Source organism: Sebastes umbrosus, chromosome 14 (genome assembly GCF_015220745.1).
Source record: "Sebastes umbrosus isolate fSebUmb1 chromosome 14, fSebUmb1.pri, whole genome shotgun sequence".
NCBI classification, from domain to species: Eukaryota; Metazoa; Chordata; class Actinopteri; order Perciformes; family Sebastidae; genus Sebastes; species Sebastes umbrosus.
The window spans coordinates 27527514-27671692 of NC_051282.1; the positions used below are offsets into that span (position 1 = coordinate 27527514).

At 41.4% G+C, this 144179-nt stretch overlaps 6 protein-coding genes and 2 long non-coding RNA genes across 24 annotated transcripts; 4 read left to right on the top strand and 4 right to left on the bottom strand.

Annotated features, from left to right (window-relative positions):
* Positions 1-1038: 1038 nt before the first annotated feature.
* Positions 1039-1690, bottom strand: LOC119502442. The gene is made up of 2 exons (XR_005210075.1): positions 1565-1690; positions 1039-1453 (listed from the first exon to the last, which is right to left on the bottom strand). It is a non-coding gene; the product is annotated as an uncharacterized LOC119502442 (long non-coding RNA).
* Positions 1691-6997: 5307 nt separating this feature from the next.
* LOC119502468 (centriolar coiled-coil protein of 110 kDa-like) lies at positions 6998-18182 on the bottom strand. The gene is made up of 14 exons (XM_037793473.1): positions 17963-18182; positions 17147-17346; positions 14694-14822; positions 12867-14076; positions 12538-12659; positions 12108-12276; positions 11142-11251; positions 10879-10995; positions 10213-10314; positions 10015-10131; positions 9469-9542; positions 9297-9362; positions 9132-9191; positions 6998-8017 (listed from the first exon to the last, which is right to left on the bottom strand). The coding sequence occupies exons 2-14, from the start codon at positions 17309-17311 to the stop codon at positions 7942-7944; spliced, it is 2517 nt and encodes an 838-aa protein (XP_037649401.1). The 5' UTR covers positions 17312-17346; positions 17963-18182; the 3' UTR covers positions 6998-7941.
* A 3972-nt stretch (positions 18183-22154) lies between these two features.
* sun1 (Sad1 and UNC84 domain containing 1) lies at positions 22155-60192 on the top strand. Of its 13 annotated transcripts, none has more exons than XM_037792245.1 (23): positions 27153-27442; positions 30745-30845; positions 44113-44316; positions 45633-45889; positions 46510-46788; positions 46910-47044; positions 47470-47598; positions 49099-49182; positions 50776-50886; positions 51033-51164; positions 51285-51378; positions 52491-52549; positions 53023-53225; positions 53480-53755; positions 53855-53947; positions 54631-54731; positions 54897-55041; positions 55181-55507; positions 55614-55698; positions 57077-57192; positions 57916-58083; positions 58165-58257; positions 58348-60192. In XM_037792245.1, the coding sequence occupies exons 2-23, from the start codon at positions 30763-30765 to the stop codon at positions 58462-58464; spliced, it is 3291 nt and encodes a 1096-aa protein (XP_037648173.1). In that variant the 5' UTR covers positions 27153-27442; positions 30745-30762; the 3' UTR covers positions 58465-60192. The 13 variants fall into 13 exon arrangements, with proteins under 13 accessions (XP_037648179.1, XP_037648171.1, XP_037648173.1 ...); XM_037792244.1 differs by having other exon boundaries at positions 30748-30845; XM_037792241.1 differs by lacking the exon at positions 27153-27442 and adding an exon at positions 30092-30303.
* Positions 60193-60943: 751 nt separating this feature from the next.
* Positions 60944-62666, top strand: LOC119501696. Its single transcript, XR_005209884.1, has 3 exons — positions 60944-60989; positions 61448-61512; positions 62580-62666. It is a non-coding gene; the product is annotated as an uncharacterized LOC119501696 (long non-coding RNA).
* A 16-nt stretch (positions 62667-62682) lies between these two features.
* On the top strand, positions 62683-78996 carry iqck (IQ motif containing K). The gene is made up of 9 exons (XM_037792259.1): positions 62683-62772; positions 62855-62985; positions 63958-64105; positions 64183-64280; positions 65364-65416; positions 65506-65583; positions 65874-65958; positions 74128-74239; positions 78538-78996. Exons 1-9 carry the CDS (start codon positions 62721-62723, stop codon positions 78813-78815), a joined length of 1035 nt encoding a protein of 344 aa, XP_037648187.1. The 5' UTR covers positions 62683-62720; the 3' UTR covers positions 78816-78996.
* A 7065-nt stretch (positions 78997-86061) lies between these two features.
* Positions 86062-100111, bottom strand: gprc5ba (G protein-coupled receptor, class C, group 5, member Ba). Of its 4 annotated transcripts, none has more exons than XM_037792255.1 (4): positions 99299-100111; positions 88999-90096; positions 88695-88840; positions 86062-86385 (listed from the first exon to the last, which is right to left on the bottom strand). In XM_037792255.1, exons 2-4 carry the CDS (start codon positions 90092-90094, stop codon positions 86341-86343), a joined length of 1287 nt encoding a protein of 428 aa, XP_037648183.1. In that variant the 5' UTR covers positions 90095-90096; positions 99299-100111; the 3' UTR covers positions 86062-86340. The 4 variants fall into 4 exon arrangements, with proteins under 4 accessions (XP_037648183.1, XP_037648184.1, XP_037648185.1 ...); XM_037792256.1 differs by having other exon boundaries at positions 88719-88840; positions 99299-100110; XM_037792257.1 differs by having other exon boundaries at positions 89065-90096; positions 99299-100109.
* A 12999-nt stretch (positions 100112-113110) lies between these two features.
* On the bottom strand, positions 113111-120951 carry proza (protein Z, vitamin K-dependent plasma glycoprotein a). 2 transcript variants are annotated; one of them, XM_037792348.1, is made up of 9 exons: positions 120764-120951; positions 118432-118570; positions 117096-117250; positions 116903-116927; positions 116712-116825; positions 116467-116601; positions 114468-114583; positions 114257-114377; positions 113111-114118 (listed from the first exon to the last, which is right to left on the bottom strand). In XM_037792348.1, the coding sequence occupies exons 2-9, from the start codon at positions 118508-118510 to the stop codon at positions 113580-113582; spliced, it is 1284 nt and encodes a 427-aa protein (XP_037648276.1). In that variant the 5' UTR covers positions 118511-118570; positions 120764-120951; the 3' UTR covers positions 113111-113579. The 2 variants fall into 2 exon arrangements, with proteins under 2 accessions (XP_037648276.1, XP_037648277.1); XM_037792349.1 differs by having other exon boundaries at positions 120760-120951.
* An 8286-nt stretch (positions 120952-129237) lies between these two features.
* Positions 129238-143228, top strand: gpr139 (G protein-coupled receptor 139). The gene is made up of 2 exons (XM_037792350.1): positions 129238-129708; positions 141828-143228. The coding sequence occupies exons 1-2, from the start codon at positions 129561-129563 to the stop codon at positions 142826-142828; spliced, it is 1149 nt and encodes a 382-aa protein (XP_037648278.1). The 5' UTR covers positions 129238-129560; the 3' UTR covers positions 142829-143228.
* Positions 143229-144179: the final 951 nt, after the last annotated feature.

The following is a 144179-nucleotide window of genomic DNA, read 5'->3' on the forward strand; positions in this document are numbered from 1 at the left end:
AAATACAGACTACCGCCGCCTGCTGGTGTGAAGAGTTACTTTATCTCACACAGGCGCAGGACTTATGCGCTAACTGGCCGTCGGCTGTAGTCTTTGTGGTGTGTTCAAATGCAACTTGTCAGCCAAGACAAAGGCGACGTGAGGCGGTGCATCGCTGCTAGTTCTTTGATGTCGGCTTGGTTTGTCTGGGCATTTAATTGACACAGTGCTGGCCCAGAGAGCGGGCGGAGAGAGCAGGGAGACACGCTGCAGAGCCCCATTACCTCAGCCTGCGCTGAGGGAGCAAAAGCCAACAATAGGATCAGATCTAAATCATGTTCATGGAGAGATCTTCGTCTGGTCAGCTAACATTACTGCCAAGCAGCTGAAATATAGAGTGATATTGTGGTTTTAGCTGACGTGTGTCACCTCACTGTTTTGAGCGATGCTCGTTCAGGTATATTTAGAGCGAGCAAGCGCGAGTCCGACGCTGACTTTCGTTGATTTCACGGCCACAGGCGTCGCTGTTAACAAGCATTTCTGAAAGTTACAAATAGTCCCTTTAATAATTGAAGATTATAATTAAATAATAATTTATCATTATGCTCTTACTGAGAGGTGCGGCTCGTTATTTGGTTTCATGACCTACAATGACAATAAAAATGATTTTCATATAAAATAAAGTCTTTCATTTTCAAATGTTCTGTTGGTGCATGGATTATAAAGTAATGTGACAACGTTTTATTGTATTGCCTGTTCACCTGCAGCTGAGTGACCATAATGTCTATTTGGAAAATGAAAGCAATTTTTTTTATTGCTCATTTACTTACTTTACTCTTACTTACTTATTCACTAAATTTGACATTACTCATATTACTTTCATTTATATAGTTAATTAAATAACTGCAGCAATCCCACCGCAGCAGAAACGGTAAGTGCGTCTCTCCTTTAAGAGAGCTGCTGTGCGCATTTACGCACGAGTCACAGCAGCGTAACTTCATTGAATATTTAAATATCATTTTTTTTTTTTCTCTTGTATTTTCAAAAATGACATGTAGGGGAGCTTTAGTCTTTTATTTTTCATGACACAACTTTCACGGCATCCCACAATAAATGAGCTTGAGGTGACAACCTTTATGCGCTTCAGTTACCAGTAACTCTCTGAAGATGCTAATAATTGTTATTCTTCCCCAGTGGCTAGCTCACAACCTTAACTTATCTACTCAAATAAGAAAACAAAAGACAAGTTGCTAACCCAAAGACAGAAGTCAGAAAATACAGATATAGGAAATTGCACACGGAACATCCTTGCTGGCAGTCTGGCTGGAGGTGGAGAGGAGAGCCAGCAGGGCCTGCACGTATTTCACAGTGTTAGTTAATCAATCAGTCTTCCAGAAAGTCTTCCACCAGTTTGTTGAATTCATCAGCGTTCTGCTGGTGGAGAAAGTGATCACACTCTGGCATCAGGTGTAATCTAGATTTGGGACACAAAAAGGGGTATGCACGTCACATGTGTTGTTTTCTTGTTTCCTATAGTATTGACGTTTTCCCAGTAAACTTTCTGTAAATGTGTGTGTGGTCTCACCGTGATCCCTTGATGTTTTTGAGGAGACACTGTGAGTGCTGGATGGTCACAATGGGGTCTTTCTCTCCATGGATGATGAGGGTTGGACAGCTGATTAGGGGTAGAAACTCCAGGCAGATACTCCCTGACCAGAAAACATTTAAGTTAACATTTTGGCTTCACTCTTTTTTAGCTGACATTTATTAGAACATAACAAATTTAAGGAGCATCTCAAATATATTCTTAATTTGTTCCTGGTGTGTAAAAGTAGTAGAGATCTTGTGGCAGAAATACATCTCTTCATTGTTTGAGCCATCACATGCAAAATGATCCATTCAGTCATCAAAATATGTTAGACATACATCAATATTCCATAAATCTCTATGACATGGTGTTACGTACTGTGAGGAGGTACAATTAGTTGTTTTTATTACTGAACTACTGCAGCTTTTTTCATTGTTGCAGGGTTTTTACATTTTGTTTATTGGCATGGATGCCATTTTGTGGCAAATTTTCTGTTCACTATATATGACTTTACATGAAAGCTCAAGGTTAATTTTCTGTTTACAGTACATGTTACACATTGCAACACAAAGACGTAGTGTAAACACAAATTTGCATATCCTGTTTCTGGTACACAGTATTGTAGCCTACAGTATTGACTTTTCCAAGTAAACCTTTACCTGCTGTTGAAATGTAGATCTAAAAGCTAAGTTAGATACACAAAAGCATTCAGCTTGACAAAACTGACATTCCTGTATTGTACAGAAAGCAGTCAGTGTCAAAAAATAGTAGAACAAAACAGAAATTAGTATATGAGAAACATTTACGGGGTTAACTGCCGTAGTGAAAAAACATCTAAACATTTTGACCAGTTCGGCTCACACGATGAAAAAACAACTTTTCATTTTGGTGGCCAACTTACTGACACAATAACTAGCTTTTGAAGCATGAATGAAATGTTTTGTGTGAGTTACTACCTTTTGCAAACATGCAATAGAGTTGTGATGTCCCATGAAACAGTCGTGACAATTTGTACTTACAGTTTAGAGGATGTTAAGACGATTTAGTGATTGAGAGAAACTGTAAAGCTCAAATGAACTCGGCATGAGAAGTAAAGGAGCTTTGAGATGAGTAAAGTGACGGAGAAAACTGTCCTGTACACTAGACAGAGAGGACCAGGAAACACTCTTTGGACTCTGATGAAGAACAGCTGTCATTATGCGTGACCATTATGCATGGCTGTGAATGTATAGCTCCCGTCCCTTTAATTCATCACATGAACGTGTAAACCACCATCGCTGTTATATCTGCCATCATAATGAATAGGGGTGGGGAACAAAATCGATTCACCGGCCACCGCGAGCTGAAACGAAAAAGTGAAAAACGGCAGAGGGTCTGTGTGGATCCGACCTGCACTCTCACATGTTAAATCCAACATGGTAAACGCTACACATACAGTAGAGTATGGAAACACTTTGGGTTTCACACATAGCCAGGAAAAGCAGAGCTAGACATCACGGCTAAAGCTGCATGCTAACTCTGTCATTGACAGGAAACGTTATCGTATTGCGGTAACGTGCGGTCACGTGAGCCGTCACTCTCATCTCCGTGACGCTACTACTGTAGAGCACCCATATACTGACATTTGTGTTAAAGCTCTCGAAGGAACGCCAAGCACCTGTCACATGACCGGAGCACAGCCAATAGGAACGCTCTCTCAATGAAATTACCTGTGATTGGTCAAAGTCTACCGTCACAGGGTTTTTTAAAGCCTGAAAACAGAGCCATGAGGAGGTGCAGAAGTCGAGTTTTCTCTCAGAACACTTACTGCCTACTGCCACTTTAAATGCATTCAAATGGCCACGATGGAGCTGACCATGGATGTATAAAGAGAACGGAGCTGACGGGAGAGCTAGCGACAGACTTGACGAAGTTAGAGGAAGTATACACGTGTGACTACGTCCGGTTTTCAAAACAAGGTGTTAACAAAAGGAACTGTATATACAAAATACATATGGAAATAAGATTGTTTGGATTATATTCACTAGAATAAAGAATAAAAAGAAAATACCACTAATTTATAAAGGAAATATCTTTATTCTTTAAAATGTTTTGGTTGCAGGAAAAAATGTAATAAATAATGTCTAACAATGACTGATATATTTAACTTCAGGAAATGTCTGACTACATACATGCTGCAAATAAAACATTCTTACTGTATTAATTTAGATATTTTCATCAGTAAAAGTCCCTAGAAGTGTATGATTCAACATTCAACATTGATTACAGAGCACCATATAGCTAGTGCTGAGGACATTTCGTGGTGGTTCTTAGTGCAAGTCTAGGGGTCTACGAGATGAAAATAATAAAAGGCTTTAACGAGAGAAGAATCTACATTAAAGCCAGGTTTCGTTTCATACTGCTTACAGTACGTCTTAAAGACCATGCCCTGAAAATGACCCTTTCTGGGCAGAGGAAGTGGCTGTACATGCCACAGAGATACACCGGTACTGTACCCAGGAAAGAGTAAACACAGGTGTCCTGCAGGTTGAAGATTTGCCTATTTTTGGTTCACAGCTGCACCAAATCGTATGTTTTTTTTGCACCTTTGCTGCTCTCCCTCCTTCTCCTCTCTTTTGAGATCTTAGTTTTTATTGTCTATTAATTCTCACATTATGATTCAGATTCCCGGGGTCTGGGAAATGAGGTTAAAGTGAGGTAAACAGGGTGAATAGAAGAGTTGTTGTGCTGGGCCGAGCAGGGCACACCTGGGTGGCTGGGGCTGAGTCAGGTCCTGCTCAAGACCTGGTCTGACTGCCTGTCTGTCTTGAAGGAGCCGTTGTTTGTCCAGTTCTTGGATGGTGAGTTGTTCCATAGAGACTGGGTGCAGCTGTCACCGCTGAGCAGGGTCATGGAAAGGTCTGGTCAGCTGGGCTTGGCACTCGAGGCAGGTGAACGGGGGTAGCTCATTTGCGGAGTCACTCAGAGTTGCCACTTGGTACAGTTAGCTACATCCACTGCAATCCAATACAGTAGCTTGGAAACAAATCCGACATTTTATGATCCTTAGTAGGGATGCTAATTTTTGAAAAAATGTCTTAACCGATAACCGACCCCCGTTAACCGATTATTAACCGTTAACCGACAAGATTTGTGCCTCGCACGCAGCGCTGTGCCAGCTGTAGGAGCACAACAGATATTGGTTGACGGGAGTCCCAGTTCACCGTCCGGGAGCGTTAACCTAGCAGCTACGATGCTGCGTGTAGTGTCGCGGACATGCAGCCACTTTCCCAGTAAAAGTCTCCACCGCACATTTAGTTTAGTTTAGCAGGTTGTCAGCTGTGTGTCTGCCCGGCGGAACTTTAGTGAGTGTCCAACAAACAGTGTGTGTGTTTGTGCTACGTTAGCAGCTCTAGCATTGCCGAAGGCTTCGTGCTCGCCGCCGCTGCACACGTAGTCTGCGTAACTTTAGCGAGTTTCCAACAGACCGTGTGTGTGTGTGTGTTGGTGGTGAGTGTGAGGTTGTTGGTGGCGTTATAGCTGTGAACGTAGGTGTAGCAGTGTGTGTACACTTTATTTGACGGTGAATAAATGCTACGAAACTAAAACTCCTCCGCTCCGCTCAAGTGAGCCAGAGACCGGAGCCGACTTCCTGTATCCTGCAACTCCGGCTCCGCCTCTTAAGGTGGCCCGTTAAGGTCGACCAGCTTTTCTCCTTAAAGTGACGAGCCGCTCCTCTGAGCCGCTCAGCTTTTGAGTTAATTATTAACATTTCTTTTAACCGTTCTAACCGATAGCGTTAAACGGTTAATTATGGACATCCCTAATCCTTAGTATTGGCATAGTGTCAGAGAGGTGTTGATTGGATTCTATGGTTATGTCAATGCAGTCGCATCATTTTTTTAAATGTTGTGCCAGATTTGATATGCATAAATACTAGGGCGGTCAAAGTTACGATGGCGCGTTAGCGCAAATTTGTTTTAATTTCATTAACGCAGCTTGCGATTTTTAGTTGTAGCAGACTCAGTTTTAAAGCTAGAGCGAAGATGCTGGCATATGAAACTATAAAACCGAAGGAGGTTTAATTACGCTCCAAACTTACACTAAATTTTGGCGAAGAAAAACTGGCATAGCAATTTTCAAAGGGGTCCTTTGACCTCTGACCTCAAGATATGTGGATGAAAATGGATTCGATGGGTACCCACGAGTCTCCCCTTTACAGACATGCCCACTTTATGATAATCACATGCAGTTTGGGGGCAAGTCAAAGTCAAGTCAGCACACTGACACACTGACAGCTGTTGTTGCCGGTTGGGCTTGAGTTGATGTTATGATTTGAGCATATTGTTTAATGCTAGATGCAGTACCTGTGAGGGTTTCTGGACAATATTTGTCAATGTTTTGTGTTGTTCATTGAATTAAATCACACTCTGACTAAATCAATCAAAACTGTATCTTTAATCACTGAAACTTCCATTTTCAAATGTTGCATGCATACTGTGGGGAGAAATCAAAACATCTGCTCAGCGAAACATTGACTTCTACTGCCCTCTGGTGTTCATAGCAAGAAAAACTTAAAATGAAATATATAATTATATGAAATATGAATTAAGGAGCTGCCTCTGATAGTGGAGACAAATCTCTGGTACGGCTGGAGAGGTGGCTATATAGAAATTCACAATATCCAAATATGTGTGCTTGAACTGCCACCATGAACATCCACAAGTTCATCTTGGTTTACTGTTGTCTGCTGCCGTTTTTTGTGTCTTTATGATGAAGTACGTGTGGTAATGTGGTAATATGGTAATAACGGTCAGAACCAGCTGTGCATTGAGAAAGTACAGGAGAAGAAAAAGTGGGCGTTCCTTTCCTCCACGAGCCAATCAAAGCAGTGGGCGATCCTGTTATGCTACAGGGACGCCCCTCCTCGACTTCAATCAGACCCATCTCGCGGTGCTTGGTATCTCCTAAATTGATCTCAACATGGCTGCCGGGTCACAAACTTTCTCATTTTACAGGTAAACAGTACACTACAAGATGTTTCTGAAAACATTTGAGGCGTGAAATAGGCATTACAGTAACAAAATATTGATTCATATTTGATCAGCGCGGCCTAGTTTGACCGTTTGATCCGAGTTTGCGAGTGAATGACAGCTGCTCAGTGACGGCGAGGCTCCAGCTCGGCTCTGATTGGTTGTTTTCCTCCGGTCTGTGAAATCCTGCAGATGCCGTTAGGAGCACCGGAGGACAAAGAGACACATGATTTGTTTCAGACTATCTGTCTCATGCACTACTGTCAGGATATAGTGACAGTAAAAAATATAAAATAATATTTACTCCAACCTGTCTACCCCAGCTTTAACTGTCATTTCCTCCCCTGCGTGGCTTATGAGTCAAGCCAGTTTCACGGTAAATATCTTTCCATTTCATCATGAATGAGAGTCCAGAAAATTCAAATAATTTCAGAATTTATTTCTAGTCATAGAAAACATGACAATTTAGCATTTTAAATAAAAAAAAACATTTTTTAAAAGAGCGCACAGCAACGTCTGCAAACATCAACACACTGAATACTACTGACGCAGATGTATAAAATCAACGTGGTATAGCAGTGAACAAGTGGGTGTATTCCTTAACATGAGTTTAGATAATATGTTCACATCTATATTGTTTAATGCAGAGTCTGACCCTTTGCTTGACATGTTCTCAATAATTTACTTTAACTCAGTGTCTGCTGTGCATCTCCTGTTATGTGAAGCTACTTTAAGGTAACAGTGTGTAAACAAATACATTTAGATTTTTTTTTTTCATTTGGCATTGATTTAAGCCAAATGTTGAAACACGGTGAAATGTCTCCGATTACTGTAAAATCAGCACCATTTAATAAAAGTAACAAAGCACAAACGGATACTCAAAGCCCTTGAACAAAGCACTTAAATACTCTTTTTTTATGGAAACTACGTGACCGATGTTTGTAAATTCACTTATAGCTATAAGCATTAGATGTTGAACTGGTAAATATAAGCATGCTAAAATGTTACAGATAGCAAAGGCATAGTTCTGAGGCACAGATAACAAATGTTGACTTATTTCCTTTTAACTCTGACCTTCTTCTAGCTTGCATTTAAGTACAGATACTTTTTTTTCTTCTTTAAAATGTACAATGTTCAATATGTTCATTAAATACTCCACACACAGTAACAAGCTGAAACAAAGACATTGTGATGATGTCTATCGACGAGCTAAAGCGTGGTAGTGAATACAATCATTTGAATTTCAGAAGATAGATTGGACAATCGTATTAGCAGCGTAGACTGGCGTTTCAGTGGTGCGAGGTTTGTATTCAAAGACTAAAAATTCAAGTTCACACAGGTCAGGGGACGTTGAGTCACCTGTTAACCCAGAGAGTGCTGCTTCTTCAGGCTGTCAGACCGCCTCACTCTCTCCTCCGGGGTCTTTCTGTACCAGCTCCTGAGAGGAAACAGCCACGGTCATGCTTTAGCTGACTGTAAAGTCATCGGTAAAAGCTGAAATCCATACATTTGTGTACACTGTTGCCTAAATGATGTTGGAATTACAGTTCATTAGTTAGCAAAAGTATGACATCCGCTACTGGATTTCGGCTGAAATACAATAGGTGTAATGTTTGTTAATCAGGACAGGAGCAACCACGCAAGCCACTCAACATTTTCTCAGGTCCTGTTCAGACCTGGTTGTAACGTGCGTCCTCAGTGATCGGATCACAAGTGGACAGCTCTAAGTACTGATATGAACGCACTCAAGATGCATTGAGGATGCATTGAGATCCGATCACTCAGATCACATCCAGAGGTGGTCTGGGTCATATATGGCCACATTCTTTTAGCAGTGTGTACGCAAATGTGTCCTGGGCCACATTAAAGGACCGCCTACTCAACTGACATCCCGCTTGGATCCGCAGGGTCTCTCTGTGTTCCTCATGTTAATAGACAGGCTGATGCGAGCGCTGGTCTGCCTCGCAGTATGGAAACAGCTTCCGTGCTCTCCTGTATTCTGTCGGTACAACTGTATTTTATTCAAATATATTGTATCCTTAGGCTACATAGTCTACAGACTATCAGACTAGGCATGCAAAGTGCATTATTATCATACTGTCGGAGATGTGTCGGTGCTTTTGTTCTGGTGCTGTCTCGGTACAATAACCTTATATTTTCATGTTAATAAGATATACCCAAATTCACGAATATGTAGGATATTACTACTGACATTCATGTAATATTACGTCACAACGCCTGCTGTATTAGCCGTGTGCTTACTACGAGTATATTTGCATATAGAGCGGGGAAGTGAGATTCGGATCACAAGTGGTCACTGGAGACGCATGTGGAGACGCATTGTAATGCCAGGTGTGACTGTGAACAGACGTACTTAAAGCTGTCCACTTGTGATCCGATCACTCAGGATGCATGTTAATGCCAGGTCTGAACAGGGCCTCTGTAGTGGAGTGAGGAATATATCTCCAAATAAATTTCATACGACAGTTTATGTGATTTATGATAGCAAGATAAGGCGCTTTGCAATTATGGTGAAACAAGTGTAAACTCACCCCTGGCGGTTCAGCTGGCCTGGAACAGGAGAATTTTGGCCTTGGCTTGGCTTCAGGACTCTGGGAAAGGAAGGAAGGATGTATTTAGAGAAGTGATTTTTTTGGGGACAGTAAACACAGTGAAATGCAGTATGATGCAAAAAAACGGAGAGTATTATAAAGCACCTGTTAGTGGTGGGGCTCTTTGGCTTCTGCTGCATCTTCCTAGCCTGAGCTGGGGATTCACCGACCCTGACGGAGTACCAAATGCATACAATAAAAACACTGCTGATCATGGAAAACATTAACATCTAAAACCAGATCCCATCTGCAATGTAAGGCTGCGTTTCCATCTTACCTCTTTTTCCTGTCCAGAGACCTCTGTGTGGCAGCAGACAGAACCACTCTCTCCTTGGGGCCCTTGGCTTTTTCCTTTCGACACAGTCAGTAAAGAACATAGTTTATGATAGAAGTACTGACATCGACAGCATAAGACGAGGCATGTTATAAGGTTCCCACAAAACATTGTTTCTTCACTGTAAAGCCGGGGACACACTAAGCCGACATCAAAGAACTAGCGGCGACGAAGGTCACCGGTTGCGTCGTCTCACGTCGCCTTTGTCTTGGCCAAAAAGTTGCACACGAACATTTTCGTTTTTGATGATCGAAATCGGAAGCTAATTTTGATCGATCAATCCGATTTAGAATCGAAATCTTGACTCCCCTAGCCATGACTGTTTTGATTTATACTTTGGTAAACTTTACGCAAATTGTCCAGACAAACTCAAGTTAGTTAGTTGAGAGTGAAAAGACGGCTGAACTTTAAAAGAGGAGCAACAAATGTCACCTTCTCCTGATTAAATGTGGCTATGTGATTGGTTGCAGGCCTGTGTTTCCAGGTTACCATGTCTCGCAGCTTCCTCTCCGCTCGGAGCTCCCGGTCCTGCTGCAGCAACGCTAACCGATCCCCCAGAGGCATTTCAAAGAAGATGTCGTGGACGTCAAAAAGGGCTGCGCGTAACTGAGGGACAAAAAGATGCACACGTGAACACAAAGAACGACGGACCTCTGCTGTCTATAGACGATAACTACACATTCATACCTGGGCTCTAACTCTCTCCTGCAGGGAGCGATCTTGTGCTGAGCAGGGGCCTTTCTTCTGTGGAGCTTCAGTCTTGAATGAACGGATGAACTCCTGCGTATCCTAAGTATACATATGCACAGGACACACTCGTAAACATACAGTTTTGTCCCAGTCGCTAACATGATGATCAATTAATTAAAGGTCTTATTGATAACATTTTTATGTAGACAAATGTTTTTTTTTAAATAATTCACCCACAGATCCTTTAGAAAGGTGCTGATTAAGAGTATGGCTTTTCCTAAAAAAAATTAAAAAATGATGAATTGTGAATCAATCATTTTTAAAATTTTGATGGGTCCAAAATGAATGTTGTGTTTATCTCTGTGTAAGATAGCTGATGTTTGGTTCTCACCTCTAACAAGGCTTGTGAGCCAATAGTAAAACAACGTTGGTATTACGTGATATGTCTGTGTTGTCAGCGATCAAGTTGCCAGTTAGTGTGGAAAAAAACTGTGCCTGGCAACCACTTGTTGTGAAGTGAAAGCAATGAAAAGGGAGAGGGAGAACATCTAGTGGCTGAATGTTATCAATGTTATCAATAGCACCTTTAAATATCCATTATTACACTCCCATTGGTGTTTTCAATTGCACATTATTAGCGTGTTGGTGAGAGTGTAATCTCACCATGATGGTCTGGCGAAGGTGCTTGACCTTCTCTGTTTTGAGCAGCCTGCGAGTGAGGAAGCCGCGAATGATGGCGCCAATTCGACAGAACGCTCTCTGCTGCGCTGCTGTCAGAACCTGGAGGACACGACAAGGACGCAAGAAGACGGGAACGTGAAGAGAGGGAAGAAATAAAGGTGCGTATACTGTAAACACATGCAGTCACACACACACACACACACACACACACACACACACCCTCTTGTCTACTTGGTCATACTCACCAAACTTAGCCTCGCTCGAGGTTTGCTAACTGCCCATGTGGGCCCCCACAGATAGACGGGAGGCTGGACAGAGGGAGATGACACACCGGAGCTTACAGGACTGGGAAAACCTGGAGAAACAAACATACAGTTACTTTCAACTGTCTTTGAACCTGCAAGCGATGGTCAGTTTATCTTGTTTAAATATTAAATGAAGAGTTGTCTTGTACAGGTATAAATTAGGGCTGTCAGTTGATTAAAAATATTTAATTGTGATTAATCGCATGATTGTTCATAGTTAATCGGGCTTAATCGCATGTTTTTTATCTGTTCAAAATGTACCTTAAAGGGAGATTTGTCAAGTATTTAATACTTTTATCAACATGGGAGTGTATAAATATGCTGCTTTATACAAATGTATGTATATATTTATTATTGGAAATCAATTAACAACACAAAACAATGAAAAATATCGTCCAGAAACCCTCACAGGTACTGCATTTAGCATAAAACAATATGCTCAAATCATAACATGACAAACTGCAGCCCAACAGGCAACAACAGCTGTCAGTGTGTCAGTGTGCTGACTTGACTATGACTTGCCCCAAACTGCATGTGATTATCATAAAGTGGGCATGTCTGTAAAGGGGAGACTCGTCGGTACCCATAGAACCCATTTTCATTCACATATCTTGAGGTCAGAGGTCAAGGGGCTCCTTTGATAATGGCCATGCCAGTTTTTCCTCACCAAAATTTAGCGCAAGTTTGGAGCGTTATTTAACATCCTTCGTGACAAGCTAGTATGTTGAATCTTGACAGAAAGCTCCAGTATTAGGTTTTCAAAAAGGGTAAGGATAAAACAAAAAAACCTCTGCAACACTTTCTCCAGAATTAATGAATTACATTACTCTTCTGACTCTGAGTGTTTTGTCACTACTGTTTTTACAAATGTCAACACAGTAATAAGTGAGCATGGTGAAGTGGTACCTATACTGTGTCCAGGTGATCGCTCAGATGGTGTGTGGGCGGGGCTCAGTCCTGGGCAGGAGGGGCTCACAACAGGACGGCTGTCACTCACAGACCTGCAATTCCACCCACAAGCATCCCAACTCATTGGCTGCTGCTCCTTCAGTCTTCTCTCTGTCTCCTCAAGCTCCTAAACACACACACACACACACACACACACACACACACACACGCGCACACACACACACACACACACACACACACACACACACACACAATTCATTACTTTAACCTTATGCAAAAGAGAATAAATCCACACTTCTGCATTGCAACTAAACAACAAAATAATTCTTGCCAATTTATAAAATAACTGATAAAATACTGCACAAAAAATACATTTTTGGTATCTCCTTCTGTTTAGAATAGATATTGTGTGATTCCACATGCTGACCAGACGGAGGCGCTGTTGCTCTTTCTCCTGCTCAGCCAGGAGCAGCGACATCTGTAAGGCGTGCTCCTCCTCCAGACGCCTTTGCATGTCCTCCAGAGCCTGTGCTCGCCTCTGGGTCTCCTCTGTTGATGTGCAAAAATAAATACACGTAAAATCATTCGTCTTTTACCTTTTAAAGATTTTACTTCACCTCCCCTGCCTCTCCATCATACAATGTTTAACCTAAAAGCTGCAGCAGTGGGAGAAGTGGTGATCTCAATAGGAATGGCACAATTTAAGATTTTAGAAATTACAGTGTGCATTACAGGAACCGTTCAAGAGAGACTCACCTGTCTTGCTGGCTTGTGCCTCAGCTGCATTTCTGAGGACAGTTGGTGTGATCCTTCCGTTGTTTGTCCCCTGAGGGTCATCGGGCTCCATCCTGAGTGTCACCTGAGCCAAGTCAGGAGTCATGCGGGGCCTCAGCAGAGATGGTGAGGGAATATCTACGTCATACGACTGGTTTAAAGGGGCTGCAGGGGTGCGCCAATTCTGAGCCATCCATGTCGATCCTGCCATGAAGCGAGGAACCCTTTCCTGGCTGCGGTCTATGTGCTTAACTCCAGAGTGGCAGCCGTGCAGCTGGCTGTCCAGGGTGTGGCAGCGCCTGCGAAATCCTGCAGCCAGGTGGTCGTGGTGTCCCATCGGGCTAAGCCCCGAGGCACTGACGGGGCTGCAGGTCTCCTGCACTGTACTGGTACCACAGTGGCTGGAACGACGGTTGTCACCGCTAACGCCGCCGCCACCGCCTTCACTCCCCATCGAGCCCCAGTGATCTGGGGCGCCTAAGAGTGCTTCTCCCCAATCTGCCATGCCAGCACCTTCCCCTGACCTTCCTGGGCTTCGGGGGATAAGGTCTGTCGGGCCGATGGGAAACGAAATATGGATGTTCCCTGTAGAAACTGGACGTGGTCTGCGTCTCTGTGCACGAGGAATAATGCTGGACTCTGGACTGGGGAGACGAGCATACCGGTCAGGTAGACTAGGTGAGAGGCAGCCACACTGTTGGGGACTGGGGTCGTAAAGAGTCTGCTGCTGGATTTGGGTCTGAGGTGGTCCAATAGGGCTATGGTGCAGACTGAATCCAAACTCAACGCCTGAATCCCTCCTGGAACTGCAGCTCTTATTCTCCTTGTCAAAGACTGTCTCCGGCGGAGGAGTCCTGGTGACCGTGTGGATAACTTTTGACCCCTGCTCTCTCTTCACATATTCCCTTGATCTCTTCAGAAGGCTGTCCAAACTGATGTCCTCCTCCTCCTCCTCCTCCTCCTCTTCCTCCTCTTCCTCCGCGCTCTTCTCTTCCCTCTCCACCATCACTTCCTCCACTGCCTTGTAGCCGTTGAGGATGGGGGTCTCAGAGCGTGGCTGATCATTTGTCTGAAGCCCAAACCCAGGGTCTCTGGGAAGTCCTGGAGAGTCCGTGACCAGGGTGTAGCCACTGACTGTCGCGGATTTAGAAACTGGCAGCTTTTCAGCATCTTCACTTGGTACTTTTTGTTCCTGTGCAGAGACAATAAGTAATGATGACCAATCATCAAATAATTGCTAAAATCAAGGACGTTTTTCAAGTTTTAGAATAATCCAATCCTAATTTGGCCCTGTCACTTCCAATCCAAGCAAACCTCAGATTAATCCTAACTGAGATATTGAATCCTTACATCCTCTTACCACACCGATAACTGGCCAATCACGTTTATTGAAAGATTTCCTAACAACAGCTGATTTGCAAGTGGATAATATCATTTTTGGACGTTGAGTTGACAAAAGAGGGCCATCATCAGGTAAAAATAGCACAGCCTACCAGAGACGTCGTTGAGTCAGACAACCTGTATTCAAGTCTGCAAAAGTCACAAGAGATTCCGGGGCAGACTGTAATTTAGTTTTTGTGTGACATCGTGGGAATGGCACACAGACCTATTTCACATTTGGGCATATTTGAGAAATTTAGATGAAGTGTTTTATATGAAATAAACAAAGTGGCTTGATGTTTTATTTTCTGAACAGAGAGTGGTTAAAATCTATGTTTTCTATGTGGCATATACTGTATATGTTTATGGATTTTGCTATTCACTTTTGATGATTCAGTGCTCACTGTAAGCCCATACTGTGCTACTGACCTGAGCTTGCTCCAGTATGTCCTGAACCCGGGTCATAAGGTTGTTCCTCTGCTGGTTCTGCCTGTCCACCTCCAGCTGGACCGCCCTCCGTCTGTGGTCACACATCTCACTGCGCTGCTCTGCACTCAGCTGGAAAAACAATAAAATACACTCTATTTTTTAACACTGGTTCAAAACTGTGTACCTCTTGAGCTTCACTTTTGGCTTGAACGTATTCAAGCAACAACACATGAAAGAAGATTATCGTTATGACACAAAATGTATTTCATGACTTTGTGATCTATTTGCAGTTATTATTGATAACACAAGCTCTTCTTCCGCTATGTGTTTGTGTCTCCTTTGTTTGAGTGGAGGAGATATCTTCAACGATCCTCGGCCTCACCCTGGCCTCTCCGTCATGTGACTATTCCTGAGAACTCCTTCTGTCAGCAGTCACTAGCAGACGGATTCTCCTGACTGACATCAAACTGCCTTGGTGTTCCTCCTCATCAATTATCTCCTCTCTCTCTCTCTCCCCTGCCAACTGCTGATCTAATAGTCAGCCCACATGCTTCAGATATATTAAGTAGGTCTCATAAAGAAATGTGTTTTCACCTTAAATGTTACATTTAATTCAAGTCAAACCGTGCGATTATGATATCTCTGTGCACGTCTGTGTTTTATGCCTGAAATGTGTATCATAACATCCTTCTCATTGTTACTTCGTCTTTACCAAACCAGGCTCTCTGTCAGCTACAACTAGCTTTTAATAATACTATACGAAGCATCATTTGTGTGACTCGTTTTAAATGCCGACAAAACAAAACTCATGCTGTTTTTATTTTAGAAACAAGTCTTGCTTTTCTTTCGAGGCCAGAAAGAGATTTGTCGCTGCCACCTTTATGTCTGTGCTGGACTATATGGCGACGTTATATACATGCATGCATCCTCTCAAAGCCTACGCACGCTGGATACTGTCTACCATGGAGCACTGAGATTTATTACCAATTTTAAAGCCCTTACACTCCACTGCTCTTTGTGTGCTCGGGTAGGATGGTCTGCCTTGTCCAGCCGTAGACTGAAACACGTTTTCTTATTTATAAGGCTATTCTCGGTTTGCTTCTATCTTATCTACGGATCTACATCCTTCAAAAAAGTACAGGAAGTTACTGTCTTGGCTCCAAGGATTTAATCCTATTAGCTGTCCCCAAAGTTCGTGCTGAAGTGGGAAAAAGGGGCATTCAAGTATGCTGCTCCCTCTTCTTGTAATCAGTTACAAAATGACCTGAATCTTTGAGAGCTGGTCTCACTGAACGTCTTTTAAGTGCATCTGACTTTGAAGCAAGCACATTTGGCTGTTAGGATTCTTCAATTTGTCTTCATTTTAAATTGTTATGTTTATTTTATGTCTGTGTTGCTGCCTATCTTGGCCAGGACACTCTTTGAAAAGAGATCACAATGAGTTTTTTACTCCTAGTTAAATAAATAAAAAATACATAACTGAACAGTGCAACTCTTTCTGTTACTATGCAGCATGAAAACACAGCCACAGCAGGACAGATACAGACTCTCTAGGGGAAACCAACCAGACATTGTGTCATTAAAAAGCAGACAGTCAACAAATTACTCGCTCTGGATACCAAGCCATTTGCACACGTCTTAAAAGCATCTATTAGCTACGCTTTCTGTCTGCTTTTAATGAAGAAACTTTAGAAAATGTAATTGGTTTAGCTACATCTTAAAGTTCAAGGTTCTTTATTTGTCAATTCCAGCAGAGCAGTCGTCGGCAATGAAAATCTTTGATCTCAGGTTCCTTCAACAATGCTCATAAAACATGTATATATATATATATATATATATATATAAATAAAAGGGGAATTCACACAAGTAAAAGTAAAAGCTAAATGATAATCTAAAGTGATAGTGCCGTTAAAATATAGGGCTTAAATATAAACATAAGTAAACATAAAATAGTAATGTAAATTTGTAATTTTGTTGACGACAGTATTTCGGATGGGAAAACTGAATGTAAACAGGATGTAGTATGTATATGCATGATGAGTAGTACATGTACACAGAGGTGTAAACAGGAATGTAGTAGGTAATAATGAGAAGTACTAAAATATAAATACAGAGGTGTAGACAGGAATGTAGAATGCAATAATGAGAAGTACTTAATATATATATACAGAGGTGTAGACAAGAATAGTATGCAATAATGAGAAGTACTAAAATATAAATCCGGAGTTTAAACAGGAATGTAATATGTAATAATTAGAAGTACTAAAATATATATATATAAAGAGGTGTAGACAAGAATGTAGTATGCAATAATGAGAAGTACTACAAATATATATCCAGAGGTGTAGACAGGAGTGTAGTATGTAATAATGAGAAGTACTACAAATCTATATATACAAAGGTGTAGACAGGAATGTAGGATCAGTTCTCATGTGTGTTTATTTCTTCCTCACCAGAGGCGAGAGCACGGCTCTTCCATGGAAGCAGATGACAGAGAGAGCCTTCAGGGACCACAGTGGCTCACATGAGGTCTTCTTGAATTTCCCCTCCTCCTGCAGTAAGGCCAAACTCCGCAGACAGAACTCCTCATAGCTCTCCATCTCTGGACACCCACACATCCACGCTCAGACAGCATGTAGCCTCGCCACCCCAGCTGTTAAATACAAATGGGAGAGAGAAAAGGGTGGTGGAGGACACGTGAGCTTGAGCTGGATCACTGGAGGCAACATCATCTGGTATCATGTGTGGAAGAGCAAAACAAAGAGTGTCTGTCTGCTCTTAATGGGTTTTATCACACTCATCACATTCCTGTCATTCCTTTCTATCAGACCATGCTGCTGGTGACTCACTTGCATTTCTCTGTCCCATGGTAATGCATATGGAATCATGTGTCTTATCAGTACAGTTTCTATTTATGAAATATGCCTGTCAGCAAGATGGACCTTCACAGACAGGTAGTGGAACACGTACAGGGCGTTAACCCAAACACACAGCTGTTTTATGCATGAAATTACAACATCATTTCAACGAAAACTGCATTGTAATTTTTTACTCTAGAGTTGACCTATTAAAATGACCATTCAACCTACAATGCATGCCTTCAGTTGCCTCGTTACAGTAGCTAACGTTACACAGATGCATTAACGTTGCAGCTGACAGCACAGCAAAGGTGGGGTTTTCTTGTTTTTGTACCGGCAGTGAAGGCATCAATCCTTTGAAACCAGCGTTTTAATCCAGATGTGCACTGCAGGAATGACAACCTTTCTTACCTTCAAAAAAAAAATGAAGAGAAGGTGATCTTTCCTTTGCTTTCCTTGTCTCCTATGAGTGTTAGACGCGCACAGATGTCGCAGAGAACCAACAAAGTGTGGCTGCAACGTGAACCTTGTGTTTCTCCTTCAATCTCGGGTTGCTTCTGCTGCCCATCATCATCATCATCAGCATCATCATCATCATCATTTCCAACTCTTCCGGGCTCCTGCAGCGCCTCCTAGCAACAGCGCGTATGGGCCGCGTTCCAATATGGTCCATGCGACCTACCCATGTTGCTATTAGCAACCGTTTCCATCCATTTGTTCACACTTTCACCCACACTTATTTTAATGATTTTTTTTTTATGTTTTATGGGATGTTTTGATCAAATGTGGAGGGAAAGATGCGGGTAGAGTAACTAAGGGGGAAGTAAAGGTGGGAAGGGTGAGACAAATGGAACGAGATCTTCCACCTCACCATCTACATTTGACATTTTTTTCATTTCAAAATGTATTTCGAACATGTAGAATACAAAAAAAATAAAAGAAAAAATAAAGAAAAAGAGAATGATCATACCAACAAGAGGACAGTCAGAAACAAGTAGTATTTACATACAATGAAAAGCATAAGAAAAATAAATTGTCAAACACTTGAAGCCTTGATTTACATATTCGAAAAGAAGTACAAACTTATTTAATCCCACCCCTTCTCCATAAATCAATTATTAATTATTAACCAGCTTCCTTATTGAGCCATACTTATACTCTAATTAAATTTTCCTAAATTTGTCCAACTATAATTATTATTATTTATAATTATTCTAACTATGATTATTACCTTTATTCTGTGTCATACAGAAATATAAATTAATTACTGATATAATTATCCTTATCAAAATATACATTTGTTATCAATCCAGAATACCAATTCATTACTTACATATTTAACTTAATCATATTGACTATTTGTTCTCTTTCCTTATACGCACAAATTATTATTCACCTCATTGAATTTTTAAAGCTAGGGCGTTGATGAGTCATATGACACTAGAAAACCTGAGGAATCATGACATACTAGCTTGTCACGAAGGAGGCAAAATAACGCTCCAAACTTTCGCTAAAAAAAACAAACCGGTATGGCTATTTTCAAAGGGGTCCCTTGACCTCTGACCTCAAGATATGTGAATGAAAATGGGTTCTATGGGTACCCACGAGTCTCCCCTTTACAGACATGCCCACTTTATGATAATCACATGCAGTTTTGGGGCAAGTCATAGTCAAGTCAGCACACTGACACACTGACAGCTGTTGTTGCCTGTTGGGCTGCAGTTTGCCATGTTATCATGTGAGCATACTTTTTGTGCTAAATGCAGTACCTGTGAGGGTTTCTGGACAATATCTGTCATTGTTTTATATTGTTATTGATTTCCAATAACAAATATATACATACATTTGCATAAAACAAGCATATTTTTTAGTATTAAATACAAATCTCCCTTTACATATTCAAAATGTATCTTAAAGGGACATAAAGAGAAGTATTTAATACTCTTATCAACATGGGAGTGGGCAAATATATACGTATATACAATACAATACAATGCAGACAATATTTTTCAATGACGTCTTTATTATACTGACACTCAAAAGCACAGCATCATGACATCAAGCCATCACACATTCAGCTGGAAGCAAAATGACACTGCTGTTTTCACAACTCAGAGTGCCCAGGTGAATCCGGATGTACAGGCTGAGCAATGCGCACGTGTTCCTTGTTGTCCCGAAGTAGAGCTTCAATGGCACTTTCTGAGAAGGTAGTTTTGGAACTCTGTCAGACAAAGTCAAACAATATTAGTTCTCAGCAATTTAGTCTTATTAACATTAATGTTTACACGTTTGGCCTACCTCAAAAGACTGGCGTTTCACCCCTACACATGCCATGGACTGCTCATAACACAGGACTATATCCAGATGCTTTGGTTCTTTATTCAACAAAGCCACATGGAACTGGTCATAATGAGACTCTGGATGGGGATTCAAAAATACATTATTATTTAAGTATGCGTAAGTAAAAATATGCAAATCCATTATTTCCTCCTGATCTTACCTAACAAGTGCATGCAGGAGGATGTTATTTTGTCCTTAGAGATGTTGTCATGACTGTAGGACCGCAGTTTGTCACACACAGCCCCGCTGATGAGGTTTTCAACTACTGTCTGTCTGCTCTCAGCTGGGGCTTCCTTCAGGGCTTTCTCAATCTCTGGAGGGCAGTATGCATATGCTTTTATTTACTTTCTATATCTTAAAGAAAATAGTCAAAACAAGTGGCAGTGATAATTCAGTGTGTATCATTTTAAACCATTGTTTTTTGCACTATAGGGCAAGCTGAATCCACCATACCTCGTGCTGTTGTTAGGCAACTCTCACAATCGGCGTCTGTTAAAAAGACAAAGAGTCAACAGAAACCAAGGCTATAGACAAACTACAAATAGCCTGCTATCATAGTGTTTAATTTACTTACAGCGCTCCATGTCTCCAGGCTGCACAGGAAGAAGCTGGCACATACACATTAGAAAAATAAAGATTTTCATTGTGAGTGATTCTAAACACACACAACTAACAGCTCTCTAGATACTTTAGGAAAGACACGTCAGAGCAGACAACTGCTCTCAGGCTAAATCCTCATCCCTTTCACATAATGGGGTCATGTGATCTTAAGGACAATGGTATCACCTCACCATCATTCCACAGATGACAGGTGTCCAGTTTTTCCGGTTTTCTCTGACTGCTCACAGACTTGAGTTGTGCCTGGTTTTTGAAAAGGGGTCTCAAAGTACTGTCAATTCAAAATACACATTTTGCCAATGTACTGGATACTGAAAGGATTCTTGTGCAAAAAGGTAAAAGTAATAATTTAGTTAGTAAAGTAAGAACTGCCCATTATTGGCTGCCATATTTTTTTTTTCTAGCACTGGGATATGCTTAGTTATGAACTTAATGAACAGAGTTACAAATAATCTTTGTTTGAGTTTAACAGTAGAATCAAGCAATTCCTTATTTTTGGAGAGTCCCTGCACAGATACATAGAGGTACTTTGAGCCAACTGTGAGAATCAACATCATTCATATATTAATTTTCCTAAAACATTTTCTTTGCCAGGATTCATATGAGAAACAAGTTAGGAAACTGTTTAATATCGTCTTCTTCTTCTTCTTCTTCTTGTTCTTCTTCTTCTTGATAAGGGGGGTAATAAATTGTTTGTTTTGTTATTATTATAGAGCAAATTATATATATATATATATATATATATATATATATATATATATATAATTATTATTTTAAAAAACACCTATTAGAGTTCCAGGACACTCTTCTGGAGCAATTAAGTTATTATTATTATTATTATTATTATTATTATAATAATAATAATAATAATAATAATAATAATAATAATAATAATAATAATAATAATAATAATAGAAATATAATAATAATAATAGAAATATAATAATAATAATAATAATAATAATAATAATAATAGAAAAAATAATAATAATAATAGTAGTAGTAGTAGTAGTATTAGTAGTATTCACAAGATGAATTTAGGAATAATAAATGTATATATATATATATATAATAAAAATATAAATTTTATAGATAATAAATAAAGATTATAAATAAATAGATAAATAAAAGAATTAATGAATTAATAAATAAATCCAGCATCAACAGTAAAAAAGAGCTAAACAAAATGTAACAAAATATGAACCATTTAAATAGAAGGAAGTATAAAAAAATAGGAGCAATATATACAGTATTGACAATAAACAGACTATATATATATATATATATATATATATGTAATATAATATAATATAAGTTCAAGTTCAAGTTCAACTTTATTGTCATTTTTCCATATTCAACGTACACAGTTAAAACTAATATAATAATATAATATAATATAATATAATATAATATAAAATGGTAGTAGTAGTAGACTAGCAGTAGCAGCAGTAGCAGTAGTAGCAGCAGTAGAAGTAGTTATTAATTTTTAAATTTAATTCAGTGTTGGTTGTTGTTCTTGTCAGCGTCCACTAGGCGGAGCTGTTTCATATCTAAAACCAGCATCGAGGCGTTTTGACCCATCCCATATATGGTCATTTTGACCATATAAGGAGTGACGCACGTGACGCCCCTGTCTCAACGGAAAGTGTGACCATGTGTGCGGGAAAAGAGGCGAACGTTAGAATAAAGACGACGAGAAGGTCTCCTCTCTTCTCCCTTCTCTCCTTCCAGAGGGAGTTTATGTACAACCGCTCTGAGAAGCAAATAACCAGCTGGATGTAACTCACTTCAGGATAAACACATTTGACATTCAGCAGCGTCGGAGGCAACATGTGAGTAGTCTGTGTTGATAATTATGTTAATTTATTCCACATGTGCTAATCCCAACTGTCAGGAGAGGATACAACTTTTATGCTAGTAGCATCTTTAACTGTTTTGTCTCTGTGGTTCTGTGTGTTTTTTGGGAACAACGTGTTTGTATCTGCAAAGGTTTTATTGATAAGCACTTGAACATAAAGAAACTGACTGTTATTGTTTGTTTCTTGACCACTGACAAGTACAGTACAAAGGGGCTAAATTAAGCTAATTTCTGTGTGGTCAGACTGTCTATGGGGTCATTGAACGCACCACTGCAATACTGGAAAGATTTATTGAACTGCTGCCTTTCAATAAGTCACATTTAAACTAAGGCTACACTATATTTCCTTGAACTTTACTCCAGTAAAGGCAGAGTATCCATGGGAGAGCTTTGTTGTTTGGCAGTTGCTACCGTTACTGGCTTGTTTTGCTTTAAACTCTTACCATTCCAGCCTGTTTTTGTTTAGAGTTATAGGAGTTATAGGGGGACAGGGGATGTTCAAGGGTAGATAAATAGTCAACAGTAGATGTCACATAGAAGTGGTGCACATCATCTGAAAGCTGGGAACCTTTAGGTTAATTTGCAGCTCAGCACTGTGTGTGTTTGTTTATTTGTTTTGCACAATTTAAGACTATACAACATAACAACAAATAAATAAATTAATAATATACAGTGCAGGAAGAGGCAAAAAATCCACTGGGCTTATCTGAAGCCTCCACCTAGAGACAAGATTAATATAAAGTAATAATATGACTACATAATAGTGATAACAAACAATTAGGACAAGATATATATATAATAACAACAATAACAATACAGTAAATATATCAAACAAGATAAGTGTGTTTGTGTGTGTTGCGTGGAAGTGTATGGTTAGTGTTTGTGAGGAAGATATTGATTTAAATATCTATAATGATTTCTGGGTAATCATAACCAAACAACATTATGAGTGGGAAAAAATAAAAAACATAAAAACAGATACATGGACAACATGCGAAAAAGCAATTACAAGACAGCAATTAAATGAGTCAAGTTGCTCTAGTCAAGTTGTTCTAATCATTAATAATAGATAAAGATTAATTAATAAGATAAGATATTCCTTTATTAGTCAGGCAGTGGGGAAATTTGCAGTGCACAGCAGCAAAGGGATAGTGCAAAAAATAAGATCCATCAGCTAACACAGTAAAAAAAGAGCTAAACAAAGTGTAACCAAATATGAACCATTTAATAGAAGGAAGTATAAAAATAGGAGCAGTATATACAGTATTGACAATAAACAGACTATTAACAAAATTGCACAAGTGGAAAATGACATTGCACAGTGAGAATTACACCTGAGTAGTACTGATAGACAGTTGGTGTACAGTAAAGTGCAGTTCTTGTCAGATTTTTGGTGTGTATGTGGTCTACTGGGAGCAGTGCTGGTTGTGGAGTCTAACAGCTGCAGGACGGAATAAATTAATTAATCAGTTGAAAGTGTATTAGAGCATAGAACATATTGATAGAAGTATGCGATGGTCATTCTCATGTTCTATTATGTCTCCTAAATTGTTGCAGAAATTTTTGGGTTGATACCATTTGTTACACAGGTTTGTTGCTAAATTTAACAAGTTTTATATCACTGGAGAATTGATAAAAAATATCAATAATCCCTCCAAATTAGATAGATAGATAGATAGATAGATAGTAATTTTATTGATCCCGAGAGAAATTCAAGTTTCCAGCATCACAGTTCCATAGTGTAAAACATGTTAGTAAAAAGGCAGTAAAAAAATTAGCAGTGCAAAGTACAAAGTATAAAAAAATATACCAGGTATAAAAACACAAGGAGATGAAGAAAACTACTAAAACTGAATATAGTGCAGGGTAACAGCTGTGATACAGGACTATTAAAAAAGGGAATATAGTGCAGAAGAGACTGTTACCACAATAAATTACCACATTAAGACACAGAGACCTTGAGCAACACCATAGAAAAAGCCATGCTGTGATTTGTTTTCAAAAACTTTTTACATTTGGAGATTTCTGCAAGAATTGCATTTCTCGGCGATTGGATGGCGAGCACTTCTGTTGTAGAAACTGCTCAGAAACCCTCTTATTGTCAATCTTGCTAGGAAAGCCATCCATCCTCTGAATGCTCTAGGTCTCTAGCTTGTGGCTGCAAAGTTTCATGAGGCTGTGATTATCCTAGAGGTCACCACAGGTCATTTTATGCAATGAGGTCAAGTTTCAAAAAATGGTCTCACCACAATGAAATGGCTACTATGAGGACTAACTTCATCACACATTAATTTACATTTGGGCTCATTGGATCCACAAGAGTCTCAGCTTTACAGTGATACCTAATTTATGTCATTCTAAGACTGTTTAGGGACCCCAGTATGCAGAAATATTCAAATACACCATTTTAGTATATAGGCGAACAAAAAACTGCAGGCTTTTTGCCCCAAACTGCATGTGATTATGATGTAACTAATGATGACTAGAACACTAGAACACACACATACAACAGAGCCATTGTTAATGTTATTTGTAACGTCTGTGCTTTCCTGCTATGACAAGTCCAAATATCTACTGTGAAAAGGCCTATTGAGGAGGGGCATGATCCCTTTTGAACTTCTTTTACTTTAAGTAGGACTTTAAATGCAGTTTTATTTGTGATAGAGTTGAATTGGTACTTTTATTTAAGTAAAGGATCTGAATACTTTTTCCATCTGAAACAAACTTGCATGAGGGATACTAAACGAAAGGTTTTCTAAAGAGGGCTTATCTTGGCTGTAACAGGGTGTGTTGTTTAATCTTTGGCAGAGGGATAGCCCGCCTTCTGCAAAGTCTCAGTCACGTTGGATCCAAAGTCCATCTAAATAAAGTGTGCAGACTGCTGTCCAGCAGATGGCGCCTCGCCTAGGACCTTATTTGCTCTCATCAGTTCAGTTAAAGGATTCAGATTTATAAGACGCCAATAATGTTTTAATATCTCTGTGGAAAATGTGCCGCTTCAATTGAAAGAGGTCAGTAAAAGTCCTGCATTTGAAATTCTACTTCTAAAAGTACATAACTACTACCAGGCACTTAAAGTGTCAAACATAAAAGTACTCACTATGCAACATTAGACCTTTCAGAGTGTTACATACCTACAATGTCTCAAGATCTTATGCACACAAGATAATGTGTGGTTATCTGTGTACTTTTACACTTTCTCAAGGCTTCGTCTTGGATTCACACCAGACATTTTGATGTAAAATACATTTTCAGAATTCGTTCTGTTTTATGTGAGTGTGCTGAGACATGCATGGTCTTGTAGGAGCCATGTATTATTTGTGGTATTTTATTTGTGTTAGGTGTAATGTGCCTCCAAGCACTAGGGGGGTGTACGGTGTAAGCAGAGACTGGCCTCAGGTAATATAGGCCTCATGCCAGTGATCACAGGTTCTGCTGATAAGGAAAAAACGAACCGTGCTCTGAGGAGATCGTGGCCTGTGTTTTGTGCTCTATTGATTGTCGTGTGAGTTTTGGGGTTTTGTGTGTATCAAATGACATTGTGTCTCAACCAAGATTAAAATGCATTAGAAGAAGTGACGGACACGGATGGACGTGATTAGTAAATAAACTCCATGTTATAAAGTATTGGAACTTGCATACTTGGTAGCAGCTAAAAGTATAGGACTTATAGTCACTACAGGTCTTCTGTCTTTCTCTAGCAATAGTAATTATGCTTCACTCTTAATGAAAATAATGCAGTAGAAAATGGACAATTTGATTTCTTTTTGACACCCTTTAGTGAAGGTGATGGCACCTCGGAAGAACAAATGTTCCCTTGTTTTCATTGGATGAACTTTGGTGATCTGTGTGTCAACTAATTAAGTACATATACCAGGCAATAATAATAATATAATATTTAATACTACTACTACTACTAATAATAATAATAATAATAATTATAGCAATAATAATAATTATTATTATGCTAATGCTAATGCTAATAATAATAACTGTTATGATAATGCTTATAATAATAACCAAGCTAATAATAATAATTAAAAAAATAATGTTATTGGGGCATTCAAAACAAATGCTTGTTTTCATTGGATGAACTTTGGTGAGCTGTGTGTCAACTAATTAAGTACATATACCAGGCAATAATAATAATATAATATGTAATACTACTACTACTACTAATAATAATAATGATAATATTTAATACTATTACTACTAATAATAATAATATTTACTACTACTACTAATAATAATAATTATCACTACTACTATTAATAATAATTCTAATATTTAATACAACTACTAATTATTATAATATTTAATAATAATACTAATCATCATCACCATATTAATCATAATAATAATAATGAATAGTACTACTAATTATAATAATAATGATATTTAATAATAATAATAATACTAATTATTATAATATTTAATAATAATAATCATCATCATCATCATCATAATAATGTTATTAGTAGGCTATATATCATCGATCATTGATGATGTCAGACATGTGTTTCACGTTGTTTTGGTGGGTATAGCTGTGGTATATGTGGGGCCTTCAGTTTCAGCTGAAACAGTTGAAACTCCTTCAGGGGTTCAGTGTCACCGTCAACATTAACAATAGTGTGTGATAGCGTGTGATCCTCTGACTGCACGGAGCTCCAGCAGCGGTCCTCTGCACGCCGTTGCCGCTGCAGCAGCTCTGCTTTCCTCCAATAGATTCAAAGTGTGCGCCTCGTCCGACAATAGAGGCCCGGCAGTGGGAGGACCAGCTCGGCAGAGATCCTTCTGGCTTTGTTACGCCCGGGAAGCCATTTTGGAATTCTGCTTGTTGTGCACCAGCATAACACTCTCAAGCTACCAGCAAACTTTTGTTTTTCTCTTTCAACCAGAAAACCAAAATTTAGGATCCGAGAGTGCGCAGTAATAAATCATCTTTGGGTCTCCGTGCGTCGGGATGCGGGCGGAAGTTTGCGCATCTTCCGTGACAGAAACGTGTGGATCTTTTTCTTTTGCTTTGGATTTACGCTCTAAAAGAATAATAACATACATGGACTCTAACCACGCGGGCAAGTTGACAAGCTACTATAAATAACATCCTATATGCGTTAATGCAGCTGCAGATATCTGGTGTGAATGTGTTTTTTATCCTAATTGGTGTTGTCCTTGCTGAGCTCCTTTATTACCCATCTCAGGCCTTATGTTATTGGGTGATTTTTGCACATCTGCGACATTATCAGACATTATTCTTCATTAATAGTATTCTACATGTGTAGACTGAAATGTGCAATGAACCTGTAGGATATAATAAGAAATGGGAATCTTTGCTCAAGCCTGTAAGTCGGTGCTTTCACGAGTGACTGCGTTTGTCTAAAATACATGCAGACTAAATTTAGCACTGGGCAATGTGAGCATGTAACGGGGCTTATATGTCATTTGGCCGGACACTATGTGCAGTTATTATTACACTTGGTCAGTGTGAAACCCTGTTTTGACTGGTTCACAGGACTATGTAGTTTGCCCTCTTCTGTCGCAGGTGGTTTTGCGTAAAGGAGCCAGCAAAACAAACATCCATCACTATGGGAGAGGTGTCACCGTGCAGCATGTTTACACTGTAGTTGTGTGTGTTTGTGGGATGAATGCATGCTCTGTTATTGTTGAACCTGTCTCCTGATTTATGAGCTCAATGATTAAATAGTGTTATATTTCTATAAGCTGCAGAATATACATTGCTTTTTATTAAGAATCCTTATTTTCAGTTGTTCAGTAGTTGATGCACTGTAGGAGCCGGCTGGTATTTGATTTGTGAGTGCCCACATTCATGATTCACTGCACCAGACAAGTCAAACTCAACCTAATCCCGGCTGAATTAATGTAGTCCCCTTGGCTTTTGGATATTTGTTTCTGTTTATCCGGCTTGGGAGACTTGGAGGCCGATTGGAAACATGATTAAGATTACGGGTTGAGACTTTGGTGGAACATTTTAGGAAAAAGCCATGTGTTTTATTTGCCGCTCACGTTTTTTGCATTGTCAGAATTTGTAGTAGGAGTTCCCTTCTTGCTCAGGATATATGAGGAAGTTTAAACCACATGGATAGAGCAGTATGAAGCATGGTCGAGCTTGTTATGACCTGAAATGCTAAATCAAAACAGTCAGACACTGTTATTGTATTTATGTTTTATAGAGCAATGGTTAAACCTTTATATAACCCGGCAAGATCAGTAAGTTTTACCTTTTCATAGCTGACTACATAATGCTATGCAGTTTTGGCTGACAGTTTGTTATGGTACACCTGGCTGAAACTAATGCAGAGTGCAGACTAGTACAACAGTCCTGCAATAAATCCTACCCTCATGAAGTTCAGTTTTTGTTTAAATTGTTTTAGAGAGGTGTTGATACAACTTTCTAATCATTTTGGAGGATGTAGTTTGATGCTGATGAATTTTATTGCATTATACAGAGGGGTGTCTCTATCATTTAGCCCAGTGGTTCCCATCTTTTTTTGGCTGGGGACCAGTGAAATTAACTTTCTTGTTCACCTGCCACTCAATAGATTAGTCTTTTTTGGGGGGGGCTGGTGAGTGATGCAAATCTAGCAGCCACTTGCATATTTTACCAGCATTTGGCTGGTGGCTGGTGCTAATTTCCGGATGAGTGGTTTGCATTTCCACCAAAGAGATATTTCCCCACATTTTAAATAACTGTTAACTCAAATTATTTCACAAAGAATAAAGAAAAGTCTGAAAAAGTAACCCAAATTTGTTCTTGCTTCTCCCATTAATCATCTCACGACCCCTCAGATTTATCTTATGACCTTTTGAAGGGGCCTGATCCCTACATTAAGAACCACTGCTGTAGCCCAAGCTGACTGATTATAAATGGGGGGAATAAAATAATAGAAACACCTCTCTGTATAACGCAATACAGTTCAACAGCAGCACAAACTACAGCCTCTAGGGATGCACCGATATCAAAATGATGAGCCAATACCGATGTTTTGTTGTTGTTTATTCTGTTTCATGGAAACATAGACATCTTCATTATGAAAAAAATAACTGCATTATCTTCACTCTTCACTCACTCGGTCCTTCATTAATGTCTTGAATGAGCACAAATTAAATTATAAAAATTTACGAAACAAGCTTTAGTATAACCTTCTTTCATATGATAAATAACTGCTTCACCACCTACTCCATGAGAGGAATTTGTTTTGCAGTACTTTTATAGCCCAACAAAACAGAAACATAAATTAAATGTAATTAAATTAGCAGCTAACAACACAACATTTAGCCGGCACAAAATGAACACAACACATAAACATCAGCCACTGCGATCGGTGAATTCCATCTTATTTGCCGATAGGCCGATTGCAGGCAACGAGGCGAAAATCATCCGATAAATCGGTGCATCAACAGCCTCCAAAACGACCTTAAATCAACACCTCTCAAAAAAAAGTTTCAACAAAACATATCACCTTAATGAAGGTAGGATTTATTGCATGCCTGCTACTATATTAGACTGCATTTGTTTTAGCCATGTGCACCTAATAAACTGGCAGCTGAGTGTATTATGGTAACAGTATTTGCACAGCTTGTTCCCATAATGCAAGTTTCCCTATTTGAAGCTCAACCCTCAGAGCAGTTTGTTTCCCGCCCATTGCCTAAAACTCAGCCCCACCCCTTGCTGTTTTCCTTGGTTTCATAATACTGCTCGTTCTCCGTGTGGAGCTTACCCAAGCAGGCACTGTAGGAGTAGCTGTCCTGGTGAGGAGTCTACTTAATACAACAGGACGAGAGTGAGGATCGCCGTTCTCTCTGTGCTGTCTCCACCAGCCTTTCCCGTCAGTTGCCGACCGGAGGAGAAGAGACAAGTCATTCATTACCATTACGGTTCCGTCAACCACCAGCCAGAGCCAACATGCAGGAAGAGGTCGGCCAACTCTCGTCCACTGTCAGAGCCACAGTAGCGTTGTTGTGTTCCTGAGGAAAAGGAATGTCCAGCAGCTCATTAAGGCCCTGCTGGGCTTTCTGACATGCCTTTACAGCGTAGCAGTAACCGGTGGTTGTGTTTTCTTGGAGAGCAGCCCAGGGAATAGCGCTAGAATTGATTTGGGAAGAGGCAGGGAATTTACCAGTGCTGTTTGTATTTAATGTGTAGATGCGGCTTTGAATCAGATTTAAAAAAAAATACAATCACACAGAACTTGAGCTCATTAGCAGAACTCATTTGTCTGCAGGAGACAGGCTGAACAAGGCAATGCATGTGTTCTTTTTGTGAGCATGTATGGTAGTTAGTTTGTGCTTGTTGTTATCCCCCTCCACCATGTAAGCTCTGGCTTAAAGAGTCCTGTCCTTTGCGTCCTGATTCTAGCAGTCTAAACAAAGAAGAATGAACATGGATTTTTCCCAACTGCACACATATACGCCGCCACAGTGTGCTCCGGAGAACACCGGCTATACCTACTCTCTCAGGTGAGACCTCAGTGCTGTGCTGCAGTATGCTGGCTGCAGCATCAAACATTTCAGTTACACCCTGCCTGTCATTTGTGACTCTGGGTAGCTCCGAGAATGAACTCAGAATGGAGCTAAATTGTCCTTGAGACTCCTGCTGTTGCATTTTAATCAAGGCTTTGCGTGTGTAGTGTCAACCAGCAGCTACTCCATACTCCATTTGATCTGGTCTCTGGTCAGAGTATGCCATTGAGGGCTGTCAACCTTAATGCTATTATAATAACTGTTGTCAGTTTACTTATGTCATATGTCAGTGTAATATAATGAACGGTTTCTAGGCTGTCAAATTATACCAAAGGTTGTGTTACTTTCACTGCTGGTGCTGGTTTTCTGTTAAGAGCAGTGAGCCAACTCTATGTTGTTTTTGGGAAGCAGCTTGCTTTGATAGTCGGGCCCTGTTTCCCAGGTGGATATTGGTTACAAATGCAGCATGACATGTTAAAACTAGGGCTGTCAATAGCTTAAAATATTTAATCGCGATTAATCACACATTTTTTATCAATCCAAATTGTACCTTAAAGGGAGATTTGTCAAGTATTTAATACTCTTATCAACTTGGGAGTGGACAAATATGCTTGTTTTATGTAAATGTATGTATATATTTGTTATTGGAAATCAATTAGCAACACAAAACAATGACAAATATTGTCCAGAAACCCTCACAGATACTGCATTTAGCATAAAAAATATGCTCAAGTCATAACATGGCAAACTGCAGCCCAACAGGCAACAACAGCTGTCAGTGTGTCAGTGTGCTGACTTGACTATGACTTGCCCCAAACTGCATGTGATTATCATAAAGTGGGCATGTCTGTAAAGGGGAGACTCGTGGGTACCCATAGAACCCATTTTCATTCACATATCTTGAGGTCAGAGGTCAAGGGACCCCTTTGAAAATTGCCATGACAGGTTTTCCTCACCAAAATTTAAGTTTGGAGCACTATTTAGGCACAATCTAGGCACGATTTAGGCATGATTGGTACCGATGAATTCCTTAGGTTTTCTAGTTTCATATGATGCCAGTATCTTCACTCTAGCTTTAAAACTGACATCCAAAACAACCTCCAGAAAATCGATTGTGTTACTGCTTTAAAGAAATTAGTGGAGTTAAAACAAATTTGCGTTAACTTTGACAGCCTTAGTATTTACTTTTGATTACATTCTCTTTTTTTAACTTGCAGAGGTTTTGTAAGTCAGCCTTTTTTTTTTTTTCTAAAAAGAAAAATCCTGTGGTTTTGATGACTCAGCCTCATGATTCAGTTGGTGTGTGTGTTTGTATGCTTAGTGGAGAATTGGGGCGCCTTGAAGAGGGTAAAAACAGAGCATGTACCCTAGATTTCTCCATACATACTTTTACTATAAAGTAGATTCAAGGTGCCAACTGCCAACTATTTTCAGCTTTTGAGAAGTTAAAGGCAGCACAGTCAGTTTGGGTTACACCATACATACCACTCCTGTAACCTCTCCCATCGTGCTCCTCATCCATGCATTGTTTCTTGGGCTCCTCATCACAGCTCATACTGTAGGTGTGGTCGACAGACACCTCACCGGGAAGGTCTGTGCATGTGGAGGAATGCTGTTATCTTCAGTACTGTCACCGTTGATGTTGGCAGTTCTCAGAACAGAGAAAGGGTGTGTATGCCAGGAAGTGAAATATCACCCTGCCTTCACTTTCTGACTTTAGGGAATGAAGAGTTATTGCATGACCTTTGGGAGATTCCATCATTTAAATGAGGGAGTGAAACTGTCTTGTGAAAAAATCCAGTGTGAACAAAGACCTCTCATTAGATCTACAGCAGTGTCTTGTAGAAATGCAGAGCACATTGTGAAAACTACAGTCAGCAGGCCTACAGTACTCCTTCCAGTCCAGCTGAACAAGTTCAGACCGCAGTCTCTTTAAGGTGTAATTATATGTCACACATTCACACATTTTTATGCGCATTTTTAAGTATCACATTAAAAAAGCTGTATGGCACAGTTGTAGTCAAGGAGTTGCTGAATGAATTCAGTGGCATTTCTGTGCATGGCATCGTTGCTATAATGGTGTTATCCACTGTCTAATCTAGAAAACATTTTAGGCAAAGATAAAAATGTACATTTTTCCTTTGGTTCATCACAATTTACTCAGGCATAGAACCAGTCACAATGTTACTTACACTGTGGATGAATTCTTTGAGGTCCTACCTATCCATAGAGACCAAGATCATGCATATAGACCTGGTAGTTCTGAAGCTATTCTTGATGTATTTTATATATCTGTCTAGGAGAACCACACCTTCCAGCACCCTAGGGCTTAAGAGGCTAATTTGCATTTCATTTTTGCGACATTTCAAATGTTTGCTTAAAATTTTCTTGATAATTGAGTGGAAACACAGCATGTAACAGTTGTATTATATATGTATTATTATCTTATATTTTTATAGGTTGTGGGAATGGCGTTGAAGCACAATGGGAATTTGCCTGTTGGGGGTTTTCGTGTTGAGATGTAGAATAGCCGGTATGCTGCTGATGTTTTATCATGACATAAATGGCAAAACAAATGGCAAACTTAACATCTTCATGATTTCTGGTCAACTTTGTCGCACACAAACTGCATTCCACTAATGTGAAAACTAGTCTTATGAGTCACACTGTGGATTGAGGCAAAGCAAGGTGAATGTACAAAAGCTTGTTTGACACCCTTCTGGAATCTTCCAGGTAGACGTGAAGGCGGTAACAAGCTAATCGCGTTCCTTTGAAAACAGTCAGCTGAGAAGCTATTAATGAACCTCAGTCACAACCCTGGCCCTGATCCCAGGATTAGACTAATAGTTTATGCTTCTTGACTAGCTAGTTGAAAGATCTGTGGTCTTTATTAGCCTGTGTGTACTGCAGCGGAGCGGCGACAAATGATTCTCTCGAGAAACAACCTCGATAGCGGTTAGTTACGTTTCTTTATCTCAGCCTCTAAGTAAATAACAGAACAGCTAGATGATAAATGCTGTAATTTGCTGCTTGTTCAAAGTTCAGAAATATGAACCCATCAGTCTGACGGCGGATTGTGTTCAGACTTTAGAGCGTGTCTGTATGTGTGTGTGGCCTAAAGTGAATACAAGAGACCAGTGCAGAGACGGACGGAGTCAGGTGACAGAAACCGTTGGCCCATCTGTTGTCAAAACTCAAAAGGGCAGCGACAAGTTTTGTACCATTGAATGGTCCAAGAAGAAAGAGGGAGAGGAGGCCAGCCAATCGCGTGCTATTTCCATCCACATACCAGGGAGAGACCATTAGCCTACAACTTGGACCACCAACCTTCTGTTGATTTAATTAATATTGTAAATACAGGGAGGGAACCACTAATAGATTTAGGTTTCTGTGCTCTCTCTCTTCCTCACAGTTGCTCTCACTCTCCTCTTTACTGGACTGATTCAGTAATTTCAGTTAGAGAGAATATGATCTTGTTGTTTGATCAGTATCTGTGTCATATAGAAGACATGAGCATGTTTTATTGTGCACCGGGATTTAAAAAAAACTACGTCTTGAAGCCAACTTTCAATTTACATGTCTTTTAGATAATACAGATAAATTTAGCAAGCCTTTAATTTGAGAAGATCTTTTCTGTCTTTTCTTGAATTCATGTGTGATGTTAGTCCCCATAGTAGCCATTTCATTGTAGTGAGCCCATTTTTTAAAATTTGACCTCACTGTATAAAATGACCTGTGGTGACCTCTAGGATAATCACAGCCTCATGAAACTTTACAACCACAAACTAGAGACCTAGAGCATTCAGAGGATGGACGGCTTTCCTAGTTAGATTGACAATAATAATGCCATTCTTGCAGAAATCTCCAAATGTCAAATGTTTTGGCTTTTTCTATGGTGTTACTCAAGGTCTTGGTGACTTAATGTGGTATTTTCGAGGGATTATTAATCATCTTATTAAGCATCTCAAATTCATCTTCAGGTTCCCAGCTTTCAGATGATGTACACCACTTCTATGTGACATCTATTGTTGACCTGCTATCCCCCCCTAAAAACCACCTGTAACCCCCTAAAAAAGACTAAAACAGGTCTATTGTGGGTCTCAGAGGGTTCAAATAATGTAGTATTTTTATGCAATGGAACCTTTGGATCTAAAACTCTGAAAATGTTATCCCTTCCTTTTTAAAACAGGTAATATTTCTGAGGCAGTTGTCTTTATTTTGACAGTACTTTTATTTTTTCCTTGAAATAATATACAGCTTTCTAGAGGGGGGGAATTTTACACACACAAAGCTACAATTTTAGAGAAGTACTGCATCGATAAAGCTTTGTGATTTGCGTTCCGGCTGTAAAGTGGTACAGTGGTGCTTTACACTCTGTAGTTCAGCATCGAGCTGTTTCACCTCTTCAAAAGACAGACTGACTGTGCCCATATCCTCACTGAAAGCAGCCATGTGTGCTGTGTATGGACTCACACAGACCTTTCATATTTTATGATGGTGGAAGTGGGTCAGTGGGGCCTCTGGCTGGAGTGTTTTTCCCCCCATTAGTGATAGCTGAACTGTGACAGTAAGCAGCAGCAACAGCAGTGATGGAGTCATCTGATTGTGTATGTGGCTGTCTGGGAACAGCAGCAGCAGATGAGAAAAATCGTATGAGAGATAAGAGGTGGAAACTCAACCTCCCGTCCCTCAAAGATCTGTGTAAATGTTGAAAACAGAAAAACTGTCTGAAAAGGCAATTTTATTAAGACTATTAATTTAAAGTAGGGCTGTCAATCTATTAAAATCATAACATGGCAAACTCAAGGCCAACAGGCAACACCAGCTGTCAGAGTGTCAGTGTGCTGACTTGACTATGACTTGCACCAAACTGCATATGATTATCATAAAGTGGGCATGTATGTAAAGGGGAGACTCGTGGGTACCCATAGAACCCATTTTCATTCACATATCTTGAGGTCAGAGGTCAAGGGACCCCTTTGAAAATGGCCATGCCAGTTTTTCCTCTACAAAATTTAGTGCAAGTTTAGCATGCTCTTTAACCTCCTTCGCGACAAGCTAGTATAACATTGTTGGTGCCAGTGGATTCTTTAGTTTTTTTCTAGTTGCATATGATGCCAGTATATTCACTCTAGCTTCACGCCCGTTGCGTTAATGCATTAAAGAAATTAGTGATGGTGATTTAAACAAATTTGTGTTGAAGCATTATCGCATTAACTTTGACAGCCCTAATTTAAAGTATTATTTATTTATTTTTTAAATCAATTTGATCTGAGAGAGCATATAAAACACAGTTGGTGCTTCACATTTGTAAATGCAAGTCACACTCTGCAACACAAGGTTCAGGGATGCCAGTTGGACAGGCGTTGTTCACACTGCTGCTGTCACAGTTGTTCTGACATCTGGTCTGAGTGTATTCCAGGACATGCACCACTGCTCAAGAGCCAAGCAAATGCCAGCAGCTGGAGTCAACCTGTGCCATATAGTTACTCCAACACAGACAGATTTCTATAACCTGCTTTAACTGTCACTACTCCGATGAACAGAGCCCTGACACATTTTAGAAGCCGAGCGTGTGTCTCCTTGCATGCTTAAGGGACCGTTCACACGCCGCATCTCAAAAGCAGATGGGTGTTTCTGCATCTACGCGCATTTTTAAGTCGCATTAGTGAAATTTTGGATTCATGTTAAAATTTGTTTTGCTTGATAAATATATACACAGTGTTATCACTAGGGCCGTCCCGAATCTTTGGTGAGAAATAATCAAAGGTATTCGAAGCTTTGCGGCGTGGCCTTGTTTCAGTGTCCGGTACAGTGGCGCTGCCTAACTGCTGTACGCACACGCACCTCTACATACAACAAACAGCGATATCCGTCTGAGAATAACTAATAATAATTAATGTTGAATATGAATAATGAATAATTGTGGGATTATTCCTTATTTCATGGGCTATTTGGGATTTATACATTATTATTATTACATACTTATATTAAAAAACAAAACATTCAAAAAGCTTTGAATCATTTAGGTCAGGCCTAGTTATTACCCAGCTCGACATAGAAAATAATTACTAAATAATATTATTTAATAAAATGTATGAAGCATTTTATGGGTCCAAACACCACTTTTGTTTATTTAAAAAAAAAAAGAAGACATTATTACAAATTAAATAATTTCATATACATATTACTTTACACCATATTAAAAGTATTACTAATTATTATTATTATTATTACTAATTATTTATATGATTAATAAACCACAAAAAATGGAGGTGTTTTAGACGTCAAAAGCGTTTCTGTTTCCTTATCAGCCAGGCTGAGTTGTGTTCGTTTGTGTTACAGCATCTGTCCATTGGAAATGCTAACATATCCAGCCTCCGCTGCTGATCACAGTCTGGCTTGAGCCAGGGAGCTGTTTGGAGGGGTCTCCATGGCAACCACGGCAACATGAAACGGCACACTATAGTGCTATAACGTGGCGAGCGAAGGACACCACAGATAGAGAGAGAGGGGGGCTGAAGGGAACGTGGCTTCTGTGGGAGGCGAAGTGAGGGTGGGCTGCAGCGATCCTAATCACACTGCCAAATCCTACCCACCCAGAGATAGTTGGATGGAAATTCGATGGCTATTTGCTCCCAGTTTCTGGTCTCTGGTAAATATAGGCCTCAGCACCTCAGGGGAAGAGACTTTCTGTAACAGTTTGAGGAAACAGGAAGGCAGAGTGTGCTATGTTTGTGCTCTGATTTCGGTATTTTCCCCAGATTTCTTTCGCAGCTGAATTTCAGGAGGAAATAATGAGTGCAGTATAATTTCAGTAAACACAGCATGGTCCCATAGTGTAGCAGGGAGGAGATTGTACATGAATTGCTGGGAATGGGTGACAGAATACTCTGTTTACTTAAGCTAAATTACAGCATCCCAAGTCTCTAAAATTATTTGTCGTTGGCAGCGATCTAACCCATGAAGATTTAGACTCTCTGCTTGTGCTTCCCATACCACATTCTGTGCTGTGTGTCAGAGAGGAGGGAGAAAAACAAATTTTTGTAGTTGAGATCGGATTATAGAGCCAACCGAACAACGTTTTATGAGATGGCAGTTACAGACTCATTGGTGAAAGTGTCATACATCTGATTTAAAAGATCTGACTCCTGGCTGCATAACATTTTGTTGTATTAATCTTTTAATCTGTCACACGGTAGGAGAAGAATTTCTGAGTAGTCTCACCATGCAGCACACCAACGACTATCTAAGGGATGTTTTTCAGTAACTTTGACTGGCAGATTTTGCTCCTAAGAGTTTCATTGGGAACAACAAGCCCCTCTCGTCTTGTAAAAACGTTTCAGTTTTCTTGTGCGTGTGAAGGTATGGGCTTTCTGGCAAGCTCTTGACAGGGACTTTGTAGCCACACTTGCGGTTTTGAAGTTGAGATTTACAACCCACGTGGTTTCTATAATCTCTAAGATATGTGTGTGTGTGAGACCACAAATGGTAGCCACAGTGTTTTTTTTGGTTAAGGGTATTGTTTTGCAAGTGTGTGTTACTATTTAGGCTCACTACTGCAGATTAGGTCCTATTATAAGATCAGTTTCTATGTTTGTTGTTGGCAGAATTAGCAGAAAGATGATCTTATTTCTATTTTGTTTTGACGGTGTTTTGTACCCTTTGGAAGTTTAGCAAAGAGAAGAAATTGACTGTTGCATTTGTTTTTGTGTTTGGTAAACATTTATTCAGTTATGAAATCAATGTTTTTAGACCGTTGGTCAGATAAAACAAGCAATTTGAAGACATCACCTTGGGTCTTAGGAAATTGTAAAGGACTTTTATTAACCAAACAATTAATTCGATTTATCACCAATATTTACAAAATAGTCTGCGGATTAGTATCTGTAGTATTATGCAGTTAGTTGCAGCCCTAAATGTTACGATCCAAACATCTTTCAGCTAATCCGTATTTGCTCGAGAAATGCTTCTTTGAGTCCAAATGTCATTGATCTGTTCAAATGCAATCTGCTTTGTCGATGGTAAAGTACCAGATCATTGTCTATGCATGTAAACGTTATGTCTCATTGTGTCCATTCTGTGTGCTTTGTGATGGGAGCTCACTGTTTTGCATACACCATGCAAAGCAGGCAGAAGGTGGGTGGGTGGCCCTTTTTTTAGTGGCAGCAAACCAAACTCACCAGAAGACGTGATGTTACTAAAGTTACTTTTTCTTTGTCATGGAGGATTTTTTTTTTCTTTTGTTGCTCTCAAGTTGGATGTGAAAGAAATGACGACGAGCCGGTTTTGAAATTTTGGCAGCTGCTGTGAACCCCACACCGCAGTAAAATTTGAGTTTCTTGTTGTCTCCAGGGTATGATATCCTGATGAGCCGGTAAAGGGCAGATGCTGAAGTAATGGTGCTTCCACCCCAAGGGCAGATACTTTCTCAACGACACAAACACATTCATCATGTTGCGTTTACACCTGGATGGATGGCTGATATCCAATCTCCCCATCTGAGGCTGTCTGGAAAATCTGATCTCATTCCAATCGGGCATGTGCACCTTGAAGTAATATACATTTTTCTTAAGGTAGACGTGGATCATATTCTCGGGATTTAATGGTGCCTTCAGTTGAAACCCGTGAGCTTGTGTTTACAACATGAGAAGTCGTTTACACAATATGCTTGACTGTAGCCCTTTTGGTTTTTGACCTTCGCCCTCTTGGTTTTTGGCCGTCGCCGTCTTGGTTTTTGACCTTCGCCCTCTTGGTTTTTGGCCGTCGCCCTCTTGGTTTTTGGCCATAGCCCTCTTGGTTTTTGGCCATCGCCCTCTTGGTTTTTGACCGTCGTCTTCTTGGTTTTTGACCAAAAAGTTAATTTCGGACACTGCCTTTTAATGTAACAGATAGTTTGTCATGAAGTGTGCCTGGATCTCAGTGCTTGGCTATTTATTGTGAGTCATGTATGATGATAGTGTATCTTTTTATTATCCTCTGATGCCCACAAACTTTGAACCCCATCCTGCATGCTCATGTCGCTGTGCATAATATATGTGCTAAATAGCACAACATAAGCTACTAAAATATCGAATCCTATCTGATCTGCTGCTTTCTGTAGTTGTGTGTTGTAAGAAAGCCGGCTGTGCCCACTGAGTGTGGGAAGAGAATCAAAGCGTTAGTGTTATGCAAGGAGAGATTCCAGTCAGGACGGAAGTGTCTTCTTTCTCTATACTGTATGTCGCTCTCTTCATCTGTGTCTTCTTCACTCAGTTCTGAAAGTCCGTCTCTATTTTTATCACTGATGTGGGCCGTGGGAGCCGCCTGGGAGAGAGAGAGAGAGCAGCACACAAATCAATTTGGATACCCAGAAGAACAACTGAAAAGAGTTTTGCAAACTAATTAATCATTGTTTACAGCTTCTGTTGAGACAGGCTGGGATCTGAACAGTCGCTTAGTGTTAAACATTGTTTTAGTTTGTTTAAGGATGGCGTGATCGGAAGCACCAACAGGGAGATGCACACTCTAATTTTTAGGGGTGGAAAAATAATTGATTCACCTATGTATCGTGATTATTTTTTATTTATTTTAATGCCAGAATTGATATATTTGCTTCATTTGAGTCTAGAGCTAGACATCACGGCTAAAGCTGCATGCTAACTCTGTCATGGAGAGGAAACGTTATCGTATTGCGGTAACGTGCTGTGGTCAAATCGGCCAATGCTACAAATGTAGAGCACCCATATACTGATATTTATATTAAATGCTTTCAAACGGCCCCGATGGAGCTGACCATCGATGTATTTAGAGAACGGAGCTGACGAGAGAGCTAGCGAAGGACTTGGCGAAGTTAGCGGAAGTATACACGTGTGACTACGTCTGCTTTTCAAAATAAGGTGTTTACAAAGGGAACTTTATATACAAAATACATATATGGAAATAAGATTGATTGGATTATATTCACCAGAAGTATAAAACACGTTACTTATCCCTTTATAAATTAAAAAGAAAATAACACTAATTTGTGAGGGAAAAGTATTAATAAATAATTCCTGACAATGACTGATATATTTGACTTCAGGACATCTCTGTATACATACATACTGAAAATTAAACATTTTTACTGTATTAATTTAGATATTTTCCAAAGTAAAAGTCCCTAGAAGTGTATGATTCAACTTTTTCCCATGGTCTAGTGTTAAAAAAGTTAACAAAAATCGCAATACTTACAAATCGCCATACATATCGAATCAGCACTAAAATATCGTGATAGTATCGAATCAGGAGATAGGTGTATCGTCCCAGCCCTATTGTGTTGTTCTAATAAAGATCTATGTTACAGTGTCCATGGGTTGCCAGGTAGAGCAGACGGTTACATTAATGATTGTGTCTGGCTGTAGGCTACACAGACACAAGTCTGTTTTCTTTCACACACACACCCTGCCCTGCCCTGGCCCAGCGCCACAGGCACTCAGTTAGTGACATTACCAATGAATCCTGATGATCTGGTATGATAAACTACATTGCCTGCTTGTTCTTATACACATAAAGACAGTGAAGTTGTTTGTTGGCTCAGGATGTTACCTGGAAGCAAGCTTTATTAGATTTGTTAATAAAATATTATTATGAAATACTCATTTGGTCATTTGGCCCACTGGAATGAATTTTATTGTCTTCAAAGAGCACTGCCTCACTGCTAGCTTCCATGATTTGAATGTCAAATTTGAATCAGACAAGCAGTGACGTAGACATGATGGAAAGTTGATTGTTCTGTGGATATCCGGCCCACCTGTGATCAGGTACACATGAGTGTCTCCCCCAGGGTCCCCATGTTCTCTACTGCAGGAAGCCACAGTGACTTTACTTCACCTCTCTGCTCAGCTGTCCTTGCATGGCCTCTTGTGCTGGTATCATTGACAGTGTGTAACTATCCCTCTCAGGCAATTCAGCACATATAGAGATACGTGGTCTACAGTGTGATACAGATATATTTGCAACAGTTAAAGCATACCACCACAGCTACAATCATGAAGAAAACAAACACCATTTCTCCTCTTGTCTTCCCGCTGTAGTGGGTCACTCAGCGCTGACTGTCAGACCCTTGCACACACAGTTGGTTTAGAGAGCTGCATTTAAGTTGACAGTAGGTTCTGTAATAAACATTATCGCACATTCACATACATTACGTTTTCTGTCGGGGCGACACTCAAAACATTCGGGGCTTTAGCCCTGGCGAAATGACCTGGCAACGCCAACTTAGAAGAGCGTGTGTGCCGGGCTGAGCCCCGGACAGCCCCGGCACATACGCCGACATAGAAGAGGGTATGTGATGGAAATGGATCGGATTATACTTTTTTTTTCCTTCGATATCCGATCCAGTGATTTTGGCGCATCCCTAAGTTAAAGCTCAATTTTGCTTGATATTTTCAATGCACATGAAGTAAAACTTGGTATGTTTATTAGTTAATATAATACAATTTGGGAATAGCATGAGTTGGTATTGCTAGCGTTACTTACTCCTGAAGGTAGCACTAATGTAAGTGCTGTTTTCATTCCACATTGCCTTTTTTAAATGTTTTTATTTTTATTTTTTGTAGTTATGTGACTGGGAAACCCCCACAGAGGGGTGTGTCACACAAGGACACATATTCAGACACTCGAGTTACAGGAGTACACAAAGAGTTGTGCTGTTTGGACAGTTTTGTGCGTTTTTAATGTAGTAGTGACTTTTGTGATTTTACAAACCTTTAATACACAATCTTTCCTCTCAAAGATTTATTTTTGTTGGACAGAAAGACATAAGGAGAGGGTTGTGTTAAACAGAAAAGATGTTCGTCTGCTAGTGTTGGAACAAATAGAAGTAGTGTTGTGCTTTTAATGAAAAAGCCGATATTCCACATAAACGCACATGTAAACAAGGGCTCTGGTCCAAGCATGTACTTACAGTCATTCTCCTTGGCAAGTGTTTAACAGTAGACGCTAGCTCTGGTCAAAGTCAGACCAATGGGATTCAGAGGGAGAGGTGCTGCCATGCCCGGGTCATGTGTTCAGAGAAAAGCCAGTTGGAGGCAGGAGGCAGAGCGAAGACGAAAGCACATAATTGGCTCTCGGTGTAATCCTCTGGGTTTAGAGCCAGAGGGAGGGCCAGAGAGCAAAATGCACTGTACATGTACACATGCATACTGCTAGTATGTTCAGTGTTGTTTGTCCTGTCTGCCTTGATATACTCACTGCTGGTCAACAGCCACTGACCGGGACTCTGTGCTTGTGTCTTAAACCAAACAGCTCTTGTTTATACAGTGAAGGTCACTCCTTTACATGCGTCTAACAGGAAGTTTATTCTCTGTCCTCCAGTGGCAGATAAAGTGCTAAGCCCCTCCTCTTCATCCACCCTCCCCTGCATCATATCTGTGGAGTAATTCTGCCTGACCTAGTTGAGCCTCATGCTGAGGAGTGTACACAGCCTGACAAGTGCAGCGCGGTCAGCTCATTTCACTTAGTGTTCACACAATATTGTATGCTAACACAAATTGATATTATATAAGAGGTTGATTTTTACCACAGTGGAGAAAGTAGAGTATTTTTTAAACATTGTTTGTTTGTTTGTTTGTTTGCAGCAGCTAAGAGGGGTTATATAAATTGTTTTTTATCGAGGTTCTACTGAATTTCGCAACTGCTGCCCTGTTGCCTGTTAGTCATGTCTGAGTGCTGGCCTTGACTCTGCTTGCCTGCTCTGCCAGGTGGGTGTGGCACTGTGAGTCAGCGCTGAATGGCAAAGTCAAAATTTACAACATTCATGGTGTGTTTCCACTTACTGTTGGCTTTGACTTTGCGGTGAGTGGAGTAGAATATGTTTTTTTTCAGCCTACTTGCATACTTTGGGATGTTTATCTGGCAAAATTTGACTTTCAGAAACACACTGTGCCTTTTGTTTTGTCTTTGTTTTCTCCCTCCCTTGCGAGTGAGTCACTTCCTGTTAGGCCCACTGCCAGTTGCAGGGAACAACAGCTCTGTAAACGGACTGTCGATTCCTGCGTTTTGTTTGTTTTTTTCTAAAAGAATACCTCTCTGAAGATGGCACACGCATCAGGAAAAGCGCAGGATATCCCTGTTAAGTATTAATTTGAGGTTTGAGTCGCTCGAGGCCTGTTTGTTGTCTCCAAAGAATTTGCGTGCAGCAGACATTAGAAACTGTCATGCAATACCTCCTTTCATCAAACCCTCTTTTTTCTTCTTCGTTCTAACTTCCCGCTCTTTCTGCTCTACCCTTCTTCCCGCTCAGCTCCAGCTACTCCACGGCAGCGTTAGATTTTGAGAAGCAGCACCAGATTGCTGCCGTGTACGAGTCGCCCAGGATGTCACGGCGGAGCCTGCGTCTGCAGAACGGTGCCGGTCACTATGGCAACGAGAGCCTGGCTGATTACTCCCAGAACCACAGCAACAGCAACAGCAGCAGCAGCTACACCAGCACCAGGAGAGAGACACGGTGAGACTAGCAATAGATACTAACACTCCCGCATAACTAATAAAGCAATTAAATGGAGTGAGAAGCACGTAGCTCTGCTGTATAGGAAAGAGACACAGACATGCATTATTTTCAAAGTTTAAAATCAATTATAAAAGGATATGATGTCTAATATTCATGTGGACAGTGTCAGATATACAATATCACTCTTGTAACGATTATTTTCATTGTCAATTAATCTGTCGATTAACTTCTTAATTAATTGACTAGTTGCTTGATCAATAAAATGGTTAAAAATGTCCATCAGTGTTTCCATAAGCTCAAGATGACGTCCTCAAATGTCTTGTTTCGTCCACAACTCAAAGATATTCAGTTTACTGTCATAGAGGAGTAAGGAAACCAGAAAATATTCACATTTAAGAAGCTGGAATCATATTTAATAGTTGACAACTAATCAATCAATTGTTCATATTAGTGTCATTAGGAGGAATAGACTTTGATATTAAGTGATAACCATAAAACTTCTTCATGTTTGTTGCTTAATGTCACTCCTAAAAGCAGCCTGTGGGCATAATACCACCAACAGCTGGACTGATGTTGCGCAGTGGACCGCAGTAGGGCTGCACAATTAATCAAATATTAATCATGATCATGATTTTGGCTTCCCACAATTAAATAAACATGATTGACTGCAATATTTCTGTTTAGAATGTGTTCCCCACTCATAGAAAACTCTGCTGCAAATCAAATCAAGCGCTTCCTAAACTAACGGACACCAGGGGGAGATCGAAATGTTTTGGCTTCACTTTCGGGGAGCTGTCATGTCGTCTTATTTTAAGGCAAAGATTGGTTAATTAGCAGGACCGTAGCACAACGTGAAAGTGAAAGCAGTGCTCTGTTGATTTTAATTTGGGGTAAAAAGTTTTGGTACAATTTTATTTTGCTTCTAGGAGATGCACTAAGAATATGGATTATCTTGATGCAAAGATTTGTACATTAACAAGAACGTAGCACAACATGGAAGTGAAACCATTGCTCTGTTTATTTATGAAAGTGCAATAAAATATGTTGTCCCTAAAATCAATGAAAAATCTCAATATTGCTGCTTGTGTTAGGAGAAGTGTGCATGTTAAGTGTACTGAACATTGGTATTTTTACCGATGTGGCTACCTGACGCACCGTGAGCGCGCACTTAGCTGTAAGTGCTCAAGGCCGTATGTGTAGGTGTTGGGACAGACTCTACAGTGCATATCTTTCTGGTGCTCTCAACATGCCACAGCCGTACTCGTATACATGCACCAAAACTCACTTCTTGTTTCCTGTCTCTGCTCCTCCAGGACGCTGCGGAGCAAAAACAAGCAGTCCAGCTCCAGCTCTCTGTCTTTATCCTTGAGCCAAGCCGCCACTCCGAGGAAAACCCTCTCCTTCTCAGCCGCTAATACCCCAATTATCAACAACAGCAGCAGCAGCGTCATTCATGAAAGCAACACAGAGTCCGATGGCGGTCTGCTCACATCCATCCTGGACCAGTCCCACCTGAGACAACGCACCGTCACCACAACCACCACCTCGACGTCTGTGGCTCGACACTGTGGTCAGTTATTGAAAATGTGGATTCCTTCACAAGTGACCTGTTATGCTTTTGCAAAATTTAGAAGTTATTTGATTATCTTTTAATTGAATGACCTTATCTTAAAGTTTTCTTTATTGAGATAGTGATTCTCGGTAATCATTGACATTATCTAAACCTGGTTATCATGTGGTTCGTAATCAGTAGTAAGGAAGTAATTACCCAAGAGTGGAGTATATCACGAGATAACATTAAACTGTTGACCTGCATGGGAAAATAAGGCACTGCAGATCCAAAAAGTCATATTCAGTGGGATTAAATAAATGTAATTAAAACACAAAGCTAGAATATTATAAGAAGAAGAATACAATGGTAAATACTAGTCACAGGTTATAACTAGGGTTGTCAAAGTTAACAGGATAATAACGCGTTAACGCCACTTATTTCTTTAACGCATTAATGCAAATTGTGATTTTTAGGTTGTAGCGGGCTCAGTTTTAAAGATAGAGTGAAGATACTGGTATCATATGAAATTAGAAAACCTCCATTCCATCCAAAGTTCATTGGTATTTCATTCTAGCTTGTCGTGAAGGAGGCTAAATAAGGTGTTTTTGAGTTAATGTGTCTTATTTTTCTGTGCTCAGGGAGGAGCTCCAATAACGACCACAGCTCATCAAGCATCAACGGCGACACCAGCGTGTCAAAGTCCCACGCCTCGCTCGCCAACGGTTACATCTGCAAAGACTGCTCTTTTCACTCTGAGAAGGGGGACTCCCCTATTACACAGTCTTCATCGTCATTATTATTATCATCATCATCTCAGACTGCGGAAGCTTCCTCGGAAGCCCTCTCCTCCTCCTCCTCCTCCTCGTCACCTTTCACAAGCATATACTCCAGAGACAGGAGTCGAAGGAGCAAGACAGGTGAGAAACTGTTCTTCCTCACATTTGTCCTTCCACATATTGAAATTATTGGCGCCGGAAGGTGAAATCGGCGGTATGTTGTGATAATGAGAGTATAATCGGCAGAGGTGTCTCTCTCCAGGTGTCCTGGTGTCTATGTCTAACACGTGTATGCGCTACAGCAAGCGAGCCCTGGCCCCCATAGTGTCCTTAATCACCCTGATCTACAACAATGTGCTCTGGCTGGGTTCAAGGGCCAAGAGTCCTCCAGGAAAAGGTATACAACACAAGATGTTCTTGCTCTTCATTCATTACAAATCACTCTGTTTTTCTTCTTCTGTCTTTTGTGGTGGCATTTTTTTCCTGAGTCGCTAAGAGTGAGATTCTCACTGATCTTGGGGAAAAACTGACAGATTTTAAACTCATTTCTCTATTGCAGCTAATTTGAAATCTCCTCTTCCTGTTTGAGCAGGCTTCCGTTCATCACTCTTAATGTTTCTGGCTGAGTCGTGGTCTACTTCACCTTATTACCTTTCCTCTTATCGGGCTTTCCATAGTCATCCATGTTGTTTTTCTCTTTACCTTCAGGGGATTTTCTATCATCATATCACCCATTTTTATTAATATTACTTTGTGTCTCTAGCCATGCCGCCACTGTGCGTTTTGACTAACAGTGATTGTACGGGTCGGGTGTGTCACCAGGTGTCCTAGCGTCATTTTCGGACTCGATGAGACAAGCAGTGTCCTCCAGTTTGTCTCAACTGTGGCTGTTTAAGCAGACCACTCTCCACAGGATGATGGGCTACAAGGCCAATGGCTATGAAGGACAAGGTACCAGCCGTAAATACAAAGGGCAAGGGTCACAGCTCCTGACCCCTTCTGCTGCTCATCTATTAATAAACTTTCTCGTCACCATTTCTCTCCTTCCTAAGCTCTTACTTTTTAAGGAGTAAGAAGCCTCATATTAGGATAGTTGAACTGACTTTTTTCTTTCTCGGTCCATCCTGCCTTCACTTTCACACTGTGGCTTTCTATTTCTGAAGGATGATGTATACTAGAAACAAAATTTACATTGTACCTCCCCACCCAAATAGAGGTGTAAGAAAATATATACACATGAGTATCTCGATATTTTGGTTATTGATTCTCCGATACGCTGTATTGATTTTTAATTAACCTCTTGGAAATCCTTTCAGAGGTTGTAGGGGGAGAGAAGCATCATATGAAACTAGAAAAACCCAAGGAATCCATCGCTACCAACTATGTCATATTTGCATGTCACGAAGGCAGCTAAATAACGCAGCAAAACTACGCTAAATTTTGGCGAGGAAAAACTGGCATGGCCATTTTCAAAGGGGTCCCTTAACCTCTGACCTCAAGGTATGTGAATGAAAATGGGTTCTATGGGTACCCACGAGTCTCCTCTTTACAGACATGCCCACTTTATGATAATCACATGCAGTTTTGGCCTAAAACCATGCAGTTTCTTTCATGCAGTATAAATGTGTTATTTTCACCTATTCTAAAATAGAGTAGGCTATTTTAATATTTCTGCATACTGGGGTCCTTAAACAGTCTTAGACTTGCATAAATTGTGTATCACTGTAAAGCTGAGACTCTTGTGGTTCTAATGAGTACAATTGTAGTCATGTGTGATGATGTTAGTCCCCATAGTAGCAGTCTCGCATAGTGACTTGTTTTAACTCAGATTTTATGGTGTTGTGTCTTTATACTATGACAGTTTTCCTAAAATTTAGATTTGAAAAAATTGCGGTATACGGCCTTGCTTACAGCATCACAATATATCGCAATATATCGAAACGTTATCCCTAAATCATGATAAGTATCATATCGCCAGATTCTTGCCAATACACAGCCCTACCCCCGAAACACCATTACCTAAATTCAGACAAAGCTATCACATGACAAGTTGCACCTTTAAGTTCACATGAACTTGTGAGAAGATGGGAGAACTAAAAAGACACCGTGATTACCTCATTGATAACTCTGCAGGTTTCTATTTGTACAAGTCCAGTTTTATTTCTAGTATACTGCTGATTTTAAGATAGTTCTTTCACAGCTGCAGAAGAATTTCATCAACTCACAGTTCTTTATTTTATTTCCAGCAGTTGTCACCGTGTATCTTCTTTAACTGTCTTCATACGCCTCTGTTCTCATTTTCTTCATGATGACAATCGAGCTCCTCTGCCGTCACATCGGTGACATGCGCGTTCACTCTTCTTCTTCTTCACCCATCGTTCATTCCGTCAGTTTTCTCACGCGACGTGGTTTTTGTCATGTAAATAAATGTGTTGTATGTGTGTGTTGCAGCTCACTCGAGTTTCTGTGGAAGCTTGAATGTGAAGGATCTGGTGACTGAAGATGCGTCGCATCTTAATCACAATGGTTCCCTGTGTAAGCAGACACACACACACACACACACACGTTTTTTCTCTTTCTCTCTATACTCTGTATGTTTTCTTGCGGTGGCCGTGATTGACAGAGTTAATGACATGCGTGACCTGTGTTAGGACCAGTGAGCAGAGGTTGTGTGAACCACTTTAACCGGTCAGCAGCTTGTGGACCGTTGTGACCTGCAGATACTTCTCTTTCAAACCTGTTTCAAGGGACCAATTTGACACCAACAACTTGACATAATTGATGATCATTCCAGAGATGAATACAGTTCGGTTTAACAGCCGGCTTGTCTTAAGTCTAGTTTTCATTTTTATTAAGGCTGTCAATCGATTCAAATATTTAATCGGAAATTAATCACACATTTTAAATCTGTATATAAGTATTTAATACTCTTATCAACATGGAAGTGGGCAAATATGCTTGCTTTATGCAAATGTATGTATATATTTATTACTGGAAATTAATATTAAAACAATCACAAACATTCTCCAGAAACCCTCACAGGTACTGCATAAAAAACATGCTCAAATCATAACATGGCAAACTCAAACCCAACAGGCAACAACAGCTGTCAGTGTGCTGACTTGCCCCTAATTGCATGTGATTATCATAAAGTGAGCATGTCTGTAAAGGGGAGACTCGTGGGTACCCATAGAACCCATTTTCATTCACATATCTGGAGGTCAGAGGTCAAGGGGCCCCTTTGAAAATGGCCATGACAGTTCTTCCTCCAAAATTTAGCATAAGTTTGAAGTGTTATTTAGGCTCCTTCGCAACAAGCTGGCATGACATGGTTGGTACCGATGGATTCATTAGGTTTTTGTAGTTTCATATGATGTCAGTATCTTCCCTTTAGCTTTAAAACTGAGCCCGCTACAACCTAAAAATCAGAAGTTGCATTAATGCGTTAAAGAAATTAGTGGTGTTAAAACAAATTTGCGTCGACACATTATCACGTTAACTTTGACAACCCTAGTTTTTATTTTGCACTTCAAAGGTTAACTATATGTGATGGAAGAGGTCCAGTAGTGGACCTTTCCCTAAATAATGAAACAAATATATAAAAAAAAAACATGAATAAAATATAAAGAATAATGAAAAATAAGAGACACACAAACAGAACAATGTAGCTCTGCTCAGCAGATAATAATCAGCATTTTGGATCATTTGAAAAGAAGTAAGTTTAATATTGTGTTTGAATGGTGAAGTCCACGTACCCAGCACCACATTTGTAAACTTAGGCTGATAATTAAACAGTTACAGTGAAGTGAACGTTAAATAAAAGTATGTTTTATTCAGGAGACACAGCTGAGGAATGACCACAGGCGTGTTCATGTTGTCATCACATACACTATTTTGCATATTGTGCAACATGCATGCAAGTTGCTCACTTTCTTTTTTATTCTAAACATATGATTTAGTTGTAACTTATTTTGTATTTTAATTTCTGTTGCTTTTGCAGATTTTTTTCCTTTGTTTTATTTTATTTTGCTTGTATGCATTCGTAATGTCATTCATTCACACATCCTTTGTTGTTGTGTTTTCTGTGTGTGTGTGTTTGCCTGCCATCCATCATGTCGGCGTACACAGGCGATGACTGTAAAGGGAAGCAGCATGCAGAGACACACACCGTCCTCCTCACACAGTCCTCCAGGTCTCAGCGCCTGGTGGGGGCGCTGTGGAGCGTCCTAGCTTACACAGGTTAACCAGCACTTCACTTATGTTGATGATAGCCTGTATATAAACTGTTACAAGGACATGTTTAGTACTGATACGTCTATAACTCAACCTCTCCGTAGATATAGATCATTCTTGCTGCCATTAATCAATTTGTCTTTGTCTTCCAGGTCACATTCTCATCCAGCCAGGTTACTGTGTGGTGAGAGCAGGCAAAGCGTTGGGATCCGGGGTCGGGACGGTGGTCGGGACGGTGGTGCAGAGGCTGCTCTCATTGTTCTGGATGCTCCTGGCAGCTCCAGGTTGGGGGCCACTTTATTCTCATCTTCTTCATCCTCTCTGCTTCTTTCTTTGGCAACATGGTGCGATTGTGTTCTCAATCTCGGTCTGTATGTGTTTTTATATTCATTCGATCATCCCAGTGAAGGCAGGCAGGGGACTCCTGTGGTTTCTTGCAGCAGGATGGTACCAGCTGGTGTCTCTCATGTCTCTCCTCAACGTCTTCTTTCTGACACGGTAAAGAGCTCTTCACCCATTATCTTTAATGAACCTTCAGGTATTACAATGCACAGAAGTAACAATTTGATAGTTAAAGGACCGGTGTGTAGCATTAAGGGGGATCTATTTTCCTCAGGAGTTGGTTGAGACCAAAAACAAAACTAAGAGAAAGAATATTACATTCACCAGGTGACCAGAAATACGACTCCACATGAATGATAATGTTGTTCCATAACTGCTGGATGTGTAAATAAGCAACAAATTCAACATTTGAGCGTTATAAGGTGATATCATGTCATTGTTATGTTGTTTCCGCTGCTCCCAAATGCCCCAAAAATCTATTATTTTAGGCTTAAATGTTCAAAACGGATGATTTTCTGCATAATCATTAAGATTTAATGACTGCTGTTACAAAAAATGCTGTCATTGAGCTTTTCAAGAAGAGACAGCTGTTGGTGAAGTTATAGGTTACTTAAATATTTAAAGGTGCTATTGATAACATTGAGCCGCTACATGTCTCATTCTCCCTCCCCTATTCCATTGCATATACTTCACAACAAGTCGTTGCCAGGCACTTACCGTCAACTCAGCCATTTATCCGTAACTTAACTAATGACCCAGAGATACCATGCAATACCAACGTCGTTTTACTATTGACTCACAAGCCTTGTTAGAAGTGAGAACCAAACGTCAGATATCTTCCACTGAGAAAAACAAAATGTTCATTTTGGATCTGTCCAATTTTTTAAAATGATAAATTCTCAATCATAATAATTTTTTCAGGAAAAGCCATACTTTTATTCGGCACCTTTTATAAAAGTCTGTGGATGTATTATTATTTAAAAAAAATATTCGTCTTCATAAAAATGTTACCAATAAGACCTTTTAAATGAGAATAAAATAAATGTATTACACTCATTTTCCAGTGAAGCCAAATTTTCAGAGCTATAACAGCAATCGGGATGGAATTATTTACCTTGTATCTTGAAATATTTAATTTTGATTAAATATTCAAGTTGTCCTTTGAGTAGTTTTGATTCATAAAGGTCCTTATCTTTGTGAATTAACAGCACGTACTCCTGTCAGCTGTGTGTTTAACTGACCTGTGCGTGACTCTGTTTCTGTTTCAGATGCCTTCCCAAACTCTGGAGGCTCCTCCTGCTCCTTTTGCCTCTTTTGCTCCTCCTTGGTGAGTTTATAAGAAGTGCTCTCTTCTTTTGTCGCAGCTGTAACCCATTTAGTGAGCACACATGCAGAGAAAAGTCAGGCTGTAGTGAGGCAGTAGATGTCCTAACCAGCACGCATCCCCAGAGTGTGCTGCAAATCCAGCACCAGATTCAGGTCAGCCTTTCTGGGCTTCTAGTGAGTTACTCCAGTCTGTGTTTCAGCGCTGCTCTGCTCACAAATACTTACACAGCAGCAAAACACTTTTTTTTCGCTTACCTGGTGAACTGCTCCATAATTTACATATTCATCCCTGGAAGTCAATTTTCAAATATGAATTCTGTATGTGCTCGTTCCATCTGTGATATTGACCAGAATTTAAAAATACATTTCTGAATGGTTTGAACAAAGTTTATCCGCACATCGTGAGTTTGTTATGAGTTAACCAACCAGCAGGTGCGTGTGGTTTAACCTTCTCTATCTGTCGTCTGTGTGCAGCTTTATGGTGGTGGGGTCCGTCCACTGCTGCCCTGCTCGCCTACCTCCCAGCCATAAACCTAACCGAGTGGCGTCCTGCGTCTCCCTTCACCCTCCTATCTAACTTGATGCCGGCTTCTGCTCCAGTTCCTGCCTATGTCTCCGTCCCTGCAGCAGAGTCTCCAGTGGAGCTGACCCCAGCCACCCCGGTCTCACAGGCACCAGTAAGAGATGAAACTATGAGTAGCACTTGAGCATTGTTAGAAAGCACTGAGTGATTGTGAGTATGTGTATAAAGTATTTCATGATGCATGTTGCAGTTCATGAATTTTTTACTTAAGATTTTTTTTTAATGACCACAGTGCTTTTGCTCTGCACTTAAATAATGCCATTGTGTGTTTGCTGCAATGCAGGGCTGTCTTGGAGTCACCACAAATTTGTCATTTTATTTCTTTCTCTATTCCAACCTTCTCCTCAGCCGTTCCTTCCCCCAGTGGCGGTCTCTAGTTTGGACTTAGAGCGGCTGGAGCGCGTGGAGCGCCAGCTAAACCTGCTCTGGGTGCAAGTCCAGCAGGGTGACCAGAAGCTGGAGCAGCGTCACGGGGACATTTTGGGTCTTTACAGCGGCCTGAAGGAGCAGCTCCACACTCAGACCGACAGGGAGAGCCTGGGACTGTGGGTGTCCTCCCTGCTGGAGCAGAGACTCGGCGTGTTACGGGGAGAGCTGGAGAAGGAGAACACACACATAGCACAGGTAAAGAGATGAGGACGAGGGTTGAGTTACAAGGGTGGTGTTTTGATTAAAAAGTGTACAGGTATCTCACTTTTCTCTCTTCATCCCTGCTCCTTGCAGAGTGCAGAGCAGCAGAAACAGCATCAAGAGGGTCAGGCAACACGGCTGGCTGAGTTAGAGTTTGCACTCAACGCCCTGGCGGCCAAGACTGAGGTACGTTGAGCAGATCCACTGAGAAAACATCTTGAAAATGTGCCTACAAGATGGCTTATTTATCTGACTTTTTTGATATTTGTTATTTTACAGGCCACAAAAATGACTCATTAAAACTGCCAAAATTATAAATAGAAGCAAAACTAAGAAGATAAATCATTAAAGTAACATTATAATCCATAATGAAGTGCAGAGGTAGTAGAGGTCAAATGGTAAACATTAACAAGGAACACACAACACAGGCAATCATACAAAGCCTGGAGTCTAATTGTTAAAGCTAGTGGATTTGGAGGGAGACCTGAAGGGACGAACTGTCAGTGTTGTCGATTTGGAAACTTGCTTGCTAGCGACTTTTGGAGCTAGTGCTGCTAGCTACTTTCATTGGAAGGAAAACGGTTGGCAACACGGGGCTGGGTTTTTTGGTCAGATCTTCTTCTTTTTTTTAATCTAGCGTACTCTTGCCGGTTTCTCAAGTGTTACTTACCCAAGCTTTAACTAACAAAAAACTTATGCAATAGCATGAGATAATGTGATACATACCACAACCACAGAGACAACAGTGTTAGAAAGACGAAAGAATATCCTGACAGGTAGAGGCAGACAGGAACAGATGTGAAGGCAGATCTGGATCTTTTTGTTTCTGTGCTATTTTCAGTAACCCTTGTACATGATATTTGTTGTAGGAGGTGCAGCAGAAGCAGCAGCAGCAGCAGTATGAGCACGAGAAGCAGGAAAGAGAGAAGGTGGTGGTTGTCACTTCAGCAGCAGACACGGTTCCTGTCAGGTACAAAAAACCAGGAAGAATGAGTAAACCTTCAAACCTACATGTTGACGGATTTTCTTTCTTCCTTTTTTGTTATGTGGTAGTTTTATTATGTGCTATTCACATTTTGTGAGCAAATTCTCCAATATTATGGCAGCTCACATGTAGATTGTGTCTTTCACTCAGTGTGGGTGTGAAGCAGGAGGACCATGATGCTCTGCTAGTGGAGGTGCAGAGACTTGAGTTGGAGTTGGGCAAAATCAGACAGGACCTGCAGGGTGTTGTGGGATGCAAGGGCAAGTGTGAGCAGCTGGACACACTGCAGGAGACGGTAAGTAACACAAATTTTGACTCCTCTTTGGGGCTTTAATCTGCACCTACTGTGATGCAGTTTCGTAAATAGTTTTTCCTGACATCCAGTCTCCATTACATTTCTTTCTTCATTATATTTCTGTGTATCCTTTTCCCAGATATCAGCCCAGGTGTCCTCCGAGGTGTCCTCGCAGGTGCGTAAGGAGTTGCAGGCCCTGTTCTTCGGCAGTGGCGGGTCAGGAGAGGAGCAGAGAGAGGTGCCGGAGTCTCTGATCCTCTGGCTGTCCCAGCGCTACGTGAGCATGCCCGACCTGCAGGCCTCCCTGTCCTCGATGGAGCAGAGCATCCTGAAAAACGTGTCCCTGCAGCTGGAGCTTAACCGGGCCCAGACCCTAGGAGACGCCGAGTCCCGAGCCGAGACCATCGTTCAGACCGTAACCGGGACCGTCCAGCATACTGCTGCTGCTGAAGGACTGAAAGAAGAGGTAATGAACGTGCACTGTCAACATCATCATCGCTGAGGAAGCTGAGCTCTTTTTAAACGCGTGTTTGAGGCTCTTATTTAATCTTGGGTTGTGTTCTCTACTCCAGCAAGTGAAGCTGATTGTCCAAAACGCTTTGAGGCTCTACTCACAGGATCGAACAGGTCTGGTGGACTACGCCCTGGAGTCTGGAGGTAAGAAGGAAGCCTCACATTGTTAGCACCGCCTGTCCATCCAAGTCAGTAGTTAACCCTGTAATGGGTAGACATGTACGCAAGCTAGCTGCTCCATAACTCAGCACTGTGCTCTAATGGACGTCTCTTACGTAATGAGGGTGCAGGCATCAGTCAGACTCGAGGACAACAGGGTATTAACAGCAAAAGCTCAGGCTCCACTGTCAGACGCGTTACTGATCCGTCTGTTGACCTACATGAGAGTCGCTTCATAGTAGGCGTGGGTATTGAGAGGTCATGGTAGTTTAGTTCAGACACACCCCATATGATCACAACCACCCGGTTTGTTTTAAGCAGGGGACCTTTTTTCCAATACTTCCTGTCTGTCTCTACTGTCAATACAGGCTGAGAATCCAAAATATCTTTTACAAGATAATAGGCTTGGACATTATCGCCGGTATGTGTTAACAGATATGGGCCATGATTTGACTATGATGTTTTTATTAACTGTCGCGTAACATAAATTAAGTGCACCATGATCATCAGTACATCAGTACTCACTGCGTAAATTATCAAGTGATTTGATTGATTTAAAGCCGATTTGACTAAAACAGTCGTGATATGATGAAAACAGAGCCACGTTTCAGCATTTTCACCATCTAACATTCATTATTCACAACACAAAATTCCCATTTATCATTTAAGGAAAGTGGCCTCGAAGGCAGGAGTAACAAAAAATAATTGAAGAAAAGGGAATTATTTGAAACAAAACTATATGATGCCCCTAAATTTATCAATGAATATAAATGTTTCATATTTTAGATGTTTTTTGCAAATTATTCCACGTCTAAACAAACGCCTCACCCCAATATATGGCCTTTACTGTGTGATGTATTGCCACTGCTAGTTTTCACTGAAGATTGGTAATAAAAATGTAAGGAGCTCTTCATTACAGGCAAGGCGAGGCGCTGTGGGAAACCCTGGAGCTAGTGCACACAGTCAGACAGAAACACTGAGGCGGGACCAAATGAGGAGGAAACCTCAGCAAACATGAGGAATATTTATTTTATCTTATCTTATCTTAAGTCAGGGTGTACAAAGAAACACTTCATTGCAGACTTTGTTGCCTGAGTCTCTGTCCTTATGATAAGTGAAGCAAAGGGGTCAAAGGTCACGATCCACCAGATTAACTGTGCATCTATGTAAGGACATGGTGCCCATCTGAACTGTTGACAGATGGCTTTAAGGATAAAAATGCTGTTTTGCAGTTGGAACTGTACACACAAGCTGTGCAGTGTGATTGACCCCCAACTTCCACTCCACAATCATTGAAGTATACTAATAGTTATTTGATATTAAAGTCAAGTTTACCACTTCCTCTTAATTTGTGTGTGTTCAGGTGGCAGCATCCTCAGCACTCGCTGCTCTGAGACGTACGAGACCAAGACGGCCCTCATGAGTCTGTTCGGCCTGCCGCTCTGGTACTTCTCCCAGTCGCCACGTGTCGTCATCCAGGTGAGCTTCACCAGGAGATATCCATGAGAGAAATGTCTATTTTACTGGTTATGTAAAGTTAGTTAAAGAATAGTTTCACAGTTTGACTTTCAACAATAGTCAGGTGAAGCCATGTGAACTTTGAAACAGCCTTTTCTTGCTGTAATCGCTCTTCCTCTCAGCAGGGAAACACAAAGAGGGAATATTGTTTGTTTTTACTCAGGCTGCTGAAGCCTCATGTTACCTTTTGTCCCCCATTACTTACTGTGAAAGCACATAAAGAAGAGATCTTCTAATGGCAAGTGTGAACAGGAGAAATGATTACAGCCAGCTAAACCTGTTTAAATGTTCATAAACTATTGTACTATCCTTATTTTTTATTGCTTTGTAATCTCCATGGTATTATAGTTTAATTTACTTCCAATGTATTGATATTCCTTAGCTTCTTACAAGTCAAATGAGACCAGAGATATGCATCTAAGCCATATGGTTGCAGAGCTAGCCCTGATTCATTTTGGGTAGTTATTTTAGCCGTTTTTTCTGAGGGCTAGGGCTTAAAGTTATTATGATGGTTTAAGATCTAACGGTGGTTATTCTTTGATTATACTATATGATTATTCAACTATTAATGTCATTTGATTATTGGTGGGAAATAAAACTGATTAGTAGGAACACTCAGTCACAAGTGTTGGCTGCTGTCATGAAACTTATTTTGTCATTTCCCTCCTCACTTCCCCTCCTCAGCCCGATGTGTACCCCGGTAACTGCTGGGCGTTCAAAGGCTCTCAGGGTTATCTGGTGATCCGGTTGTCCCTGAGGATCATGCCCACATCCTTCTGCGTGGAGCACATTCCCAAGGCCCTGTCCCCGACCGGAAACATCACCAGCGCCCCACAGAACTTCACTGTCTTTGTAAGAAACACACCAAAGTAAAGCCTTACAGCTGGACACAGTGGTGAATGCCTGTTTTCACCGATGTTTATTTGCGTATAGGGTCTAGATGATGAGTACCAGGAAGAAGGGAAGCTGCTGGGGCACTACAAATATGAGGACGATGGGGAGTCACTGCAAACCTTTCCTGTCATGGTAAATTAAGATGCCTTTCGTAACCTATTAGAAATAAAATATTTAATTGTCTGCCAGCATGTTCTGAATATTCCCCCTCTTCTCTCTCAGGAGCAGAACGACAGGGCGTTCCAGATCATCGAGGTGCGGGTGCTATCTAACTGGGGTCACCCAGAATACACATGCATGTACCGCTTCAGAGTCCACGGAGAACCTCGGCCTCAGTGAACCAACCACTACCATACACACTCATATATACGACATATCACCCTATCTGTACATAGCTCTCGCCAACTTCATTAAAACGGAGGGGGACTCGGAAGAACTCTGTGGACGTTTTTTGTTTTTTGTACGAAAGACACGCTGAAGTTGTGGATTGTTAAAGGAATGTGCCCAGACTGAATCATGAACATGTGTTTTGTAATATTGAAAGAATCACAGGAAAGTCTGTATGGGGAGTGTAAATGATCGCAGAAGAAGAATAGAACCACGGAAGAAGCTAAAACTCCCGGTCCCCTTTTCGTAAAAAAGGCCTCTTGCACTGAATCAGCCCTCGAGGGGCGGCAGGCTCCACCGAGCGGACACAAATCCATCCCCCTCTTGGCACCTTCCACTCCTACTGAGAGGTGGACACTTGAAATGGGGGATAACAGACTCATCTCCACCATTTCCTTACACACTGCTTCTCTGATTTCTGTTCTTAATCATCCGTGTTTCACTTTGATTTCCTGTCAGTGTACTATTTTCAGGATCAAAGCACCTTTTGCCTGTGACGCTGTCCAGGCATGTCACTCCCTGTCAAGTCTCTGCAATGACTTTAACTGAGCTGTTTGGGCAGCCTGCAGGACTGGAACTCACTCCCAGTGGGACATAAGGTTCACTACACTCGGCATCATGCATCCATATAGCCATAACTTTTTTTCTTTTGGAACCGAACACGCTGCCTATGGACGCGCTCTGAATGTTTCCTCGAGTGGAGGCTTGATGCAAATCATCCTTTAACTTCACAGCAACACTATATAACCACTGACCTGAGCTCAGAGTATTAGGAGGCTATTCGTTATGTACATTAGATTAAATATGTGTATGGTTACGGATGGACTCCAGCATTAATTCTAGCATGTGACTCTTCCCAAACCATACTCCTTAACTTTTACACGCATCATGGATTTACACGAGTGTGTGTCCTCTCTGAAGGTTTGGCTCCTGTGCCTGGATCTCAAAATGACGGATGTCGAAAGCTAAATAATGACCGTTATTTAGCTTTCGACATTTCACTGTTGAACGCTAAATAATATAACTACTCCTGTAGACAAGAGTGTGATTTTTCTTTTCTGTTTCTATAAAGCGGAGACTCTGTCTGTCTCCCTCTAGCTCAGTTATAAACGTCCTCTTCACATGGGCTCCCTCTATTCTGAAACCCTGAAGGAATGTAATCTGTATATTTCATTGTTGATAGTTGGTCCTTTATAATATCTGCTTTTATCAGTGTTTCTTTATAAAAAATAATCATCCTGTCATTATCATAATTATTATTCTATTACTACCATTATTTCTACCATTGTGTTCTGCTTTTATTTGTTTTATTTTGGGGGGGGTGGGGGGGTTGTTTATGTCCGAGGATGCACTGCAACGACTTGTTAGAGAAATGTTTGTGGCACAGGTCTTCACAATTTTTAAATACCGCGGGTGTGTGTAGTCATTCATTTTGGTTGCAAATATGGGGAAGTCTAAAAATGTTATGTATAAAAATGTTTTGTTCACAATCCTATTTATTAACAAGTCAATTAGTGACTGCAAGATATGAGTTACTGCAATGTATATTTTGTCAAAAGCTGTTCAGTGCATTTTGGAACCATCTTGGGACTTTTTTTTAAGATAAATGGCTATTTTTGTTCAGTCATGAGATGACTTAACTGCTTTGGAATATATTCCAATAAAGACTTTAATTTTGAAGAATTTCTCCGAATAATATAATCATGGTTAAAGACTAAGATTGTGATCACTTCAGCACAATCTTTACCGTTTGCTCTGTTATTATTGTAGAGAAAAAAATGTTTTTTAAAATGCAACTTGTTTTTTGGTCGGTTTTAGTTGCTCCATCAATATCAGATCTGACATTATGTAGGACTGAACTTTTTCCTGGTAGAAAAGCAAAATTGGCACATCAGGAATGTAATTACATCTTAACTAAAAGAAACAAAAATACAAGATGACAAGTGGTATGAAACAAGAATCCCTCAAGATAACAATAATTAGGTTTTTACTTCTGAAAACCTTTTAATCTTAGATCATGGTGTTTGGTGTGTGGTGCGATGATAGCCAAAGATCCTTGTCTATCAATTTGAAAAAGTAAAATCCTAAAAGGCAGGGTTGACGGTGTCAATATTTGTTATATTGGTTGAAATTGTCTCTACACCCCGACAGCGATCCATTACTGATGAGCTCTGAAAAAGGACCGGAAAAGAGCCGTCATCTGTAGCTGCTGTAATATCATTCAATGGAGGCAGCTGTCAATCACTCGCAAACTCCGATCAAACAGTCAAACTAGGCTGATCAAATATGACTCAGTACTCTGTTACTATAATGCTTATTTCTCGCCTCAAATGTTTTCAGAAACATCTTGTAGTGTACTGTTAAGCTGTAAAGTGAGAAAGTTTGAGAACCGGCAGCCATGTTGATGTCTTTCTGATTTTACAGAGGGATTGACAGCTGCTCAGAGACAGCGAGGCTCCATTGGTTGTTTTAATCCGGTCTGTGAAATCTTGCAGATGCCATTAGAATCACCGGAGGACACATTATTTCTTTCTGATTATCTGTCTCATGCACTACTGTCAGGATATAGTGATATATATTTATAAAAATAACTTTTTTGATTCATATTCACTCCATTTCTACCCACTGCTGCTTTTAGGTATATGGTGGGTTCTTACATGCATAAATACACACAGTAGGGTTAATTAAAAGAGCATTATAGTTAAACAGTTTGATTTACAGACTTTCGGCTACTGAGAATCATATTTAAAGAAGTCTAAAAAATGACCTTTCAGAGTAAACTAAATAGAAACACTGACATTAAGTTATTACATGTTACATCAATTTTTTTTCCAATAGTTTATAGTGTGTTAATCTTATTTTGTATCTTTATTACAGCATCTATAGGTCATAAAGCCTTTTGTTTATTTATTTTAAGTGATCTGCTTCCCTCTAGCGGCCAATACAGGAACAACGGAATTAAAGAAGAGCTGTTTGTTTGGCATGAATTTCAACTTTCAGGTACGTTAGCCCTTTTATTATTATGATTATCGTTGTTATTATTATTATATATTATTCAACCAGTAACGTTATCCTAATGTGTTCCACTATGATTATAAGAAGTGTTGGTACCGTGTAAATATTGCAGCACTAGTTAACGTAAGGGAAGATTATGATGTCGGACTATCTTTGTGTTTATTATATTATATTATTCATATATATAATACATTAATAGTATTATTAATTATATTATAAATATATATAATAAATCAATAATATTATATTATTAATATATATAATACATTAATATTATTATATAATTAATATATATAATAAATTAATAGTATTATTATATAATATTAATATATATAATAAATTAATTATATTATATTATTCATATATATAATACATTAATAGTATTATTAATTATATTATAAATATATATAATAAATCAATAATATTATATTATTAATATATATAATACATTAATATTATTATATAATTAATATATATAATAAATTAATAGTATTATTATATAATATTAATATATATAATAAATTAATTATATTATATTATTCATATATATAATACATTAATAGTATTATTAATTATATTATAAATATATATAATAAATCAATAATATATTATTAATATATATAATACATTAATAATATATAATTAATATATATAATAAATTAATAGTATTATATAATATTAATATATATAATAAATTAATAATATTATTATATAATTAATATATATAATAAATTAATAGTATTATTATATAATATTAATATATATAATACATTAATAATATTATTATATAATTAATATATATAATACATTAATAGTATTATTAATTATATTATTAATATATATAATACATTAATAATATATAATTAATATATATAATAAATTAATAGTATTATTATATAATATTAATATATATAATAAATTAATTATATTATATTATATTTTCGGTGAGCCGATATATTCCACAAAACTGTTTAGAAAATCTGTTAAGCATTGTTTTGGTTAATCCTTTGTTTAGCTGTTTATTAGTTAGATTCTCCCTTTTTATCTCCCAGCGCTACTAGTCTAGTCTGCTCTTGTTGTTTACACCGGAAGTCACAGCTACTTCCTTGGCAACCGAGCGAGTCCCTAGCAACCACTGGTCCCTAGCAACCACTGGTCCCTAGCAACCACCGGAGCGAACCGAACAGACAGAAATGGCGAAGAAAATCGGAGCCAAAAAATCACTTTGGCAACAAGTGTGTGACGGTAAGATGATGATATTGTATTAACTTAAGCTTTTAGTGAATTGAATTATAATATTATTTTTGTTTCATGTGTGTTTTTGGAGAGTATGAAGCTGAGCAGCCCAGTGCTCCCGGTGCTGCTGTGTGGACAGACAGCAGCTCAGTGAGCACCCAGGTCTCCCAGTACAGCGCCAGCACTCACTCACCGGTCTTCTATGGACTCACCACAGCCAAGGTCAGCTCATCAGTCAGCTCATCAGCCAGCTCATCATTCAGCTCATCAGTCAGCTCATCAGTCAGCTCATGTGTCTGATTAGTTTGGATCTTAAAGGGACTGTTTGTAAGAATCAGAAATGCTTGTTAACAGCGACACCTGTGGCCGTTAAGTCAACGAAAGTCAGCGTCGGGTTTGCGCTTGTGCTCGCTCTAAATAGACATGCACGAGCATCGCTCAAAACAGTGAGGCGACAGACGTCAGCTAAAACCACAATATCACTCTATATTTCAGCTGCTTGGCAGTAATGTTAGCTGACCAGACGAAGGTCTCTCCATGAATCACTGCTGATCCTAGTGTTGGCTTTTCCTGCCTCAACCTCCCGACCGCGGCCGGAGGGAACACGGGAGACACCGGAGTTTTGGTCAGAGATGATAACGTTTCTCGTTGCAGAGCCCCGTCACTTCACAAGACACGGAAAACCTCTGTTGGTCTGGAGGAGCTGCAGCATTTATTTCTACACAAACGTCCACTGTACATTCACTAGATATTCTCAGAGCTACGAAGTCTTTTGCAGTGTGTAGTGTGCGCGCATGCACGTGAGGTGGAGCGAGCTGAGTGAAGGCAGAGGAGCAGAGACTCCGGCCCTGGAGACCAAAGCTACGGTCTCCCCCGCGTTCTCCGACCGCGGCCAACAACGCTTTGCAAGACGGGCTTCACTAGATAGAACTTTTCGGTTTGGGTGTAGTTTGTGTTGGAGTCTTGTCTGAACAGCGTAGCCACCCGTGAGCGCGTATATGCGGGCGTGCATGGGACACGGGTGATTTATACGTGTAAGACGTTACAAACAGTCCCTTTAAAGGTCCCATATCGTGCTCATTTTCAGGTTCATACTTGTATTTTGTGTTTCTACTAGAACATAATAAAAAAAACATGAAAATCTCACTTTTTTATTATATGGGACCTTTAAATGATCATCGTTGGTCTCATCAGGTGTTTGTGGATGATGATCCTCTGAGAGACTTTGACCCTCTTCTCTGCCACCCTGCTCTCGCTGGATACTCTGTGTTGGGAAAACCTCCTTCAAGCCAGACGCGCCCATCAACAGCTGAAACTACATCAACTCCACAACTACATGAACGTAATTGAATGAGCTTTGCAACTGTCATCGTGGTCCATATATGTTGTATAATAAATGTATGTTTGTGTGTTTCTCAGGTCCTGTCATGCGTTTTATGGAGAGGAGAGTGTTCCCAGTGTTGTTGCCTGGACTGGAGGCTTTGCTGGAAGAAGCCCGGAAACATGGCTGCTTCGAGGTCTGAATTTCTTCTGATAAACAGGCGGCCAATGTGGTTAAAATGACCACAGATTAATTTAATACAGGAAATTAAAGGATAAATATGGTAAAATTAACATTATTTACTCAACTACTGTGTTTAAAGGAACAGTGTGTAACATTTCAGGGGATCTATTAGCAGAAATGGAATATAATATTCATAACCTGAAACTAAGAATCGTTGTGTTTTTGTTAGCTTAGAATGAGCCCTTCATATCTACATAGGGATCGGGTCCTCCTCACAGAGATCACCATGTTTCTCTGCCATGTTTCTACAGTAGCACAAACCAAACACCGGCTCCAGAGAGAGCCTTTTTACCTGAAGGCCACCGTAGTTCTCCAACACGCTTGTGAAACTGCGGTAACGTGAGCAGCAGAGTGTAAAACCGTGGTACTGCCAGCCACCGGCTGACTTCCGTTGCTCCTAAAGTAGTGTTATTATAGTAAGGATGGCCTCTGAGCGAGGTGAACGGCGTTACCACTGTTTTGCACTCTGCAGCTCCCATTAACGCAGTCTTGGAAAGGGAGGCGTGAGCGGAGGGGTACTCAGTTGGTTGCAATCTGTAACCACACAACTAGATGTCACCAAATCCTACACACTGTTCCCTCGACAAGTACAGTTTTTAGTTTTTACTTGACTACTAGACTGCTAGTATATACTCTAAGTATTCACTACATATCAGATGTAAATATTGCAATTCAATTTAAATTTAATTCAGCACAATTATTTCATAGCTGTAGTTCTTAGTTACTTTGCTGATTTGAAAATTTTACAAAATTCTACTAAAATGTTTTGATCATATAAAATGTGATACATTGCTATATATTAAATTACCCAGCAGCATTTTGAAGTAATTTAAATGAACTTCACCTTGACCAGCTACGACAGTGAAATGTGCACACATTACTGCATCAGTAGTAATAATCTTATAATATTGACAGAGTACATTTTACTGGTAACACTTTTACTCAAGTGAGATTTTGTCAGACTTTTACTTGTCATGGAGTATTTCTACATTGTTATATTTTTACTTCTACTCATGTACTTTCTTCTGTGTTGCAGAGGGAAAAAACGGCATTTAACCCGTGTGACTTCCTGACTGAGTGGCTCTACAAGTAAGAGCTCAAATGTGATAATTGAAGTGCTGTGTGCAAAAATATTTTGTTTGTGTGTCATGTCTTTTTTTTTTGTCCTTTTTCCTCAGCCACAACCCCCGCAGGCGAGAACAAGTCCCAGTGAACTTTAATGACATCCCGTTTGTTAAGGACTGGCTCAGCATGAAGTGAGTGTCTCCCTAACCTGACACACACACACACGCTACAGCTGTTATCTGCAAATTCATTGTTTGTCAAGATATATGACACAAATTTGCCTTTTTGAGTCCCATGGTCACCTTCCAAGGTTGCTGTGTTTAAAGTATAAAACAAACATTAATTTCAAGGAAAATAACTATGCAAAAACTAGATTTAAGTTATGACAACACAAACATGCTCATTCACAGATACATGCTGCATTTGTTTTTAATCCAGATGAGCTGACACACCCTCCTGTTTTGTCTCTCTCTGTCTTCAGTCCCAGGCCTCCCATCCCTCTGTTTCTACTGCTGAGTGAGGATCAGGCTGCTCTGCTCATCCAGGCTTTCTGGAGGGGATACAAGGTACGCTGGATATGACTAGAAGAAAAATAAAGATGTATTGGGAATTCAGACCAACAGAGGTGGAAGAAAAATGATTACATTGGCACAACACAGGTCTTAAAAGCTTTGAAACAAGGGCTGTAAATGGATTAAAATATTTAGTCCAAAATGTACCTTAAGGGGAGATTTGTTAAGTATTTAATACTCTTATCAACATGGGAGTGGGCAAATATGCTGCTTTATGTTAATGTATGTATATATTTATTATTGGAAATCAATTAACAACACAAACCAATGACAGATATTGTCCAGAAACCCTCACAGGTACTGCATTTAGTATAAAAAATATGCTCAAATCATAACATGGCAAACTCAAACCCAACAGGCAACAACAGCTGTCTGTGTGTCAGTGTGCTGACTTGACTATGACTTGCCCCAAACTACATGTGATTATCATAAAGTTGGCATGTCTGTAAAGGGGAGACTCGTGGGTACCCATAGAACCCATTTTCATTCACATATCTTGAGGTCAGAGGTTGAAAATGTCCATGACAGTTTTTCCTCATCAAAATTTAGCGCAACTTTGGAGTGTTATTTAGCTTCCTTCGCGAAGAGCTAGTATGACGTGGTTGGTACCGATGGATTCATCAGGTGTTTTTAGTTTCGAAGTATCTTCACTCTAGCCTTAAAACTGTTAAAACAAATTTTGCGTTAACGCGTTATTATCACGTTAACTTTGACAGCCCTATTTGAAACATGGAAAATAAACTCTAAAGTCTAAAAATATCGTGAAAATTTCAAATTAAAAGCCTGGAAGAAAAGCCTATCATTTGACATACACTTAACTTTAGCTACAGTACGCCTGACTGGGCTTGTCAGGCTGACCAACTCTAATTACCACCTCCCAAACGTCTCAGATTGATTCAAGAAGTTACAGAGTGGAGAAAATATAATGGGTTTTTGACGTAGAAAGCTTGAAGGAACCCTGCAATTACCCCAAACACCACAGCGAGCCTGCCTGCTCTCTGTGTGTGTGGGTCTGCTATCTTAACAAACAACCGGCGCCCTCCTGCGTGTTGCAGTGCATCGGCCCACAGTGCCATCTTGTTGTATAATCCCATCCCCACTGAAAAGCCCCTCTTCCACGGGGACTGCAATTTTTATTCAGCGGCTCGATTATGTCATCAGTGATGCGGGGATTTAATTCCTTCCTGTGTGGGCGTCGAAGTACTCTGATATAAATAGACGTAAACAGACACACTACCAGAGGCAAACAGCAGCAATTTCTCCACACTCACAAACAAATAAACCCAGTCTCGCAAGCAGGGGTCGTGTTTTTGTTTGTCTCAAGAGCTTATTTTTTTTCTTATCCTCGGTGCTTGTGGGAGGATTCAGCTTCAGTGTTGCTGCACAAACCGCTGAGAGGAGAAGATGCCAGCTGTGCTGTTGTGTGCAATTACATTCTGTTTGAATGATCTGAACATTTGAGTTGAATTTGTGGTCGTGTGCACGAAAAGATGTACTGAATCTGTGTATGTACATGCATCCATGTTTGGGCTACTTGTGCACCAGCAGGGGGCAACACCTCCTCTTTTATTTCTGTAACAACAATAAAAAATGCTCGCATGAGGTGGCAGCAGTGAGCCGGGCTGCCTGTCACTCCTCACTTTGTTTACCCTGAACTAAGAGAGGTTCAGCAGGGCCGCTGATAGCACTGCAGCCCAGCACCCCGAGGGGTTTAGAGGAAGAGAGAGACACAGCCGGAAAGAGACAGCAGTGAGAGGATGGGAGGGTAATATCTGGAAAGGATGAAGCTCAGGTTATGACGGGAACATTTTCAGATGGATGAATGGATGACAAAAGGGAGGAGAGATGATGTTGCAGAGTGGCTTTGGATTAGGAATGGTGGAGGGAAGACTAGGGAGAGAGAGATGGAGCCTCTGAGAAGCACACAGGAGGCTTTGAACGCAGCACAATCGGGGTCCAAAGTTGAGGGTTTGCGTCTTAAGATCATGACTTATTCAAAGTACACAGGGCTGAGATATTTTGGGTAGGCACTGAGGCCTGACAGATGTTGTGTGTTACCTCGGCTGGGGAAAAACAGCAGTTAACAGCTCAGTGGGCAGCAGAGCAGAGACGAGGAGTCATTTTGTGATGTAAAAACTTCATTAGTTTCTGACATCATTTGTGTCTACTGGCGTGAGAATGTATGCATTCTTCAAATAGCACGTGATAATTCAATATTATCATTTACAGAATGCTGCAGGAATGATGTTTTTTTGTAGGCCAACCAGGAAGTTAGAATCGCCCTGGTTCCCTCGAAAAAAAGCGAATTGGATATTTCCATTGGGTTTTGGATTATTGCAGAAAATAAACTCTGTGGCCATCAAACGTTTATGATACTAACACGTTATGTTCAGCAAGATAATCTCCATGAATGAACACAACTTTTATGTTTTTTGAAGCTTGAATGCAATTGCCAGAAGTAAAAAGCTAACATGAAGCTATAAACTAACTACACCACGGTCACATGAGCTCGAATATAAACACAACGAGGCTGTAAAGGCGGACGAGTCGGCATGATGGCGTTTAGTAGTCTCATTTAGCCGCTTGTTAGCAACCGTCTTTTTTAAGATACGTAAAGGCTTCAAAGTTCACGAGTGGGGTTTTTACTAGGCCTGTCCCAAAATCCGTTTTTTGGGGCTTAGAAGCTTTGGTGAGTAATATTCGAAGGTATTCGAAGCTTCGCGGAGTAGCGCAGCGCGGCACGCTGACATGGTCTTCTGTCTCCATCTCCCGTTTCAGTGCCGCTGCCGCACTACTGTACATACACACGCACCTCTACACACGACAAACAGCGATATCTGTCTGAGAATAACTAATAATAATTGATGTTGGATATGAATAATGAATAATGTTGTGGGATTATTACTCATTGCATGGGCTATTTTGGGATTTATACATTAATATTACATACTTATATATACATTTTTTTTTTATTAGAAAACAAAGCATTCATATACTGATTTGAAAATTGAATACCATGGCAACAGTCGAAGCTTTGAAGCATTTGGGTCAGCCCTAATATTTACAGACAAATTTTATATCGTAGAACAAAACGTTAAAGACCACAGACCTTATTTCAGGTATCTAACTAAAAACCCACTGACTTTGAGATGAGGGAACTGGAACCAACTCCATTCCAGCAAAACTCTCAAATCAAGATGTCATTGTTGACAGATTTAAAATCTTAGTGAACAATATCAGGCTATATTTCACCATAATCTGTCCTAATCTTCAAATGCTTGAGAATATTTTTATAGGAGAGTATAATCGGATTATGAGATTTTGCTGTAAGAAATCATTTGACTCAATGATGAATATGAGTTTTCTGTGTGTTTTTTGAATACTTCACTAAATATTGTAACATAAACAGTAGATATCTAATGCTGCGATAATAACATCTTTATCCAAATTGCACACCTCTACTTTCATCAATATACTCTTCATCTCCTCCACACACCGTCTCTTTCCCCCTCACTCTTATATGTGTTATATAACCTGCCTGACGCAGCGCTGACTGCAGAGGGGGTGTGTGTGTGTGTGTGTGTGTGTGTGTGTGTTTGTAAGAAAGACAGACTGAGGTCCAGGAAGCAGGGAGTATTTTTGTAGCTTAGAATTTTATCCCTCCATTATTAATCTCTTTCATCAAACCATATTGAGGAGTGAAGAAGAGCAGCGGTAGAGATAATACACACACTAACTCACATCTATGACCCGGACAATGCGATTGTCTCTTGTTTCTCTCATGTACAACTATGAAGAGCTGCTGCGGTCTAAACATATTACATAATCTTCTTTACACTGTGTGCCGACACTAATCCATTCATCCATGCCTGCTACTGTAATGCACACATGCAGTATGTACTTGCACACGCAGTCCGCTGATCACTAAGACTTCTCAGGCTCTCTCAGGTCTGATGTGTGTGTGCTGTGTAATAAATAGGCATTACAATTAGGCTGACAGTATTAAGGGTTTGTGGTCATGTAGAGAAGCAGGCTTTTATCATAATCATTTCCACTGATCTATCAAGCGTGCACACACTGTGGTTGACCCTGTAGCCCTGTCCAAGTCTAACAAGATGTTTGTGATTGGTTTTCTTGTTTCGGTCCATGATCTGTTGTCAGATTGGATTCTATGTTTTTTAAAGGAATAGTTAAACATTTTGGGAACATACTTATTTGCTTTCTGGCAGGGAGTTAAGGCCGTTACACACCGGGGGGCGTGACGAATAAACCACATGAAAATGCGAAATACTCACATGCGAATATTATTTATCTAGGGATTTCATTATGAAAAATAAGGACAGAAGTAGTGGATCTGGTCTGCGTTGTCTTAAAGTATTAAAGTTTTCCGTCTTGGTTTGGACTGCGCAGCCTCCGTGTGGTTGTTTCATAAATATAGGCGTAACTCAAACCGTTCTGCACAACGTGATTGGTTGATGCCTTTATTCGCGGTGCGAAAGCTCAGAAGCAGCATAATATTCACGTTCTGTGTGAAAGTACTCATTATAAAAACAACAGTTCAAAAAAAATATACTGACATGTTTTAATCACACAATAACGAAGCTGCTGGTGTGTAAAGGTCTTTAGATGAGAAGATCGATACCATATCATATCGTCATATTTGTCCGGCAAATACAAAGCTACAACTAACAGTTGGTTATCTTTCTCATCTCATCCCTACTTGTCATAATTTGCATCTTAGGCAGAAGCTCCTCCTTTTGCATAGTATCTTGACGCGCGGCTAATATTGTAACGTGTGGCGTTTAGGTTTAGGCAACAAAACTACCTAGTTAATGTTAGAAAAAACATCATGGTTTGGCTTAAAACAAGTATGCTTGTAATGTAACCTAATATATGGATGTACTGTCATGTGACTTAGCGCCATAATGTCATGTGACATAACGTCAGTAAAAATTACTCCTTACTCCAGCAGAAACCCTGATGTCGATTTTCTCACCTGAAGTGGATGCTTTGTTTCTTAGAGTAACAGGCCACAAAAAAAATAATAAGTCATCATTTTTTAGCATCATTTGGTGAGTCATTTTGAATAGAAACGTTGTTACAGTCCTGACATGTCTGAGGAAAGTCGTCTTAGCCTAGCAGGCCCAGTTATTGTCTGAAAGTAGGACACTGTGAGTACTGAGTGTATTCCACATGACATAAACTAATAGAGCTGTTTGAAAGACTCTCTCTCTCTCACACACACACACACACACACACACACACACCCAGAAGGCTGTAGAGTCAACAGCAGAAGTAGGTCTGTGATTCCAGCTGAATGATCCGAGGGCAGTGATAGATGAATGGTTTGAATTGAGCTCCAGTTTTAAGTCAGTGACGGGCCACGTACACTGACACTCGTGCAGAAAATATGTCACAGGCGTGCAGGACGTCCAGTAGCCGGTGGCTCTGCTTTGTCCTCACTTCCCCCTCCTGCAGAAGGGCTGTAGGGGCACGCTGTCCCAGACTGAGATGGACTAGTCGTAGCATGAAAGGCCTAACACAGGCTGTAATATCATATGTAATACAGAGAGCATTTCAGTTCTAAGTGTTCTTACAAAGGACAGTAGGGACAGTGCCTGAGTCTACGGAGGCACGAATCAGATCACAGGTTGCTCAGCTGGTTAAGCCTCACCAACAAAACCATGATGGATCGGTGTGTGGATGGGGTGTGAGGCGTAGACGGAGCCGGCTGCTGTCGCCGTGTCTTTATGCAGCCTGTCAGTGCGGCTGGTGATGTGACTGCAGCCAGTCCCCTCCGAAAAGAAGCCATTGTGCTGCTGCTGCTGCTGAGTGTGAGACCAGGAGAAGAGCTCGCTCTCACAGGCAAGCTTTGCACAAAAAAAAGGGTGAAGGCAGCTCATAAAAAGGCTGTGCAGCGGGATTGAAGTGTGTGTGTGTGAGAAAGAGGGCGCAGTTTGTGTCACTGTGTGGCTGGAGCGTGGGGGGCGTTGTTGTGCTGCTGCCTTTAAGAGATGGAGGAGGATGGAGTTCCGGTTTTTCTATTTTCAGTATGTTTTTTATTTCGGTTGTGCTTTTGCATGTCAAATAACGCGCATGAATGCATGCAGCATAATCACTCTACCAACCTTCATGCACGTACACGGCATGCGACACGTGTACGATCAACACGATACTGTATTATCAAAGCTTCATTAATGATTCATACCAGGAAGATTAGATGAGAAAAAGCAGAATTTGGTGTTGTTAATCATATGTATATACGCTCAAACACACAGAGTCCTTGATGCACTCAGTCAAAACAGTACCTCACTGCTGCTAATCAGCTGTACTGATGCACACAGACAGGCTTCAAAACACACAGCTCTTTGTCTCCTGCTAGCTCACACAAACTAGCAGGCTCCCCCCCGTAGAAAGCATGTTTATTCAAAAAGTCAGCTTTCCAAGAACTTTGATTTTGTGTGGCACTTTGTAAAGCTTTGTCTCGGGGAGGTCCCACGGCCGTGAGATATTCCCGTCGTTTAGCAGTAGCTGAAGGCGATCGAAAAGGAACTGGAGGTACAACGTTTCTGCAGGACACCAATGGAAAGTGACAGAGTAGAAATGGCCACACAGACACACACACAAGCGACGGTGAGCAAACACGACAGACTACCAGCCTCCCCCCCTCCTCCTCCACCCCTCCTGACCCTCACCCCTCATTTCCATTTCTATGGTTCGCTCCCATCAGCGGAGAGGCTGTTGCAGCGCTGTGACACCCGGTGAATTAACTATTGGAGGCCCTGCTAGTCTTACCCATTCCTCAACCCATCGCCAGGCTTATATAACAGGCCCACTTTCATGCCCACTGCTAATGGCAACACTATTGTCGTCATTCAAGCAGTCGAATGGAGAGGGAGGAGTAAGAGGAAAACAAGATTGGAGAGAGGAGAGGTGGGAGAGAATACAGAGTAGAGATGAAACGTCGATGTGCTGGAGAATGAGGGGAGAATAAGGTGTTGGTGTGAGAGATATAGAGGCACACCTGAAGGAGAAGGAGGCCGAGTGAGTGGGAGAGTAGTCGTAGTAGTAGGAAGAGAAGGAGGAGATAAAGAAAGGAAATGAGACTTAGCTCTATAGGGACATTTTCTATTCATCTAAAACAGCAAGACTGTTTAATAATCTCTCAGGAAAGTCAGCAGCGCACACACACAACAACTACAGGGGTTTCCTCCAAGAACAAAAGCATCAGAGACGGCTTATTGACACAAATCTGCAGCAGAATTTGACCCATTTATTCACCTATGTGGGCACAGATGCACAAACACACTCAGCTATACATGTTAACACGCTTCATTACTTACAAACGTGATGGTTTAGACGCCGGAGCATCTAAAGGCATGTTTGTTAAGTTGTTTCACCTTGTTGTTGTTAGCACACAGTAAAAACATTGTCAATTTTCTACGTAATATGAGCACAAATATGTTATTTACAGAAGTGATGAAGGTAGAGCATAAGCATAGCCAGCTGGACGGACGTGACATGACTTATAGAGTCTCCAAACTAGTGGGCTATGTCCTGGGTCTGAGAACTGAAGCCAATGCTGAAGTGCCTTAAATTTGCAATCTTTCTAGTAGCCAGCAGGGGGCGACTCCTCTGGTTGCAAAAAGAAGTCTGATTGTATAGAAGTCTATGAGAAAATGAGCCTACTTCTCACTTGATTTATTACCTCAGTAAACATTGTAAACATGAGTTTATGGTCTCAATCGCTAGTTTCAAGTCTTCTTCAATACAGCATGATGTTCATTTAGTACATTTTCTACCAATGTTGTAAACACGAGCTCACAAGTTTCATTTGGAGGCACCATTAGCTCCACCCCCCCTCTTGTGTCACTTCTGGTTGCAAATAGCCAAAATGACGAACTTGAGGCCTTAAAACGGCCGTCCGCAAACCAATAAGTGATGCCACAGCGACTACATCCACTTCTTATATACAGTCTGTGATCCAAACACAGTAAATGAGCCACTTTCACTGTTTAACCACCATACAAGTAAAAGAGAATGATATATTAATTAAACAAACATTTTGGACACTACACTGGTTGCTTACTAGCACTGATTAGGTTGTGACTTAATTAAGCTATTGATGCTGTTTGCATGTTCTGCTGTGTGTGTATGTTGTAGGTCAGGGCGCGCCCAGATGTGCAGGAGCTACGTCTGTGGCAGAAAGACCTTAGAGAGAACCGCGACATCGCCAAAACTGTCGAGCAGTTCTGGGCCCAACAAGAGAGCCGAGGTGAGAGCGCACACACATACACACACACACACACACACACACACACACTCACATGGTATCACTAAATGCCAGGCCTCAGGCTCGCTGGCAACACAATACCATTGATCTTGAATTTTCTCATGTGGTGTGCGACAGCAGCTGCTGATAGGCAGGCAGGACGCCAGCACACATTCACAAAAACAGGCTACAGTACACCAACCCATACAGTACTATACACACCAATATATGTCAGCCTGTGCATAGTACAGTATCACGCACGCGCACACACAATTACTCCCATATAAACTGCAGAGATACAGTATTCATCCCAACACGGCTTTGAAGTTATAGCAGAGAGATGAGGAGAGCCGTGACACAGAGAGAGAATGAGGGCAGAGACGGAGACGGAAGATTGAAAGTGAAGGAGAGAAAGAAAATGTCTGCAGGGCTCAGGGTGTGTCTGAGTGACAGAGATAGAGCAGAGGATGGAGGCTGGGGATACATGTGAAGACAGAGAAGAGATACAGAGCGAAGAGGGAGGGAGACGGAGAAGAGTATAAAGTGATAAAGTGTGTCGAGGCCTGTATGTGTATGTACTTACTGTGTATGTAGTGTGTGTGCACACATGAAGGACAGAGCAGAGCAGCTGGGAATGCAGGCCCATGTCCAATGTTACTGACTGGCATTAGAGCTCAATGAGAGTGAAAGAACTTTGACCTTGAACACACACACACACAGTGGTACACTGTACAAGTGATTCACGCCCAGCGAGTACCCCCTATTATTCTAGGGGTTACCAGAGGGTACATGAAAAGACTGTGACGAAAAGCAAATTTGGAAAAAAAAAAGGAAGAAAATAAACACAAATACAAATAGTTTTTTACAAACACACACACTCCAACTCGCACACTACCGTTGGGCATCGTAGCATGTCTGTTTTTGTCGCCCACAAACAATGACGCCACCGTAAACACAGGTTTCTTCCACACCGACACATTCCTCACAACAAAGGCGCTCGCTGCAGCCGCGGCGGGTCGACGGAACATTCTTCCGCTGGGGTGCCACAGCCACGCTGTGCTGCTGCTGCTGCTAGCTGCTGCTACTGCTGCTGCTGCACCACTACTGCTGACCTGACATTTTAGCAGGGGGGCCTGGGGATGTGTGTGTGTGTGTGTGTGTGTGTGTGTGTACAGAGTCTGCCCAGACTGTCCTGAATGGAAGCCATTTTCTGACCAAATCTAAAAATGGATGAGATGGAGAGAGAACCAGACGTGTGTGAGCTAGAGGCAGGCAGGGATTGGTGCTGAAGTTGCACTTTGTTTGCCTGTTGTTCTTTTGGAGGTAATGAAGCCAGCGCTCCCCCCCCCCCCTTAATCCCCCTCAGCACTGACAGATAAATGACCCATGTTTGGGGGTGGAGGCTGTGGCAGAGAGAGGGTGAGTGAGATTATTTAGGGAAGCCCCCTCCCTACTGTACACAAGCTCTTTAAGTCGATCCAGCAACAGCTGCACTCGTCTCATTTGACCCGAGGAAACCAGCATGCGATACCTCCTCTGCCATTTCACAGCCTGACATCAGAATCAATCGGAGACGGAGAGGAAAACAAAAGAGGGAAAGAGCAAAGTAACCCAGAGAGCAGACACACGATGATACCTCGGGGTCGAGAGGTCACGGCTCATTGGGCAGGTGCAGCTCTCAGCAGCTCGTGAATCACCACATGGCTGTCCTTGACTGCAGCCTGACATGTGTACCGTCAGTCCAAGCGCTGGTAAAACAGAATAGTTATCTGGCCTCAGAAAACATCTTTTCCTCCTAATAGTAATAGTAGTAGTAACTTCTATCAATATGGCAATTCATGTTGTTGTCAATAGTATAGAGTTCTGCAGGGATGACGTATTTTTGTAGGCCAACCAGGAAGTTAGCATCTCCCTGGTTCCCTCGACAAAAAGCCAATGGGATTTTTCCATTTGGTTTCGGATTATTGCAGAAAATAAGCTCTGTGGCACACGTTTATGATACTTACACGCTTTGTTCCGTAAAATAATCTCCACCAATGAACACCACTTTTATGATTTTTGAAGCGTAAATGCAGTTGCCAGAAGTAAAAAGCTAATGTTACGGCTATAAACAAACTACACCACGGTTCGCTAAAGGCGGACAAGTGTGTAGTCTCATTTTGCTACTTGTTTGCAACCGCCTGTTTTAAGACACTTAAAGGCTTCAAAATTGTATCGTAGAACAAAACGTTAAAATCTCTTATTACAAGGCTTTGTTGAATACTCGATTCTGTTTGGTCAGTCACGGCGTTCTACGGTCTGTTATTTCTTTATAGTAGACTGTTTGCTATATATAACAGACCGTTGCTATGGGCGCAGTTCTGATGTCAGACTCTGGCGGACCGTTTTTGTGTCAAGTTATTGATTTCTTAAGTCTGTGTAATAAGCGGGATAATGTACAGCTAGCGGGTCATTGTTGTGAAATAAACCTTCATGTCGGGGTTTAATTCACAACAACTCGCTGAAAATTATCCCTTACTTCAGCTTGTGTTAACAACAGACCTTATTTCAGGCATCTAACTAAAAACCCATTGACTTCCAGATGAGGGAACCAGAAGTCCTAAAATGACAACTCTTTTCCGGGTTTTAGGACTCATTCCTGCGCCGCCCTATAGCATGAAATCAAACCGTTATATAAATGTGTCAATTGCAGGTAATTGTATCCCAGTCTGGCACAAATTACACTACATTGTTATTATCATCTTCATTTATTAAAAAGGACCTTCCAAAACCATGTTTATAAATGGCACATTATTAAAAGTATGAGTCATCTGAAACAGAGACATTTATTTTTAGATGATTAAAAGCCTGCTGAATAGCTGTGTCGGTGCAGATTTTGATGCTACAGATGGTATCGACGCACCTCAAAGAGTTTTCAAAACCACACTTAAAACCACAGTTACAGTCATTAGCTTGTAAATGAAGCAAAACAACTCTCACTGCCATCATTACTGTGTCTCGTGTTGTGTTATAAAAGGCCAAATGTAGCCGTCTATTCATCACAGCGTCACTTCCATAATGTCAAAGCCATTGCCTTTTACTGGCAGATAACAAAAGGCCACCACAATAGCCTTGCAGCTGTCACAGTGAGAAAGTGTCAGTAACTGGCTGAATCACGGTTTGTTAAACAGGTTTCCACCCAGGCCTTATTAAAATATAGTTTCTGTCAATTATGATAGGGAAAAAGCACAACTTTTATTTTTCAGAAACTAATCTTTTTAGGTCTTTAAACACCAGCATAATGTACTTACCAAAAACACAAATGTACGATGGCCGACAAGGGCAAACGTGCTACAACGGCCCAAAACATTCCCATCAGGAGAAACTCGCTGCAGAAACGATGCCAATTCAAAAACACATATGAAAATCAAATCAAACCAAAACAATTATATCAACAGAAACGTCCTGCATCCAAGCCCCCAGGATGAGCACCGGTCGTTGATGCCAATTTTCGTAGTGGCCAAACGACGGTGTGTCCGTCACGTGATGCCATTGGACCCAAAAAGACATTACATTGGGAAAGAGACGTCTGTAACTCAGCGGATAATTTTTTTTGAGGTGAATCAACTTAACAGTATGAACACTCTAATAGCCCTTATTTTAAATCATTAGGTCCTTAGGTCATTAGGAGTTAGCAAGCTGTGACGACAGCGTGACGGTTGTGACCCTGGTCGAAAAAAAAATCAAGTTGTTCCACTTAGCGCTCCGCCTAGAGGCCGGGTGAACTTCCCTCGTGTTGACTGGATATACATAGCTTTTTGTTCAATTTGTTTTCGGGGTTTGTGTGTTTTTGACTTTGCGTCGCTTTTTCATTTGCAACACATTCCCATATTTGTTTTGGATTTTCGTATGTGTTTGTGAATTGGCATTGTTTGTGAAGCTGCAGCACGTTTTCTCCTGATGGAAATGTTTTGTGTCATTATAGCGCGTTTGCCCTTGTCGGCCAACGTAGATATGTTTATGCTTTACAGATAAAAATGGGCGAAAGTTGTGCAAAAGTAAAGTTTATGAAACCTGACACAAAAAAGTCTTTTTGGTAAATCATTTGAGGATCTGTCTGACAATTCTTTGAGCTTTTGATTTTTTTATCAGGAGATTTGTTTCAGGATTTTGAAGGCAACTGTTGCCTCAGTGGAGAGCAGCACAATGTAAATATTCTCAAAAATAAAGCTTATTGTTGTCGTGATGAGCAGTCATCCCGGTCTGCTTGCAACAACGATGAACCTGTTCATATTAAGGATGCAGTTCTTGTTTGTCTCCAGTGGGCTCTGCCATGACAGACCTTCCAGGAAGCCCCCAGCCCGGCGACTCGGATGTGTCCATCCAGGTGGTTTCCCCCACCCCCCAGAGCACCGTGGTCCACACCCCCACCCCCGAGATGACCCCTGAGGGCGTTGAGTGGCTGACCCCCAGCCTGCGCATGGTGGAGAAAATGGCCTGCACGCCATCCCTGACTGATTTCCTCTCTGTGTCCGTGAACGGTGACAAATCCCCGACTGCAGCGTCTCCTTCTTTACTAGGACCTCCAAACCTGCTCTAGACTGGTGGTACTCTTAACTGAAACATTAGCTCCGTGAACATGTTTTTTTTCTTTTTTTTCTTGTGTTTAAAGGCTATTAAACTCTGTTAGGTTGATGTCAGACTGACCAAAGTGATCAGTCAAACAAGCCATTAAAAACGCCTGTAACCAATTGGATATGGCCAGGCAGGGATTTATGGTCTGAGATTCGTGTCTAATTAGTTGATTGCTTTTATTGCCTTTTTGATGGATCGCCTCCCTTCACGAGTCCCACCCGACAAATGAACGCCATATAGCACGGTTCACATATTATTACTGTCGGGAGTGAGGCGTCCCGTAACAGACTTAATGTTTCCTCGCAGCACTTCTAGCTGATAGCAGCTCACTGGAAGATAACCAAATCGTATTTCCTCGCCTTGTCATTTCCTTTTTCCTTAGCAATACATATCACTCCACAAAAGAGGTTATAGCATTTCCATTCAAGTCAGGAATTGAGGCCAGAGTGAAAGGTGAGTCAGCGTGCAGAGCAGCACTTTCTATCCTGTTTATCAGGAAAGGAAATTATCCTGTCAGGGGAACAGAGAATAAAAACAGAGTTTAAGAACATCACTGACGTCACTGGTGGATGATAGACAGAGCAGCAAACAGGAATATCCTATTATTCTCCTTATATACTGTATGTCCTGACACTGTGGATTGAATGTTAATGTTAATTATACTCTACCACAAAACATAAGTATGTAAGATTCTGATTGGTCAATCACAACGTTCTACGCTATACTACGTATAACAGACCGTTGCTATGTATAACAGACTGTTGTTATGTATAACAGACCTTTGCTATGTATAACAGACCGTTGCTATGGGCGCAGTTCTGATGTCAGACTCTGGCGGACCGTTTTTGTGTCAAATTTCTTCAGTAAGTTGCCGTGTAATAAGCGGGATAATTTACAGCTAGGGCGTCATTTTTGTGAATTAAACCCCCTACAGGGTGATGCGATGCTCCTCGTCGGGGTTTATTTCACAACAATGACCGGCTCGCTGCACATTATCCCTTACATATATTAGGGCTGTTGATTAATCGCAAATTTATCACGATTATCTGTTCAAAATGTACCTTAAATGGAGATGTGTCAAGTATTTAATACTCTTATCAACATGGGAGTGGGCAAATATGCTGCTTTATGCAAATGTATGTGTATATTTATTACTGGAAATCAATTAACAACACAAAACAATGATGCATGTTGTCCAGAAACCCTTACAGGTACTGCATTTAGCATAAAAAATAATATGCTCAAATCATAACATGGCAAACTCAAGCCCAACAGGCAACATTATTCACTATCATAAAAATGTGATACTGTATGATGGTGTTCTCCAGCATCGTCTGTGAATTTGTTTTACTCGCTGTATTTTATTCTCACATGACAGCAGAGTTGGAATATTTGTATTTTTCTTTTTGGTATTTTTCCGAGATGTACTGTAGATAAAGGTTGGACATTTTGCCCCTAATGACTCCATCACATTCAGCTGCCTTTTTTTTCTGGCACCTGGTAAACGTCATCTTAAATGCCACGCATCAGTCATGGAAAGTTCATGAAATTTGCAAAGAATATTCAGGATAAAAAGACGTGCATGCTGCTCAACTGCAGTTCTTCACTCTCCTTCATGTCAACTTTAAAAGACCGTGTAGGTTATAACCGTCTTCTCCCGACTGTGTGTCAATTAAACTGAGTGAATAGAGTGCACTCCTGGCATGTTTCCATCATGTACCTGAGAGGATACTTCTGGTTTCCCCTCCAGTGTCTCTGCAGAGCAGCGTGGCGGCGGCGGTGGCGGCGGTCTCGTGATGGACGGCTTTCCTGACCATTCCAGTCACTGATGCACACCGCCTCCCAGTGAGGCATGAGGAGGGTCATGTATCTCCCTTTGCAGGTATGTGGATGCTTAGGAGACAGCTGCCACTGGGTGAGGTGATAAAACAGCCCATTTCATTCTGGGGACATCTGATAGTGCAGCCAGCTCCACGGAGTCTGGCAGCGCCGGGCCCCGACTGAAACTGGATCACACAGCAGCAGAGGGGAGTGGGCACCGGGCTGTCAGAGCAAAGGCAGAAAACAACTGGTTCTGGGCTGCAATTTCAGGCTGAAGGTGGAAGTGAAGAATGTGACTGTGTTTATAGTGGGTACTCCTGTGTAGGCTGGGAATACACTGATTATAAATTACTCTAACACCATGTTCTTAGATGTAAACAGTACGCCACAAACATTAAAACATAGGAAGTTATAGGCCTAAATAAAAGGCAGTTGATTATATATTATTATGTATATTTCAGAGTGCAAAAACATACAGTTTATAGTATATTAGCCACTGACTAGGTCTAAAAATAAATCCCAGTAGAATTGGAGCTGGATTCCTGCATAAATCATACAATTTCTTTCCGAAAAAAAACACTCTCAATGATGATATGGCAAACTATTTATACATCCAACAGTCACGGAGCAACATTATCATTCATTTGGAGTGGTGTTTGTGTCCTCCTTGTGAATTTAAGTCCAATATTGTCTCTCTTTTAGCTCCATTTTTGGTCTTTACCAACTGCTGAGGGAAAGATCTGACTCTTTAGCTGCTAAATGCTTCACTATGTTCACCAGCTAGTCGCTAACTGTGTCTGTCTGCTGTTTGGTGCTGAGCAGGGAGTGTAAAGGTTTTTTTTTTTTTGTTGAAAACAGCTGCCTGCTGCAGCCGGAAACGACGCAATGAGAGCAGTGAGACTGAGAGTGAGCCCAAACAGGAACAGTGTGTGACATTTCGGTGGATCTATTAGCAGATATGGAAAATAATATTCAAAACTATCTCTTCTTTAGTGTATAATCACCTGAAACTAAGAATCGGTGTGTTTTCGTTTGCTTAGAATCCTTCATATCTACATAAGGAGCGGGTCCTCTTCACAGAGTCAGCCCTGTTTCTACAGTAGCTCAGAATGGACAAACCAAACACTGGCTCAAGAGAGAGACTTTCCCGTTTTCACGTTACCTGAAGGCCACCGTAGCTCTCTGACATGCTTGGGAAACTGAGGTTACCACAGAGTGCAAAACCGTGGTACCGCCAGCCGCCGTCTGACTTCCGTTGCTCCTAAAGTAGTGTTATTATGGTAAGGACATCGAACGGCGTTCCCACGGTCTTGCACTCGGCGGCTCACGTTACCGCAGTCTTGGAAAAGGAGGAGTGAGCGGAGGGGTACTCAGTTGGTTGCAATCTGCAACCACACCACTAGATGTCGCCAAAACCTACAAACTGTACCTTTAAATTAATTAAGGGGGTCCTTATCAAAAGTGTAACATGTAATGATATTATCATTATCAGATTTTTAACTGTCAAATATCTCTAATTTTGGGCTCTAATTCATCATGTATGTCACCGCATCACTACCTTGGAAAAAAACACCACATCAAATTAAAAGTTAACTACAAACATGACACTTTTATTGAACTTATTTTTTTCCTGATTCAGTTACAGAAACAAGAGAGTTAACTGTGTGTGTTTTTTTTCTTTTAATTTTTCTAATCAGGGGAGTCAAGTTCTATACATAGGCATGCTGCGTCACTGCACAGTCACAGCTGTGAAAACCAATATCACCCCTGTCAGCTGCCCCGCTGGAACAGTCTGAAGGCAAGACAAATCAGGAGAGGACAGGCAAGGACATGTCAACCCCAGGGAGGATGGGTGTTCAGTGGGCTGCCCAGGGATGACAAACTTAACATATAGAAGTTTTGTGCAAATTTCACCACAGTCTATTTGATTTTAAACACAAAGACGATATCAGTCAGAAGATTCTCTTTTTTTTTCTCCCCACCTCGAGTCTTCAAACTAACAGAGGAAGTTATTATTAGGTCCAGTGATGATGGCATTGTGTTCCTTTCTGGGGAATCATACTATTTTGGACCATTTTTCCCCTGACTTTAATCTCTTTGCTTCTCAAGAGCCAGCTCTCTTTTTGTGTTTAAGAAAGCACAGACATTAAGTGTGTCATCTGATATACACTGAAATTATGATTGCTGTCACATGACCTTTACATAAATAGTTAGTATTCAAAAGTACGTCTGAGAAAGGTCTTACATGTAGAAATGGTGATAAGCATGCACAGATAGGTAGTCGACAAGTGCAAAATCTACAAAGTCACATGTTATTGTTTTTTTTTTTTGTACTCCACATTGAGTGAAAACATCACAAGAACTGAAACCTCCTCCCCTCCCTTCCTCCGCTCTGTCTCGTTACTGCCGACCATCCAAAACCCTGAGGACAGTTCTTCTTCACGGGCTACGACGCACAGATCTGGAGGCCCGTAGCCTGTTTTCTGACCAGGGTCGGCCCAAACAGAGCCTGACGTAGCAGGACACGCTCTCTTTGGGCATGGAGCTGGCCTGCTGGTACCAGTCCTATTTTAGAATAGCCAGTGGGTAAGACATAAACATACAGCAACAGTCAAGGGTTGACCCTTTTGGCTTTTCTTAGTCAAGGGTTGATGTGAGACCAGGGGTCGCCAAAATTACTGGGAGGGCTTGAAGTTTTTTCAGCCGTCCCTGCTCCCTGTTTTTTTTCTTTTAATATATATATATATAATTATCCCTAAAAGTATCGAAGAATAAGTCATTGTTTACTGCATGAAGTGCCAAAAAATATTCACAGCTATTGTCATTTTTCTGAAAAAATAAGTTGTTTGTTTCCCCGTAACTGTTAAAGCAAAGAGAGGACCGCTGTCTTGACTGAGAATACTGCGCGGGAGGTACAACCGACGTAAATCCCTATAAAACTCATATCATTTCCTTGACCATTAATCAAAAAAAAAAAAAAAGCATATCTAGTGTTGGCAAAACAGTTCCAAAAATGCTAGTTTAAAAAAATAAAAGACACCAGCAAGAGAGAAAGCATAATGTAACAACAAGCAAATGTATGAACAACAAAGCAAAAATAAAAAAAGATCCCCAGATAAAAACAGTAGTCAGTTTTCCAGTGGGTCATTATGACACTGGTGTCTAAACTACAGTTAAAATAAAAAAGAAAGTAAACAAGCAAGCAAAGCTTTACAGCACTACTATGTACACAGCTCTCTCGGGGTGGAGAGAGAGAGAGAGCTGGTGTCGTGATGAAGGGAAAGGGCGTGAAACGGAGACTCCAGTGAAACAAGAGTCCTTCTTGGCACGGGGCTACACTCGAGCTATAGCCGACCACGGGGAGACAGGAGGAGGAAGAGGGAGGAGGAGGAGGAGGGAGACGCTTCACCAGATAAAGAAGACAACCACATAAAGCAGAGCAGCACGGCCGCCCGCACATCACACACAAACACTCACACACAGACGGACCAGGGAGCCATTTTCTCACACAGATCTCGCACTGTCGCATATAAACTCCCCTCGGACCGTCACTCGCTATCTCCTTCCTCCCCGCTCCCATCCCCCCCCTTCTTCTTCTTCCTCCTCTTCTATTTGATCTCCCTCTTTCTACCTTGCACTGTAAATCTGATCTTTTCTAAGGCTCTAGAATATCTCCACACACCAGCCACAGCTCTATCTATAGCCTGCCACTCACACAGTTTTCTGCATCAGTGTTGTTCCTGTAGTTCTGTGCCGCACTGGGAAATCGTGTGGAGGAATATTTAGCACCAGAAAGCAACCTCGACTTTTGACGTATACGCACGCCAACGCGTTCTCATCCCAACTCGTCATATACTGACGCTTCGTCAGGCCCCTTGGCGTCACTCTTTTCGGTCGCAGTGAACACGTGCTTAATGTTGTGATTTGAACAAAAAACACTTGCTTAGGTTCAGGCAATAAAAACCACGATAGTTAGGTTTAGGAAAAGCCAACATGGTTGGGAAAACTACTATGTTTGTACAGTGAAAAGTGACACTGAACGTTGTGAACACGGGACATGAATGAACAGCTGATTGTAACGTGACGCATGGGACACAAATAGCGGTCACCTGGATAAAAGCCTTGTGTTTTTTGGACCCATCCAGCAACCTTCCCGCCCGCCCGGTGTGTCTCTTTTCGCTCTTAAAGCTACGTCGCCACACTCCCGGCGCACTTTCCCTGAGCGTTTCATATTGACGCGGATGAGTTTACATTGTAGTTAATGGAAAGCCCGGTGCGTGCCGACACTAAAAGGTGCTTTAAGCGTCGGTATTTAATGCCGACGGCCGTGACAAAGCCTCGGTTTTTAACGCCGATGGCCGTGACAAAGCGTCGGTATTTGACGCCCTGGGAATGAGAGCGGGCTGGAAAGCAAACCTTGACTTTTGACTTTTGAATTTTCCCCCCGCCCCGACACTCATAAAATCACACGTACGCACACATAAACACAGATAGAGGAGCTAAGTACAGGAGAGCGTTTCATTTTCCTCGCTCCGTTTCCTGCTGATATAAAGTGACAGTTTCTCCTGGCTGGTTCAAAACGCCAGTGGCCACCGGAGATGTGGGAGAGCAGCTGACCTAGATTCACGAGGCGGTTGCCTCCCCCCACCGATGACTGACGCCCTCCTCGTCCAATCAGAATCCGCTCTCTGCTCCGTCGAATATCTAACAGCGGTTCATTAGCAGCTTGCGTCCCCTCTGTTCAGGTGCTCCAGGCTGCTTCACTTCTTCTTCTCTCCGACCCGCAGTTCGGGCTTCACAGTTTGTTTCATATTTTTGCAAAGTGTCCATGCAGGTGGGAGGATGAGGCAAGGTGAGAAGAGTTTATGTGATATATTCACAGACGGTGCAGTGAAACCGGAAACAGAGATGGAGAGGGAGGAAGCAGAAGTGTTCACGGAGGGGTAACAGTCTGGAGGGGGGAGGTTTATCGGAGCGGTCGAGTTGAGATGTAGGGAATACACACACTCTTGTTTTTTCATATACTCTACATACACACCCACAGAGGCTGGATTCTCTTTAAGCGGGCGGTGCTCGAGCTGTACAGTTTGCCCAAGTGCTCTGTCTTCACCTACACTGTGGATGGATGGAGGACAGAGCCAAATGTTTCCATGTGAGCGTCAGCATTGTGAGGAGCAGCAGAAAAGACATCCTGACCGTCAGGAAGAGAGATGGAGCGGGGGAAAATAAAGCGATTTTCACAGTTTTTTCAAGGGTGCTTACAGTGCTGTATAGTCTCATGAGAGCAAATCAAACACAAAGAAAGAAGAATACTGCATGTTGATGTTTTCAGATCTGAGTCGGAGCGTGATTTGTTTTGCTACTTGCTGGTCACATTTGAGGTTTTTTTTAACCCTTCTATAGAGATTTGTGTGCTAGAAGAGCTTTAGCTCTGTCCTCCATACCCTATACTCTCTCTCAGTCTCACACACACTCATACTATAGTTGATTGGCACACAGTCAGTGTTTAAGTCTGTACACAGAGTGAAAGGGGCCCTGTTGGCATCCGTGTTTTTAAGTCCAATTCAACCAGGCAGGCCCCGTCGTCCCGGACGCCTCCCTCCCTCCTCACCCTCTCCATCCTCTTCTTCATTTTCTACCACACATCTTCTTCTTTCCAATCCTCTCGCTCACCACAGCTGCCTCCCCGTGTAGGTTGGAGGGGCAGAGGGCACCTGTAGAAGGAAAAATTTAAGTTTGTGAATGATAAATAATGTGGATACCATTAATATTCACACATGCATCTTTACACACATGCATACAGTAGCTGCATGGGCCCCATTTACACATTTTACTCATGTTTGTCTACAAATCCCTCCGTGGTTTAAAGCTGCAGTCGGTAACTTTGAGCAAATATGATTTTAAAAAAAAAGTTATTTTTATAAAAGGTCACTATATTCTGACATTAGTGCATGCGACAGGTAATCTCTGTGTCCTCCTGTGCTCCTACCGGCATTTTTGTCAGTTTTTTCTCCTTGCAAAACGGTCAAAGGAAAACAACCAGTCAGAGCTGAGCAGTCTCTACAGCAGCTGTCAATCACTCGTGAACTTGCAAATGCCGCTAGGAGCACCAAAAGAAGGCAGAGGAACATGATTTTTTTCACAGATTACCTGTCTCATGCACTACTGTCAGGATGTAGTGACAGTTATGTAAAAATAACCGACTGCAGCTTTAAGGAAAAAATACATCTCTGACTGTCTTCTACTTAACATAAACCCTCTCGTGTCATCTGGTAGCTGTCTAACTGTCCCAGATTTTAAGGCAAACCACAGAGAAGCAGCATTTACTTATTGTGCTCTGCAAAGCTGGAACAAACCTCCAGAAGGTATAAAAGACCTGGCTCAGCCCTGACCATCTTTAAATAGTCATTTATGCTCGCCATTCCTTCTAAAGCAATTGTTTGATATTTTTGGAACTAGACTTATTCACTTTTTTTTGCCAAGAGTTAGATGAGAAGATCGATATCTCTCTCAGATATGTCTGTACAAAGAATATGAGCAGCTGGTTTAGCTTAGCTTAGCACAAAGACTGGAAACAAGGGGAAACAGCTAGCCTGGCTCAGGCTGTGTCAAAATCCATCTACCAGCACCTCTAAAGCTCACTAGTTTTATACCTCATATGTTTACAGAAACCAAAGTGTAAAATTGTGGGTGGTTAGTAGGTGTTTTCTGTAGCGAAGCACCAATACCGGATCGGATAACGGGCCGATACTGACTCAAATAGCTGGATCGGATATCGGTGACGATGGGGCCGATCTATTCAATTCAATTCTAGTTTATAGACATTATATACTGGAATTGTAATTCCTATTAAATTTTAAGATTTTTTGTATGATTTATTATTTTATGTATTTTATTTATTACGTTTTGTTTTACAAAGTTAGGAAAACAATGTTTAAGTCAAGCCTGATGTTGCCTTACACATCAAAATAATGATCCCAGTCTCACTTCCACACAGTGAGGCCTACAGCTTATTAATTAAACACTGGTATCGGATCGGTAAACTGTATCGGGACTGAAAAAGTTGGATCGGTACATCCCTAGTTTTTTGTTACCTTTGTAAAGAGCCCAGCTAGCTGTTTCCCTTATTTCCAGTCTTTACGCTAAGCTAAGCTAACTGCTGCTAAATATTTATTGTACAGGCAAAAGAGTGGTATCAATCTTCTCATCTAACCTTCTGCAATGAAGAGAATAAACATATTTTCTGGAATGTCAAACTATTCAGTTAACTCAGTCTTTCACACTTAAACCATTATCCACCTTGCACTTGCATCCTACGCTCTCTTCTATTTAATTCTGTGCTTCCATCCTTTTAAATTGCGATGTTAGAAGCTGAATTTCTCATTTAATATATTGTACGCATTATGCAAAGCACTTCCCTTTGAGTATTTAAAATGAATGCACAAAAAAACACTAATGATATTTTATGCAGAGCAGCTTAAGGAGAAATCTCTGTGTTCCCGTTTTGTCGGTTAAATCAGCACGCCTGCGATCTCTAGGAATAGTGACTACAAATTTAGTCAGTGGAGAGTGTTGCTTCAGCGTTTTAGCCTCCAGTGGTGTGCGAGGTGGTGTGTTGTGCTTAATTCATAACACAGTGGCTGGAAATAAGTCCACCTGTGCCCGGCAGAGTGCCCATTCATCCTGCATAACGAAGGGCGCGACAGGCCCGGCAGACAGTCGCATCACTCAGTGGACAGATAGCATCTATATAGCGGCTTATTTACACACACAGCAGCAGCAGCATATGGAAGCTCTCTCACACTCACAATCTCAATGTCAGATGAGTGACCAGTTGTGACAAAAAAACACAAAATACAACACGCACAGGCACATGACCATGCATCCAACAACCTGATAATGCACACATACTCACACCTCTCCCTCATTCCTGTGCAATGACGTAACGGTCTGGAACGCACAAATGTGCATGCAGTCTTGTCGGCGTGGTCGAATGAGAGAGCGGCGTGTAAGCGGCGTGTACCTGTGACTGGGAGGATGTACTCACCGCTCCCCCGTTCAGGATCATGGTCATCTCGGTGGGTTGGTAGACGTTGCTGCGGAAAGGAGCGCTGGGTCTGGGGCCGGTGTTGCTGTTGTGTTGCCCGGCACCGCCACCAGTCCTCAAGCCTTTGCGTGGAATAGACACAGAGATTACTCGCTGTGACTCACCACAACACTGTCTCTCTCTTGTAGAAAGAAACACTTGCTGTGTAACCACAGTAAATTTCCTGTTGTACTTATTTCTAGCCACGCATGCAAATATTTCCTGGTGCTCTATTACTCACTTTGGCCTACATTCCTGTCCGCACACATTGCGCGTGTCTGCTCTGAAATATTGGATTGTGCTGTACCTGCAGCGTTCTCGTCGCTGTATCCGTAGCCCTGGTTCTCCACAAACTGCCTGTGGGAGAGAGGGATGTCTTCGTCGAAGCTGGTCTCCCTCATCCGTGTCGAGTTCTGGGAGGTGTCAAAGTAATCTGGGGCGGTGGGCTGAGGAGGGGGTCTCAGGCAGATGTGGGCTTCAGGAATGGCGTGGAAGATCAGCAGCAGCCAGCCCTGAGCCACTAAAGCGATGGCCAGTGCCGGGTCGTTCCATTCCGGGGACCTCCCCAGCCAGGCGTTGCCGTACAGATAGAAGCCCACCCAGGCCACCCACAGCAGCAGCGACAGCAGGCAGGTCACCACTAGCCAGATGGCATTGCAGCGCCACTGGCGTGTCTTCCCACACAGGGCCAGGGAGGCGGCAGTCAGCGCGACTAGCAGGAGAGCTAGCACGTAGCTGCAGGCCAGCGAGAAATCCACCGGCAGGTACTGACAGGCAGCTCGTCCCTCCCTCAGCACGGTGAGAAGTAGCCACTCGGCGGCGATGATGCCCTGCACGGCACTCAAACCCAGCGCGAGGCCTGTTAGGGCGCAGCCCCCGGGGCTCCGGCGCTCGCGGCCAATCCTGCGAAGGCGGACGCCCTGCACCAATAAGCAGGAGAAGCAGACGGCAAACAGGAGACCCCACAGGGCCCTGCGGAGCAAACACAAAGACTCATCCTGCTCGATCAGGTAAGCGAAGCTCAGGCCGAACAAGCCGAGGACGCCGAGGAGCAGCAGGAGGATGGGTCCCACGCCGCTGCGCTTCTCGGCCTCGCTGATGTGGTGCAAGCGGCACAGCAGGATTAGGGCCAGCAAGATGGCAGTCAGCACCCCGCCGGCGGCCACTGACTCGACAGCAACACCCCATATGGAGTCCAGGTCACAGAGGAGGGTGTAGGGATGCACAAGGCCCCATCCGCAGCCTCTTGGGAGAGCCTCGTACGGGCTCATGTCTTGATTGGTGGCACATTGAACAACAGTCAGCAGCAGCAGGAGGAGGACTGGGAGGAACGCCATCTCTGAGAGATCAACAGACCAGAAGACAGAGAGAGAGAGAGAGAGAGATGAAGGAGCAAAGATGGAGAAAGTCAAAGGAATGGAGAGAGAAAAAGAATGAGTCATTCTGGTCATAAATGCAACGGTGCTGAGCAGTCAGTCATTCCCACAGTAATCATCCGTCTGTGAGTGACAATACAGATAATCAGCCACTGCTGTGTTTTAGAGAGGAAACAAAGAACAGTAGTTCATGCGGGGTGAATGACTGAAGCCTTTCCAAACACACACATCCTGTTTCACCAATTGTAGCCTTTAGCCATACTTGCCAACCCAACCGTTTCTCATTGCCCTCTCCCGGTTTCCTCCCGGGGTCACTGTTCTCACGTATTTCTCCCAATTTATGACAAATGTTCACACTTTTTTTCCCTTTTTCGTTATCTCAACCTGTTTCTGGTGTATAATCCCTACTGTTTCCACCCGGACGACAATAGAAACACACCAACTGTCGTTTCCCGGCGGAATAGAGCAGTCTATGCTCGCGACACAGCGCAGTTTGAGCTCATGTTTGAGCTGCGCTCGCCACGGCGTGCAGCTCCTAAAGTTGAGCTTTGCTCGATGTAGCGAAAAGCCGCTGTGGCGTGGCGTAAGCCGTTGGAAATAACGGGTTTCAGAGAGCAGTGGTGCCGTTGTCACGTTGTGTCTGAAAGGACCTTTAGTGAGTGAGAGACGGAGAGAGAAATGGAGAGAACTAAGAGAACGAAATACTCAAGCAGGAACAACAATAAAGAAAAACGGATGAATATTAGTTTACGCCAGAGATTCACACGCCAAGTTCAGACCAGAGGGGCGAATTATTACGTTATTCCTGAGTTAGAGGTAAAATCAAAAGTTTAACATATGCTGTTGCAGTGTACTTATTATTTTGTTATTTACATTGTTTTAAAGTCACAAGAATGAAGGAAACAAAGTCTCTGAAACTCTGAACAGACCCCTTGCTTTGGTTTTGAAATCCTCCCTTTTTTTAAGGTCTCAAGGTTAAAGGTCTACAGGCCTATAGCCCTGCCCTCTTTTAAAGGCTTTAAGGTTTCATTTTGTTGTTGAAACAAACAACACAAACATGGCAGAAATAATACCAACGAGCCCAGAAAAGTCCAGATAAGCTGCCTTCAGTTCATTCACAGAGAAGCGAGGTCAGAGTCGGAGCACCTAGAGTGTATTATTTGTCCAGTCATGTCCAGTGAACCGGCTGCTGGAGCGCTGACAGGAAAGCTGCAGCATCATGCATATTTTTATGGAAAAAAACAACAAAAAAACGAGATACTGGGAAGGGAAGTAGTGCGTACAAGCAGTTCTATTCGCTATCAGGCATCTAAGGGCATCTAGCAAGGCGTGAGACAATGCATAATACACTGCACACAAATACACAGCGCCTCCAGCACAAGTACAAACACTCAAAGTACTTTTGTGTCCCCGTGAAAAAAAAAATACAAAAAAACAGCAGCGGCGCTCGGTGAGCGAAATCAATGCTGTCTCAGTCTACTTATTCCTTTATTCATCACAACTGTCAGACAGCCACACACACACACACACACACACAGATACACATTCTTTCGTTTCATTGAGGTCTTTGCCGGGATGATCAGTGGTGTCGTTTCACCTGACAAGCTGTGTGTTTTTTGAGAGGTTGATCTGTATTTAAAGCCACCACAACACGTCATTCTGCCAGGTTACTGTCAACTGTCTCTCCACCACGTCGCTAAGCTTTCAGAAATTCTTTCCAAGCTGGCTCATACATTAGTGTGTCAAACAATGTACGCTTACAAAGAGCACACACACACTCACTTTTCCAGCCGCTCCATGCTTGGAGCTACACTTTGGATTGTTTATTTCAGCTGTAGTTTTGACATAAAAAGAGCTCCTGGGGTCTACAAATAGACTGTACCACAATATTTACATACCACATAAAGGACACTGGATATCCCCAGCTTCGTATTCTCTCTCCATGCCTGTAAATCGGAGAGAGTTACATGGACTAGCCGTCAGGGGAGAGTGGTGGATTTAAATACACAGCAGCCGGGGCTACAGGTCGCACACAGTCCTTCCAGCATGTAGCTAACTAACTGGGGCAGACAGCGAGACAGAGACAGACCCCTAGATACTGTGATTTATGGTATCATGAGGAAAGTGAGGACAGAAGTGGGAGGAAGTTTGGTGGATCTGCAGCAAATATACTCAGACCAGATGTAACTTTTCTACAGTGGTGGAGCGTAATGAAGTACATTTACTAGTAAGTAAAGTACTAGTAAGTACTGTACTTGAGCACAAATCTGAGGTGCTTCTACTTTACGTAAAGGAACAGTGTGTCACATTTAGGGGCATCTATTGGTAGGAATGGAATATAATATTATATAACTATGTTTTCTTTAGTTTATAATCACCCGAAAATAAGAGCCGCCGCTCTCTCTCTCTCGCCTCAGCACTCACTTCCCTCCCACGCACACTCTGCTCCAAATGACCTACGCTACTCTTACAAGAACTGGCTCTAGAGAGGGGCGTTTTCACGTCGGCCACCATAGCTCTCCAACACGCTTGGCACAGGGGAGAGGCTTCAGTTGGTTGCAATCTGCAACCTCACCGCTAGATACCGCCAGATCCTACACGCTGTTCCTCGAAGTATCTTCGTTTCACGCAACTTTGTAATTCTACTCCACTACAATTCAGAGGGTACTTTTAACACCAATAGTTGCTTTACAAATTAAGATTTTGTATACAAAACAAGCGATTAGTTGATTAACGGATTAGTCCATCTTCAGAACTGTTTTATAACAGATTATTCGTCAACATTTCAAAATCAATAATTTTGAGGTTTTGGACTGGTGGTCGGACAAAACAGGCATTTTGAAGGTGTCACTTGGTGCTCATGGTAATGGTGATGAGCATTTCTCACTATTTTCTGAAGTATTACAAACCAAACAATCAATCGAGAAAATAATCAGCACATTAATCCATAATGAAAATAATCGTTATTTGCTGCCCTACATACGTAACAACCAAATAGTCACAGACATTTTTTTTTCATTTAGTCTTTTACTTTTAATACTTCAAGTACATTTTCCTAATTATACTTACATACTTTTACTTAAAGGAACATTTTGAAAGCAGTACTTTTATTTGTAGTGGAGTATTTTTACAGTGTGGTATCAGTACTTTTACTAGTAAAGGATCTGGTTTTCTATTACCACTGATTTCTATTGAAGGTTGCCCAACAGAGGGTTGTGTTATTAATGTGTATATATATATATATATATATATATATATATTAATAATGTATAATGTGTTATTAATAACTTACTTAACATTATTACATGGCTTTGTAGAATACGTGATTCTGATTGGTCAATCACGGTGTTCTACAGTCTGTTATTTCTTTATAACAGACCGTTGCTATGTATAGCAGACCGTTGCTATGTGTAACAGACCGTTGCTATGTATAACAGACCGTTGCTATGGGCGCAGTTCTGATGTTGAACCCTGGCGGACCATTTTGTGTCAAATTATTGATTTCTTAAGTAAGTAGCCGTGTAATAAGCGGGATAATGTATAGCTAGCGGGTCATTGTTGTGAAATAAACCCCTCCAGGGCGATGCAAGAGGGGTTGTTGTGGTTTATTTCACAATAATGACCCTCTCGCTGTACATTATCCCTTACTTATTGTGTGAGTGAACTCTCATCTATTAAAATATATGTTCAGAGTCAGCAATTTTCCACATACACACAAAAGACAAACATGTTCACACAGATGTTGCCTGCATAGCTAGTCCATCTATTTATGCACAAGCTTTTGATGTGTCTGTCCTAATATCCATATAAACATTTCAAGGCAGCGATTGTTTACAACCTGTGAAATATCATTATTTATTTCAGTGAGACCCCAGAGGACAGAACAGTGAAAGATGCATGCGTGTGTGTTTGTGCATATTCATTTGTTTAGAGCTCTTTCATGTATCCTTCAGAGATTTACAGTCCTCCAAATTCCCCCTCACGCTTCCTCATTACAAAAATTCTCCGCTCCCCTCGTTTCCTGCCGTTATTTCAGCGCGTTGTTTCCTGACGTCTCCTTCCCGCCTTGTTGCAGCAGCAGCTCACTGCCGCTGGTTATTATTGGTCTACATTAACATCAATCAGTGCTTATGGAGGGATGAGTCACCAAAACACGCACGCACACACAAAAACACAGTACTGGAGCTTTTTTACACAGTAACACTTTACACTTACATGCATACCTGCACAAGTGGCACAACACGCTCCTGACAAACACATGCTTTCTCTTCAACGTCATGTTGTTTTTCTAGTGATAACCATGGTTACGCCCCATCTCTAAATGACAGGAATAAAACAAAAGGGGGACATGGAGACAAAGAGAGAAAGGCTCACTGTGAGCTGAAAAGCTCGGCATCCTCCAGCCGACTGCTCCTCCTCCTCTGTCTTTTTTTTTTGTTTTTTTCTACTTCTCTTTGTGACACTTCCTAATGACAGAGCCTGTGAAACCACACATTCCAGACACAGAGACAGGAGCTTGTGCACACTAGTGAGTGACCACTTTTTCATTCACTCACCCTCTCACCCAGTCGCTCCCCTCTTGCACAGATGGTTGCTCTGGCTGCTTTTTTGAGTGGGACTTGGCAGACTGGTGAGCTGAAGGATGCACACAGAGGGCCCCACACACACACACACACACATGTGCAAAATCACCTCCTGCAAACATGCACGACACACAGTACATAACACACACCTACAGCACACATGCCACACACACACTTGAGTCCCTGCTTCTCACTAATATGAGTCATGTGCAAAGAGCGAGAGCGAGAGAGCCCTTGGCCTTCCGCTTTGTGCATGCACAGAGGATGCTGCCACCGTCTCATCCTCCCCTCCCATCTTTCTAGACATGTTTCTCTCTCTGTCACTCCCACTCCACGCAGCCATTTCTGTCCTCCCCTCCATTTAAAAATCCTCTATTCTGTCGGATTTCAATGCCACCTCTCCTCCACAGCGGTCTCGTCTCTCTGCTACATTTGAAGACGTGCTGTGAGAGATGCGCCTCGCACACCCACATTTTCTCCCTCTTTTCACCCCCACCGCCATCTAATCCCAAACACACACCCCTCTTCCTTCCATTTTGCCTTCTCCTTCTTCCCTCCTTGTGCCCCTTCCTCCTCTCTCCCTCCCTCCCCCCTTTGCCTTTATTCTTGCTGTGTATCTTATGTAACTGGGGGAAGGATCCAGCCCCTGCCAGTTCTGCTGCATGGCTGCTGTTTCTCGGGCATCATCTTCCTCAACGCCAAGCAGCTTGCTGGCACTCAGAGGTCCATCTTGTATTCTGCACGTATACAGCGGGGTTACATGCATTCATGCTGCACGTGTCACTCACACACACACACACACACAGCCTGGCATAATGCCCATGTGTGCTGGCTCTATTTGCATGTAAATAGAACATTCTGCTTTGTGGCATGTATTATGCATCTGTGTGTGTGTGAAGGCACCACATTCTCCCACAATGTGACAAGTATGCAGCGTGCATTCCTTATACACACAACAGGAATACAGGCGTTGAGAGTGCAAATGTGCAGCACTGCAGTCCTGGATATAGGCAGGGACGGGGGGGAATCTAGCGAGCCGTCCTGTACAATTACCTCCTCCTATAATTATCAGACATAGCACACAAGCAGATGCTGTATAATTACCGTGGTGATAATTGGGACGATTATTGCATTTTGATGACTCGCTTCGATACTTTTTTTTTTCTCTATCCCACTTTTGTTTTATTCAGACTACTGACGGAGAAAATGTGTGAGTCTACATGAGTGTGTAGGTGTGTGTGGCTGGGAACACAGCTGTTGAGGTGAGCAGGTCGTCTGCGGGACCTGTGCTGGCATCTGCTCGCTGGTGGCGCCGTTCGAGACTCCGCAGCCTCGTCCACCGTCTTGTCTAACACTTGCAGACCTTTCCTTTTCTGACAGCGCATAAATTTACATCTCTGGGATTACATAAGGCCTTAGATATCAGTCATGTTAAATTAACCCGAGCTGTCTGGATGTTCTGTCTCACTGTAGGAAATTTACTTTGGATTTAAAACGCATCTGCGCTTCAAAATAAGCTTGTATGCTCTGCTAGCTATGTTTGTCATTGGAGGCATCTCCGACTGGTCTTTTATCAGTTGTTTCTTCTCTCTTAAGCTCTCTTGACCTTCTCTAGTGTCCTGAGTGGGAATAATTGGCTTGAAGTTGCTCGTAGAGTTGGAGTCTGGCCTGAAACGTTGTCCAGACGGGAGAAGGAATGGAGGGAGGTCACAGAAGTAATGAGTACCAACGAGGACCTGGCTGTCTTACTTTACATATATTACATATATATGTCTTTCTTCTTCTCTGATTCGTGTGTCTCTTTGACCAGCTGGCAAATCTCTTTCTTGCTTCCTACGTTTCTGACGTCACCAAGCTGGCATTTAACATTCATCCTCTCTTTCGGTAAGGTCCATTTGGAAAAAGAGCTTAACGTGGACATACTCTTTAGGATGCTCATCCACAACAGATAAACTCTCTCTTTCTCACCCAAGGACACTTTGACAGACAGGACACGTGGTCGTTGTCAACCCTGAACTTGTGACTTTTCAGAGATGGCCTTCCCTTAGCAATCATGCATTCAGTCAGAGACCTCCTACGCACAAAAAATCGCAAAAGCACAGCCAGAACATTTCGAAGTCTGCGTTTTGAGAGAGATATCTCCGGTGCAAGTTTGCTGAAATAAATAGACCTGACATCACAGCTACACAGCAGCACCCACAGTGAACCTTCGATACAAATTTCCCGTTCATAGATACTTGAAAACTCATTTGATCACATCAACATTGATCCTTCGATTTTTTTTTCTTGAACAAATGCAAAGGAATGCATTTAGCTCGCCACTTGAAACCCATCCAATACTTCCAATGAAATGCACAATAACCATAAATCACATCATGTGATCTGAGCCGTCTGACTTCTCAGACGGCTCCCCCGGGTAATGTCTGGATAATTTCATGGTTGTAGTGCGTTTGTGAATGGGCCTTTAGTCTCTCCACGTCTGTAACCCTCCACAGTGACGTAACCAATCCCTTGTGTGGCAGCAAAAAAAGGGGATGCAGAAGAAGGTGATAGAGGAGGAGTGATGCGGTAGACGACAAGGTGTGACGTATGGGTGTGCTAAAATATTGAAAAGGAGTTAGCGAGGACAAGTTTTAGGATTAAATAGACTTGAAGATGACAGGAGAAGCAGGGCCAAGAGGAAAGGCACCGGCCTCCTGGGTGTCAGCATGAGGAAACTGACAGTGGAAATATTTTCCTCATGCCTCTTCAGACATCCCCAGCCATCCTAATTAGGCCTCATTACCATGTGACTGCACTCACAGCAAGACCATATGCTAATTGACTTAACAATTAACAGCGCCAGCGCCTTGCAACCCCTCCCTCTGCTCCCTTTTTCTTCCTCTTCCTCCTCTTCCTACATCAACAATCGATGTGGCGAGATCGGTCAGATGTGACGGCATCCCAAACCTAAAAATGCACCCTGGAACGGAACCGCAGACCTCCGGTGTCATGTGTCCTGCCTCTGTGTGATGTCACTGAGCATCTTCTATTATAGATACAGTGATGGAATGAATGGGAGCAGGGGGGGTGATCACAAGAGCCCAGAGAGATCAGATTTGGTTAGAGAGTGTGATAGTGATCAGAGGAGCAGCAGAAACAAGGAACAGGCGGATGTGCGAAGGAAGAATTGGAGCGAGCCGTGTGCCTGGAGCGTGTGTGTGTGGGTGTGCGTGAGAGGAGGAGGGGTGCGTGAATACAAATGCTCATATGAAAACAGAAGTTCCCATGTATGTGAAAATCCAGTTCATACACTCAGCTGTGTCATGTGTACACACACACACACACACACACACACACACACACACACACTCATCCAAACAAGGTACATATGGCATCAGCCCTGAGGAGATACTGTGGCGTCCTCTTCTCCCATGAGGAAGCTAACTAACTCATGAAAGCGCAGTCTGAGAATAAACAGCTCCACTCTCCACTGAATATTGATTAATGATGGAAAACAGAACACTCCAAAATAGGCCCGGGAGCTTTCTGAGTACACAAATACTGCACTGACGGAGGCCTCGGGCTCATGTGTCATCTATCTATTGACCAACAGAAAGTCAATCCATGCATTGACTTCCATTTTCCATGCAAACTTCTTAGTCTAATTGGACTCAAGTGGCCATTTAAGTGCAATCTCTTCCCAGACTCAGACAAGGAGGCTTTTGTTTATGAGGCCAGCGTGGGAGGGACACGTCTCCTAAAGGGGACACCCTTGGTTTTAGCTGACCTAAGGAGCAGCTTAATGCAAACACACATTTGGAGAATGCTCTTTTTTCTCTCTTAACAATACCGGCCACATGGGAGGATCCCTGGAGGGGGTTCCAGAAGAGTGTTTGTTTGAGGGAACAGCAGTAAGACCATTGTTACTGGGGTGATCCAAATATAAAGAATGACATCTAACCTCTAAAACTAAAGAATGGAGGAGTGATTGACACTCCTAAAATGTATTGTGAGGTAAAAAAAAATCGAGGTGCAGCTACTAAAAGAGACCAACATTTTCATCCTCATGACAAACAAAATGTTCCACAGCAAATCCTTCAATATATATATATACAACACACAGGTCAAAGTCCTCCATGTCTTTATTTAAGCTTAACAAATGCCCTTTGAGGTCAAGGCCATTATGTGCACATAAGCATAAGCCCTCTGTGTGTTAAATGTACCTTTCTGCAGCATGCCCTGCTGTGTGTAAATGTACCTTTCTGCAGCATGCCCTGCTGTGCGTAAATGTATATTTATGCCTACAATACTGCGTGCCCTTTCTGCTCCACACACCTATAGGTGTAATGCATAGATGCATTTGGTGCATCGACATTGGCTTTTCTCCCCACCGGGCTGTCAGTGATGCACATCCACCTAATAAGCCCTGAAACAGCCTTATTACAACACAACCCGAGAGATGCATTCAAATAAACCTGAGATCCCCCTGTGGGTTCAGCTAAAAACACTCACTGAATATATATATATATCATGCATCTCCACAAGCATCTCCCCTATAACCTCCATAATCAATATGAGCTACATGGTGAGCAGCACGTACCTTAATCGATGTAAACAAATCCGGTGGAGAACGAAGGCAGATGCACGGTTTGGTTGTCAGGTTGGATGAGCAGCAGACTGTGGAGAGTTAAAAATGTCACATTTCTCTCTCGATCTCCATCCACATGGACTCGCAGCTCTACGCGATGATCAGCCCAGATGATTCCTCCTCCTGCAGCTCCTCCAGCTTTGAAACCCAACAGGAGACCCGATTATTAGTCCGTTGTCCTCAGAGGCAGAACGGGCACGGATGGACGACACGCACACCGGGGTGTCAGGATTAAAAAAAATGTGGTTTTCCCCTAAATCCTTTGTTCAGCGGTGCGCATCTTTTGACTTTCACTCTGCACCAACAGAGGAGCGTTCATCAAGAAGAAATAAAAATGCACAATGAATCCTGTGATGTGATGCACAGAGCCGGTGCACACCACGAAAACCTGCAGGATCCTCTTCTCCTGCTATTGACGCTCACTGCTCCTCGCTGCACATCTCTCCACTGAACGCATCACCAAAACTGCGCTCCGCATAACGCGCGTACTGATAATCCCTCTCCGCACTCTCTGACACAAACACAGGCAGAGAAAGTGACAGCTCTCCACAGCCGTCCCTCCTCTCTTTAACTGGTTTACTCTCCAATAAATGAATAGGTGCCTGACAGGAGGAACCACCTTGATAAATACTCTCTCTCTCTGTCTTTTACGCACACCTCCTAAATATATTGTCTTAATGTCACAGACTTTACGCACAACTTGGACTCTCCATAAACCACTCCTGCTTAGTTCCAGTCAGCGGTTCTGTTTTAACCTCGTTCACTGCGCTAAGTCATAGAAAATATACCAATACAGGGTCAAGTTAAACTGTTAAAACTCCCATTTCCGGTTGTACCTGTCAGAATAAAGTTCTTTAAAGGGACTATTTGTAACTGTCAGAATGTCTTGTTAACAGCGACACCTGTGGCCGTTAAGTCAACGAAACTCAGCGTCCTGTTGCTCGCGCTTTGCTCGCTCTACATAGACATGAACGAGCATCGCTCAAAACAGTGAGGCGACACACGTCAGCTAAAACCACAATATCACTCTATATCTCAGCTGCTTGGCAGTAATGTTAGCTGACCAGACGAAGGTCTCTCCATGAATCAATGCTGATCCTAGTGTTGGCTTTTCCTGCTTCAGCCTCCCGACCGCAGCCGCAGGGAACAGGGGAGACACCGGCACCCGTTTCTCGCTTCGGTGCCCCGTCACTTCACAAGACACGGGAAACCTCTGTTGGTCTGGAGGAGCTGCAGCAGTTATTTCTGCACAAACGTCCACTGTACATTCACTAGATATTCTCAGACTACTAACTCTTCTGCAGTGTGGAGTGAGCGCGCATGCACGTCTAGAGGTGGAGCGAAAACGTGAGAACGTGAGAACGCGCGCTTCGTGTGAGTGAAGGCAGGCAGGCAGAGGAGTGTACCCGCGATCTAGTTCTTTCGGTCATGACCCAGCCCTCATGACCATAGGTGAGAGGAGGAACGAAGATTGACCGGTAGATCAATTTCTATGATACAAATCATGGCACTATCGCCTCACGGCAAGAGGGTCGCCAGGTCAAACCTGGTCTTTCTGTGTGGAGTTTGCATATTCTCCACGTGTTAGCGTGGGTTTTCTCCGGCTTCTCCGGCTTCCTTCCTCAGTCCAAAGACATGCAGGTTAATTGTTGACACACACTGATGTCTCACTGGTCCGACCATCAGGGGCAAATTTAGTTTTTTGCTCACTTAAACATGTTGACAGAAGTCAGAAGGAGTCAGGGATCACTGAGTGAGTATTTCACAATGACCTGCTTCCTTTTTATTTAGGCTGCTATTTGTTTAATAAGTCATCTCACAAATCCCTGACCCCTTTTCTTCTGCAATCAAGTCACAGTTTTCATTTTTATGATGCGACACTCTTATTTTGAAAGTAATCCAGCCTCTTTCCCTGGGTGACTCTGGTCATCTCTGGCTGCTTGACACATCCACATACTGCTGTGGTGCCTATTATTTCCCCCTGTCGTCACATGCTTGTCGCCTCAGCTGCTCCAGTCCATCTATACCAGGAGGGAGGCTTTCAATGGTAAAGCCCCCCCCCCCCCCCCAAACCCCACACTACCCCCACTATACCTCCTCCCCCACCCCTCCCATCATGCCTTTATGCTGGTGGTGCATGTGAACAAGTGGAAGTCATCTGTTGTCACAATTTGAGTCCCTAAATTGTCACCATTGCAGTCTTGGATAAGCATGAGTAAAGCATGGCAGCCATGACACCTCTGACCAGGTATTCATAAAGCTGCTGCTGCTGGTCTGAAATATGATCAGACAATGGAGATGCAAACCTCCCCCTCTTTATCCACTCACAGCTTCATTTTATGGGATTGCAAATAATCAATTTAGGGGTGTTAATCTACACTGTAAACAATTGCAGGATTTCAACAGTATTAATCTGTTATTGCTCAAAACAGTGCTTTACTGTTAATACAAAAGAAAACTTGTTACATTACGCTCATAGGTCGTTTTTTAACTGAAATATAATGCATTCTTAAAAAACAGCCCTTAACTGCTGATCAACTGTCTAAAGTATCATCAGTAACAGTTTCATGCAGTATTTTTTTAATTCTGGGACCTGATCTGCTCATGTGAGGCTTGTACATTGTACATGATTGTAAAATCAGTGAATTAACTTTATTGTTCTTCACTCACATGTTGTTCTGGTTTGCATTCTGTGCTTGTAGCCAGCTATAGACAGACATTTTTGGGAAAAGTGTCAACAAGCCTACTATAGCCTTTTTCCTAACAAGTGCCTTTAATTGTATTTAATGTGACTATTCCTATGTCTGTAACCTGCTAAGTCTATTCATCTAGGCAAAAAAAATGTATGTAAAAAATACAACCTAAATAGTGCATTAAAACAAATCAGTAAGATAATGTAAAAGAAAGGTGGAAAAACAGCTATATAATGTATCTTTAAACAGTAAAATACTGTAAAAAAAACAAAAAAACTGTAAAATAACTGTAAAATAAAATAAATAAAATAAATAAATGAAATTAAATAAATTAAATAAATGTAAAATACTGTGAAATTAATAAAAAAACAACCAGTTCAAACTGTATTTTTCATTAACAGTACAAAGCTGTAAATTTCAGCGACAGTATAATAATGTTAATTTTACAGTAACATAAAGGCAACCCTGCTGCCAGTTCTTTACTGTTATTTTACTGGGAAATTCTTAACAGTGTACACTTTATCGTCTACATGTCAATGGTAAAAAAGGCCAAATCCTGCTGCAGTATGAGGGAGGACACTGGGAACCAACAACCAGTCATCCTCTCATTGCCTCTTCATCCCCCCATTTTCCCTTTCACATGCATAAATATATGCAAAGTGAGATGACATGTGGGCTCTGGGCAGTAAGGAGGCGTATCATATGGAGTGGCAGCTGAGGATGTGAGACTAATCTGACAGGTGCAGGCTGAGAGAGTGACAGCATGGGAAGAGGGGGGGGTGGAGGAAGAGGAGGAGGAGGGGTCACTATACTCCAAACAGGACGACTAAGGAGATTAATGGCTCTCTCACTTTATCAGCAGACAGGCTCAGGCAGTACATCATCAATACCATCCTTGTTCTCGTCATCTTTGTTATCAGCAGGGAGAGATTGTGTACAGAAAAGGCAAAATCATTACCCTATCACACATAAGTAATCTCAACAAATGAATTTGGAAGAACGTCACCTCACCAGTGAATTTACGAGGTGTATTTACATGAAGGTTGGGCCGAATTACTGAATGTGGAGCTTTGAAGATACATTTCACATTTTGAGATTTTGGTAAATTCACTTTTTCTGTTTCCTACTGAGAGTTAAATTAGTAGTAGTTAATTAGTAGTTAAAACATGACTACCAGCACCTCTAAACCTCACTAATTAAAGTGGCAGTATATTTTTGGCATCATTGGGCAAAAATTCCATAATAACCTTTCAGCATATTGTAATTCAAGTGTTCTGAGAGAAAACTACACTTCTGCACCTCCTCATGGCTCTGTTTTCAGGCTTTAAAAAATCTAGCCTGTGACGGAAGACTTTGACCAATCACAGGTCATTTTATTGAGAGAGCGGCGGCATCACAAACTTTCTCCTTTTACAGCTAAACCGTGCACTACAAGATGATTCTGAAAACATTTGAGGAGAGAAATAGGCATTAACGTAACATGATATTGATTCATATTTGATCAGCGCTGCCTAGTTTAACAGGTTCATGAAATAAGTCATAGTATAGTATGCCGAAAAATTTCATGTAAGAAAAAGTCATTGTATAGTATGTCGAAGTATTTCATGAAAAAAAGTTGTAGTATATTATGTCGAAAAAATTCATGAAAAAAAGTTTTAGTATAGTATGTCGTAAAATTTCATAAAAAAGTCATAGTATAGTATTTCGAAAAATTTAATGAAGAAAGTCTTAGTATGTCGAAAATATTTTTGAAAAAAAGATCATGTATGTCTAAATATTCCATGAAAACAAATTGCATGAAAAGAGTCAGTTTTTTCAAGAATGTTTTCGATATACTATGACTTTTTTTCACGTAACATTTTTCGACATACTACGATTTTTTTCATGAAATTTTTCAAAATACTATACTATGACTTTTTTCATAAAATTTTTCGACATACTATACTACAACTTTTTTTCATGAAATTTTTCGACATACCATATTACGACTTTTTTTCATAAAATTTTTCGACATACTATACTTTTACTTTTTTCATGAAATTTTTTGAAATACTATAATATGATTTTTTTCATGAAATTTTTACCACATACTATACTTTTACTTTTTTCATGAAATTTCTCGACATACTATACTATGATTTTTTTTCTACAGGAAATCTTTCGACACTATACAATGACTTTTTTTCATGAAATTTTTCGACATACTATACTGTGACTTTTTTTCATGAAATTTTTAGGCATACTATACTATGACTTTTTTCATAAAATTTTTCGACATACTATACTACGACTTTTTTTCATGAAATTTTTCGACATACTATACTATGACTTTTTTTCATGAAATTTTTAGGCATACTATACTATGACTTTTTTTCATGAAATTTTTCGACATACTATACTATGACTTTTTTTCATGAAATTTTTAGGCATACTATACTATGACTTTTTTCATAAAATTTTTCGACATACTATACTACGATTTTTTTCATGAAATTTTTCAAAATACTATACTTTGACTTTTTTTCATGAAATTTTTAGGCATACTATACTATGACTTTTTTCATAAAATTTTTCGACATACTATACTACGACTTTTTTTCATGAAATTTTTCGACATACTATACTATGACTTTTTTTCATGAAATTTTTAGGCATACTATACTATGACTTTTTTTCATGAAATTTTTCGACATACTATACTATGACTTTTTTTCATGAAATTTTTAGGCATACTATACTATGACTTTTTTCATAAAATTTTTCGACATACTATACTACGATTTTTTTCATGAAATTTTTCAAAATACTATACTGCGACTTTTTTTCATGAAATTTTTAGGCATACTATACTATGACTTTTTTCATAAAATTTTTCGACATACTATACTACGACTTTTTTTCATGAAATTTTTCGACATACCATATTACGACTTTTTTTCATAAAATTTTTCGACATACTATACTTTTACTTTTTTCATGAAATTTTTTGAAATACTATAATATGATTTTTTTCATGAAATTTGTAACACATACTATTCTATGACTTTTTTCATGAAATTTTTACCACATACTATACTTTTACTTTTTTCATGAAATTTCTCGACATACTATACTATGATTTTTTTTCTACAGGAAATCTTTCGACACTATACAATGACTTTTTTTCATGAAATTTTTCGACATACTATACTGTGACTTTTTTTCATGAAATTTTTAGGCATACTATACTATGACTTTTTTCATAAAATTTTTCGACATACTATACTACGACTTTTTTTCATGAAATTTTTCGACATACTATACTATGACTTTTTTTCATGAAATTTTTAGGCATACTATACTATGACTTTTTTTCATGAAATTTTTCGACATACTATACTATGACTTTTTTTCATGAAATTTTTAGGCATACTATACTATGACTTTTTTCATAAAATTTTTCGACATACTATACTACGATTTTTTTCATGAAATTTTTCAAAATACTATACTGCGACTTTTTTTCATGAAATTTTTAGGCATACTATACTATGACTTTTTTCATAAAATTTTTCGACATACTATACTACGACTTTTTTTCATGAAATTTTTCGACATACTATACTATGACTTTTTTTCATGAAATTTTTAGGCATACTATACTATGACTTTTTTTCATGAAATTTTTCGACATACTATACTATGACTTTTTTTCATGAAATTTTTAGGCATACTATACTATGACTTTTTTCATAAAATTTTTCGACATACTATACTACGATTTTTTTCATGAAATTTTTCAAAATACTATACTGCGACTTTTTTTAATGAAATTTTTAGGCATACTATACTATGACTTTTTTCATAAAATTTTTCGACATACTATACTACGACTTTTTTTCATGAAATTTTTCGACATACCATATTACGACTTTTTTTCATAAAATTTTTCGACATACTATACTTTTACTTTTTTCATGAAATTTTTTGAAATACTATAATATGATTTTTTTCATGAAATTTGTAACACATACTATTCTATGACTTTTTTCATGAAATTTTTACCACATACTATACTTTTACTTTTTTCATGAAATTTCTCGACATAATATACTATGATTTATTTTCTACAGGAAATCTTTCGACACACTATACTATGACTTTTTTTTTCATGAAATCTTTCGACATACTATACTATGACTTTTTTTTTAATGAAATTTTACAACATTCTATACTACGACTTTTTTTTTTACATGAAATTTTTCGACATACTATACTATTACTTTTTGTCATGAAATTTTTCGACATACTATACTATGACTTTTTTTCATGAAATGTTTTGACATTCTATACTATGACTTTTTTTAATGAAATTTTACAACATACTATATTATGACTTTTTTTCATGAAATTTTTCGACATATTATACTATGACTTTTTTTAATGAAATTTTACAACATACTATACTATGACTTTTTTTTTACATGAACAGAGGGTGACGTATCCTGTACAGATTGTAAAGCCCCTTGAGGCAAATTTGTGATTTTGGGTTATACACATAAAATTTACTTGACTTGACTAGTATGTCGAAAAAATTTATGAAAAAAGTCATAGTATAGTATGTCGAAATATATCACGAAAAAAAGTCAAAGTGTAGTATGTCGAAAAAAAGTCTGATCTCAATTAGACTTCCTGAATAAATCAAATTTACCAACTTCCCTAACAAAGCCTGCAAGCTGAAGCATGTGTTTTGGTCATGTTTGCATTCATATCTATGGTGCGATCATCAGATAAAAGCAGACAGCGGAGAACTCCTGCTTCAATATTTATAGAGGGTGACAAGTTACCTCTGTATCAGTATGATCATGAGTGGGGCTCAGTCGCTGACTAATATAGCTTTACAGACAGGCAGCAGACTAACTTTGGCTCTGCTTGGTGAGTTATTGTCCTTTAATGAGGAGAGCACATGCTCTTAAGGTGTCATGTGTCTACAGGAACAACAGTGTCACAGGCACTGTCATGTTTCCTGTGGTTTATGCACTATATATGCATGTAAAGACTTTTTCTATGTTAAATCTCTGTCCCCCCCCCCCATAGTTTGGTCTCTGTTTATGTTCTTTCTTTACTCTCTCTCATCCTTCCCTCATTACATGCCCCCCCGTGCTGCCCGGAAGTTGACTCACCTTGTTAAGAGCTGAAACACAATGAACCACAGAGCGACAGCAGGGTGGCCGACATACAGGCCACACGCTGCATCTGTTTCCAGTGACAAGCATCAGGATGAGAGCTTATGACCTCACAGGATGTATTAACTATGCCAGGATGCAGGTGTCCAAAATTAGCAGGAAGAGTCTAATTTTAAAGAGCACTTTGTTTCCAGACACACATCCCATTTTAAACTCACTGGAGGTGGAGGATGTGAAGCGCGATGGAGCTGAACAAGTATTTTGATGTATAAATACAACAAATACTAGTGAAATGTGTCGACTTAAGGTTGTGTGTTTAGTGGGATAATCCTGAACTCATCTGTTCATCACATTGACTTAAACCCTCCGCCTGTCACCGGCCGCCCAGAATACTGAAAACCTGCAGAGGTCGTGACCTTTCGAAGTAGCACAGCCCCACAGAAGGACGGTAGATAATAAAGGTCATGTATGCAACCTTGTCGGGTGAATTTACAACAACCTATAGCTATGTAGATTTGCATGTTCTGTATCTGGAGGACAGGACACATGCACCCACAGAGGTCTTATCTGACCACTTCAAAGACCACCACATGGTAGCGTAGGGCACTCGTTTTTTATTCAGCGAACCTTGGAGACCTTTTCTGTCTGTCAGCTCCTCGGGTTTCTCAATGGCTCTAAACAGGATTTAACCCTTGGAGGGTCAGGGTGAGGTCAGTGGAATAAAGGCAGCTCCAGGATTTACCTTCCACCTCTGTCATCCATGTCCGCATGCTTAAAGTGACATGTTGTTTTTAAAGCCCGTCTCAAGGACAGAGGTGGATAGAGGTTGCTCTCTTTTATCGGCAGAGCAGACATGTCACCTAATACAGAAACGATGAAAGGGGGGAAACAGGAAAGTCATCGGAGATCAGGGGCCTGTACTACGAAGTGAGTTCAACATACGAACCCTAACAAACTAGATCCTGCTAAAGGGTTCTACGATGGTGGTTATCAACTCGTTAAGTCAACCCAGGGTTTCTCAATCTGGCTACGAGCGCGTTCACATGAAAGGGGCGGTGTTTGTAGCATGTGACCAATCACAAACATGAACAAGTCTACTGTCAGCAGAGCGGCACATTTTACAAACCAAGAGCAGACTATATTAGACAAATACGAAGAAGTTAAACACATAATCCAGACTAAAATTAACACAGTTGAAGCTGCCAGATGCAGGAAGTACAGCTGGCAAAAGAAAAAATTGCAGATGTGTGAATGTGAAAATTAACAGACTTATGATGAATAGATTACACTTTATTATGCTTTTTGTAATAAGACAACGTGTATAAGTATTTCAGCCTTCTTTCAGCTGAGTCCCCGACTCCGGCGGTGTGAAACAGACTTCAGAGCAAATATAAAAATAAATATAACAACATAATTGAAAGCGGTAAACACCCACAGCATACAGCCATCTGTCCTTCCTGCATTTGTCAGTTTAAACTGTGTTGTTTTTAGCCTGGATTATGACTTAACTTCTTCATATTTGTGTAATATTATCATAGCGCACCGAGCTCTGATTGGTCAGTAGAAGGTGCTTTTATACGAGTTGATCTCTTATCTGGAACATAACCTGATCCAGAGCAGGTTAGCTGTTCAGCATCAGTTACCATGGCGATCTACCCCGGTAAGAAGTGTACCACCGTCGTAGGACGGAAACCCTGAAGGGTTAACCCTGAAGTTACCTCGCTAACCTCAAATCCTGTGTGCACATGTATGCATTTATGCAGGTGTTTTCATCAGGATGGGGATATTTATTTCAGCACTTAGCAGACCTACCGAGCGCACCTACCGAGCACACCTTTCAACACCATGGACAGCTCCTCAGCAGACGAAAAACTAAATGTTTTGTCTCCCAAAATCCACTAAATTAAACTAGCTGAATTAATTCAATTAGTGTTCATTTAGTGTATATTTTTAAGTAAATACTAATGGCTTCTGTAGTGTCACCAAGTGGGACTTATTGTTGGCAGATATTCCTGATATTTCAACCCAGAATTACAAGTTGTTTTCTTCTTACTCGACTCTAATTAGAGGAGTTAGCATGACTGTAGACTCTTAGTCTTGTCAAACAACTAATTTAAGGGGGGAATTCGACTACAGCTGAGTTATATAAAAGTCTACAGCCTGTCTCTCTCTTTCTCCTGCAGCCACTTCATCTCAGTACAGGCCCTAACCTCTCGAGGTCCTGCGTTACCTCCACTCTCCTGCACAATTACCCAACCGAGTGGAAGCTGCTCTGGTGTGGGGCAGCGTTTGAGACGGGGTGGGGTGACTGCAGAGCCCTGAGTCTGTGGAGTCCTGAAGGGAGAAAAAAGATTGGGGGATTTTTGGGGAATTATTGGGACAAGATCACAGGCGTGCCTTCACAGATACTGGAGCGCTCATGACACACATTGCACGAGACTTTAACTCCGTCAATCTGCCTTCCACGCTCAGACATACTGCCAACCCCCTGCGTGGAATCAGACACCACACAGACAGATAATCCCTCCCAAAATCTCTCATTTGATGTCCCCCCCCTCAAAGACACAAATAAGCATACTATGCATACAAGCACGGATGCACACACTCACACACAGAGTAGGGAGGATTTGCAATCACAGCATGCAACTACTTTTTGGGGGGTTTTGGGAGAGTAAAGGATTATTGATTTAGTAGGACACTGGCCAGATGTACCCACACATTGTAGTAAAATTCAACTATTCGCAGCAATCTTGTCCAGAAATACAAGTATCATTTGATTTGTGATGAGTGAAAGGGGTTTTTGCATTGAGTGCTTTCACTTCCCACCGTCAGTAATGGCCTCGCTAATGTTTCTCTCCAGGGCCTTTTCATTCATGTCTAATATACTGTAGGTCCATCAATCCGTCCACACAATGACGGACTCCTTTTCTGCGTCAACATCGCAAATCCCAGATCTCTCGCTCTGTCCCTGCTCTTCGTCTACAAGCCATTTTCCATCTCATCATCTCTTTCTCTGCCTGTCAAACATCTCTCACTCTGTCCCTCTTTACCCCCTCTCCTGCTATATTTATTTCCCTCTCAGCATTCACGTCACAGCCTTATCTCCCTATTTTAGGTTTAATTCAGGGAATAGAATCAATCGTATGCAGCTGATCTTTGATATTTAAGTGATACATTAAACAGGACTTTAACACAGCCTGAATTCAGCAGCTCAGAGCGCACAGAGTTTAGCTGCTACCTTGCTCAGAGTGTGTTTATGTGTGTCTCTGTGTATATGTAAGCCTGAGCATATAAATGGAGCTGGCAGGACCAGAGAGCAGCACCAGACTCAGGAAGGAAGGAGCTCCTCTCAAATTAATCTCCACTGGACGGCCCAGCAAAAGGAGCACAGCCATTTTTGGGAGAAAGGAGCCATCTCCTAGGTGAGCGCCATGGCAACAGCTAACGTGGGCCCCAGCTTTCAGAGCTGTCCTTTTCAAGCGCCCGATCAGAAGTGGCAGGCCAGGTTTTTTTTTGTTATGTGGCGTCTCTTACTCTCTCTATCTCTCTCTCTCTCTCTCTCTCTCTTACCCATTCTTCTGCCTCTCCTTTTCTCTTCCTGCATGACACGGTCCTGGCCTTGTTCACCAGGGAGGCTGTGAGAAGACTGCAGAGGGCGAGTGTCTGTGGGAAAATGTTGCCAGACAACACGGCGGTATGTGGCGGTGAAGGCAAGCTAATATCGTCTGGGACACAAAGGGACTAGTTGAGATACATTTTCAACTACAGTTGTATTAAACTTATGAGAACTGCAGATTCGATGCACTTGAAAGTCTGCACGTTTTAACACATGACAGGTATAAACAGATAAACCCAACCAGTCGAGGCAGAGGGTCGCCCACCCAGAGCCGGGTTCTGCCCGAGGTTTCTACCCGTTAAAGGGGAGTGTTTTCTTGCCACTGTCGCTCATGGGGGATCTCTTGTTGGGTCTCTAAATTATAGAGTACAGTCTAGACCTGCTCTATATGAAAAGCGTCTCAAGACAACTTCTGTTATGATTTGATGCTATATAAAAATAAATTGAATTGAAATTGAATTGAACTGTATTACTTTCTTCTTTCGTTTCATTACTATTTCTCATCTGCATGCTTGCAGCCCTAAAAGTGGGAAGGTCAGTCTGTTGGTCCAGACTGAAATATCTCCACAACTATTGGATGGATTACAATGAAATTTCGTACAGACATTCATGGTCCACAGAGGATGAATCATACTGACTTTGGTGTTCACCTGAATTTTACTTTAGCGCCACCATGATGTTGACAAAAACAAACAACTACTGGATATTCAACATTTAGGCCTATGTCACTTTTCACAATCACTTGACTTAACTTAAAGCGTCAACATCCGCTCAAAACTTTAATCCCTCCAATACTTCGGTTTATGACACAATAACAGCAAAACTAATGACATTCCCATCAGCCTCAGCTGCACTTTGTGTTTAGAGTTAATTAGCAAATGTTAGCATGCTACACACTAAATGAAGAAGTAAACATGCTGTGTATTCCAACACCCATATGACCATACTTAGTATGCCAGAAAAAGATTTAGTAAGTCCCAATACATAGTATGATTGCATCCACACTAACATGCTAACATGCTGTTTAGTAGGCTAAAACAGTATATGAGATATTTTAGTATGTTGAAACCTTAGTATGAAACCAATAGTACACAAATTGCATACTATTTCCGATGAAATATTACAGTATGCAACGCTGGACACTACGGCTGCATAACATCTGTAACATCAATAACGCTTCAGTTAAGTATAAGATTTCACTTTGCTAGTGCGTAGTATATATTTTTAATTAATTCAGAATTTGATTCTCACAAATCATCTTTTTGGTCTCACATGAGGTTGTCACAGGTTACCATGGTCTCCAACCGGCAAGGAGGCCCTCAGGAAGAGACGACGTAAATTACAGGTCAGTGCGTCCGAAAAGATACATACTACTGTTTATTCACACAAAGGTATGTTGAACGATAGTACACATATTGAGTATGTGATGCATAGTATGTGATTTCGGACGAAGTATGCAGTATGCCAAAAATACCAGGATGTCCTACTACATCCGGTCGCATTTTGCAGTATGCAAGCCAGCATGCTTTTCTGGCTATTCTGACCCACAATCCTCTGTGAAGTGGATATACAGTATGAGCATGAGGGTCAAAGTTCAAGGTGCAATATGAAGAAGTAGTATGTCCTAATTGTATGCATATACTGCATGCAACAGCACTTTGTAAGGACAGCTACAGTACGTACTAAAAGTAAATGATACGAAAAAGTATGCGATGTGGATCATAGCCATGGTAAACATTATACCTGCTTAAGATCAGCATGTTAGCATTGTCGTTGTGAGCATGTAGCATGCTGACATAAGCACTGGATCAAGGCACCGCTGTGCAGCCTCGCAGCTGCATGAATGTACGTCTTGTTTTCTCTACATTTGGAAGAATATAGGTTTAATTTCTATTTGTATCACTATTGACATTATTTTACTTAGTGTGATAGTTATTCATTCCTTTTACATCTTAGTTTCATGCAGATGACGCTTGTGATGAGGCTGTAGTGGGTGAGCCCTTTTGTTTTTAAATATTAGTTTTGATTCTTTGTTCTGTTGTTTATTTGTTATAGATTATTTATTGTCTGCTAATGGCATGTTTTTGACCATAAATCCCTCAAAAACACAATGGTGCATCTCAAGGGGCCCACAACTCAAATTTTATAAATAAAAAGTTAAAATAAAATAAGTCTTATGAGCCCTGTGACGTCTACTTATAATATCTCCTGATATTTCCAAATTATTCCTTAACATCTTCCAAGAAAAACTGCTGTATTCCTCCTGAAACAATGACAGAACTGACATTAGGTGTGTTGTTAGGGGTTTATTACATTCATAGAACAGTGATTACCAGTGTTATAGTGCACAAGTGTTAAAGTAGTCACTAAATAGCACATCAAATAAAGGTTATTAAAAAGGTATGTCCACATTACAAAACACATGCTAAATAATTCACTGCATTTCTTGCTGCTTGTGATCCTCTGGTTCATAGATAGACGTACAGAAAGTGCTTCTCTGTTTGTGTTAACAGAGCGCCACCTTGTGGATAAATGAGGAAGTGCACAGAGACAGATGGGAAGCAATAACCTACATAGAGACTATATGGCTACTGTAGTTTTTCCATTAGGAGATTATTAAAAGACAGAAAGACAAAAGGTTGAGCTAGAAGCCCTCAATGAAAACGTTTATCTGATTCCCTGTTTTTAATATGTATTCACCTGCATTATAATATATTTTCCATAACCAATAACCTCCTTGTTCTCCCTGACTACCCCTCCTAACGTGAACCCATGAGAGGTCGCAGCCAGCCGAGGTAGCGCGACACTTTCTGGAAGACGTAGCCTTGGCTGCAGTTGGCCCCCAGCGGCCGGCTGACGACCCCAGTGAGGAAGAACACCTTCCTGTACAGGGTGAGCAGGGGGCTGCCGGAGCTCATGGTGCAGTCGGCGTTGGCCCGGGGAGTGGTGCAGCCCATTTTATTGGTCATCAGGGTCGGGTGAGTCTCCACACACTGAGGCAGGCGGTTGTACGCGAGTTGGTTAAGTTTGAGCGAGCCCTCGAAAGCAGATCCCGAGCTGGGTTCTTTCCAGCCGGTGACGATGGTCGGGAGCTCTCCCGTCATCAGGATGCTCTCTGCAAAGTCTTTTTCTGGCACACAAGCAGCACTCACTTCCCTCGCAAAGGTGATGCGGTCGCGGAGCTCAATCACAGCCACGTCGTATTCGGGGCGATCTGCCACATAGCGCGGGTGGACGTGAACTAGTTTTACATACAGCGTCCGCTCTCCAACTTCAGACCTCACAGCGTTGCGCCTGCCTGAGGAGGTGCAGGTAAGACAAGACATTCAGGATGATGATGGTTCTCAAGCTCATGCACACATACTGACATGTAGAGCTGTAGAGTTGTAGCAGTAATAGTGGTAAAAGAATGATTTAGTGTTTCTTCACTACTCACCGACCACCACCTGTAAGGAGCTGTATTTGTTGGCACACTGAGCTGAAGTCAAGACCAGGTTCTCCTTCAGAATGACACCACTACAGTAACCATCCTGGGACTCTGAGCTCTTCAGAAGAGCCTGCAAACAACACAATGACATGCAGAAATAAGATCCTGGTTTATTGTGACATGTAATGCGTAACAGTGTTGAGTGTGTTTGTGGTCCTACCTGCCAGGGACACTCCGTAGAAGTACAGCTAAGTCCTTCAAAGTTGCTGCGGACGTTGCTGGCCAGTCTGTTATCCCACTGACTCTGAGAGTTCACCTGACCGCAGGGATATCTGCCTGAAAGACAAATGTTTTTGCAGTCAAAAATAATGTCAAATTTGTGTTTTTAAAAGCATTGTTAAAAGTGTTTTATCATTTAAAGGAAGAAAGAAAAGGTCTCTGGGGAAATATCAGAAATGCTCCTTTTCGTCTCAGCCGGCTGAAGGGCGTGTCTGTGTTTGACTGACAGCTGCCGACAGTCTGAGCTCCGGTGTTGTGTCGGAGGCGGTTTCCCTGTTAGAAAGTGTTTCCCTTTCCTGAACCAATCCTTATCCATAACCCCAATCAGTTGTCTTCTGCAGCATTCAGTTTTTATGCACCAAATATCTGGAACAAGCTCCCAGAAACCTGCAGGACCAACTCCAACTCTCACTTCTTTTAAAACAAAGCTTAAAACTTTCCTGTTTGCGGGTGCCTTTTATTAAACCAGATAATGATCTGACACTGCACTATAACTTTTACTCTTTTGAGTTTTATGCAATTTTAGCTTCTATCCTAGCTTTTATTTTTGGCTTGTTTTTATTTTCTAATCTTTAATGTTTTAATGTTTTTATGTTTTTATAACTGTTTTAATTATTTCTTAATGTTCTTTTGCATTTTGTCGCAATGTTCTTGAATGTTTCTGTAAAGCACTTTGAATTGCCCTGTTGTTGAAATGTGCTCTACAAATAAAGCTGCCTTGCCTTGCCTTGCCTTCTGAGATGCTTAACCTGACCCTAACCTTACCCTAACCATAACCAGCCATCCCTGCTACGCCTAACCATAACCTCACCTAAGACCTAACCCCAACTGCAGAGAGGGGAACGGACTTCAACACAAGACGTGCGATGCCAATGAAACAAGAGAAAACGTAAACCAACTTTCGCTGTATCTTACAAGTTATGAGCAAGTAACATGCTGTTTAATATGCTGCAGCTAATTAGCTAAATAGCCTGCAAACTGATGGTAGCAGAGCACTTTTCCCGGTGGTGAATGTGGCTCGTTCTAGCCCCAGTTTGTACCTCTCATGTATTAGCATACATTTAGGTCACAAAGGCTGTTTAAAAACACTTAATGCTGTTCTAATGGTATTATCAGAATCCTCAAAGACTCTTCTAACCATCTGGATGAAAAAAATATTACGTCCACTGCACGTTAATAAAGATTTATTGTGTCTCTGTTTCGATCGTGTCAAGATGGTACCCCACAATTTGTGAAACTCTCGCCAGATGGTTAAAGGGTAACTTCGGTATTTTTCAACCTGGACCCTATTTTCCCATGTTTTTGTGTCTAAGTGACTAATGAGGACAACACTTTTTGAAATTGGTCCAGTATTGAGCCAGAACGCTGCAGCAGCCAGCCGCTGAACAAGCTGTAATGTAATCGTTTGGGGGCAACCTGGTACCGTCAGTTTACGTTCACTAAAAGTGCTTGTTTTTGCCACTGAAGCTCAAATTGTTATCATAAGTGTCTGACGACATTACGGAAAGGACCCTACAGAGAAATGAAACGTTTCATTGTTTCCAAATCAAAAACAAAGATGGCAGCCCAGATAGGCTACCTAGATAGGTAACAGATTCATTAAAGGCACAAACAGACTCGTTCAACAAGCTACTGTGCAGGACAAGACTTCATGTTTGTAAGATAAGAAGAAGACTATAGCAGGAAAGCTATTGTGGGTTGTTGTCCAAAGTCTGTGGCTCTTGTGTTGTGTAGCAGGCTGTTAGTCAGTGCGACCGTCTGCTCAGCGAATGATAGAACGCTGACGTTACCGCTTTATGCAAAGATGAGATTGGCTGTATGGACACAAGCTCTCCGTCCACGTATACGGAGAACATGTGATTTACAGAGCAGATGTGTATGCTGTAGCATAAAAACACATTTGATTGGCAGTTGGACTCAAACATCGGAAACAGACGTACCTATAGGGTCACACTTATTCTTGTCTGTGAGGCTGAGCTTCCATCCGATGGCGCAGGAGCACTCGTAGGACGTGTAGCCCGGTTTGCAGAACTGTGAGCAGCCCTTGTCCTTTTCCAGGGGGCACAGAGTCTGGTCTGCATCGTGGAAACAGAAAGAGGACGTTTTGCAGCACTCACACACCAAATGAGAAGTGAATTAACGACAACGATCACGCGGCAACTTGCCGACACCTCCTCCTCCTCACCTTGTTCACAGTGGACCCCTGTGAAACCGGACTTGCAGACGCAGTCGTAGCCTCCCACGCTGTCAGAACACATGGCTCCATTCTTGCAGGGGTTCTCTGCACACTGGTCTCCGTCTAAACACAGACAGCAGGTCTATGAGAAGATGTAATGTACTGCTAATGATGGAAAATCATTTTAATGCAGCACTTACCAACGTAGACGGCCCAGAAGATATCCTGCGGGAGAAAATATGCATGATAAGTGCACAGTCGAAGCTGCACAAGCCTGCACGTCATTTCCACAGTGCATTCATGAAATAGAGGGAAAATATAGACAAAGCAAAGAGGAGGTTTGAGGTGAGAAAGAAACAGGGAGGGAGTTAACAATGAAGTCCTGGAGCTCACCGTGCGGTACGAGTCCTGGAAGAGCTTTCTGGCCTCCTCGTAGGTGCACAGTTTCTCCATGCAAACCTGCTCCACGTTGGCAGACGGGTTACTGCCGTCGACATTCCTCTTCTGACGGGAGATCAGCGAGCTCGCCTGCTGCTTGTCCAAGAACACTGGAGGAACCGTTAATGTCTCAGCTGGCTCATCCACAACAGACTGAACTACAGTGTGAAGTCTATAAAGAGGCTTGAAGCTGCACAGATCTTGTGTGATTGATTAGCAACTACAGTTTTTGAGAGTTTTATAAAATAGTAGCATTGACATTCTCACCATTTTGCTGATTTACAGATACAAAGATTTGTTTGCTTATTTCCATTTCATAGCATTAGAAAATTAATTATTTGCCACGGTTACAGTTTCACTTGGTCTCTGGAACTTTTGATGGGCATACAGTATATTCACATTGAGCTTTTTTTTACCAGAAATTTAGATTCAGATTTATTGGTTTAAAGCTATTAAATATTGATTGATCGGCAGAAAAAAACTAATAGCTAACTATTTTGATAACACAACAATCACTTTTTCACAATTTCTCAAGTAAAAATGCCCTAAATCCTCTAGTTCCTGCTTCTCACATGTGAATATTTGATGCTTTTCTCTGTTTTACTTCATTGTAAACTGAATATCTTTGGGTTTTGGACTATAAACCAAACAATGAATTGAGAAAATAACATAAATTTATTATGAAAATAATCATCACTTGATGTCCTACATTTATTTATTTATTTATTTGATAGGGCTAATACATGTAGGCATTGTTGCACTTCTTTAAAGTACAACCGATGCAATGTATATAGGACTACTAGCCGTAGCTAATTTGCAGACCTTGTCCCTGGTTTGATTTTTAAGAAAAAATAAAAACATGTAATACCACATCGTACATTACAATCAATTTACACATGCATGTTCCCAATCAATAATCAGTGATCAAAGGTTTGGTTTGATTTCAGCCAGTGTTTCACCTTCTCATTAAACGTTTTTAGGTCAGGTCGTATTTTAAACCTAAGCTTTACTATCCAACAATATAAGAAAAGGTTGTGCCGTGAAACAGGACAAAAATAAACAAATCTGCAACCAATAATCAGAACTAAACCAAATCTCATCCACTGATGTTAAAGCTCCTATTTGATAAAGCCACCACCAACACAGCAGAGAGACTCTGACATGTCATTTACTCAGCACGCTGCCATCTTGACCTCCTTTTAATTCCTCACTTCTCTTTCCTCTCTCTAGAGCTCAGACTACACCGCTGTCGAGCTCTGCAGCCCCATCTGGCTCCCTGCGACTCTCTCACCTGAGTTGGGGGTCTGAACGGCTGCTGCGGCCGCCGCCAGCAGACACAGCAGAGCGCCAGATGTGGTCCAGGAGCTCATGGTGACACTGAAGCGTGATCTGAGTCGAGATGACGGTGCAGCAGAGATCAATGTGTTCTCCTGCAAATATAACAAACAGAAGAGATGGTTTTTTTACACATAAAAGAATGATCAGTCACTTCCACAGTGAGGCATACAGCTTATTAATTAAACACTGGTATCGGATCGGTACTCGGTATCAGCAGATACCCAAAGCCCAGGTATCGGTATCGGGACTGAAAAAGTTGGATCAGTGCATCCCTAGTTTTAATCCTCCTAAATCTGTATGTTTTTTATGTAAAGTATGTATATTGTTGTCTTTAAGGCCGCAACTAATGATTATTTTCATTGTCAATTAATCTGTTGAATATTTTCTCGATTAATCGATTAGTTGTTTGGTCTATAAAATGTCAGAAAATAGTGAAAAAGTGTTTCCCAAAGCCCTAGATGATGTCCTCAAATGTCTCCTTTTGTCCACAAATCAAAGAGATTCAGTTTACTGTCACAGAGGAGTAAAGAAACCAGAAAATATTCACATTTAAGAAGCTGGAATCAAAAAAAATGTCCTTTTTTTTTTTACACAAACCGATTAATTGATTATCAAATTAATCAGCGATTAACATAATAGTTGACAACTAATCGATTAATCTTTGCAGCTCTAATTTTATTTATTATTTTGGTATTATTTTGGTATTATTTTTTAAACACATTAAAAATCGAATGTTTGAAGCCGACGTTATAGGGGAAAATATTCAGATCTAGTTGCCATACTTTGTTTCTGAAGCACTTTGTGACGTTCTGCTCTTGAAAGGTGCTCCATAAATAAAGTTACTTACTTGTAAAAAAAAATAAGACATTTGTTTTTCTAATAGATTATCGTGCGATTATACTATGATATAAATTATCATAAAAATATATTTATTATTGAATGGCATAGTCACGATACTTTAAGCCAAGCATCAAACATATATTGTAGGCAAAAGCCATTTTAAGAAAACAAATAAATCTGTCTCAATTAAACACTGGTATTGGATCGGTACTCAGTATATTGGCCGATACCCAAAGCCCAGGTATCGCTTTCAGTATCGGGACTGAAAAAGTTGGATTGGTGCATCCCTAAAAAAATGTTTGCAGAAGGTCTGACATTCATCACTTTACTTCAAAACATCTAGAAACACATTATCTCTATTTTTCATTTTAAAGAATCTGCCTAACATGCTCAGGTTTATGGAGGACAGAACCTGCCAAAATAAAAAATAAATGAATAAATTACTTGATAAATAAATAAATAAATAAATAAATAAATAAATAAATAAATAAATATATCATTAAATGCAGCAAAAATAATATTAAAAAATAAATGTGCTAAAGCTACCAGCTATATGAGTCAGTATCGGCCCAATATAGGATCCAGTATCTGAATGGGTAATACTAATATAAAATAATAAATAATATTAATTAAAATGTAAGCCAATTCACACCGCCCAGCCCCAATGACATGTAATACCATGTTGTAAATGTGACTAAATCCTTATTATTATTATTATTATTATTATTATAGTGTTTTATTTCATTAATAATATATGAGTACCCAGTAGATGACCTCATGCTGTTTTATCATCAGTGATTGTGCAGTTTTTTTCTGCAGCTGCCATGTTGAATGGGCCTTTTATTTGTTTACACATTGTAAACAAACACAGAAAACCAATTAAAGAATCTAATTAACGATTTCAGTATCGGAATGGGTAATATTAATATAAATAATAAATAATATTAATTCAAATTTAAGCCAATTCCCACCGCCTACCCCCAATGACATGTAATACCATGTTGTAAATGTGACTAAATCCTTAATATTATTATTTTTTATTTCTGCAGCTGCCAAATTGAATGGGCCTTTTATTTGTTTACACATTGTAAACAAACACTTGAAGAGCAATTAAAGAATCTAATTAACGTTTTCAGTGCAGACAGTCAGCAGATCAGCAGAGTACAATGTGTTCATTAGATGCTTTCTGTCTATCTGCGTAGCTCAGCCTGGTAGCATCTAGCTTAGCTCATGTTGGGCTGCAGATCAGAGGAGACAGAATCCTCTGTGTGATGATCAGAATGTTGCTTCTCTACAATCTGCAACAATGTTTCATCATGAGAGCGACAAAAGATACATTTACATATTTACATATGTGTCTCTGTTTTCAGGGCGGGTCCAACATGTTTATGAGTAATGGTACAAAACAATAACAACAACAACAATAAGAGATGCTCGGTACCTACTGGATCAAGGTACCGGTCTGGTCTGGTCTGGTCCCTCTGGTCTCTCTGGTCTCTCTCTGCCTACAGCCTCCTGCACGGATCCGGCCAAAGATGCTGTCTCTTGAACGGGCCTATCGATCCAGAATAATAAAGGATGATGATGATGACCACATCCGAGGCTGCTAACTGTTTTCTGCCTGTGTGTGCTGACAGAGAACAGCCATCAGAGGGAGCTGCAACACAGAGCTGGCTGTCTCTTTGCAGGACAGGATGTTCACCTGTGGACGACGGAACCTGACAAAATAAAACATTGATTAATAAATTAATGAATTAATCGATAAATAAATAAGTCATTATGTATAGCAAAAAATAATATTAAAAATGAATTAATAAATAAATAAATCACTCGATAAATAAATAAGTCATTATGTATAGCAAAAAATCATATTAAAAATAATTTAATAAATAGATTTATTAATTGATGAATAAATAAATATGTCAAAGCATGTGGCAAAATCATATTAAAAATTAATATAGCTATTAATTAATTGATAACATTTGACATAAACTGATATTTCTGTTTTAATTTGATTCTTTAATTAATTAAATAAATTTATCATTGTATTAATTCTCTTATTTATTTACTCTTCTGTTTAATTTTCCCTTTTATTTATGTATGTGTTTATTTTTATTAACTTTTAATTTTATTTATTTATTTTTGCATTTATTCTTTATATATATATAAAAATATGATAAAAAAAAAGTTATTTTATAAAACGGTCGCTCTACATGAGACAGGTAATCTGATAAAAATAATCATTGCCAACTGATGCTTTAAATTCCATTATTTATATATATATGTATATGTATATGTGTATACATATATATATATATATATATATATATTAAACGTAATGCACAGGACATGAACAGCAGTCTCCTGGATGAAAGCCTTGTGTTTGTTGGACCCAACCCCCTCCCCTCCCACCTGCCATGTGTGTCTCTTTCGCTCTTTAAACTACGTCACCAAAGCACTTTCCCAGAGCGTTTAATATTGACGCGGATGGGTTTACATTGTAGTTAATGGAAAGCCTACTGCGTCTCATACCGACGCAAAAGGGTGTCTTGTGCGTTGGTATCTAACGCCGACGGCCGTGACAAAGCGTCGGTATTTGACGCCCTGGGAATGAGCTGTGGGGTTTGAAGGGATACCAATATAAATCTGAGGGGTCACCAAGTGATTACAGGAATTCTTTTTTATAAAATATTTTTTCTTGTGAAATATGGATACTTTCACCTCTTCGGACATCTGAAAAACCTCGTCATCTGTATTGAAAAACTCTGGTTGAACTGCTCATGACTTCACCCACATAGAGGCCATAAACTGTGATGAGGAGTAGGCTATTAGTTTGGAAGTTGCTTCATAATCTTTAGCTTTGGTTTAGCATATGTTTTTTGCAGAAATATACGCATATTTGCTGGAAAACCAGTGCTAAATTCCTCCACACTGTGATCAGAATCAGGAACTCCTCTGATGTGCACACTTGATCAAACAAAATGATGCTGTCCCATGATGATCCGCTGTGATCAATAGCTTAATCTTAAATGCAAACAAACACACTCGAGTCTAGACAACTGCAAACAGCCAGCGACCAGATTGGAGCTCTACACAAATCAGCTAAAGCAGACAAAGTGGACCTGAGGATTAGATGGAAACTGTTGAGAAACTGAGGGCAGAGAGGACGAGAAGTTTTTGGCACAATGAAGAAGAGTCTCACATCAACTATAAAAGCTAGACGATTTATAAAAAGGAGTTACGACTCAGTATTTAGAGTTGTTGCATATTTAATGTCAAACTTTGTGATTAGCGATTCTTGGTGATCAAACACACAAATGATGAGAGCTGCAGAAACTAGGCCATCAAAGGCTCCGCTTTCCAAACCCAAAGTCCCTCCTCAGAGGCCTTATTTCAATGGGATTGTTTGTGCGAGCAATGTAATTTGCAGACAGGGCCGTGGGGCTTTAGTCTCAGCTGCATCCGTGTTAAATGTCTCCATTTCCCAAAGTCTAATAACGGGGGTATTATAAAGAACCTGCTCGGACCAGCTGGTCCCCGGTGCTGGACAGGGGCAGGAGCAGGACTGCCCGGTCCAGGGAGACTCACCCAGGGGTGGGGAGAGCGGATAGAGAGCCAGCCCTGACATGCAGAGCTGTAGCTATAGAAGTGTAAATGATTAAGTGGTAATTTCCCTTGTGATTGTGGTCTGAGGTGAAATCCGATGTTGTTGTTATTGAGTACACGTGTTCACACATGTGCAACATTTACTGTTTGCATGCACTGGAAGTGGAAAGCTCCTCCAATTGTCCATCCATCTTTTTCTCTCAGTTATGTTTTATTCAACATCCTCCTCTTGTATTGTCTCTCTCCTTCTCTCTTGCTCCTATTTCTTCCCACTCCTCTCATTATTCTTTGAGTGCTGGCTCTAAATTGGAGGGAGGCAGGAAAGAAAGCGCACCGCGGCGCTCACATTTGACCTCGCTGACCCATACCTCTTCAAATTCAGGGTCCAATTTTACAGGCACACTAAACAAACAGCCATCACAATGCATGTATTATTAATGTCACCCGCTACCTGACAACTTTCTGAATGATGTAACAGGCTGGAGACGAAATCCCCGGGACTCCCTGCATCCTGGAATCTCGATTATTCTCCTTGCATCTCATTAATTCCTTCTGCTTTTCATCACTTCTTTCTTTACTTGTTAACCACATTAGCAGCATGGTAATGTCCGTTGTTTGGTCAGACTACCACTGGTCCAGACTGAAATATCTCAACAACTATTGGATGGATTGCTATGAAATTTTCTACAGACATTCATGGTGCTCAGAGGATGAATTGTGAAAACTCTGTTGATCCCTTTGGCATTTCATCTAGCGCCACCATCAGGTCAAATTTATGGCCAAATACCCAAACTAATGACATCAGCCTCAGCTGTATTTTATGTTTTGCTCTAATTAGCCTAGTTGTAGTAGTAGTAATTTATTTTGGTCCTCATTATATCAAGATACTGTATGTATCAAGATAAATAAATAACAATAAGGCATTAAATTAAAGGGAAATCAAAAAATATTGACCGAAAACCCTTTTTACATAATAAGCAACCCTTTCACGACTAAGTTTAGGCTACAAAAACAAAACAAAACAAAAATAAAATTTCAAATGTTACATACACAATAATAATCATACCTCCGTTTTCTAAACATTTACATGCCGTGCAATGCATTCTGGTAGCGTGGCGGCGCGATTCGAGAGACTGACCGTCACACAGCCCGCTCCTCATTTGCATAAAGTTGAGGTCTAGGCTACTTTATGGAAATCACGGGCGTCCGACGCGACTCGCCACCTCTGGAAACTCCCGAGAAACTTTTAAACTAAGCCTTGTCGATCCAGAATAGAGACAGATTCAGCAACTGCATGGCTTATTTCTCGCATAAAATGTTTTCAGAAACACATTTCGGTGAACTATTTTCGTGAAATCTGAGAAGAAGGTTTCCAAACGAGCCGCCATGTTGGTTCCAGTTTGAAAGCTGGGAGCAGCAGCCCACGAGGGAAAGCGTTCGTCCAATCAGGTGCCGAGTGCCTTGAGTCTAGTGGCAGCCCATCAAGCGTCCAATGCTGGGAAGCGAGGCGATCCCTCGCGATAAAAAAACGCCCCTGTGGACATGTACCATAAGCCCCATACATGTCAGTCAGTTGCCTACTACACCCACTAGTAAGTTTTATCATCTATTGACATGGTAGATCACTGAGAGAAGGTATAAAAGAACACGACAGCGACCTCTAGCGACCGTAGTAATTATGACAGGAGCAGAAGTCAGGCGCTGTAGTATATGAAACTCCATATAGGGTGGAGGTTGGCGCCCATGTGAAACCAACAACGTATAGTTGTCTTTTTGTTTGTATATTTAAGCCAAAACAATGTTTTACCCTAAACATAACTAAGTTTTTTTTTTTTTTTGCCTCAACCTAAAACAGTTCTGTTGCCTAAACTTAAAGAAATCTTTTTGTTTGTGTTTAAAATGTAACATTACATTCGGTTTTACAACATTTGCTTAGGTTCACTTTTACAAAGCAGAAGGTGTAGCAGACTCCTACTGACCCACATCTATGGTGCTTACTAATAGCGACTGATAGCGATGGCCTAATTAATGGCCTGATAACAGTTGAAACGGGGTGGTCTTGTTGCCATTTTTACAGAGTTCCAGATATTCAGCGACTCTCATACGCGAACATCACACACCATAAACCAAAGTAGTTTCAAAGCCACATAGATCAGCTTTGTGCTGCTTAGTTACTATAAATGTCAACACGAGGAACATTTTTGTGGCGTTTGAGCCAATAACACGAGTTTGGTTTTGCACGTTTGTGCACGTCCGCATGTGATTGTTCAGTTCGGTGATGGTGTGAGGCCCCCAGACAATGTGCGTAATGATGATATAATGCGTTAATAACACACACACAGACGCTCTAATGACCAGCACAGACCTTTCCTACCACTAACCTCATACACATACAGAAAGCTGTATTACTGCAGTAGGTAAAGAGGTCAGGTGGAAGTATGACCACACTACATAGCCAACAATAGGCTTACATAACAACCATCACCTGCCCTGGTTTGGTTTTGCAGAGTGTCACCACATTATAGTTGCACATGAACACATGTACAGTGTCTGTTGACCTGTGTTGAATCCAACAACCCGCACACAACACAATCACGCCGATATCAAAGCGCCAGAAGATTGTGTGTAATCGAGTTTGCTTGACAAGGACCAATGATGATGTTGTATTAAGTACTGGAGAGCAGGCACGCACTAACCCTGTGGGGGTCTTTCACAGCTACGCTAGCTACTCTTGAAGAATCACCTTCCCCTGTCCCACATTTCTCCGTGATCAATTCACGTCAGCTGGCCATATTTTATTTAACACTTAATCGTGGCGCTCCCCTCCCTGCGTTCCCCCCAGCAGCTCATTTGTTCACATGTTGGAGAAAAGAATTAAGAGCATGTGATTGCTCACCTATACCCTCACTCCTTCACACCTTTCCTTCACTTTCCTGAATCTGATTCAAGTGGCACTCAGGAAAAAAACAGGTTAGACATTATTGGACTGTTTCTGTAATGAATTCTTCCTTTCATACGGTGCCCTCCATCTGACGGGGCGGAGGAGGGCTTAAGATGCTCATAATTGAAGCTCCAAGCAGGTTTTAAGATGGTCCTTATCCTCTTTTGTGATCCCCCTGCTTTGTGACTCATGAGTTTTCTTTTCTTCTCTCTTTCTTTTGTGTAAAACTCTTTAATCTGGTCTGCCCTCGGGTCCTTGTCGCAGCCTCACGTGCCACCTTTTTAAATGATATACTGTATCTCACTCAGACAGCAGAGCAGAGCGCGGTTGTGTTTCCTCAGACCTGTGGAGACGTGGCGTACAGGCCTTGATTGTGCTGAAGAGGCACAGCGAGAGAGAGAGCAGAAACACAGCTGACAGCTCTCTAAATGGACATGATGTTTTATCGTACATACTCATGCCAAAGCTGCTCTGATGTCTATACTTTCTGCACATATAGCAGCGCCCTAAAAGCCCGGAGGAGTCTGCAAATCACTGATAGTAAGAATAATGACTACTCTGCATCCATAAAAAACACAATATTCTTCATGTTTTGGATGTTTTTCTTAAATCCTGTCTCACAGTAGTTCCTGTAGTGAGAAAGATGAAAGCAGAGGAACACAGAAATGTGTTTTCATGGGAGGAATGTGAGAGCTGAGAAAAATACCTCAGTAGGTTGGGTGTATGAGGTGTGGTTATAAATCAATGATGGAGGTAAAATAGCAATACAGCAGAGTAAAAAATACTCCATTAGGCTACAAGTAGAAGTCCTGTATTCAATTACTGATAAATACAAAAATATATATTTTCAGCAAAATGCAATAAAGCTTCAAAAGTAAAAGTACTCTATATGCAGATTTATTTTTAATAATTATTAAATATCAATTATTACTATGGTTGCATTAATGTATGAGCAGCATTTTTATGTTGGTGGAGGTGAAGCAAATGTTCAGTCTATCCAGGAGATCCTGTAGAACCTGTTATATGTTGAAAATATAGTCATGAAATGGCAATAAAATAATGGTAATAATCTACAAAACTTTGCAACATAATATCTCTGTCTTTTCTGTGCTGCTATCTGCTGCTCCAACAACAAACTGAGACTTTGAGGAAAAAAAGGTAAAAATTACAAGGCTCTGCTCCATTTTACTTTCCTAAATCTCCATTATTATTGAAACCCGCATTCTAAGCAGCTAGCCGGCACGATACCGACCATGAACCATCAAAGAGCAGGCCGATGGTGAGGCGCCAACTACCAACACACATCTCTTGCTGTAAGCAAACTCCGGGTCTGAGAAGTGAAGCCAATGCTGAAGTGCCTTAAACCTGCATTCTTTCTAACAGCCAGCAGGGGGCGACTCCTCTGGTTGCAATAAGAAGTCTGATTGTATAGAAGTCTATGAGAAAATGAGCTTACTCCTCACTTGATTTATTACCTCAGTAAACATTGTAAACATGAGTTTATGGTCTCAATCGCTAGTTTCAAGTCTTCTTCAATACAGCATGATGTTCATTTAGTAAATTATGGTCCCATTCAGAGTCAAATAGACCATAAAGCAGGGGATGCTTTAGGGCGTGGCTACCTTATGACTGACAGGTCGCTACCACGGCGTTGTCCGGTCTGGAAGTTGTCCGTGTTTTCGTCTTACAACTTTAACCCTTTCATAGTGTGTTTTCAGTTCATGAAAGTTAATTAGAACATTTTTGGTCGACTAAATATCTCTTATTCAGCGTTCAGTTGTACTTAACTCCATCCTCTCGTGGCACTTCTGGTTGCAAAAAAACAAGATGGCAACGGCCAAAATGCCGAACTCAACGCGTGTATTGTGTGTTTCCCATTTTAAATAAACAATGCATTTCTTCTGAATACAATCCAAGAAATCATGGAGTGTGTTTATATAGTATAGTAAGCTATGTTTAGTAAGCTACATGTAAGCTAAATCATGAGCAAGCAGTAAACCTTCCTGGTTTAATTAGCTGCTCGAGTATTAAACACTTTCACATCCAGACTGTGAAGGACGGACAGAAGTGGTATGTTTTTGTCCCAAAGCCTGTGTCATAATGACTGATAACAGAGTAATAACTTGCAGGTATACCTTCATCTGTCGGAGGGGGGATGGGGGAGGGGACGACTTCACACCGTGATTAACTCAGACATCTCTGCTTCAATGTTAATGTGTTTCTCTCTGCCTCCGCAGTAATGACGACTGTGCTTGAGAGTACAACACATAAATCATCCGCTGGATTTATCTGTAAAGCATAAAAAGGAAAAAAATAAAAATATAAGTACCTCAAAAATTACTTAATGACATTATCTGAGTAAATGCACTTATTTACACTCCATCACTGGACTTCATTTAGCATAAGTTGATTTTTTTTTTACCATTAGACAGACTAAAAAAGCAATTTTAAGACTTTACTTTGTGTCATTATTTTTTTTCATTCTGTAGACTATTGAGAGCAAATTAACAAACAGGTCCCACAACTCCTCTCCCGCATTGTATTCCCCAAACAGTCTCAGCCACATTGCCTTCATTAAATCAATGTACTGTTGCTGAAAATGTTTGGGGAATAAACAGTTCATTAATTTGATTTTTATGGACTTGCATCGGTTATGCGTATGTTCACAATGGTCTGCGCATTTCAGTGCAGTCATAGAATCAGAAATTGCATTTTTCAGACTTTAAGAAGGGAAGGGACAGATTCATCTGTTGCAGCTCTGATAAACCTGGAGAGATTGGAGTGTTTCTTAAGAAGGAATACTTGTGTCTCTGCTCATTAGCACATCTTAGCTGGAGATTCAGACAGTTCACACTGCATGGCAAATTAGATTGAGCAGCCAGTACCAACCCCCACTCCCACACACACACGTATTTATACTGTATATGTAACGTTTACGATATGCAAGTAGGATTGTGGGTACGTGTTTGGACTCTGCTTGTGCACTCATTTGTGTATGAATGGTCAAAAGCGACCTTCAAGTTACTGAATATGAAGCAATAAAGAGACGCATTGACAATATGAAGGGCAAACATACTCTATCCTTTTCGACTTAACCCTCCGTTTATCTTTTCTGTCACATCCTCATCAGTTTGTCTCTTTGTGTTCACTGCCCTGGAGGATCCCCCTCTTTCTCTCTCTGAGCATCCCTCAGCCTCCCACCTGCCGCCTCCGTCTCCCTCACTTTCTGCTCTCTAGCGTGCCCTTGCTCTCCATCTACCTTCCTCCCTCCTTCCTTCTTTGCCTCCCTCTCTCCTCCTCCTCCTCCTCCTCCTCTTCCTCCTCCTCCCGCCGCGCTCTCGACTCGCTCTCATTCCCCCTCGCTCACACACTCAGGCAGCATCCACCCCCCTCTCCACTTCTACCTTCATACTCACCTCTTCACGCCTCCCTCTCGCCGCCTTCCTCTCCATCACCTACTAACACATATCATCTCTGGCATTCCCCCGTCTGTTGTCCCTTCCACTCTCTCCTCCATTCGTCCCTCTTTCTCTCACACACACTCAACCTTGTTGCCTCACGCGTGCACACACTCATGCTGATTGGCACCCAAGGACAGAGCACCCTCTCTCCCGTACCGGCGACCAGGCGGTTTGCTCGCGTGGCCAGGCTTCTTGACACTGAGCACAGCTGAGGAAGAGGACGAAGAAGAGGCCATGGAGCACAGCCACATCTTTCCTGTTTTTTCCCCAAATGGCAGCAATTGGAGCCCGGGGCAGCATCCCTCTGAGTTTGCCCAGGGATGCCCTTTGGGACCACTGCCTGTCATCTACTACAGCGTCCTGCTCTGCCTCGGCCTGCCCGGTAAGAAGTGTGTGTGTGTGTGTGTGTGTGTGTCTCATCACATGCACGTCTCATTCTGTGTTAATTTACTCATCGCTGGGTTGCAGGAGTCTCGCTTTGCATCTTGATGTTGTTGTGCACTTGTCTGCAGGTTTGAGTGAGTGTGTGTGTCGTGCACAGCTGCTCCAGAGTGTCACTCTTTGCACACACACACACACACACACACTGTTGATTTATCATCCTGACCTTGTGGCAATCACTTGTGCATGTACGTTGTATGCATTTGTCTGTTTGCAGTTTGTCTCTTTAGTTGGAAATATGCAAGCATTATTTAAACAAAAGAGGAACTAACTGTATGTGCAGATTAAATCCGACTATTAACCCTCGAAACGGCACCTTTTTTTTGTTAATCTGGAGTTGCCCTATAGCCGATGTGTGCACGACAGATTATGTGAGTAATGACTCTGGGTTGCCCTCTGGGACAAGTGTGCGTTATGTGGCTCCTCTTGATGACCTGAATTAATGACACCTCCTTGTTGCGTCTTTACCGTTGACTGATTAGTCCATTCACAGGCACTGTTGGACCCATTTACTGCCTCTCTCCCACTGCGTGATCTATGAGCGCTGACCTATAGTCTCACACAGAGAAGCAAAGTGGTGTGTGCACATGTGTGTGTGTATGTGTGAATGTGTGTGTGTGTATGTGTGAGAGAGAGAGGCAGACAGAGACAGAAAACATGGAGGTCAGATGAAAGAGAAAAAGTGTGGAGAGAGATTGGGATTCAGATGTTGAAAGGCCTCTGGATGGTCAGATACACATCTACTCTGCTGCAGCCCATCACCAAAATGCTTCTGTGGTCACGTAACATAAAGGATAATTTGATGTTTTACAATTTGACCCAGATTTTGATGAATACAATCAGTGTCTTTTCTTGTCTTTATTTGTCCTCATACATAAGATTAACGTATCTTCTTAAGCTCTGCACTCCTTGATAAAGACTGGGAGTGAGATGTTATCAACAACCAAAGCTGTTCTGGTTCAAAACAAATCTGCAATGCAAAGTGAAAAGCTTTTGCACGCCAAGACTGCAGTTACTCCACAAGATTTGCAGCCTTGTAAAAAAAAAAAAGCAAAAGTCCGTCTTTTCTGATCAAATCTCGCCTAATTATTTCTCCTGGATTTGGCAAATCGAGTCTTGCGCGAGCAATTCTCTCTGCTGTCGTTTAAAGTTTCTACCTGCCAGAGAAGTTTTATTCACGTCGTCTTTTACAAATGTGATTGAGGCTGTTTGTTTAATCACTGAGTAACAATAACCTGGGGAGTGTAATGCAATCTTACAGTGGTTGTCTGAATTAATAGCAGACTCGAGTGCGGCGGGCTGATACTTTGCAGCAGCCGAGTTCGACTTATTCAATCATTATGACGTTCCACTCAAGCTGAATCATGAATGTTTCATGAGCGCGGCATGTGTGAGTAGTAGCGGCGTGACCTACAGACCCACACGTATTTAACTCTATCGATGGATTTGAGGCTGTTGCCTTGATTACCAGCCAGTGTTTCGGTACTTATAACAGCAACATGGCTTCAGGGAGACGTCATCATGTCCGTACATCTCTTGCAGACTTTGACCTTTAAACTGCGGACGGTAGAAGGGTCACATGGAGAGCACGGATTTGAGGATGAAAAGCGAGATGGCGGAAGGTGATGAGAAAAAGGGATTACACAAGTCAAGTGGTGGGAGGTGATAACTGCGTGACCTAGGGAAATGATGAACCAAAAACCTCGGGATAAAACAGGACGGAGGAAGACAAGGACACCCAGAAGAAGGAGAGCGGAGTTAAGAGAGAGAGATTAATAACAGCAGAGCCAGTGAAGTAGCACCTCTGAGCCCTGAGTGGGGGAGCCACAGACGACGGAGCTGAGACGAATTGCCACATTTTTAATTAATCGCTAACTCACTCTCTCTCTCTCTGCTCACCACACCACACTGCTTGAGACAGAACAGGCGTGTGCTGGCATAGCAAACAGCACAATGAAGGAGTCGGTGCTTTGCCTCAGTCTTTGACATGCTGGGATCACACAAGTGAGGCCTGTTCTTTGTACGGTACAGTACGTCTCAAAACACTCGCAGCTAAGACACATGCAGTACAGTGTGTAGAAGCTGGGAGACATAACTGAATGTCCGAGCCAAGACAGCTGCTCTCAATGATTTGTCGTTTCCGGTGAACATTTCTTTACACGATCAGTTCCTTATGATGGGGTTTATAGACTTTTTACCTGCACACATACATTTTAAATCACACCTGCTCCGGTGTTTACGACTCAAGGTCACTGTTGATGCCTGAATATCACCTAAAGAGGCCCAATGTGTTAATGTTAATAAGATGTCTCTGCAAGAGGCCACAAAGCCACTAAGTGGATTAAAGTTAATGATGTTTAATATGACCACAAAGATACACAAAATGACCACAAAGAGACACAAAACAAATACATAGAGACACAAAACAACTACAAAGGGACACAAAATGACAACAAAGACACACAAAACAACTACAAAGAGACACATCTGACTACAAACAGACACAAATTGACAACAAGGTGACCACAAAGGGACACAAAACAACTACAAGGAGACACAAAATGACCACAGAGACACAAAACGACTACAAAGACACACAAAATGACTATAAAAACAAACAAAATGACTACAAAGACACACAAAACAAGTACAAAAAGACACAAAATGACTACAAACAGACCAAAATGACCACGAAGTCACCATAATGAGACACAACACGACTACAAAGAGACACAAAACCACATAGAGATGCGTAACAACTACAAAAAGACACAACAAAAAGAGGCTATACAACTATAAAGTCTGTGTGTTTTGCTCCTATTAGAGGTAGTGGGGCCTTTTGCATAATCTCTGCATAATGTCTCATAATCACCCCATGATACATGACAACCAGTGATTGTATGGCGCGGAGCTGTGTGCACATTGTGTGAGCAGATATGTGTCCCTCCTCTACCTGTGCACACACACATATGCATGAACTCACATACTCCACAGTATGTTGGTGCGTTCCTTCCCTCCTTCCTTGAGGCCTCTCACAGTTTGTGTGGCTGTTTGACAGTCAGCGGCGTGACTGGCACATGTGGGGGATGAAAACCCTCCTCCCACTCCACCTCATCAACCCACCCGAAGGGGAAAAGGTCGGGGATGTTCATCGCTAACAACCCTCTGTTCCACGTCGCAGTGTCGACCAGGTGTCAGCCGCTACTTAATGAAGGGTAGGGCCCCAGCGATTCTCAGTTTGGACTATTGATCGGTCAATCCGCACCAGCAGACAGGGCACCCGTGGTGGAATGGGGACTTGCTAAAAGATACTATCGCTCTCAAAGTGGAGTCTGAGATTAGCTGGTGTAAACTGGACGAAGAGGAAAAGGCACGTGTTGAAGCAGCGGAGGGGAAAAAAATAGTGAATATTCAGTGAATCAAATGTAAGAGATTGTTGAGCTCTGGTTTGTCTCCAGTCGAAGAAAAGGAGAGGAAGGGAGGGAGAGACGTGGGGAGTGTTGTCAGCTTGTCATGGGGGAGACGAGCCAGAGAGGGCGAGGGAGGACAGAAGAGGCCAGAGAGGAGGGAGTGTGTTGTTTGAGGCAATAAATCAGTGATGTTGTTGATGCAGTGACAGAGCTGACTTTGTTTGACCAGCTGACAACAAAACGCTATCACTTCTGCTGAAAACCCCAAATCTGTGTGTCGTTTTTGGAAATTTTTTTGGACAACAGTAATACATCAATCTGAGGGTAATTATAGTGCCACGATCTGGACGTCTTATTAATGTTTCATCCTCTCTCCTCTGCATTTAATTCTCTCCTCTACCCTCTATCTCACTCCAACTCACTTTCACCTTGTTTTTCCGAAACCTCGTAAAAAAGAACATTTGGAGACGATCCAAAAGCACATTATAATTGTTAGTATTGTTTATGAACCCTTTAAACTCAGTCTGCAGTGTCTCATCACCGGGTTAGCCTCGATGTGAGGACAGTCATCCCCAACAAACTTTGACTCACTGTGGCCTGTCTGTAAAAACGAATGGCTGTAAGAGGTGAGCAGCGGCAGAGCACTGCAGCAGCATCAATATCATTAGCAGCAACCGAGGCCTCTCTCTCTCTCTCTCTCTCTCTCTCTCTCTCTCTTAATATTCCCATTTTCTTTATTGCATCTTTCTTTTTCTTATGAGCTTCCTCTACCCTTCCTCATTAACTCTCAGATCACACACATGCTCACAATAAAATGTGTTTGATATTATCACATTTTCACGGCATTACAAGCCAGCTTTTCCATGCAAATTAATAGACAGATTTCACATCTTCAATATATGTTGTTTTTCTTTTGTGGCTTTGCAGCAGGGATGTGGTCCTGGTTTTCGTTCGGGGGAATTAAGGAATCGCCCTGCTTTATCTCCGGTCTGACACTTTGAGAAGACAAAAGGGAAATGGTTGTCATCAGGAACAAAGTGCTTATGACCTTTGAAGCAAGCTTTGATATTCAGCCCCCTCCTCTCTGTCTCTCGCCTCCCTTCCTTTCCTCCCACCGCCTCACCGCTCTCCTCTACACCTCTCTCTCTCTGTCTCATTCTGTCTTTCCATCTAATCCTCCATTCCCGCTCTCTTGTTTAACTCTCTGTGACCTTCCTCAGACCACACTTTACCTCACCTTCCATCTAGTTCCCCATCCCTCTTTTCTCCACTCTTCTTATTAGCCTCCGGATAAGTCGTCAAAGCCTCCAAATGACAAAAAAAAAAAATCTTTAATAGCAATAGCTCACTTTCATTCTCTTTTCTTGAGGTATAATTTCCGTTTTATAATGTTCTGTGTGTGATACGAGGCCCATGAGAAATCGTAACGACAAGTGTGCAGCATGTTTGCCATCGGTACCGAGGGGTTAAGATGCGCAGTTTCGTTTGTCGACAGCCCGCCTGAACACGTCCCTTTAGTGATGGGATGAGTCAGCCTCGTTACACACCTCGGGGAGCACGCTGTGCCTTCTCTTTTCCCGCTAAACAACGTCAATGGCCCTGTCCCTCGTCATATTAGGGGAGCAGCAGGGGGAGTGCAGACACAAAAGCACTCCCACGCAAACAGACAGAAAGGGTCACCCGTGCAACACACACACACAAGCAAATAGTAGACAGACGGACAAACACACAGCAGCCCATTATCTTGTCCTACAGGTCATTCTAATCCCCTCTCAGCTGGAGACACTTATAAGAGAAAAGATGGGGACACTTTGCATGTGCCTTCACCTGAATGTCCAGGCACATGTCTCTCTGGTGGATGCCTCTGTGTGTGTGTTGTCCTCATGTCTCTGCTCTGTGTGCAGCTCTCCGACCCGTCTGTCCCCCCCCCCCTCCTCCCCGGCCCCCGAGACAACGCAAAGAGCAGGAGTCAATTGAAATGAATGGGCAACCCAGTGCAAGCTGGCTAGAGCTAAATGGAAATGTCAAGCTCGCTACGGATCCCTTTTGTTTGTCTGCAGAAGGCCGCGTCTCACCGGGGGAGCCCGAACAGAATAATACCCGGTGACAGTCAACGCCTCACTGTTTCCATTTCATGTTGCCCCTCTCTGTTCAGCAGTATGTGGACGGAGAAGGTGGGAGAATTGACGGGCAGAGGTACAATAGAGGAAGCAGGCGATGGATTAAAGGGGACGTACATTTTGCAGGGTTGGTAATGGACCTCCAGCAGGAAGTTTATGAGCTTATAGCAGCAAACTTTTCCTGGTACAAAAACACACAAACACAGATAAGATCTCTTGGATAAACCAGATGATAGGCTGCAGGTGTGTGTACAGTACACACAGACAGATGTGGCTATATGGGAAACGATGTGTACAAAGAGTCAGGGTGAGCGGACGGAGACAAAAGACATTGTTGAAACAAGCCGTAAAAAGAAACATAAAATCAAGTAGCTCAACAGATGAGCAGCAGATTAGTTTTTAGACTTCCACAATGACCCCTAAAGGAGGTTTATGGACATAACAGACATAACAAAAACAGAAGAAAAAGAAGGTCAACGAATAACAATGATTTTTATCATTGATTACTCTGCCAATCATTTTCTCGATGATAGTTTTTCTCAGAAAAATGTCAGAAAATGGTGAAATAGTTTCACTTCCGATTTAGCATTGCACTCCTAAAACACACGGTCAGACTCACGATGGACACTTTTCTATTCCACGCATTATTATTCCTTGTCAAAACCTGGTGCCTACATTACCCACAATGCAACAATTTTGCTGCATTCCATTTACCTCAGCAATCAGAGGTCGGAGCTGGTAATGACGTCACGCCCGAGTTGACCGTGTTCCAGTACAACAAGTTAGAAAACTTACTGGGGTTTGCTCCAGCCAGGTTAGCCGTTGTTAGCAATACCAGTTGATATCAACGCATTACAACTGTATTTTGTGCATATTAACACCGTAGCAACATGTCCACAGATAGAAGTTGGACAGTACCGTGTGTACGACTGATTTAATGAGACACAAATAAGACGGAAGTGCTAATAAACAGTAGTTACTGCAGCTTTTTTACTGTTGATGTGCGGAGCAACCATGTTGGATTTTGAGGTCAGGGTTAGTGAGAGTCGGAAATTCGACTTCAGGGGGCGTAGGGTACCAGTTGAAATTTCTGACTGGGAACTCGGAAATTCAGACTTTCCAGTCCAAACGGAACGCAGCATTTGGTCAGAGATTCGGCAAAGAACGTATAGTGCCAAGAAGTTAAAGTCAATTGCAACATCAGCAAAGCTACGCTTCTGCAAGTTAGTAAAATGTCCACCTACAAAGTGCCATACAAAAGTCATATTCCACTTAAAAATGGCCTGTGTTGAACAATAAAGTATTATAAACATAATAAGCGTTTTCAGTCCAAAATGGCGACATCGACTGTTGTCAAAACAACACCAGAGTTTCGTCTCTTTGCTTCTATACTCTTTGGATTCAGGCTCGTAATGCTTGTAGCGGATAATGTAGCCTTGAGTCGCTAGCCTCGATCAGAGATGAGGAGTGGACTACAGAGGTCTCACTTCTTTCTAACTCCACACCCCCATTTTTTTTTTGCATTTTCATTTTTACTTGTAGTCTTCAGCCCCGACCAACACTGACTCAAGTCACTTCAGATCATTTATCAGACTTCGTGCAGCTCCTTGAGGCACAAAAGGCTTTTTTAACATTTGTAGTAGTACTCCCCAAAGACCTGTAAACAGACTTTAATGGGTAAAATCAGTGGAGTTTCCCTTTACTAGAAGATTAGTAAAACCATTAGACTCGTCATCTTGATCTTGAAACATAATGTACACGGTGTTGGAACATGCTGACATTAATATCTCTTCTTTGAAATTACCCCATTATGACCCCACATCTAAGTTTAGACAGATCTGTTCTGTGCACAGGGCTGAGCTAAAAAAGATATATTTCAAACACAAAATAAGTCTTAAAAAACCCTGCAGTTATTACACCTAATGCTTATTATGGAGATCCATATCCTTGAGCCCAAGGTTAACCTAAAAATGTAATGTATTCTGGATTCATTTGTTACGCCCGCGGACCAAACTGACCACCAGAAAAGAAGAAGAAACAGACAGAAAGTACAAGACCAGAAGCTGAAAACAGAGAATCAATAACACAGTCGACCAAGATTCGACATGAAAGCAATCTAACTTGCCCGTGCAGAGGGTGACTGCGATGGTGAGGGGGGTGTGGTGCAATCCAGCAGCCTGACATGTGCACATATATTGGCTTGTCGAGTCTTGTAAACTGCTTTGACGTCTCATTTATGTTTATTGATAGATTAAACGTTACCGTATTGGCGCATCCCTAATGATCTGTGTGTTTGCGTGTGTGTGCATGCATGTGTTAATGTGAGTGTGTGTCTTCTGCTGCACATCCTCCGGTCTGGCAAGGACATCTTTAGTCATTATCTGGAGCCGGCTTTGTAATTTGTAATCAGCTGATAGTGGCTGAGGCTGTGAAGTGTGATGTACCAGACTTCTAGCTGCCATATTTAATCCAATCCCAGATCTATTACTGCAGAAGGGGGGACAGGACCACAGAACACACACACACACAGACGCTGTATGGACAGTGACAGCTGCTAAGTGCACTGATGTCTCAGTGATGCTGCGATGCAAATCAATGTCTGACTGAGGCATCTTCGTCTGAGGAAGCAGATCGGGCATGTCTTCACGCTGCACCAGCAAGTTTCCCTGAACGGGGTTGGTTAGCAACAGTAAAGGACGGATACATTACTGTGTGTTATGTTAGTTTATAGAACTAGCACAGCATGAAATAGAAAAAGTATAGATTTTCGCCTCTGAATTTTACACTTCATGTCACGCATGCATTGAATGTTCTTAATGTGCAATGTGCTAACACACTATTGTGTCCTTTAAGAAAAATAAATACTATATAAGAGGCTTCTCCAGGATTAATATCATACTCTTACAAAAAAAAAAAAATGAAAAAACAATTCACATTTATTTCCAAAATGTCAAGATCAGCTTTTAAGGAACTAAGAAAAATTATCTTGCAGAATGAAGTTCATTCAAAATAATCTTAATTTAAAGCTGAAGTAGATGAGATGGAGTAAATATGATTAAAAAAAGTTATACTTTTATAAAACGGTCACTATATCGTGACAGTAGTACATGAAACAGGTAACCTGAAAAAAATCATGTGTCTCTGTGTCCTCCGGTGTCCTCCGGTGTCCTCTGGTGCCCCTAACGGCATCTGCAAGATTTCACAGACCGGAGGAAAACAAGCAGTCAGAGCTGATCTGAGGTCTGCTGTTAAGCTGCCGTCTATGAGAGCCGGCTGTCAATCACTCGCGAACTCCGACCAAACGGTCAAACTAGGCAGCGCTGATCAAATATGAATCAATATTATGTTACGTTAATGCCTATTTCTCTCCTCAAATGTTTTCAGAATCATCTTGTAGCGCACGGTTTAGCTGTAAATTGAGAAAGTTAATGACGCCGCTGCTTTGTGAAATCTGGTGAAGGAACGCCAAGTACCGTTCACATGACCGGAGCACAGCCAATAGGAACGCTCTCTCAATGAAATGACCTGTGATTGGTCAAAGTCTCCTGTCATGGGCTAGATTTTCTAAAGCCTGAAAACAGAGCCATGAGGAGGTGCAGAAGTCTAGTTTTCACTTGAACACTTGAATTACAATATGCTGAAAGGTTATTATGGATTTTTTGCCCACTGATGCCAAAAATATTCTGCCAAATTGAATTGAATTTATTGAAAGGATAGGATAGCCCCTTGAGATGTAGCATCTAATTTTCAAGGGGGTCCAAATGCCACTTTAAGGTCCATTAAAAGGTACCATGTGCCGTTTTTGGCCCCTAATAGAGCTATGCATAATTATGCTTTTAAGTGTGAGTCCTCAGTATGTCCTGCATGCTGATGATGTGGGAAATAGTCCCGCTGATTGTCTCATGCTATTCAACTAGTCAAAAGTTGCATGTAAACATGTTCTAGTAGAAACCCAAAATACAAGTCTGCACCTGAAAATGAGCATAATAGGTCCTCATCAAATCATTATAAATTATCAAATTATCTAAAAAGATAAAGTTCCTTTACACGGGAGAACATGTTTTTTTGTTTAGTACTTCAATACTTTTAATATTCAGGAGTTCTCTGTACCGATAATGACAACGATTCCTTTAACTGAACTTATTCTTTTTACATCCAAACAACAAGTGAAAGCAAAGCCGGTATCTTGTTTACTGTCTCCTCCAGGTTTGAGCAAGCTCACAACCTGTAAACTCAACGCTCAGATGATGGGAATCACCTGGGAATAATAAGCACACATGGTGACAGGAGGGAAGCAGGGAACAGAGCAGGACAACAAAGGAAGAAGACGTGTAATGAGTCTGTTCAGTACAATCACCAAACTGCAGTTCCACGTGAGAGAGAGAAAGCTGTGCTCCTCCTGTCTGATACAGAGGTCATGTTTTTGGTAGAAGCAGCGGTGGAATAAATCACATCCAGGCCTTTGCGTCCACGTTCTTTTTAACGAAATATTGAGAGAGAAGTGGTCTCCCCCTTCCTGGGCTATTCAGCTGTCCTGTTTGTGAAAGAAAGCGATAGAGTTGGAATAAATAAACAAGAGTGGTGAGGGAACCATTTAATAAGGCAACATGGAAGAGAAAGTGTGACGGTATCTGTCGTGGATGCGGAGTAAAGATTGAGAAAGAGAAGCAGACGGGGAGAGATGGGGCGTCCTTGTGCTTTGTTTTAGGAGCTAAACTGCCGGCGGCAGAGAGAGGCAGGCGGTAGTGAACTCAGCAGATTGTCTCGGCTGTGATGCTGCACGTCGCTCTCCTGTTTTTGTTGTGGCTTTACTCTTTATTAGAGATAACTATTTGGCCAAAGGCAGAGGCAGATGCTGTTGGAATTACACAGCAGGTGTAGATAAAGAGGAAAAGGGAAGGTAGCAATAAACAGAGGAAGGATTACACAGTAGGAGAGCTGGTTAAACGTGGTACATACTGACTGGGGACGATAACAGATGTGAGGATTTTGTTTGCATATAGCAGGCCAAAACTGAAAGGAAATGTGCGCTTGGTGCTGTTAGTGGTGCTGAAAATCTTCCTCATAATTAAAATAAATTATAATCTTTGCGTACTATGTGTTTGTGTTAGTGCAGGTAAGGTCTTTATACACTGGGGTGTGATTAATTCACACATCAATATATGTTTTCAAACTGTTGTTTTTGTCATGAGTACTTTCACAGAGTGAGAATATTTTAGGAAAAAGGTTGATTTTTCTGAGCTTTTGCGCCGCGAATAAAGGCACCAATCACGTTGTGCGGAACGGACATAATCAATACGTACACTATAGTGTACAACAACACGGAGGCTCCGTAGTCTGAACATAGACGGCAAACTTTATTATTCACAAAGGCAGAGCATACCAGATCCACTCCTTCAGTTCTTACCTTTCACAATAAAAGCCCTAGACATATACACTGCGTAACTGTTTACCAGAGGCCAATTCAATCAGAGCATTTCGCTAAAAGGAAACTAAAATAGCTTACAGTAGTTTAGGCTATATAACAATTTACCTCAGACAGACTACCAGACGCTGCTCTAGATCAATGGGATCCCCGTTTTGGCCACTGCCTGCGCAAATCTATTCAAACCTTTTAGTGAAAAACTGCTGCAACTGTCACAAATTCACATCACTGTCGGCTGATTTCTTTAACGCATTAACACAACTTGTGATTTTTAGTTGTAGCGGGCTCAGTTTTAAAGCTAGAAACTAAAACCAACCATGTCATACTAGCTTGTTGCAAAGGAGGCCAAATAACGCTCCAAACTTACGCACAATTTTGACGAGGAAAAACAGGCATGTCCATTTTCAAAAGGGGTCCCTTGACCTCTGACCTCAAGATATGTGAATGTAAATGGGTTCTATGGGTACCCACGAGTCTCCCCTTTACAGACATGCCCACTTTATGATCATCACAAGCAGTTTTTGGGGAAAGTCATAGTCAAGTCAGCACACTGACACACTGACAGCTGTTGTTGCCTGTTGGGCTGCAGTTTGCCATGTTATGATTTAAGCATATTGTTTATGCTAAATGCAGTACCTCTGAGGGTTTCTGGACAATATCTGTCATTGTTTTGTGTTGTTAATTGATTTCCAATAATAAATATATACATACATTTGCATAAAGCAGCATATTTGTCCACTCCCATGTTGATAAGAGTATTAAATACTTGACAAATCTGCCTTTAAGGTACATTTTGAATAGATAAAACATGTGCGATTAATTTTAACTATGGACAATCATGCGATTAATCATGATGAGTGTAAAACCCTACAGGTTTTACACTTGTGTGTTAGCTGCACCCACAGTATATGTCCGCTGATTCATCATTGCTGTCATGTTTGTTGTTTCCTCTTTTCAATTGTTGCCAACTAACACTCAATTTTTCTGTTTCCTTCCCTTCCCTAACCCATTCCTTTTCCAATCTCAACATACTTTTTCCCTTTCCAATCATTTCCCCTATGTCCTCCACCTATCTACTTCCAATCACCCTCCTTCGTCCTCCTAGCTAACATCCTGACGGTGGTCATCCTGTCCCAGCTGGTGCTGCGTCGTCAGAAGTCCTCCTACAACTATCTCCTGGCTCTGGCCGCCGCCGACATCATGGTCCTGCTCCTCATTGTTTTTGTCGACTTCATATTGGAGGATTTTATCCTGGCCACGCCGCTGCCTCCGTCATTAAACAATGCAGTGCAGGTTCTGGAGTTCTCCTCCATCCACACCTCCATCTGGATCACCGTGCCGCTCACCGTTGACCGTTACATCGCCGTGTGCCACCCGCTTCGCTACCATACAGTCTCCTACCCTGCCCGCACACGAAGGGTGATATTCGCGGTGTATATCGGGTGCTTGCTCTCTGCGGCTCCTTATTACTGGTGGCCTGAGCTGTGGCACAGCCTGCCTGGGGTGAGCAGTGGTAGTGGCAGAGGAGGAGGAGGAGGAGGAGGGGAGGGCAACAGGAGGACCGTGGCCCAGCACGTCCTGGTGTGGGCCCACTGCGCCACCGTCTACCTCCTCCCCTGCACCGTCTTCTTCTCCCTCAATGCCGTCATCGTCCGCAAGCTGCGCAGACGCCGCAGCTGTTTCCGTCTGCGCGGCTACTCCACCGGCAAGACCACCGCCATTCTCCTCGCCATCACCTCCATTTTTGCCGTTTTGTGGGCGCCACGCACCCTCATGATCCTCTACCACTTCTACTCCCCTCCTCCGGTCTCACAAGGCGCCGGCCGACTGCTCCACATGCTCACCGATCTGGCCAACATGCTGGCGTTGCTCAACACGGGGGTCAACTTCTTCCTCTACTGCTTCATCAGCAAGCGTTTCCGGGGCATGGCGGCCAACGTGCTGCGAGCCCTCGTCCACTGCCGGAAGCAGCCGCCGCCGTTCTACGCCAGCCACAACTTTTCCATCACGAGCAGCCCATGGATCTCACCAGCCAACTCCCACTGCATCAAGATGTTGGTGTACCAGTATGACAAAAATGGGAAGCCCATTTGTATTTCCTCTTGAGCTCTCAGCCACCAGCAGCCGCCCTCCCACCCTCATGTGGTTGGGGAACGTATTCAGGCATTGTCTCCTTGGTGACCAGCTTTGCCCGCATGGGACTCTTTGAGGCTTGAAAATGTCAACACGCCTGGAGAGCACATAGGTGTCAGTTTAGCTAGCTTTGAGCGATAACAAAGTGGTTAGCTAGCAAGGTGGAAAAGCAAACAGCAGATGCGTGCTTGACAGAAAATGGCCTCATATGTTCAATAAAGCATTCACAAAGCAGCGACCAGCATCAACTAGATGTTGTTTCCACCATGCAAAAAAAAAAAAATACTGTAAGTGACTCACAGACTGATAAAAGGATATCACCACCATCTATCAATGACTTTTACGAGCCACAGCGCTGAAGAAGAAACTGGCAACTGAATGAATCATTGGTGAAGCTTCAAACGCCTGACATTGATTTCTTTATGGTTGCGCACTGCCGCCAACGGTGAGGAGCTTTGAACAGCTGCGTCTTTGTCCGTTGGGAGCCGTTTCGAGAGAGCAGAGATATCCAGTCAGAGTCTGGGCACCGAACATCTCACCTCGAGGGGTGATTCACTCAGGCTGAGCCACCGACGGGTTCTGGCTGTCTCTCAAGCAGTGTTAAAGCAGCGCTGTCATTTCCACTTTAATATGCAGAGGACTCTCAAAGGCATGTTAATTTGGGCTTTTATAAAAATGAACAGCCATCCCTGACTTTTCCTCGCGTGCGTGTGTGTCGAGTTCATCCTAGCAGCGCAGGTCAACTACAAGTCGGCGCTCGCTATGGAAGTTAGCCCACAGGTCGTCGTAGGATGAGTAGACTCTCTGCTTATTGTTGGTGAAATATTTATTAATGGTAGACTTGACTGTTATTGTAGCTTCACAAAAATACAAAAAATATGGGCTCGGCTCCAAGGTGTCATTAATCTAGTAATCCAATATTAGGAAGAGGAAATTTCTGCTATTAGTAGATAGTCCTCTATTAACTATTAATGGTCCTTGATGACTTACTGTTATAGCCATTATCTGGATGAATATAATGAATGTAACATCTCTTTAACCCTTTAGCTTTCTGAGAGACTGAGAGAGGAAAAAGAGAGAGATAGAGAGGACAGGAAAGTCTGCACCTCCTTTCCATTTCGGTTTGTTTTCCCTCGTCCAAGGTTTTTGGGTCCCATGATGCCGCAGTGAATTTGGTCTCAGGGCCACAGTGACACATTTCAGCTCTGCTCATTCTGCTGCAGGCTGATGGCAATCCAGTAACATTTCACACCGAAACACAGTCACGTACATCAACTCTGTCTCAGTGCTGCCCGAGTCCTGCCCGGTAACAAACCATAAATGT

Bases quoted from the DNA above. Each gene is read 5' to 3' on its own strand.
- LOC119502468 (XM_037793473.1), bottom strand. From the start codon at position 17,311: ATGTGTGGGTGTCCAGAGATGGAGAGCTATGAGGAGTTCTGTCTGCGG. The intron at 14,823-17,146 runs GTGAGGAAGAAA...TTGTTTTTCCAG, and splicing joins GAGCCGTGCTCTCGCCTCTG to CTGAGTGCAGAGCAGCGCAG. The intron at 12,660-12,866 runs GTGAGTCTCTCT...GCACATCAACAG, and splicing joins GGCACAAGCCAGCAAGACAG to AGGAGACCCAGAGGCGAGCA.
- gpr139 (XM_037792350.1), top strand. From the start codon at position 129,561: ATGGAGCACAGCCACATCTTTCCTGTTTTTTCCCCAAATGGCAGCAAT. The intron at 129,709-141,827 runs GTAAGAAGTGTG...TCGTCCTCCTAG, and splicing joins GCTCTGCCTCGGCCTGCCCG to CTAACATCCTGACGGTGGTC.
- proza (XM_037792348.1), bottom strand. From the start codon at position 118,510: ATGAGCTCCTGGACCACATCTGGCGCTCTGCTGTGTCTGCTGGCGGCG. The intron at 117,251-118,431 runs GTGAGAGAGTCG...CGGTTCCTCCAG, and splicing joins CGTTCAGACCCCCAACTCAG to TGTTCTTGGACAAGCAGCAG. The intron at 116,826-116,902 runs GTAAGTGCTGCA...GTCTGTGTTTAG, and splicing joins CTTCTGGGCCGTCTACGTTG to ACGGAGACCAGTGTGCAGAG.
- gprc5ba (XM_037792255.1), bottom strand. From the start codon at position 90,094: ATGGCGTTCCTCCCAGTCCTCCTCCTGCTGCTGCTGACTGTTGTTCAA. The intron at 88,841-88,998 runs GTGAGTAATAGA...TTCCACGCAAAG, and splicing joins GGACAGGAATGTAGGCCAAA to GCTTGAGGACTGGTGGCGGT. The intron at 86,386-88,694 runs GTACACGCCGCT...TTCCTTCTACAG, and splicing joins GTACATCCTCCCAGTCACAG to GTGCCCTCTGCCCCTCCAAC.
- sun1 (XM_037792241.1), top strand. The intron at 52,550-53,022 runs GTGAGTTTATAA...GTCTGTGTGCAG, and splicing joins GCCTCTTTTGCTCCTCCTTG to CTTTATGGTGGTGGGGTCCG. The intron at 55,508-55,613 runs GTAATGAACGTG...TCTCTACTCCAG, and splicing joins CTGAAGGACTGAAAGAAGAG to CAAGTGAAGCTGATTGTCCA.
- iqck (XM_037792259.1), top strand. From the start codon at position 62,721: ATGGCGAAGAAAATCGGAGCCAAAAAATCACTTTGGCAACAAGTGTGT. The intron at 65,584-65,873 runs GTGAGTGTCTCC...CTCTGTCTTCAG, and splicing joins AAGGACTGGCTCAGCATGAA to TCCCAGGCCTCCCATCCCTC. The intron at 65,959-74,127 runs GTACGCTGGATA...TGTATGTTGTAG, and splicing joins CTTTCTGGAGGGGATACAAG to GTCAGGGCGCGCCCAGATGT.